The sequence below is a fragment of the Ambystoma mexicanum genome, chromosome 5p, assembly GCF_040938575.1.
Source record: "Ambystoma mexicanum isolate Mex_15411 chromosome 5p, UKY_AmexF1_1, whole genome shotgun sequence".
Taxonomy (NCBI): domain Eukaryota; kingdom Metazoa; phylum Chordata; class Amphibia; order Caudata; family Ambystomatidae; genus Ambystoma; species Ambystoma mexicanum.
Genome location: NC_090930.1, coordinates 1,317,600,168 through 1,317,744,346, shown reverse-complemented (window position 1 = coordinate 1,317,744,346; position 144,179 = coordinate 1,317,600,168).

The window sequence follows — 144,179 nt, the reverse complement described above, 5'->3', positions numbered from 1 at the left end:
GAGGTTTGACCCCTGGGGAACACCAAAGGTAGAGATAGAGATGGAGATAGAGGATATGAAGATATGATAGAGAAGAGGATATGAAGGGCCAAGTTGAACCTGCTTCTACTAGGATCCCAACTCCCTACAAAAATTGCTTATTGTTTACACATGTCACATGTCGTAAGGTAAAAGCGAACATGTTAGCAATTACGTATTTTTCATTAAAAAAACAAAGCCATCTAGAACTTTTAAACTCTTTTAAAATCTGTGGTTTTACTATACCACATGTGGATGATTACATTTATCTTGACGTCACATTTTCTCTCACACTTTGTCCACATTCTGGCATTTCACTAAACAAACTAGTAAAGTGAAAAAGCTAAAGAGGGATTTTTAAGTGTGCTTACAGATATCAGACCCACCAGATTGGCTTTATGCTTTAGTATGTTATGTGGCCCTGTATGGTGCAGGTATCTGGGGCTCTAAAAACAGGAAATCCATAGAAAAAACAGATCATTGATTTTATTGCTCGATTTTGGGATTTACCCATTCAGCCCCAAATTACTCTTGCCATACTGAGTCTAGAAGATTGCTACCACTTGGCCCTTACTGACTTTTCATTTAAGGTTTTGAGCAGTGATCATTCTAAGTTAATGAAAACGATTGTTATTAAAATTTGGAGCAGTGGCAGAGCAGCCCATGTTTCATGCACGGCCTATGTTTAAACTAGTTTCAACATTAACATTCTTATTCTCCTGGAATATTTCCAAGGTTTCACAAACCGACTTTACTCTTATTAAGAGAATCATTTTGGCAAATTTCGAAGAATCTAAACAGAATCACAAATTAATAAAATGAATGGTCATCACAAGAGTATGACTTTTTTCATAGCAGACAGCCTTAACTTTCTTGGTTCCTATGCTTAAAACACTGTATTTTAATTACAAAATTGTGATTTCATTGAATTGCTTTAAATGTTGTTACTGCCAGGTGAAGGAGCAAACAGATTTTTGCAAATAGTTTCTGCCCTTTCTGTCCAAATCAGCTGGAGGCGATTATGCATTTTCTTTATAACATTCCTTTTACTGGTTTTTCATACATTACATTAAGAATTTGAACCACAAAAAATGTTTCACTTGGCATCTAAATATCTTAAATCTTCTTACCCTGCACCCATCCCCACCTTCCCACCATCCTTTGATCCCCCTAACCTTTAGTGAGTTGCATCTAAGTTCACAAGTTGTATCCTCTTCACCATGGTTAGTTCTCAAACAGATCCTGCAAATGATTCCCAGAGTTTTCAACATGTTCTTCAGAGGTTGTGTCTTTTGCTATACAGAGTGCAAAACCTGCCACCTGTGCCATGTGGTATTTCCATTGTTTGTAAAACACCCTCAATTCGATTTCTGTTCTTGCAGGATTGTCTGCCTGGTATTTGCCAGTGCAAGGAGGGTTCATCTCTTCCTTTGAAGGGGCATACTATCTCAGTACTCCAATAGACCCAGAATGTCCTAGGGTCCATCTTTGTGTATAGAAAAGTCTAATGTGCAACTGGTGGCTCTGAATACCTTCTGCCAACATGGACAGGCCCTTGGGCATGACCATTTCATGTTCATGAAGGACCCTTTTCAACAGGTATCTCTCTGGGGTTGGTTGCATGTTTTTATTCTTGTGGATACCAGTATGCTCTGTATAGAACACAATATAAACAATCTTTTGTGTTTCAATACCTTGGGCCTAGCGACCACCCCTCTAGGATTTCCAGACAGGTGTCTTTTCCACATGCACAGTTCAATTATTTCTCCCACGTTGATTTGAGATGTGGCGGTGGGGTGGGGGGAAGTTCCTGTCTCTTTTGTCACCAGTTGATATGCAGTTGAAATTGCTTTCTTCTCCACGGCATACATCTTTAGGTAAGCCTTGATGGACGAGTTTGCAAGGTCTTATTTGAATAAGTTTGGATCTGAGCTCCTTAGATGATATCTCATTTGAAGATATCACCAAAATTCATGTTTAGGGAGATCAAATATTTTCGACATATTGTCAAAATATTCCATCACCTTCCCCTCGAAGCATTGAGGGACTCTTCATATTCCCTTGCCAGCCCTGTGCACCACTTTATTGGTTGTTTATTTTCTTGTATCTGGATGTTGTGCCAGATACCGGCTTTTCATGTAAGGCCTACATATATGCTTTTTTCCCTCTGGACTGTCTTCCAGGTCTTTTCCAAGACTACTTGTATCTTATTGGAGTGCCTAGGGGTGGGTGGGGGATCAACCCTGATTGACGTATTCTATCATATTGTGGGGGTGCAATATGTGTTCATTGTAGGAAACCCAGAATGGGTGTTCATTCCTTGCGGTGGCAGCCCTTGCCAGCTCTTCCAGTCTGGTGGCCCAAAGCTTTAGCATTAGGTATGTTTTCTCCCTGCCCTAGTTTTTGTGTATTGGGTCTAGCATTATTCTTGGTTTCTTTTCTTGCCACAGAAAATAACTCTAAAATGAGTTTCAGTTCTTAAAAAAAGGATTCCGGAATTAAGCAAGCTAGCATACCAAGAGGTATGGCATTTTCAGGAGGCTGGCCATTTTATACAGAGATATCCTTCCCATGAATGAGATTGGTAACTCGCCCCACTTTCTGTAATCTTTTTTAATACCTGGCCATGTCTCATACATATTCATATTAACCATCGCCTCCATGGTTCTAGCTAATGTAATACCTAAATATGTTCATTTTGGCTGCCATGTGTACGATTCATTTGGAAGCAAGAGGCAGATGTGTCTTCTTAAGGGGGTGTAGTTCTGTTTTTCCCAGTTTATTTTGTATCCAGAGAGTTTGGCATATTGTGTTAGATGTGTGTTATCTTAGGTTGTCCCTCTGTGGATTTGAGTGTTAGCAGAATATCATCCACGTATAAGAGATTTTTTGACGTTTCCCCACCCCATTTTCGAGCCCAGGATTTCTGTTTCCTCCATGATCTTGCATGGCAGGAGTTCTAGAGCTATAGAAAAGAGGAGGGGTGATAAGGTGCATCTTTGTCTCGTGCCTCTCTCTAAGATTAGAGGGGGTATTGTCACCTCCTTAGTTGCTACCAGCAACTTTGAGGAGCTATATAAAGCTTGGATCCACCCGATTAACTTCTTGTGAAAGTTGAATTAATTCAGGGTGCATAAAAGAAAGAGCCATGCAAGCCTGTCAAAGGCTTTCTTACGTCAATTGAGATCTGCGTAGGCTTCCCCTGAAATACTGGGTCCGAGGATATGTTGTAGGCCAGTCTACCTATATGATCTTTCAAAGATCTCTGTGCAATAAAGCCCACTTGGTCTGGGTATATCACGCTTATGATGAGTTTTTGTATGCTGTATGCAAGAATTTTAGTCAGTAGTTTTTGATCTCTGTTGAGTAAACATCATCATAAATCTTTATTTCGGCTGTCAAGCCATAAAAGTGCAAACATGCAAAATTCAATCACATTTACAAATAACACACTATAAAATCACAAGGTACCATTGAGATGAATAAAATATCTCATATATAATAAGATTTTGGTTAAATGCTTATAAGAATACGATATGGCATGAAGCATAAAACAGACCAATGTGGAATGAAGAGAGAACTCTTGCAGCTTCATCCATATTGGTCATTCCTAAGCTAATTTATAATTGATCACATACTCTTGCATCTCAGCAGCCAAGAATATTTAACAGCCAGATATATCTGGAAAATCCCTATGTCCCTCAAGATCTGCCTTAAATACATTCTTCTCAAGTGTCAAAAAAAGAATTCAGCCTTAAAGCAGTTGATGGCTATTCCTTAGTTTTCCTTGGTCATGTAAGTTGTTAATGTATTATACTACATGTTGTGAGATAGGCTGCACGCGGATCTATGAAACTGAGGCTGACCAGAGTCCAAAATTTCAAAGAAAAAGGAGGATAAGATCTGATATATTGCACCACTCTTGATTTTAATTGATGATCTCACACAATGGCCCTTAGTATGGATGGGCTTATTATCAAACAGCAAAAAGCAAAAAAGTGTCTCTCATCGTAGACTATTAAGTATTTGCAAAAAATAATGAATCCCCAACACGTGTTTCCCCGTTTATTTGTTAAAGTGGTTCTTCAGGAGGGTAGCTGTCATATTTCTGACTAATTAAGCATGATTTAACATTTGTTTTCAAGCAATCTTATTTGTTTGTACCAATCGGATACAAAGTGTTGTCCTGGTAATATACCTCTTCAATGACTGATTGCAACAATCTAATGAGGTGAATTGAATCCTTCACTAATGGATTTCTCTTTAGAATTTATGTTGGACGCCTCATGATAACCCTCATTGATAACCCTCATTGAAGAGGTAAATTACCAGGACAACACTTTGTATCGAATTGGTTCAAACAAATAAGATTGGTTCAAAAGCGAATGCTAAATTATGCTGAATTAGTCAGAAATATGACAGCTACCCTCCTGAAGAACCGATTGAACAAATAAGCGGGAAAACATGTGTCGAGGGATTCATTATCTTTTGCAAATCTGTAATAGTGTCCGATGAGAGACTCTTGTTTGCTTTGTGCTGTTTGATAATAAGCCCATCGATACTAAGGGACATTGGGCCTCATTACATGGATGGCGGTAAGGATTTACCGGTACCGGTAAAATACCGGTACCGGTAAATCCTTATCACCTTACTACGAGGTCCCTTTGCGGGTTGGGGGATTTAACACCTGCTTTTTGCAGGCGCTAAAAACCAACCCGCAAAGGGACTTTGGTGCTAATTACGGTACTGCAATTTGCGGTACCGTAATTAGCGCCTTCCCCATTCCCATTATGCCCTATGGGGCAAAAATGGGAATGGGGAAGGGCAATGGTGGAAGGGGGAATTACCGCCCTACCAACCTTGGAATGGAATGGGGCGGTAATGGGGCGGTAATTCCCCTTTCCCCCAAGGCGGTGCCGGTATTTTACCGGCATGAACCATGGCGCTAATAGCGCCATGGTTCTCCGCCATCCGTGTAATGAGGCCCATTGTGTGAGATGATACATTCTCCTCAATCTCAATGTTCTCAGACAAATCAACAAAAAGTGGCTGTTTGTTTCGTTAGTGGCCCTACATAGTGGGCATTCACTGCTATTAGCCGAGCACCAGCTTTTGGTAAAGGAGGCAATGGGTAGTATGCCAGTCTAAACATTATGTAAATAGATCTTTCAAATGCAGGAGTGACAGTATCAAGGTGTTCCTAAAAACCAGGGGTTGTCCGAGCTTTCAGATATTCCAGGCCCAGTTTCAGTTTGGCAGCATCCACTAGCAAGACTGCACTATTCCTTAATCTTAGGCTGGCTTTCATAACCATTATCTGGGTCATTACAGGTACCGAAGGATTCTCCCATAGCCCTAATAAGTCCAAATCATGACAAGTGGCCTTGACATATCGAGCCCATAGAGGAACATTGCCACCATTAAGGGCTAAAAAGGATGACAGTGCAGCCCTGTCGGTCTCCAGATCACGCTACCCCTAGATCCTTGCCCAGAAAAAGGCTAGCCGGGACCTTATCTGAGCCTGGGCTCTGATCAAATCAAGTTCAAGGTAAACCAAGGCTGCAGGAGCCCTGACCAGCAACATCTGTAGTTTCTTTAAAAACTTCTGCTCGTAAGTTTTGACTCTTGAAATTTCTCCATATCCCCAAAGTTTGGCGCCATATAGGGCTGCAGAAAGTGCCTATTTCCGAAAAGTGCAGGGGAGATGGCGCCACCACCATGTTTTACACAAAAGGACAGAATGGCACTTCCCACTTTCTCCAAGTTAATGGAAGCCTTTAAAATGTGTGATGTCCAGCCACAGTTCTCCTGCAATTTGAGACCTAAGTAATCATAATGATTCATGTGTTGCAGTATCTCTCCACCGGCTTCCAAGCCCAGACGTTTGCCTTTAGCATGTGCGGGTTTAAACACCATGACCTTCGATTTATCCACATTTAGTGAGAGGCCCAATTCTTCACACTTATTCAGGAAAATAGAGAGAGATTTTTTTAAACCTTGTGGTGTTGTGGAAATAAGAACAGCATAATCTACAACAAAGCTGGATATATTTTTAAAGGCCAATTTAGGACAATCTTGACATTCCTTAATCAACCTATCTATAGTTTCCTGAATACATATGTTGAACAAGAGTGGGGCCAAGGCGCACCTTTGTCTGACCCCTCTCACTACATCAAATGGGCAGGATAAATCACCTCCCAATCCATATCTGACCCTTGCTTTATTGCAAGAGTACAACTGGGAGATGATATAAATCAGATTCCCGGGGGCTTTACGGGCCATTAGTATTTGCCATAGTGTTTTCCTGCAAACAGAGTCAAAAGCCGTTCTAAGATCTAAGAAGGCCACGTACAAGTATATTTTTCTCATGATTGTATATTTCTGAATCAGAAGTGAGAACATGAAACACTGATCAATGGTGCCCCGATTTGCCCTGAATCCACCCTGAATGTCATGGGTAACTCCTTCTCTGTCTGCCCATTCTTGTAGGTGCCATAATATTACCTTGCCAAACACTTTCCCTATACTATCTAAGAGTGAGATTGAGCGATAGTTTGCCGGCTGATCTTTTCCACCCTTCTTATAAACTGGAAAGATCACAGCCTTTTGCCATTAGGGTGGGATAGTACCACTGGACACAACAGCATTAAACACCTTAGAGAGATCCGGGGCCCATATAACCATCTCTTATTTTAACACATCGATTGGAATGAGGTCGGAGCCTGCAGCCTTTCCTGATTTAAAAGAGTTTATGGCTGCAGCCACCTCCTCGATGGTGACCATCATGGTTTTCCACGCACTAACTGAGGCAACAGGATAGGTACTGACCCATGCCAGTGCTGTGTTATACATACTTGAGAAGAGTCAACCACCAATCACCGTCACTTAAGTAACACTACATTGCATGGTCTCTGCCCAGAACTCTATCGGCCACCAATTTCCAGAATAAGACACTGTCCCTTGCGTGTAGGGCATTTTGGAGGGATAGCCATTTCTCTGTGGAAAACCTTGTCCTTTTTAAACTAAGCATGTTCATATTTTCTGCTCATAATGCTCGCAGTTCAGACTTGTCAACCCCCTTTTAATACAATCTATAATTGTACCTTTTGCAATGTGGCAATCGCTGTTATACCAGCCTGGTCTCGTTATAGCCAATCTTTACACAGTCTTGGCGGGGACAGAGATAAAAGGTATGAGATTGGCAGTTAGAGCCTCATACACACTAAGAATTGATTCTGCATCCATGGGTTCAAGGCAGATTACTTGGAGATTTCCAAGAATCGATGTATATATACGAGGCTGCAGATCTTGGTTCATTAATTTGGGCCACTTCACTGTCCTCCTGGCGCCACCACTAATTTCCACTGGATGTGAATTAGCTGGGAGTACACAGTCAAACTGGTTGATGGTATTCCCTAAGAGATTTACGGTAAGGGGGAAATGGTCACATTCGCTCCTGTCCCCAACATCAAAATTGGCTACTCTATCACAGTCTGGCCCAGAAATGAGAATGTAATCAATTAGGGAGCACCCCTTAGTCCCCTCAAACAACATCTTTGCCAGTTAACCCCTTACAAATTTGCCATTTCATGCTCTCAAAATTAAATCTGAGATTATGCGTGCTGATTCCAATGGCTGACGGTGTTGTCTCCTCGGGTAACTTGCTATCAGGTCTGGAATATCCCAGGCCTGGTCCTGGTCGTCCCATAGTTCTGATAGTTCTTTGAGGGACTCAATCTAAAGATTGAGGCCCCCCGCTACAACCATATAGTTAATAGAGGCTGCTGGGGGGGGGGGGCTTGATGTCATTTGTTCCGCCAAAGCCTCCAAAGTAGCTGTGCCATGGGTATCAGCAGGCCTATTATAGATATTATACAGTCAGAGCTTTTGATTGGCTCCAAATCTGATTGACAATGCTTGGAGATCCCGGGACCCCGAGTGGCACTGTTCTAGCCTCCAATCAACCAATGTGTCAAACCAAGCTGATAAACCCCCACTAGGGCGACCTTTGGGGCTCTTACGTGCCGGAATTACAAAGGATTGATAACCCTAGAAAGACAGGGGGTCAACCGCCAGGTCTCCTGCAGCATAACAATTTGAAATTTGCAGATGTAAGCACACCAATCAGGGATGTCCAATAACCTATTAACACCCACAATAGTCCAGGACAGTAGCTTTGTGGGGCCTTTTCCACACACTTTATGCTGCAGCACACCCCCCAGTCAATCGACTCCTTCTAGGTCTATTTGGTTTACCACCCACCGGCTAGATGATAATCCTCCTACCCCTGCTACTACCAATACTACATGTGGGTGGGGGGGCCTGTTTCCCAGTGGGGTCACAGCCCCCCGATTTGGTCCTTAGACCTAAAGAATGTTTTGGCCGATCTCAGTTGAATTCCCACTAAATTAGAAGGAAGTGATCTGCGGTCAATACTAAACAAACCCTCCGCCATGAGGAGAGAAAAATCTGTACGTAATCCATTTTAGCACCAGGCAGTGTGCCCCTAGTACAATACAGGATATCATATTTTAGTCAGTAGTTTTTGATCTATGTAGAGTAAAGATATGGGCCAATAGCTCCCCCATTCTTTAGGATCTCTACCATTGTTGCCTGTTTCATGGTTGCTGGTAAGTCTTTTTTGTTCCAAGAATGTGTTTAACAGTCTTGTCAAGTGGGGCATCACTGCTCCTCCTAGGAGTTTATAATGTTCTGGTCTAAAGTTACCTGGGCCTGAGGTTTTGTCATTCTTCTGGCCTGTAATTATGCATTACACTTCTTCTACGGTGATGGGATTGACCATGTCCTCCGAGGCTTCTTCAGTAGTTTTGGAAGGGGGAGTGATTAAAATATCTGCAAAGGTCATGCTCGAAGGGTTTCCCCTGAGATTTTTAAAGACATCCGTAAAAGTTTCAGAACACTATGTTGATGAGTTTGGGGTCTGAGGTTAGGCTGCCAGATTATTCTCTGACTTCCAGTATTTGAGGTGATAGTAGTTTTTCCTTTATCAGGTGTGCTAGCAGTTTGCCTGGCTTGTTGCCCTGATCATAACATATGCTACTTACTTTTTTTATGTATGAACAATGCCTCAGATGTGTGCTCACTGTTCATCTCTGTCCTGGTTTTGTTCAATGATGCCAGGGTGATTGTCTTTGGGTTTGTGTAATAATCTTCATCTAGATTTTTAACATTTAATTCAAGCAGTGACATTCTTGATTTTCCTTACCTTTTCCTAAGAGAACTCTTCTCTATTACAAGCCTCTGAGAAACACATTGGTTGCATACCAAAGGCTTTGTGGTGAGGTGTCCATGGCGTTGTTCAGCTGAATATAGTTTGCAGGGGAGCTTTCAGGGCTCCTTTAAGTTCTTGCTTCGTGACTAGACATTGATTAAACATTCAGGTGGTAGGTCTCAACTGTCCTCGCTAGATCCATCTTGGCTAGTATCAGGGTGTGGTCAGATTGGGCGCCCGCTAAGATGTCTGCCTGTACAATATCCCCCACATTCAGCTTTGATATAAAAATTATATCTACCCTAAAACATGTCTCATGTCTTGGTGAGTGGAACATGTAACCACTCATTTGTGGATTGATGACTTTCCATATATCTATTAAACAGTTTGTTTCTGCCTGTTGGTGACAAGTCTTTCTACTTGGTGTCAGATAGACTTTCATTGTACCTGATCTATCTATTGAAGGGTCTGTTACCTCATTCCAGTCCCTACCTATTATCAGTCTGTAACAATGGTAGGTCTGAGATTTATTTGAAGGGGCACAGATCACTGATGAGTATATGCAGAGAGTAGTACTGTGTCCCTTCTGTGTAATGCTCAGAGAAATGAACGAGTGGGCACAGCTGGTAGTTTTAGTTTTCATAAAATATGTTATGATTTAGGGATATGTGTATTTGGTCCTGTCGCCAGATACCTCCCCGTTTGCAAGGGGAAGGGGTGGTTGGAATCAATATCACATAATTGACTGGATTAGGAAGAATAACTAAACAATAAATATTGATATTTGATTCAATCAAATTTAATCAAGATTTTTCACTGAAAACTTCAAGGTTCTTAACCAAATTGAAGAAACTATCAGTGGGTATTCCCACCTAGGTCCTTCCAGGATCCAGCCTCTGTGTAATGCCCCTGCAGCCAGCACCTACCACCCACTTCCGATCCACCTTCGTATGTAATAAATTGAAGGGGATGCTTGCCCTCACCAAAATCAAAATCCAATTATTCTTCTTGGATAATTTATGGATTCCTGTCTCGTCCATCTTTTCATTCGTTTTTTTCCAATCAACCCTGTCTTGGTGAGTCTCTTATCAAAAGACCACCTCCTGTTCTCTTTTCTAGGGGTAGGTTAGTATTTTGTCCTTTTCACTGGATTATTGATCCCATTTATGTTCTAGGAGACAATGTTCTGATCATAACCCATGGACGCAGGAGGTCGATATCATTGGCTTTTCAGGTGACCATTCCTCATGGTACTGTGTGGGGGTCAAGATTTTCTCAGTGTTTATGCTTTGAAAACATTTTGGTATCTTCCTCGTATGGTCCGTTTGATTTTATTAAGCTTCATATAAGTGGCATCTGCTCCTTGTATTCTGCTGCAGTATGGTAAGGATTGCTGAGGGGGACCTTACCATCTGACCTTTACAGGAGAATGACATGGATATCGGGAAAACCCCCATGTGTATCAACTCCACTTTTGCTTCTTTGAATCTCTTTCTTTGTTCGAGCATTGATGGTGGCAGGGCTTGGGAGTAGGTTCTGGCTAGTTGCATTATTTTTTTCTTTTGATGTGAATCACAAGAAAATGTAATTATAATGTGACACAGTGGTTTGCCAGGGTCTAGCTTCTGGCGCAGGGCTCTATGTGCTCTCCATACAGTCCTTGGTAGTAATGTCAAGGAATTCTGATAGCAGTTCTATTATGAAGGCCTTCTTGTCCGGCTCTTCTTTTCTTTCCCAGATTCTGAGTTTCTTGATTTTATTGCATCTCTCTCTAGCTTCAATATCTGGGGGAATATCGTCCATGTTGGCGAGCATTTGGATAAGGTGACTGGAGTCTTCTCTATGAGTGTGTGTGTTGTCCTGTAGTTGTGAGATTCTCAATTCAGCTTTGCCTATTCTCTATGTCTTGCTAATTAGGTCTGTTTTCATCTCTTATATGTCCCAGTTTAAAGATGTGACATCCATCACCATTGTTCCATATTTCTAGCTGTGGGATCTCATTCTTCAGGTAGAGACGCCACGGAATTGTCAGAGAGTGCATCATCTAAGTGTCTTGCCCTGCTTTGGCTCCCGGTGGGTGTTTCTGTTTCATTGCTTGCTGGGCCATTGTGCTTGCTCGTCAGATGTGTGTGCCCTTGCCCTTCTAATGTAGGTAATATTCCCTGGTAGCAATCATCAGGCTAGCAGTATCTCGTACTTAATATCAGTCTGAGGAGTTGTTTTATTTTCACAACTTCCCATTCTCTGAACTTTTAATGTTTAAGTTTTGCAGTAATTTGTGATGGGTGTGCTGGTGACCGTCCCAGTTGGGCACAGCGAGGGACTGTCTTAGAATTCCAGAAACATTTTTCATCTTCCTCTAGTCTCAGCTCAGGTACCCAGTGATGTCGTTATGGTGTGAGGGAGCAGACCACATCCTGTGTGTCCCCTCTCTTTTCCATACAGAACTGGTAGAAAGGTTCTCTAACTTTAATTGCTTATTGCCTGTTCTATCCCAGCCGGTCTCCATCTCAACGTGGCCTGCTCACTCTGCTTCACAGCCACCCTGACCTGCAGGCCCTGGTGACTCTCCAGGCTTTGTCTTCCGCAGCCAGGCTTGATCCAGCAGTGTGCAGGGTATTTCTGCAGTGCCTTTTTGCGTTTTCACATCTCAGGCATTCCCCAAAACTCTGGGTCCCTTGGCACAGCCCTGCTACACCTGCAGCATCTCTCCATGCACACCTCCTTCAACCGGGGCCTCGCCTCACAGGCCTTCTTCTGCCTCACTGTCCAATGTGGGGTAGACTCCTGAATCTCTGGCATCGCTTGGCCAGGGAGGAGAGACCAGATATGAGGGGTTGGAGCTGTGAGATGAGAACACAGCACTCGATCGCTCGAGCTCATGGTATAGGCAGCCACCTTCACCACAGGTCCACAGCGCCCCCACAAATATGCATTTATTATACTTTCTCTTAAATATAATTCAGTAGGAAAGAGAAAAACCTTGAAAATAGTACTTCAGGAACTAAAATTCTATTAATGCCATTTAGTGTTGCTGTTTTTATTGTGGGCTTTGTTCCCATTTTCTACTTGGACACTTTTGTACTCTATTAAACTGGCTGTGAATTTAAAGTTTGGTAAAAAAAATATATACATCTGTGTGTTAATTTGTGAATTTGTTTATTGTGTCTAAGGGTTCTTGTGCTTTGTTATGTCAGGATAGTTTTGTGCAGAGCATTATACAGTGGATTTGTTATGTTGGGTGCATATTTGTTATCTATTTTTATTCTTTAACTTTAATTTTTGTCTGTGTTTTTATGGAAGTACTTTTATGGTAATTAACTAAATAAAGTTTCTTGAATGACTGGTTAAATAAAAGGAACTTCACAACACCTTGATAATCTCAATCTATTACTCTAGCTCCTACGGCCAATCCATACTTGACTGCTAAACCTGAATTGAGAGCTATTCGGCCAGTGCCTTTTGTAAATCTGCAGTTTCATGACTGTGGAAACCAAAGCTAGCTTGGCCTTATAAAGCAATGTTCTTGTTCTCAATATTGTAGATGTTTGAATCCTGCAACTCCCTCTTTGGCTTGGATAAGGAGGTTAGCCATGTGACTGGATCATTCAATCAAAATTGGCAATAGAGGCTATGTTTAGGCCTTCAGCCTAGCATTTGTTGATCCTACTTATAACACATTTCATTTCTGTCACATGCTCATGTGACTTCCAGGAAGGGCACAAACCAGAGATGGGTTCAAGCACTATTTGTTAAGGGATAGTTACAAGGGTGGAACATCTCTTAATAGCAAACTGTGGACAAGAATTGAATGCTCTCTGGTTGTTCAAATGTCTCAGGTTCAAAATAAATGTCTCCCAGTAGTCTCTCTGGGATTCTCAGTGTCCCTCACAGTCTTTTGCATAAGCACGTAGGGCCTCATTAGAAGAATGGCGATGTGGTAAACACCAGCGGTGAACAGGAGGTAACTCTGTCACCAGGCATTACTGCACCGCCGCATTGTAGATTTGGCGGTGAGGTGGAGGAAAAACAGCACTAAGAGGTATTTGAAGATACGTTTCATTGAGGCTATGGCTCATCAACTTTTAAGGTTGAGAGCACCACTTTTGCCAACTCTCCAGCCAAATTGTAGGTCCTTATCATTTATTTATTTATTTTTATTTATTCATTTTATTTATTTATTACACACCCAGACCCTAGGGTATCAGGGTGTGGTTACAGACAGCTTGGCATTGAATAAAACATTTAAACAGTGACAGAATATGATGAGCCAGAAAAGCATGCAATACATTCATAGACAAGTTACAATTTACAGTCGTGTTAGAGGGAAAGAGGAGTAGTGTAGTGGATTGCTAGTATTGGTTAAATAGTCATGTTTTTAGCTTCTTTTTAAAGCCCGTGAGTGAGGTCTCTTTCTTGATGAGGAGGGGGAGGGTGTTCCAATGTTTAGGTGCTTGCACCGGGAAGCTGCTGCCACCCGCTTTGGTGGGTTTATAGCACGGAGGCTCCAGGAGGAGATTGTCGTTAGACCTCAGTGAGCTAATGGATTCTTTTTTCTGTATGGCTTTGTTGAGGTAGAGGGGGGCTTTTTTAGCAAGACATTTGTAAGTAATACAGAGGGTTTTAAAGATAATACTAGCCATAATGGGTAACCAATGAGCATCTTTTCTAGTCTTGGTGTTATGATCGAACTTTCTTATCCCTAATGCTGCCATTAGGACTTTGTTTTAATGAGATGCAGTTTGGTGAGATAGGATATGGAGGTACCTAGCTGTAGCACATTGCAATAATCCAATTTAGATAATACCAAAGCCCTAACCAGGGTGAGGCAGTTAGTAGGGGTCCAAAATTGTCGACTTAGAGCGATAAGTTTGGAGGTATACACCGTGGAACAGGATAGTGTGTTAACATGCTTGGTCATGGTAAGATTAGCGTCTAGGTATACTCCTAGAGTTTTAACTTGATTTAGTAGCAGGATCACAGCACCGTCGATATTGAAGGAGGAGTAGTCTGGATGGAGGGCAGCTATTTTGTGGGGCGGATCCAACAATGAGTAATTTAGTCTTCTCATCGTTAAGTTACCTCTAAACAGGTAATCTCCCTCAATTTCTGTTTACGGGGGGTCAAAGTCTCGGAACGGGAGAACAAAGCTGAGAGTGTTATACAAAAATGAGACTATTGACTACCCCACTCATAGTCCAAACAGGCTAGGCTTGGTGGTATATGTTATCTACCTATTTTGTGATTGATGTCTTCCAGATTGGTACCACATTAACAATTTCAAAAATTCATTTTTTGCAACAGTTATCAAAAAATGCCACATGCTATTGAGACAATACATAGAACCATATCGCTTACACACCCTCAAGAGTGAATACTAAAAATCATCAATCATAAATGAGTCCATATCAATTTATTATTAAGACAAATTTAGAAAAGTTAAAAAAGAGAGAAAGCAGAACATACAGATATATGTCACAAATCAATGCTGCATGATCAACTTAATCTAATCCTAAAAACAGAGTCAACTATAGGGGTTAGTTGAATTAATGAAAACTGACTTATATCAATGAGGCAGTATTTAGATACAAGACTTCAAACAGTTGGTAAGTCTTTTGTCAAGTGTCAACATGTTTCGGCCCTTCTGGAGATTAATGCACTATGTCTAGTGTCTCAACACCCATAGTTTTTTCAACGGCCTTCTTCAGGACAGACAATTTCTTTAAATAAGATAGGAAACCTCTTTCATATACCCTGACAAGTTTAGCGCAATCTAAAAACAAGCATACAAAACATTGTAAGCGACAAAGTTTCGATTGTTCCAAAACAGTGCATATTATCTAAAACACATTTTACAAAGATTTTTCATGAAATTTACAAAATATTTTCATCCTTCAGATCGAATCAACAAAGGACATGGAAGACAACACCAATGATACTGGTGTCCCCACTAGGGAACAACAGTCAATATATATCACCAAGCCTTAACTTACATGCTGGATGGACGTGAGATCAAGAAATCCGGCTCCGAAATAGCCGTAACAGATTCAGAGTTCTGATTTTCTTGTCACCGGATGTTCGTGGATCACCCTTTGTTTGTTCATCTGGCCCGACATCTAATGGGAACCTATATTAGGGGAGGGACAAACCTCCTTATTTCAGTTTCTATTTTAACAGCAGCGACTCACTTGCTACACAGCACTATGTTCTCTGTTTTTGCATTAACCGACACATATAGACCAATAATATTATTACTATTATTGTCATGTACACTAAGAACTCTTTTACCGGCTATTTCAGGAATTATTAATTCACAAATTATTTAGAAATTATTATCACCAAAAAGGGATAACTCACTTGGGTCTGCTAGATGTGAGGCAAAAAATTCCGTGGCATTGTTAAGGACCCAATGGTGTACTCGCTTGCCCTTCGGGAGGCCGCAAAGTATGCGGCTTCGAGTCAGCCTCTTAAGTAATTTGCCTGTGAAAATTACGAAAACCGATTGTGAAGTCGTGGACAAACACACAACACCTTCACATATTTTTCAAAAGCACCCAAATGATTGCACTTTATGAGGGCGTTCCCTCCCACACTAAAGACATCTAATAATGTCTCTTGGCCCAGACACGCTTATGGCGCGTTTTGTGTGCTTCAAAATGAAGACAAAAGGAAAGCAAGGCTTGTGTCTTCCTTTTAGCGCTAACATGTCTTACCTTAAAAACTCATCCAAGCAGCGAACAACAACATCCCATCGATTGCGTTCCCGCACTCGATTGCCGACTGAGCTGATTTATCCTCCTCGGCGGGGTCATGTGATCAATCACGTGATCATGCATTCCCTGAGTTAAAGGCGCAGTGCTCTTGTGAGCTTCAGAACCGCAAACAAATACCCAAATGGTATTTGAAGCGGTCAAAACAGGATGTAACTTTTGACTTCATGTACACACATGATGTCCTCACTGTTTCTTGTTCATTTCTTATATGGACACAGAAATGGAACGCTGCAAATGATCACAGAGCTACATTTAGAAATTACGAACATCATTATAGAAAAAGGAAAACGAACTCATCAGCTGGTGGCCCACTTCATGACAGGGAAATAAGGGAGTTCCATTCCACAGCTGTATTCAAACCCCTGGTGGCAGTATTAAGTGAATAAATCCAGCGTTGTTCGCTCAAGCTCAGGAGCATCTCTTTATTGCCTCCTCTTTCAGTTGCAGGAATGGTTTGTAATACAAACCAGAAAAGATCAGTATACTTGTGTTTTTTCTGTTCATAATGTGCAACTAAGGGTTTATTGGCTACTTTGTTCTTTAAACAGGATTTATGTTCACAAATGTGTTGTTTCACTCATCTTTTAGTTTTGCCTATATAAATCAGATTACAAGGGCATTTTATGCCATAAATTATCCATGATGAACTACAATTCGAAAAATTACGAAATACCCAATTTTTTCCGTTGAGGTCAATTGATTTCAGATTACTTGTAAGGGGGCAAACTACACATCTGCCACACTTGAAATGCCCAATAACCGGTGGCAAGTGCCACAAACTGGTTTGATTGGGTATTACCTCATTCTTCGGATATGTATGAACTACTAAATCTCTGACATTCTTTTGTCTCTTAAAAGCAAAACGTGGGATGGTGGGTTCAAAATCCGGGGTTTGTAAGATGTGCCAGTTCTTTTTTATACTTCTTCTGAGTTTATTGCTAATGGGGCTGAATGTCGTCACACATGTCAGTTTATCCTGTTTTACCTTGGGTTCCGGGTGTAGGCATCTGTCTCTATTCGAGTGCCTAGCTCGCTTAAAGGCAGCATGCACTATTTTATTGGGATAGCCTCTTGCTTTTAGTCTCCCCTTCAGATCCTTCCACTCTTTCACATAGTCAGAAACATCTGAACAGTTTCTTCTGATACGCAGGAATTGTCCTATTCGGAGGTTTTCCCACAGGGCCAATGGATGGAAGCTGTTAAATTGGAGGAGAGTGTTTTGGTCAGTGGGCTTGCGAAACAGACTTGTAGACAAAACACCACTATCGGACTTTCGGATCAATAAGTCAAGGAAAGGAATTTCAGAAGTATCCCATGCCATGGTAAATTTGATGAACTCATTTTAGTTGTTTAACCACCCTAGGAAATCCTGTAGGATGGTACTGTCACCATTCCATACCATAAAAACATCGTCTATATACTGATACCATTGTCCTATATTTTCTTTAAATGGATTGTTAGTATGGTATATAGACATGTTTTCATAATAATCCATGTAAAGGTTTGCTAAGTCCGGGGCAAATGTTGCATGGATCTGACGGAAGAAAACTCAGTCGCATAAAAAGAAATTTTCTGTGAGTGCTAGACAAATACACTCAAGAATAAATGCCGTGGGAACCAGCTCAAGAGTAGATGTCCATTTATTTAAAAATTCTTCCATAATTCTCAAACATTCACCTTGGGGTATACTCGTATATAGAGCTGTGACATCTAATGTCACCAGAATCGAATGTTCTTGACTTAGGAGCTCATTGATAATATTTATCATACTAGTTGTATCTTTTACAAAAGACTTCATGGTTCTGACAAAAGGTCTCAGAAACCAGTCTGAGTACACCGAAAGAGGCTCTAGGATTGAATGTATAGCAGACACAATAGGTCTGCCCGGAGGAGAAACTGCATTTTTATGTACTTTGGGTAACAGGTAAAAAGCAGGTATAGTAGGATTGCTTTTTACCAAGGACCTATGCTCATCAGTTTCGCTCCAACTTTCAGACAGGGCATGATCCATCAGGCTTTTGAGCTCTTCTTTGAGTCGAGGAGTGGGGTCTCTATCTAACATTCGGTAAAAATCCTGATTCTGGAGATCGTTAAGACAAAGACTATTCAGTGCCATCCAATTTTGGATGATGGCGTGTATTTTATTAATGGTTGCAGTATCCTGGTCATAGTTGCCTGAAATTAGTATGAAGATCTGGGTGTCATCTGCAAAGTTGGTGTAGATGACACCCATATCATCTAACGCCGAGAAGAGGAGCTTTGTGAAGGCATTGTATAGAGTGGGAGAAAGGCAGGAGCCTTGGGGTACTCCGATGGGGATTGGGATGGGATCAGCCGCTTCTTTGCCTATGATGACTCTGGAGGTGCGATCTGCTAGGAAAGATCTCACCCACGATGTAGCATCATTGGAAAAGTTGAAGTCCGTGGCGAGTGACGAACAAAGTTTGTTATGGTCGACAAGGTCAAATGCAGCAGAGAGATCTAGCAGTAGGAGTATGCAGAGTTTTCCTGAATCTCTGATAGTGTCCATCTGGATTTTAAGGTCCAGGAGCAGTGTCTCCATGCTGTGGTTAGGCCTGAAGCCTGATTGTCTAGTTCCAAGAAGTTGGTGCTGTTCAAGATGAGTTTGGATGTGCATGTATGCTATCTTGCCTATGATTTTAAGTAAGAAAGGGACCGTAGTTATTGGTCGGTAATTGGTCGGTATTGTGTGGTCTAATGTGAGTTCTTTGAGAAGTGGGGTGATCCAGGCTTCTTTGATGCTGGTGGGGACTGTGTTAGTATTAAAGGAGGAGTTGACAAAATTAGTGATGGTAGGTGAAAGGGATGCTGCGCATGTTTTGACTACTTTAGCTGGGACACTATCCCCTTTACAATTAGAACATTTAAGCTTGAGGATGGTGTCAAGCATTCGTTCTTGAGTGACAGGGGCGAAGTGGAACGGGAGACTTGCGTTGTCATTGGGAATGACGATTGTATTAGATGTGGATACTTTTTGTCGGCTAGAAGCAATTTTTAGCAGAGATTTTATTTTGTAGCAAGGCGATTTTGGAAGCCAGGGCACTTTGTATGGTAGTGCACCATTGTTTGAAGAGTTGACATGAACAGGATTTTCCAATTCTCTGAGGATGATGAAAAGTTCTTTGGAATCTGATGCTGCGCTAGCAATACGCAAATGATATGATTTCGCTTTATGGGATATGATGGCTGTTTTATATTTCTGTTTGCATCCTTGAAGGCTTTGGCAGAGTCTGGGGTTGGATGTTTAATGTGGATGTGTTCAAGAGAGCGTTTTTGTCCTTCTTAGCAAGACTAGCTCTTCATTGAACCAGAAATTGTTTCTTTTGTTAGTGCGTCTCATTTTGGTTGTAATGGGAGCTACTTCATCAATAGCAAGGGTGAGGCATTTGTGATAGTACTCGGCAATGACGCTTGGGTCTTTGCTAATGACTACATCCTCTTCTAATATCTTATTCAGTATGCGGGAGAAGTTATCTACAGTGACCTTCCGGTGGTTTCTAGTTTCGTAACTTTCCATTATTTTGAGCTTGGTGGGCGGGGCTCGTCGCTCGAGAGGGTGAATTCTAGGCAGGAGTGGTCTGTCCAGCTGAGAGGGGTAATAGAATCTATGGTGAGACTGGTGTTGAGAGATAGGATCCAGTCCAGAGTTCTCCCCCTAATGTGGGTGGGGGCATTAACCAGTTGGATGAAATTCATGTCTTTGAGTGCTGAGTGAAGGGCTGTGGCTTTGGGGTCAAGAGGGTCATTGAAGCCTAGGTTCAAGTCTCCTAGGATGATGCATTTCATGTTGGGTTTGATAAAGGGTGTCAGTAGTAGTGGAATGTCTATTTCTGGGTGACTGTTAGAACTGGGTGATCTCTAGTGGCTACGATGTTGATCGTAGTATTCTCATTCATGGGGAGTTTACCTAGTAATAGTTCATAACCTGTGATCTCTTCAGTAAGCTTGATCTAATGTGTAGGTCACTCTTGGCTATGATGGCTATGCCACCCCGTGTGGTAATCATTCTGTTGGCTCTGAGGATCCTGTAGTCAGGTGGGATGGCTAAGGATAGCAGTGCCTCAGAGGCTTGGTGAAGCCAGGATTGATTCTGTGATAACTAGTAGATCTAAATTTCGTTCAGTGATAAGGTCATGGATTTCGGTAGCATGAGCTCCTAGAGATCAGGCGTTAATGAGAGCGCCTTTGAATCTTAGGCACCCGTGAGTATGGGTCACTGGTTCTTTTAGTACTGGAAACAGATGGTGGTAGGTTGGGTTTTTTGTTGTGCCAGGAGTCATTCACTAGTTTGGAGGTAGTAGTGGTGGCAGTGGGAATGCAGTGGAGTAGTTTGGTGCATGCTCTTAAGCGAAGCAACCTATCATTACCTTCAATGGGGTAGGATTTGGGGGCTGACGTAGATTTGAGGGTGAGCAAATGGTCAATTGTGGTATCCATAGGGGGAGGCTCTCTGCCAGAGGTTGTGGTGGTAATATTAGAACTAAGGGAGTGATGTAAGTAAGTGTGAAAGGGTGGAGTAGTTGTGAGGAGGGTGTCGGGCAAGGTATGGGAAAGTGTCTAGGGCAAGCTGGTCTAGAAAGGCCATTTTTGAGGGCAAGGAAGTGGTCACCTAAGCAAGGAGTGCTACTGTGAACTAAGCAAAATGGGAACATGATGATAACTGCACAATTTAGTAGACCTAATCTAAATATAGAGTGGTGCATGTGAGACAAATGTGGGACAAATTAAGTATGGTAGGCATGGGGCTTGGGTCAGGGGTCATTGCTTGCTTAAGTAGGTTAGCTCAGAGATACAATATGCTACCAGGATAAGTAATGTTTTGGAGTTCCAAACTAATCAGTTACCAAATGGCTAGGTGGCTGCAGAGTGGTAGGCTAGCAGTATCACTGTGTGGCTGAGTAGGTAGTCTGCGCCTGCACTAGTTATGTGGAGTAGACGCACTATGAAGTGGTGGGCTAGATGCACTATACAACAATGGGGTCCAGGTCACAATAGGGCCAGAACATAGGAGGGCATGTTCAACTAGATAACTAAGCAATTATGAACGAGCAGTGGTCAGGTCACCATATGGCCTGAAAGGCTAGGTATACTATGCCACTTGGGTAGAGATCATGATAAAATCACAGAGTGACATTATGGAATAGGTGCAATAGATGGCTCTGTATACAATCACAGTATAACGTCAAAGGATAGAAGCATTGAGGCAGCTGGGAACACAGGAACGTCCAAACACAGGGAGGGATCTTCTGCTAGCAGCGCTATGCAGTTATAGGGCGAGGTGGTGGGATCACAGTAAGGCAAACAAAGGTAGAATACATTGATGCTAGCGATAGGAACATAGTCGCATCACAACATGAAATACAAGGCTTACAAAACTAATTCCACTGTGTAGCTAGGGTAAAAAGCATGGTAACAGAATAGCATGGCATAACAGTTAGGTGTGCTAAGTAGCTGGAAAGGCATAAAGAACTAATAAAGGCAGAAAATCACAAACTGGGCACACAGTGCCTCTATATTGACAAGCGGGTGGTGTTTTCACAGTATGGGGAGTAAAGGGTAGGAATCACATGCAGCGTTGGTCAGGAGAGTGCTGAGAACATAAGCATTTAGCTCTGGTTGTGGCAGTAAATAACAGGTTTCGGTGCAGCTGGAGAAACAGCAAGGATACAGAGTAGGGGTGCTAGTACAAGGCATACATTCCCTTAGTAGAACGGAATAGTCAATGATGTTCATACTGGCCGGCAGGACTTCGTTTTGTCATGTGGGCCTGAGCATAAACAAGAAGTAGAAAATGAGGACGTTCACTACAGAAAAGTACTTACAGGGCTCTGTGGCGTGGCAGCCGTGCGGCCATCCGCAGTCAACGCAGACAGGCCCTTTGGCTCGCCCTTTGGCTTACCTGTCGGTGGAGTTGAGGGGCGGGTGTAGGGGGCAGTGGCCAATCCAAGGCCAAGGCTGCTGCTGGAAGGTGGCTGGCGCTTAGGCAGGATTAGGAGGCGCAGCCATTGACCATGCTGGTCGTAATGGTGGTTCACAGCGAGGGATGTGCAAAAGCACAGTTGTGGGCTTTGTTTTAGCCAAAATCCGATTTTTAAATGCTAGGGAGCATTAGCCAGGAATTGTGGCAGCAGATTCTGGTAATGCTCTAATAATGCCCCACCTCATGTTGAACAGATTGAATTCTACATGCTAGCACAGTAAGAGTACCTCAGTGAATGATGCACTCTGCTGACTAACACACTTGGTGACCTCCATAAAAAGTCTGTTGCACACAACGGAAATCAGAAAGCAGCTGCTATTGTTATTGTATGTGCAGGGACAGTAAGAGGATGAGATGGAAAGGGTGGATGCACAAAATGGTAGCACACAGTCTCTATCTTATCATCCTCTGAATCGTCTTTAACCATGTTATGTCCTAAACATGTCCTCAGATGAGGTGTCAACCACAGTCTCAATATGATGTGCATCTACACCAACATGTACACCAACATCCACCACCTCGTACTCATCAATGTATCATATACGCTCAGTGAAAAACTAGGGAGTCTATCACTACCTAGACCCCGGGGTGATCCATTGCTCAGGTGGCCAGAGGAGGGCCATCGCTTTTGGATCCCGACTCTAGGGGTGGACAAGAGAGGTAGGACCCCCTGGGTAAGGGAGTGAGGGTGGAACACCCACTAGCAAGACATGGTATCCCCTTTCTCCCGGCACCTTCCCTACTCCAATCCCAACCTACTTTGTAGGACACTATAACGCCATGATCCTCACTCTATCGGTGCTACTGGGCTGAGGAAGATCATGAAAAGAGTCATGCAGATTACCTCAGACTCTTTTCAATGGCTCTGTCCAGGTAATACGGCCAGGCAAGATCAGGCCTCCCTTTCCAATCATCCCCACCTGAAACCTGTTAACTTCCCCACCTGGGATAAAAGACGGAGCGCAGAGGCTTTGCTACGGGGTGACTGAGGGGGATATAGCCCCGGGTCTTTTGGTTGTAGCACCAGATAGAAGCTCAGGGGCTACAACCAAAAGGCTAGCTAGCCCCGAGTCCCGACAATCCTGACATTAGCATAGCCCCAGATCTTTTCCAGACCTAGCAACACCCCTATACAGAGGTACATACTGAGCAAGGCTGGGAGCGAGAGCGAACAAGACTTCAGGAGCTGCTGTGAAGGCAAGATTGGAGGGCAGAAAGCCAGAGGACTTTACGAGCTGTGGAGAAGTCTCAAGAAAGTTTTGAAATTGGGTTGCACCAAGCCCAAACGTGCCTGGTTTTGAGTTGAAAGTGCAGCCTGTGTTAGAATTAATTATAAACAGTCTTGTATTCGTTTTTGTAAGAATTTATTAGCTTTTTGGTCAGGTTATAAGTACAGTTGTGCCAACATTAGTCCCTCTCGGAGGCACATGCTATTGTTTCACCCATTCTTTGGCTTTCTCAAGACACATATACATTAAGTTTTACTCATATACAGTTGTTACTTTACAACTGGGAGTTTGTCCTTAGTGAGATACAATGGATATTAGTTATTTCCCATTCTTATACATGTGCTTTAACATTTCTTTACAGTTTATGTTCAATGTAAAAATCATTCACAATTCCTTTCAAAATTGTTGAGTACATGGGCCTCATTACGACCCAGGCGGTAAGTTACCGCCTGGGTCGTACCCTTACCACCATGGTGTATACTACGTTTACACCATGGTGGATGGCGGATTTACCGCCCCATTCCAAGGTGAGTGGGGCGGTAAATCCCCATTTCCCATTTTACCCTTCCCCATTCCCATTTTTGCCCCATAGGGCATAATGGGAGTGGGGAAGGCGCTAATTACGCCACCGTAAATTACGGTGGCATAATTAGCACCATGGTCCCTTAGCGCCATGGATTTTAACGCCTGCAAAAAGCAGGCGTTAATATCACCATGGCGCTAAGGGACCTTGTAATCGGGCGTTAAGTGTCGGCGCCGTTTACGGCGCCGTTAACCCCTTAACGCCTGATTCGTAATGAGGCCCATTGTTTTCATTCATAAGTACAATCTAGACCTTGACTGAATTTTTCTAGATAAATTAAACCTTCATAGTCACACATAAGTAATTTGAATTTGGGACTTCAATCTGAGTGTAACCTATTTGGTTTTCAGCAGGTCTTTCAAGGGGTTCTTTCAAGTTGATGGTGGCGCTCCGTGTGTTACTCCCTTTTCCCGACACCTTCCCTACTCCTATCCCAACCTACTTTGTAGGACAATACAACACCCATGATCCTCACCCTTCCTGCTCTATTAGTGCTACTAGGCTGAGGAATATCAGGAAAAGAGTAATGCAGATTACCTCTGACTCTTTTCAATGGCTCTGTCCCAGTAATGAGGCCAGGCAAGATCAGGCCACCCTTTCCAATCATCCCCACCTGAAACCTGTTAACTTCCCCAGCTGGGATGAAAGACGGAGCACACGGGTACACTCAGAGCGAGGCTGGGAGCGAGAGGGAACCGAACTTCAGGAGCTGCTGTGAATTCAAGATTGGAGGTCAGAAAGCCAGAGGACTTTATGAGCTGTGGAAAAGTCTCAAGAAAGCCAGGAAAAAGAACTGCACTTGCAACAAGCAGCTGATAACCCGAGTTGGAAGATGGCCTTTTGGGGAATCTTGATGAGAAGTCTTCTTCCCTTCTGGTGAATGATTGAATTGGGGAGGTTTGATAAGGAAGCGAGTAAAGGAACCTCGAACTCGGACACATGAACAATATTAAAACACAGCCGGTGAGTTAACGAAAGAGAAGAACAAAGGCCTGGTTGTTCTGCTTGAAAGTAACTGGGCCTCATTACACGGTAGGCGGTAAGGGTTTACCGGTACCGGTAAGGGCACCGGTACCGGTAAACCCTTACCGCCTTACTACGAGGTCCCTTTGCGGGTCCTCCCTTAACACCTGGTTTTTCCAGGCGTTAAGCGTTAAGGACGGGACCCGCAAAGGGACCTCGGAGCTAATTACGGTACCGCAATTTGCGGTAACGTAATTAGCACCTTCCCCATTCCCATTATGCCCTATGGGGCAAAAATGGGAATGGGGAAGGGCCTTGGTGAATGGGGAATTACCGCCCCGCTCACCTTGGAGTAGGGCGGTAATTCCGCCATCCACCAAGGCGGACTCGGTAAGGTACCGGCGGCAACCATGGCGCTAATAGCCTACCGTGTAATGAGGCCCACTGTTTCGAGACAAGGGTGTGCATAATAAGGCAACCGCAAATAAAGAAAGATCAACGCCTTAAAGAGACAGGCCCTCATTACAAGTCAGGCGTTAAGGGTTTAACGGCGCCGTCAGCGCCGTTAACCCTTAACGCCTGATTCACACTTTAACGTCTGCTTTTCGCAGGCGTTAAAGTCCAAGGTGCTAAGCAACCTTGGTGCTAATTACGGCACTGTAATTTACGGTGCCGTAATTAGCGCCTTCCCCATCCCCATTATGCCCTACGGGGCAAAAATGGGAATGGGGAAGGGCAAATGGTGAATGGGGAATTACTGCCCCACTCACCTTGGAATGGGGCGGTAATTCCGCCATCCACCATGGCGGAATCCGGCATGGACCATGGTGCTAATAGCACCATGGTCCACCGCCTGACTTGTAATGAGGGCCACAGTGTGATACAATGTACACATTGTGGTCCTGCTGTTGGATAAAGCACAGTCGAAAGTGTCTGTAGTAACATGCCTGACTAGAAAATAACATGGATTGAAGCTTGCAGCTGATTGAGGGGAGCTTGTGTTAGCTATAGAAAAGCATTTCAAGCCTGAGACCGACAGTGGGAGGCTTGTCTGAACTGTGGAAAAGCTTTTGAAGGCCTGAGTCTGACTGAGGAAGGCTGATGTGAAAGATAAGAGGTCTGAGCCTAACTGAAGGAAACCAGTAATATTATGAATGGCTCAATGCCGATGGAGAGAAGCCCATAATCATGCAACTACAAGTACCAGAAAGCATTGGGAGAAAGTGAAGGTAACTGTTGTCGAAGTGGTCAGGTATAGTCAGAGGCCAAACCTCTGCCGTCTCATAAGTCTTCAACCAAGAAAGCTTGGGTAAGGGTATCCCTGAGACCTTTATGAAATATTATGACTATTAAGGTTTTTGTTTCAAGACAAAGAAGTTTATTTGTGGAAAACATTTGCAACCTTGGTTTTTGGAAAGTTCAAACATTTATTTATGAACGAACCCTGAACATTCTGTTGGCTCGCCCAGTAAGCCTGAGTGTGCCTCACTGGGAAAAACTGTGCTTCCTAAGTCCCTATGCCCTCGAATCCCATTGTCCCAAGGTGAAATCGTAGGGAAAGGATTTATCATTGCTTCAAATCCCTTGAGATCCTGATGCTTTTGTTGAGAACACGATCCTTTTCGTCTTGTGTGCATTTCCCTTGCACCTGTTTGTATTAGAATTAAGACAGGGATTAGGTTTAGGACCTTTTGTTTTGACTGTTCTGACTAGGACTGTTGTTATTTTTACATTAAGGTCGAGTTTACTCCCACTTTCGATTTAGGGCCAGTTAGGAAGTATCCAATCCCATGCAACGTTATGAATAAAGCTGTTGAACTTGCAGCTCTTGTTTGTGACTCTCCTCCTTTTGACACCTTGAGTTCCTCACAGCTCCCAAAGAGATACACCTGATCTTTTTATTTATTCATGCGAACAGTTTGAAGAGGTGACTAAGAAAAATGTTTTTACAAAGGTTTATACAAAAAGTGTCAAAGCAGGTCTCTGTTTTGGTGGTTTTTTTGTTGAAGGTTACGGGGAAATGCTTTATCAAAAATGATAGTGTGTCACAAAGGTTTTGCACAAAGCGTTTCTTTTTAATTGTGTTCATTTTTGAGGTAGCAGGAGGAAAGGTAAGGGGAATTGTTTACAAAATTAACACTTGCAAAGTGTTTTCATGAATAACTTATTTGTTTCTTTGTTTTAGAGCGGAAAGACGAAAGTTAAGGGGAAGGGATCAAAAGAAATCTGAAAGGGTTTTACAGAGGGTTTCTAATGGGTCGAGAGGGACTTCAAAACAAGCTCGCAACAAATGCTAGACAGAGGTTCCTTGCATCTGAAGGAAGACCTGTAAACCCAGGGCTTGCATCAATTTAGGGGAAGTAAAAATCATCACACTAACCAGTACAACACAAGAAACATACTGAAAAACGTAGGACATTGCTATCAATCTCAGTCAGTACATCAACAAATCATGAAAATATAGATAAACAACTGGGCCATTGAAAGAAAATCTGAATTTAATCCCTTGCACACATTTCCATCGTTCTTTATTGGAATCAATTCCCCATTCGTGCAGTAGGAAAAAGGTTGCACCCTGGGACTTAGAGCAAACATGCATGCCCCCAGTCCAATGCAGAAAGCTGTTTGCAACCTGCAAAGGTAATTTAGCTCTCCTACAATATATTGGCCAATTCGTTTTTATTTATCTATTTTTTCAGACAATTTCGTAACGGAAAAGGTTGCCGTGCAATTAAATAATAAATAGCCCACGGTGCTCGTAATGCTTTACAAGCAAGATGCGGGTTGCTTTTTAAAAGCATGCTGTAATGGCCTCATTCAATAAAGGAAAGCGTGCGTCATATTTCCTAAGCACTCTTTTGCAAGAAAACTAACAGGCACCTGAAAAGATTTCATTAATGAAAAAAATATCTCTTGCACATCAAACCACTAATTAAAAGAAATCGGTTTCACATCATTAATTCAAACCCATCGTGGGTAATGTACTACATTAAATGGTTTGGATGTTGATAGTACTGTAATTACATTTTATCAGTTTGATTTGATCTGTATGATGACCTGATTTGGGATAAGATGCATCTTCATAGCAAGGCAGAAGACATTACAAATTATAAATGTATTATTAATATGTCGTTGTGAAGTTGAGCACTCGCCCAGCACTTCCATGAGTCTCATGCTCTATTTATTATATTCATTATAAACATGCCTTATTAAGTATGTATAATGTTTCAATTTCTTGACATATCTTTTCTGCGCGGCTGTCACACTGCATGAACTGCATCATGGCATCACGGCATCTCTTGAGTAATATGTGGATCACGGATGGGCTTCGGGAGCCATGGCAAGAGGGGCTATTCTGGGCCCCCTGCAAAATATGAGTAGAGTGTGAATGCAAGTGTGCATAGAGGCATGGGTTGCATTGCAGGTGCATTGTGCATGATTCAATGCCCTTGCCACTTTGCGTGCCCCTTCCATCACTGTGTAAGTGCATTCCACTTCTGGCCTAGATTGGCAAAAGTGGGGTGGGGGAACGTGGAGGGCGGCGGAGGGAGCACCCTGGTGCATGCGCACTGGTGGGGCTCCATTTATTGTCAGAGACCTCTACTCGACAGTTCCAAAGAGTTCTGTATTGATTCTGGGCTCCTGGCATGCTAGGTGGTGATGCAGAGGCTGGCATTTCAGATCATGCGCACAGTCACCTGCCCCGCTAATCCAATTCCAGAAGGTCCGCTCCAGTGCTAAGTTGTCCAGGCTCGACTCAGCCCTCATGAGGTTAATTTTTCATCTCTGCCAAGTTTTTCGACAGATCTGTCCTGCTAGTCGTGTTTTCACTTCTTATCACATATACTAGCAATTTGATATCTGCTTTAAATGTCAGGGGGCCTCATTACACGGTAGGCGGTAAGGGTTTACTGGTACCGGTAAGGGCACCGGTACCGGTAAACCCTTACCGCCTTACTACGAGGTCCCTTTGCGGGACCCGACCTTAACCGCTGGTGTAGACCAGCCGTTAAAGTTGGGACCCGCAAAGGGACCTTGGTGCTAATTACGGTACCGCAATTTGCGGTACTGTAATTAGCTCCTTCCCCATTCTCATTGAGCCCTATGGGGCAAAAATGGGAATGGGGAAGGGCCATGGAGAAAGGGGGAATTACCGCGCCGCCAACCTTGGAATAGGGTGGTAATTCCCCTTTTCTCCATGGTGGTACTGGTATGGTACCGGCGGCAACCATGGTGCTAATGGCACCATGGTTTACTGCATAACGGCCCTCATTACAAGTCAGGCATTAAGGGTTTAACGGCACCGTTAACCCTTAACGCCTGATTCACACTTTAACGCCTGCTTTTTGCAGCCGTTAAAGTCCAAGGCGGTAAGCGACCTTGGTGCTAATTACGGCACCGTAATTTACGGTGCCGTAATTAGCGCCTTCCCCATACCCATTATGCCCTTATACTCACCTTGGAATGGGGTGGTAATTCCGCCATCCACCATAGCGGAATCCGGCATGGACCATGGTGCTAACAGCACCATGGTCCACCGCCTGACTTGTAATGAGGGCCAACGTGTAATGAGGCCCTGGGCCTCATTACGACCCAGGCGGAAAACCATGGTGCTAATAGCACCATGGTCCATGCCGGTAATTTACCAACTCCGCCATGGAGAACGGGGGAATTACCACCCCATTACAAGGTTGGCGGGGTGGTAATTCCCCCTTCCTCCATGGCCCTTCCCCATTCCCATTTTTGCCCCATAGGGCTCAATGGGAATGGGGAAGGTGCTAAGTATGTTGCCGCAAATTGCGGCACCATAATTAGCACCAAGGTGCCTTTGCGGGTCCCTACTTTGGGCCTCATTAGGACCCAGGCGGTAAGGGGTTTACGGCAGCGTAAACAGCGCCGACCCTTACCGCCTGATTCCGAGGTCCCTTAGCGCCATGGAGGATTTAACACCTGCTTTTAGCAGGTGTTAAAATCCATGGCGCTAAGGGACCAGGTTGTTAATTACACCACCGTAATTTACGGTGGTGTAATTAACGCCTTCCCCACTCCCATTATGCCCTATGGGGCAAAAATGGGAATGGGGAAGGGTAAATGGGGATTGGGGACTTACCGCCCCGCCAACCTCGGAATGGGGCAGTAAGTCCGCCAACCACCATGGCGTAAACATAGTTTACGCCATGGTGGTAAAGGTACGACCCAGACGGTAACTTACCGCCTGGGTCGTAATGAGGCCCTTTAACAGCTGGTCTACACCAGCCGTTAAGGTCGGGTCCCGCAAAGGGACCTCGTAATCAGGCGCTAATGGGTTAATGGTGCCGCAGCCTTTTACGGCGCCGTTAAGCTCCTATATGGAACTAAATTATTTACACAGGAATGACTCGTCCCCTATTAACCTAGAAAACGATAACACTGGTATCAAGGCTCTGTTCACCCACTAATCATTGGTAATTAAGTCTTGTGTATAATAAGATGATGTAACGTCTCACCTTAAACATAAAGAAAGGAATTCTGTTCATTCCAGAGTTTGAAATAGGATATTGTGTTCCTGTTAGAACTTCTAGTGTGTGTGGAGATAATCTTCCTCCTGAAAATACAGTAAACCAGGAAGCAAAGTCTCAGATTCCGGTTGAGTATAAGTCCCCTTATCTTAAAAGATGATGTTGAAATCATATGTACTCACTCTATAGTTCTCTTTAGCTGTTTCTAGTAGAAAATGTTATATGAAAAGTGAAGTGAGGTAATCACTATCGGTGTTCTCCTATTAGGACCTGATATGATAGGGTATTCAGGTGAGGTCCTCTAGGGAGTGAAAACATGCAGAAATTAGTAAGTGGGCATCAGTCCCTACAGGATATGCACACGTCTGATATTTTTACAGTCTATGGACAAATACTAAGAATTGCCAAAATGGTGGAAAGTCAAAGGTTTTACCTAATTCGTTTTGCATTATTCCCACCTGGTACGCCAGAAAAGAAGCAGTCCTTGTGGTCCGCGGTCTCTCCCCATCAAAAAAACAGCAGGGCAAGATGGCTGCTTCAAATAGTGGTGTCTGTTAGTCACATCATGAGGTCATGCAGTAATGATGGCATTAACGTCACACTTGTAAATAGATCCGATGCGGGTATGTGACTTCTGTAAATGCCTGCTGATCGTGTCACAACTTGATGCCTTGATGGTAGCAATATTACCCCATTTGTGAATAAACCCCAAATGGACGTATAACCTCCAATATTGAGTCAATATCGACGTTAGTCTGACATATTAATCAGGAATAGTCTCCATTTGTTAATTGGCGTGGACCCCTGTGGATCTCAATAATCCTGGTTACTCGATGTATTATAGTAATTATATCTAATCACTTAAATGGGTTCCCATATTGATTAGGGTGGTCTTTATGTTTTATATAGGTATTAATATGAATCTAACTGTCATCAGAAACTTGTATTCTCGGTCAGTTTAAGTGTGTCGTCAAATTACATACCTTTTTACAGATGGAGTGCGATATAAATAAAATATCATATCATATCATATCATATCTCATCCTTGTCCCCTGTAGGGCGCATATTCTGTAGGTACCATCTCCTCTAACAGTTGTTACATTTATTATGGCCCAAGTGATAACCTTAATGTCGTTTTGTCTCCTCCAGGCTAGGGTATAGTAGCCTCCCCCCAAGACTTTGAGTAAATACCAGTTGTGGTTAATCAACCAAATTAAAGCATCCTCAGTCTCGTCTCCCATTGGCCCGAAGGGGTTCTAGTTGTCTAGCCTGGTGATATTGGACACTCTCCTCTATCACTGAGGTTGTATGACCCTAATACAAGATCCTATGACATATCTGACACTAGATCACAACCCTATCAGAATGATCAAAGTGACTATTGAAGAGATTGTCAACAAGGCTAGTGATCTAGAGTGGATCACTCCTCGCACAGCAGATTTTCTAATAAAAAAACACCCAGTGACACCAGTCTAGTATGCACTCCCTAAGGTACATAAAAACCAAACAAATCCACCATTCCGCCCCATAGTGGCAGGAACGGAAAGTATTTTCGAACCACTCGCAGTATGTTTGGACACAGCATCTGAACTCCACGTATTTGAAAGACACGTACCATTGATTGAGTATACTAAGCAAAGTTTATCTAGAAAGTAGGGATGTCATCCTATTTTCTCTGGACGTGACAGCCTTTACACATCCATCCCCCATGGGGAGGGCAACGAAGCATTGGATTGTTCATGCTATGACATGAGCATATTCAGATATACAAGGTATTTGAATAGAATTAATGAATCTAATACTATATAACAACTATTTCAGGTATGATTGTACATTCTATCTACAGATCTCAGGGACATCAATGGGGTCCTTGGTGGCCCCCATCTATGCAAACATCTTTATGTTCCATTTTGAACAGAACCCCATGTTACAGAAACAACTGTGGTCCTCTAAAATAGTCTTTTGGTGGAGATATATTGACGATATCTTTGCAATTTGGGATGGCAACAGGATGGAATTGATGGATTTCTTCAAATACCTTAACAACTGCCATAGACCTATCAAGTTCATGATTGAGGTAGCGGAACCCAGTATTCACTTTTTAGATGTACAGGTCATCCTCACAGAACAGGACCTAATGACCAACATATATAGAACACTGACGGATGTCAATAACACGCTACACTTCAAGAGCTATCATCCCTCTCATTTAAAAGAGAGTTTACCATAGAGTCAATTTTTGAGACTTAAAAGGATAATTTCGAGTGCAGATCCTTTGCAGAGTGAATATGATGTTCTGACTGAGAGATTCAAGGAACGGGGATACCCTGCAGACATACTAGATAAAGCCATCACAAGGGCAGAAGCAAACAGGAGAGAGGATCTCCTGAGACCTGGTACACAAAAAGAAAACACAAGAATGATACACACCCTGTCGTTTTTGGCAAAGAGTCACCAAGTCAGCAGAATGATTAAAAATAACTGGAATTTTATTAGACTAGGTCCTACATTACATCATTGTTCCCGGGGCCACCAATGATGGCTTATAAGAGGGGTAGAAACTTGGGGGATACACTCAGAAAGACCAACAACAAAAACCTAAAGAGAGTGTTACAGAAATATAAACTTGGAATTTACCCCTGCCTAAATTGCTACCAGTGCTTAAGTTTAATAAAAGGGGATAGCATCTGACACCCCAACACAGGCAAAAATAATTAAGCTTCGTGATTTTGTCACATGCAACAGCAAAAAAGTAACATATGCACTGAAATGCCCATGTGGAAAATACTATGTAGGGTAGACTGCACGAAGAACAAGGAGAGGTGGACCACTCAAAAGTCAAACATTATGACAGAAAACTCAAAGTCATCAGTATTTAGGCATTTCAGGGACAATCATCACACAATAGCACAGATGAGATGGGTGATTTTGGAAATTGGGCACCCACACCCAAGAGGAGGGACATGGCTAAAAGACTCTCTCTGCGGGAGCTATATTGAATTTACCACCTTGATGCTATTTCTCTGCTCGGTATAAATGAAGACTTCTACTTAGGCCCATTCCTTTGAGTGTTTAACATTTATCTGACACTTGCACGTAATATTGTAAACCCAGAGGGGATCAAACCACATGACATTCATAGTATCTGAAATATTACTTTCCAGTCCATTACATTTAGTTGGTTAATGCTTATGAGAAGAGGCAGTGCAATCATAAACGAGCAATGGGGTGTCCTCTTTTTTTAGGGGCTTGTTGGGAGAGGACTCAGTAACATGTCAAAACAACCAAGATCCACAACAAACTACCTGCTAATGTCGTATTTGGCTGAAGATTACATAGCACCAGAGACAGGCGAGGCCAACTATCATCTTTCAAAGCAAATATGAAGAAGATAAGGTCGGGGTTTACAAAAATATACATCAGATTTTATTTCTTAACACATAGAAAGCAAGTGGACTAAAGAAATAATGGCCATTAGATAAAACATGACAACAAATAACATCAAAATCACAACAGAAAAGCATAAAAACTGGTATTGTTTACCATACAAAATACTTGTCCTAGACCCACAAGGTGGTGTTAGTAGATAATGAGTGACTTAGTAGGCATTTCTTTTTACAAAACAAAAGTCCCCATTACAGATGCTTTTCTGTTGTGATTTTGATGTTATTTGTTGTCAAGTTTTTATCAAATGGGCATTATTTCTTTAGTCCACTTGCTTTCTATGTGTTAAGAAATAAAATCTGATATATATTTTTGTAAACCCTGACCTTATCTTCTTCATATTTGCTTTGAAGGATGATAGTTGGCCTTAGCAGGTAGTTTGTTGTGGACCTTGGTTGTTTTGTTATGAGAACAGGCTACACAACCGGAATCTCTTTTGAGTCAATGGGCGATGAAACTATATATATGCTGATAGTTCTCTTAGTTGGTTAACACTACGTGGTAAAGGTTAGACAGTGGTAATACTGTTATCTTGTCCACTATGTTGAGTTGGTTAACACTAAAGAGAGCAGGGTAGACAACTAGAACCCCCTTTGGGCCAATTGGAGACAAAAATGTGGATGCTTTAATTTGGTTGATTAACTACAACTGGTATTTACTCGAAGCCTTGAGGGGAGGTTACTATACCCTAGCCTGGAGGAGACAAAACTACATTAAGGATGTCACTTGGGCCATAATAAATACAACAACTATACCTACAGAATGTGCGCCCTACAGGGGATAAGGATGAGACCTCTATAAAGAGGCATGTCATTTGACGACACACTTAAACTGACAGAGAATACAGGTTTTTGATGACAGTTAGGTCCCTAATAATACATGTATAAAACATAAAGACCATAATCAATATGGGAACCCATTTAATTGAATTTAAGTGATTAGATATAATTTCTATACTACATCGAGTAACCAGGATTATTCAGATCCATTGGAGTCCACACCAATTAACAAATGGACTTTGCCACATTGATATGTCAAACTGACGTGGATATTGACTAAATATTGGAAGTTATAGGCCAGTTTGGGGTTTATTCACAAATGGGGTAATATCACCACCATCACTGCATCAAGTTGTGACATGATAAGCAGGCATTTACATCAGTCACATACCTGCATCGCCTCTATTTACAAATGTGACATCATTGCCGTCATTATGGCATGATGTCATGACGCGACTAGCAGATGGCTCTATTTCGAGCAGCCATCCCTCCCGCTGTTTTTTGGACAGTGGGGAGGGACTGCAGACCACAAGGACTTCTTCTTGTGTGGCATACCAGATGGGAATAATCCAAAACGAATTAGGTAAAACCTTTGACTTTTTGCCATTTTGCCAATTTTTAGTATTTGTCCATAGACCATAAAAAGAGCAGAGGTGTGCATATGCTGTAGGGACTGATACCCACTTACTATTTTCCAAATGTTTTCACTCCCTAGGGGACCTCACCTGAATACCCTATCATCCCAGGCTCTAAGAGGAAAACACTGATAGTGATTACCTCACTTGACTTTTCTTCTAACATCTCCTGCCAGAAACAGATAAACAGAACTGTAGGGTGAGTACAAATGATTTCAACGTCATCTTTTAAGTTAAGGTGACTTATACTCAACCGGAATCTGAGACTTTGCTTCCTGGTTTACTGAATTTTCAGGAGGAAGATTATCTCCACACACGGTACACATTTTAACAGTAACACAATATCCTATTTCAAACTTGACTAAATCTCTGGAATTAACAGAATTCAGTTCTTCATGATTTAGGTGAGACATTACATAATCTTATTATTCACACAGAGCTTGTGCAGAGGTTGTGCAGTCTATGGCTACGGCAGTCTCTTTACCGTTTCTTTTGTGGGAGGACCCACATATACCCAGCATCTATCGCGGAGCGGTGAGCGGAGCGGTGAGCGGAGCTTGTGCAGAGGTTGTGCAGTCTACGGCTACGGCAGTCTCTTTACCGTTTCTTTTGTGGGAGGACCCACATATACCCAGCATCTACCGCAGAGCGGTGAGCGGAGCTTGGGCAGAGGTTGTGCAGTCTACGGCTATGGCAGTCTCTTTACCGTTTCTTTTGTGGGAGGACCCACATATGCCCAGCATCTACCGCGGAGCGGTGAGCGGAGCCTGTGCAGAGGTTGTGCAGTCGATACTGCCCCACCCGACTCACTAAAACCCCCTTTGAGCCGCTCCTTGAGGCTCGGATCTAAGGAGCAATCATAAGCCAACAGAAGCACAATCACATAAGCCCTCGTCGAAAAAAAAACAAAAGAGGTACGGTCTTGTGCAACTACGCCATCTACCTCAAACAGCTCTACAAACAAAACAGTCAAAACGCTGTTTGATTTCGAAAATCCTTTTGACACTAGTCAGCGTTCTCCTTTCCTCTCTCCTATAAATCCTCTCTTGGAGACCGTCAACGTCAAAGACTATTGCAATTCTGCAGATCAAAACACTGCTACATCGGCACCTTTTACAAATCTAATCATTTCACCAGTCACCGAAACCTCAACAAATGGCTCGACTATGCCCCCCGCCTTCCCTGTCTCACCTGTGGCGCGGGTCTCCGACTTGGAGGAATGCTTTCCTCCTTCTCTGCTCACCTCGCCGGGACCCGCTTGCATGTCGGTGATTCTGTCCTCCTCCCCGCTCCATGCTCAGCCTGTTGAGCCTTCCCGCCAGGCCCTCATGGTGGCGAGTGGAGCGGAGGTTTCGACTGTCGGAGGACGGCTGGCCTCCGCTCCTGTGCCGGCAGTGCTGACTGGGGGGCCACCCTGGCCACTACGGTCACCACGGCGACAAGCAAAAAGCTGTGTGCAGGAGACCGGGTCCCTGCCAGAGAAACGCCGGAGGAGCGCTGCCCCCTTGCGAGTGAGGTCCGCCCCTTCCATCAGCCGCTGTCATCTCTCGATCAGACTGCAGGCTTGCTGGGGCCCCGGCAAGGGGGTACTGCGACAACCATACCAAAACAGAACCTAGTGCCCACGCTAGTAGCAGCCCAAATTCACACCCCAATGGAACCACAAACATAACTTCAACTACAGAGCAATGCTGGCTCGAAAAACCCTAGTTCTGAAAAAAAGACAAATAGCAGCACGCCTATGGGGAAACTTCAACCCTCTGAGCCTTCTTTCCTAAGAAGTGCAGAGACAAATGCTGCAAGTCAGTTATCACCTAAAGACCCCCTTCCAGCTACCACAAGTAACAATGGTGCTTCTTCGCTTAAACAACGCTACACTAATGGAGCTTTCTGCTGCAGAAAAAAACAACATCAAACAGAACACCCTTACTACTAAAAAACAAAACTCAAAAAGAGCAATACACCTCGAAAAAAGCAAAAAAACACCTTTGCAAAAACCAACAAAGGAATCCAGACCTTTTGGACGAAACATCCAAACGTTGAAAGACAGAAAAAGAGCCACAGTAAAAAAATCCTTGCCCCGTCCACTCCTATCAAGTGCTCTTAAAGACTTCTTCAAAAAACAATGTAAAAGAAAACTGGATCAAGACCAAGAACTCTCGGACGCTGAAATCCTAGAGGCTATCCAAGACTCAACCCCAGTGTGTAAAGCAAGGAAAGTGGCACCAACGTCAAAAAGAACACCTCTGCCGCCATCCTTGGGCAAACCAACATCGTAAAAAAATATTGCGTCCACAGATACTCCATCCTTTATCCAAGAACAAAACGTGACCATTGCAAACCCCCTCAGCGTGCCAACAAAAAACTACTTTTTAAACAACGCCGCTCCAAATGAGTCTCCCAAAACAAACAAGAACCAACCTGAAAATACAGCACATGCAGAAAAAATCAACAAAATCACATCATCTAACGACCATGACCTAAATGGGTTTGCACACTCACGCGACATTGAAACTATCCTTAAAGAAAAGTTGCTTACCAGAATTAAACTATTTCCTGTACCATCTTCTAGACGGCATTCTACCCAAGGTGGCTTGTCTAGGAGTCAACTCGAACCAGACTACACTTTACCCCAACCAAAGAACTCTGATAGACTTACCCAAACTGATGAAATTTCCACACTGACAGTGCCAGTGACGCCTCTTACACCAAGAGGTCGATCTCCCCCAAAAAATAGGAGGCTAAGTGAAATTGCCTCCCCAAGCACAAAGGAGCTACCGGTAAAAAAAAACAGACCTCACAACTATCATGTCGGCTATAATAATAGCCCTATCGCCTTTTGGGAAGCTATATGAAAACATCAGTGATGCTCTAAAAGACAGCATCACAGTAACAGCAGTGATGCATACTAAGTTGATTTTCCTTGAGGGATTCATCACTGCTCTGGACCAAAGAGAAAAGAACCACAGAGACTCTCGGGACATAAAACTGTCCCTCGTAGAAGAGCAACTAAAACTTTTAAAACCTACCACTCTAGCAAAGCCCTGCTCTGCTAACAAAGAAACTCAGACAATGCCATCAACCCAACTCGTAGAGCTGGCTCCTGTGTTCTCAAGAATAACTGATAAACACCTCCGTCTAGCACCTACAACACCAAAACCTCCGCTACCAAGTGACGCCTCAGAAAAACCCCACCCACGCTGTGAAAAACCATCCCCTTCTGAAACTGGCTATTGGCACACAACAAGACTCCTCCCACCTGGAAACAGTGTCCGCGCTTGACCCACTGCTGCTCTCTAAAAAATCTAAAAAAAAAACAATGGGAAAAAACCACGGAGCTCTACCACAAAGCCAAAACAGCGAAAACATAGAGATACACTGTATCCCTTCCCCCAGGACTGCAGAGGACTTCATGACTCGAAGCTCAATGATTGATTTGACACAACACTGGGACATAACAGAGACGACGGAACTACAAGCAGAAACCATAAATAAAAAAAAAAAGGCTCAAGTCCAGAAGCGGTCACCCAGTCCTCAGAAGAACAAAACCAAATCAACACCTCCACATCGCCACTCTGACCACAAGGACAGAGCACAAACACCGAAACCTCTGAGAACCGACAAACTTCGTCAAAAAGCGACAATAAACTCCACGACTACTTCAGAGGGGCATAGTGACGTTAAACAACGAAAATCTTCATCAACGTACTCGGAAGAGGGTTTATCAAGCTCTAAGGCTTCAAAAACAATATCCACCCGCCTCTTCAAAATAGAACAAAAAGCTACCGATGACCACTACATGATTTTAAACAGAAGAACAGTCCTTAAGATCTTAAAACAAGTGGACACGCTGCAGGCCTTAAAGTCAGATGATTTTACCTTAATCGAACCTTACCATAGGAACAAGCAAGCAAAGGCACACCTTCACATCAAAAACTTGGCTCTCCGTGAGATTCCCCAAGATGTCTATACAGAATGAGCACATTTGGGTTTCATCCTAAACAAGATTGTTGCACCGAACTCAACCAATAAACCGGATGAGAACTATAAGAAATCTTCCATCAAAAATTACAGATACAAATCGCGAACAGAAGACCTATACAGATCATTAAGAAGGAGGAAAACTCTGTCGCCGCTAAGAAAAACTGACTACAACTACAGTAGAGTAACCTGGGAACGGACAAACACACTTGATCATCCAAAATACATCACAACTGAAATGGAGAAACTCAAACAAGAAGAGAGACCGCAAACTACAAAGTGTCTGAGAGACATCAAGCCCTTCAAACTTCGCCAGGAGTTCGACATCAACGGCGAAGATCCCCCTTGGAATATATAACTGAAAGCACGAAAAAAACATCAAACTCTTATTCTATCTGCCGGAAGAGGCCCCAAAAAAGGGCAGCTGGTCATGGATACGAGACGCTCTGACACCCGGCCTGAAAAGATAGCAGCAGACCTGGGGCGCTAGTTTACCACCACAGCCACCCCGTCTCAACTCCGACGACCCTTCAAAGCCTATTTTGTCTATAGCTTCATGGAACACCAGAGGCTATACACATCTAACTAGACCTGATAGTTACAACCTGGGAGCCCATGATATCCTATGCCTCCAAGAAACCTGGTTGCAAGACAAACCAGCCCTGGGTGGTTATTCTATAGAGATCTCACCTGCCTTTAAAGGTCCCTTGGGCCGTCCATCATCAGGCCTACTGATAGCTACTCGCATAGGATCAGGTATCGATATCACCAGAAAAATAGAAGCAAGCTATGGATTCTTGGCCGTCCTCGCCATTTGGACTCAAGAACCACTAGAGGAAAGAAAACCTCCCGAAGCCTCTCTTGTGATCATCAACGCTACTGGAACCCTCAAAAAACAACTGCAATAAACTTCTGTGACCAGCAGCCAATATTATCGATGAAATCATGATCAAACATCAGATCTCGAACATTTTCATTTGCGGAGATTTCAATGCAAACTGTGCTTTTTCGAACACACAAAAGACGTATCCAGCTACTTTAATGTCTACGGAGGCAAAAGGAAAATCATGGCTAACCTTAATGAAATCTAGGAACTTCCACAATGCAGCTAACATAATGAGTAACCAAACTCTGTTACCTACGTGGGAGCGTGATAGGTCATCAGCCACCCTCGACTATATCTTTGTCTCTGAAAAGATCTATCTTCGCATCACTTCGTTCGAAGTAATCAGAACCAAGCCAAGCGACCACAATCTTTTGAACCTTACCTGCAATACCAGTGCCCGAGATCATCAATTCTACAAACCACCGATTGAAACAAACTCCCAATCAACTTGCTTGCGCATGACTACCAAAGACATCAGAACGCTATCCAACAAATACAAAAGTCTAATCTCAGACATCGAAGCCCAAGACTCAACCTTTAGAGACAGCTACATCCCTTTGCTGCTTCCTTTTAAAAAAACACGGAAGCTTCCTCAAAATCCTACATCGAATCAAAATCACGCCTACAACCGGAACTTGGTAATTAAAGGAAGATTCTTGAGGAAACTAATGAAAGAAGCAGCAGTCTTGAATACAACAAAGACGTGGGAAGCTTATCATATGGAGAGGAGAAATTATAAACACTGGCTCAGAAACAACAGATTTGCCCTTTACCAAACCGATGCAGAAAACATGCTCAAGGCTCTAGCCAACAAAAAATCTCAGGATTTTTGGTCTTTGGTCAACCAAGCAAACCATCTTTCCAAAACTGAAATGGTCAACGCAGTCCCAGAGGCAAAATGGACCAAGCATGGTATGTCCACTGACATACTGAGCCGACCAGCTGATGGAAATTGGGTGGACCTACCTCTCTGACAAAGAAGAAATAAAAAGAGTCATCACAAAGCTGAAGCTATCGAGAACCCCTGGCCCAGATGGGCTAGCTAACTCTGACCTAAAACAACATCCAGAGGAATGGTCAGTGATAATGAGCTTGATCTTCAAAGACTGCAAAGATCGGAAGATAATACCGGATTCTTGGACTCAAGCAGTCATCGTGCCGATTTTTAAAAAGGGTATCAGAGAGGATCCTTCCAACTATCGACCAATAGCACTGCTTGATGTGATCGGCAAGATCTTCACTACGATCCTTCTGAGTCACTTCCAGCGATGGGCACGCTCGTCACCTTGTGCTGACCCACTCCAAACAGGTTTTCAGAAAAACACCAGCACTGGAGCGAACATAATGATTCTAAATATCATTAAAGAAAAAGTCCACTCAGGAGCACTGCGAGTCTTTCTAGCTTTCTTGGATCTATCCCAGGCCTTTGATAGAGTTGATAGGCAAAAACTATGGAACAAATTAAAGGCATGGAATTGGCCGGAACAATTTCTCTATCCTATAATCGCCCTTCACTCAAACACCAGTGTTGCTGTGCGCTAAAACAACCAAGGCGTACTCTCTGACCATATACCCTCACAACGCGGAGTAAAGCAGGGCTGCCCACTGACCCCGGCACTCTTTATATCCTTCCTCAGTGACTTTAAAGATTCCCAAGCCTTGATCAGGTCTTTCCCGCCCAAAGACGGAAACGGCAAGGTGACCAGACTGTTATACGCCAATGACCTGATAATTTTGGACCACACGCAGGTCGGCCTCCAGCGCCAGCTTGATAATCTTGCAGAATACACTAAGAACAATAACCTGGAGATCAACAAATCAAAAACAAAAATCTTGATTCTTCAGAAACAAGGGCCCAAAAAGAAAGAAAACTTACAGTGGTTCCTTCATCAATCAAAAATCGAAATCGTTCAAACCTCCAAGTACCTGGGAGTCGAAATTGACAGCTCTAAGAAAGCAGTAAGCATGCAGCAAACTCTATGGACGAAGACAAATACCTTAACTGCTCAAATGCGAGCAGTTGATAGGAAGTATGGCAAATTTAGTCTGCTACCGACCATCCAGTACTATAAGGCAAAAGTAGTCCCGTCAATAACATATGGCATGAACGCAACTCCTGCAATCCATTCGACGTTGTGGACAAAACTGGAAGGTTTCATCTGGAGAACAATACTTGGACTTCCCAAATCTACATCTTCTGCAGCAATAAGATGCAAACTCGGATTACTTTCCCTAGACGCAACTGTGGCTCTAACTTCAATCCAACTTTTGAGAGAAATTCACCATCCGGAAAGCCTCAGAATTTACCACATGATTGCTGAGGAGATCGATAAAGGAAACAACCAATTCCTCAACGACTGGGCAAACATCCAAAAACGAAGATTACACGAGCTAGCCTGCTCAGAAGACGAACTACTCCATAATCCCTTACGAATTAAAGCGAAAATGGAATGGTCAGACTAGATAAAAACCAATGAGAAAGCAGAATCGAATAAACTACTAAGCCATCTGCCACCAGTCTTCAATAAACTAAAAGAACCCATGGAGTACTGCACAAAATACCCGAGTAACCTCTTAATGAGAACTTTAATGAAAGCTCGCCTTAACCTGCTACCTACCCAAGAAACATTAGCAATCAGAGCGGCCACTAAAGAAAAAGCCTGCCGACTCTGTAAAGATGCGCAAGCTACAGAATGAGTCAGACATCTCCTGATGGTTTGTCCGGCAAGACAGAAACGCCTATTTCAGCCAGCTGTTTATTAACACTTGTGTTGAGGATGAAGATACATGGTGGAACCGCCTTATTACAGGAGCCCAAACTAGATGGCTAATACCAACGGCAACATTTCTAACTATCACCATGGAAAAGCTCAATCAACTTCAACAGCAACCCAAACTGGGAAAATAAACTAACTAACAAAGCCAGAACACGACCCCAGAAACTTGGAATTCTAAATCTTGAAACCTTAAAATCTTGAAAATGGCATCTGTCTTACTTCTACGAGTCGCAAACAGTAAAAGAGCTTAAAAACCTATGTGGCACGAACAGCAAAAGTGCCAATTATATTCTACTCTCTGAACTTCACAAACTTCATAAACTGTGTTTCTACTGTTTCTACGAAAATTTCTTTGTAAAAATCTAAGAAGATTATATACAAATAAAAATAAAAAAAATGTAAAAAAAATTATTCACAAGACTTAATTACCTTTGACATGTGGGCGAACAGAGACTTGATACCAGTGTTATCGTTTTCTAGGTTAATAGGGGTGATTGATTCCTGTGTAAATCATTTATTTCTGGATAGGAGCTATATTTGAGCACCAGGGTGAACACGATTATGGGACTTTGAAGGTATTTTCTCATTGAAATTGATTATGGAAGAATTGCATTACTATTGATGATTGTTGCCTAAGAATGGACTATCACAAAGAAACTGATTAGTTAATTGTTTATTTTATCATTTATAGAATCAACGTCTTGTCAAGACCCCTGAAAAAGAGATATGCTCTCAAAACGCATTCGGTCACAATATTAAATCTTTTTACTAAACTTAACTGAATTGAAGACTATGGGCCTCATTACACGGTAGGCGGTGAACCAAGGTGCTATTAGCACCTTGTTCCATGTCGGTAAAATACCGGCACCGCCTTGGTGGAAAGGGGAATTATCGCCCTATTCCAAGGTTGGTGGGGCGGTAATTCCCCCTTCCCCATTGCCCTTCCCCATTCCCATTTTTGCCCCATAGTGCTCTATGGGAATGAGGAAGGCGCTAATTACGGTGCCGCAAATTGTGGTATCGTAATTAGCTCCCTGGTCCCTGTGCGGGTTGGTTTTTAACGCCTGTAAAAAGCAGGCGTTAAATTCTCCAACCCACAAAGGGACCTCGTAGTAAGGCGGTAAGGGTTTACCGGTACAGGTAAAATACCGGTACCGGTAAACCCTTACCGCTGTCCGTGTAATGAGGTCCTATGATTGAAGGAGAAATCTAAAATAATGAGGAAATGTCAAATGTAGGCTTCCAGTCAGAATGGGGAAAATAAAGCTACAGCTGTAATCATTTTTTACTCAGCGTGTGTTTGTGTGCGCGTGTTGAAACGAGACAATCTGTGTGAGTCTCAGCTTGCCAGAAAAAAGGTACATTTAGCGGTGTGTGTTGCTATTTATAGTAAAACTGTGAATTTCTTTTTTTTATTTGACTTCATATTTTTTTTTTATTTGAAGGTATGGAGTTCTCTGTTTTAAGGTGGTAGGACCCCTGTTTTATTAAATGGTAAGATGGAATTTGTCCGGACACGGAGTAGCCCACCTCTATGCATGTCCCAATACAGGAATTCAAGCGCTAGTTGCAATTTTACATTTAAGTAAATGTGAAAAACGACTAGCTGCACTGGATTCTGGTGCATGTCTGCTTACATTTATAAATCTAAAAAGAAATATAAAATGACATGTGCTATCAATGCCAGGATTTAAAAACCATGATTTGAGAGTTCTATTTCAGTTACATTTATACAAATGTGGAAAGCCACAAGCCACACTGCATTCTGGTGCTTGTATACTTTCATTTATAAAACTAAACAGAAATGTAAAATGGCATATGCTATCAATGTCATGACTTACAAAACGAATAACTGAAGCACTAGCCCCCACCACACCACTATAGTCAAAGTTAATCACATACCATATCGGGAGCATTCTTAAGGGTCATCAGTACGCAACGTGACTAAACTATACTGATGGTAAAATCCCTTATAACTAAAGAGAACCTTAATTATCCTCTCAATCCCTCAGGATCACATACCTAAGGATGTTGAGTCAGATAGTCATAAGTATCACTTTTAATATATTTCCATCATACACAAAGACCTGCCAGATCCTGTTTCTTTCCGGTCTCAGTTTTGTTAACATTAAACACACTAAAGCCACTATATAAATGGAAGGCAAAAAGATTCTGCATGAAAAAGGCTGCATTTCACCACTATGGTCACATAGCATCTCTCTGTTCTTTGAAATAAGACAGGGTTCGTCATTTGTTTTTCATAAATTGTGGCAGGTCTATAAAAAATGTCTAACAAGACTAAATTATACCACTTAATAACTGCACTTACAGGCAATGCACTGTGCGAATGTACCTCAATCCTCATTGAAGAGTTACACTTAGCCCTTAATGGTTGATTAGTTGGACACGCTGAATCACTTACTGCCAGTTCAGTACAAGTGTACATGCCACAGCATGTTTTTAAAAAAAGCACTGATTACTGATTTCTGTTGGCCTCCTACTTGCAGTCAGTGTCATCCTGCTGCATACCATTAATGGAGTGTATCATCATGGCAACATCTAGCTGTACAAATACTCACTGTACATGCCATCACTTAATGTATCACTATCGGGCCTAGGGAACTGTAATGCAGTCACTGTTCCTGGTATTGTCCTATGTAATTATTAAATGTCTGAAATTGAGATTGTACAATTGAGAATACAAATATTGGGCCTGGTTCCCAGAAATTAGTGAACATCAATGGAGCGCAGATAATGCACTTGTGTGCTCATTACTAAAATGCTGAGGAAACCTTATTATCAAAGGTGACCTGAGAATTTCAAAGGGAGGGTGGCAATAGTGCAAAGATGCGCTGTCCAGCCCCTTTGCATACCTTGGTGTCTGGTATGGCAGGCTCCCAGCATCCACGTTGTTGGTGGGAACGCATTTCACTGGCCATTAAAGGGCCCATCTCAGTGAAATGCGCAAGAAAAACAAAACATGTCCATCCCTGTTTGGGACGTGGAAATGTAATTGTGACAGAAGCTGTTTAAATGGCGGCTGTCGTACTTCAAAAACAAACAAAATCAAAACAGGGTCAGAAATTACACTGTCATGATTTGTACCTCTCTCTGTGCCAGGGGATCACCCTCATTCAAGATGCACATTTAAATACCCAGAAATGCAGTCCTATTTGTGTAAAAGTGCTAAGGGTCGAGAAAAGGCCATCTGAATGAGTATATCTAAGATGCACTCATTCAGATGAGCTTTTTGACCTGGACTCCTCCTTTTTTTAGGCACAAGTAAGGAGATGCGCTCCTCACTTGCACCCAAAATGTTTTGAGAATCTGACCCGTAGTGTCTGATATGAATTCAGCATTAAATCTAGTGGGTTATCAAATGGATGTGCTACATTGCGGGAGTTGTCTGTTTGGCTCTATAGCCACTCACGGACAAATAGATAATTCAGGACTTTACCACAGTGGACCTTAATTGCTCAGCCACTATTTCATCTATCCTGCCATTAGCATGGACAGACCACTTTCTGATCTCCATCCACCTATCCACTATAAGACCTACTCCACTGGCTCAACCACTAGCGCCACCATGCTCAACCAGAAGTAAAAAAAAGTATCACGGTAGAGAAAGTTATCCCTGCCATTCTGTCCACACTTAACGCACTACCTGAAAATCTTGACCCTAGTAGCCTAGTTCAGGAATTTAACAACATTATGCTCACCACACTGGATAAAATTGCCCCTATCAAACCAATAGCCCACTTAAACAAATGGTTCACTCCACAACTTAAAGACCTCCGCACCCTAAAGAATAAAAGTGAAACTAATTGGAGACGTTGCCCTTCTAGCGAGAACAAAGCCAAATTAACCTCACTTTCCTCACACTACAAGAAAGAAATCTGCCAGGCAAAACGCAATTCATACGACGAGCGTATTGCTAACTCAAATTCAAGTATGAAAGAACTCTTTTGCATACTCAAAGAATTAGAGTCCCCAATTATTATTCCTGATGTCTGCACTAAGGACAAATCCTGTACAGACATCCAACATGCCTCAACAAATAAAATTGACACACTCCAGAATAAAATTCAACAAAAAAAAGAAGTTCTGAATTTACAGCACTCGCCCAACACTCTCCTGCCTAACGAGTCACCATCGGCTCACAATACTACCTTCCATTTTTCTAAAATGTCTACCCTAGAGGTAGAAAAATTCATCCTATCTTTGAAGCCCTTGAACTGTAAAGGCGATATTTGCCCAGCAGAGCTAATAAAAGATGCTGCCAGAGAACTCTCCCCATTCATAACTAAACTGATAAATGCCTCATTTGCTACAGGTACCATACCTGCTAACCTCAAACAATCCTGGGTGCTACCCCTCCTCAAGAAACAGACACTAGATCCTCTTATTCCCACAAACTACCTGCCCATTACCACGGTCCCATTTCTGCTAAAAATATTGGATAAAGCCGCTTACATTCAAATTCAAAAACACTTGGAATTGCATAAACTTCTAGGCAACAGACAATCTGGTTTCCGTCCACTACACAGAACAGAGACAGCTCTAATCGACCTGAAGTCCCAAATAGACGAGTTGAGAGACAAAGGAAGAACAGTACTCTTGCTCCTACTTGACCTCTCTGCCGCATTTGATCTGGTCAACCACAAGGTCTTATGCCGGTATCTTGACTCTGCAGCTCACTTCTCCACGGGTGCCATCAAATGGATTGAGTCCTTCCTGAGTGAGAGAACCATGAGAGTCTTCTCCCCCTCAGCAGCTGCCGACCCCACACCCATCCTATGCGGTTTTCCCCAAGGGTCCTGCGTCTCGCATACCTTTTACAACATCTTCACTAAACCACTTTTCGACGATCTGGACCAGCTGGGTATCACCTACACTAACTATGCAGATGATACTCAGATTCTCCTCCCACTTTCTGGGGATTACGGTACGGACATGGGTTTAGTGAACAAAGTTTACCTTATCATCCAAGCATGGATGGCCACTCATGGCCTGTGCTTGAACGATGATAAGACTGAATTCATAATTCTGGGTTTGCAGGCTAACATCGAAAAATGAGGCCAAGAATTCTCATCATTCAATATTGACGGCAACACCATTAAAGTCTCCAAGGAAGTAAAAACCCTTGGATTCTACTTGGACTCCACTTGGACTCCACACTGTCCTTTGATAAACAGGTCAAATCCCTTACCTCTTCCACGGCTTACACCTGCAAATTACTCAGAGCTGGTAAACTGTTCCTCTCTGACAATAGCTGTCTGATCCTGGCTAGAGCTCTAATACTCTCCAGAATCGACTACTGCAATGCCCTATACAGTGGTGCCAACAAATCTACCATTCAAAAGCTCCAAACACTACAGAAAAACGCCCTAAGAGCAGCCTTAGGTATAAATAAGAAAACTCACATCTCTTCCTTGAGACGTCAACATAAATGGCTATCCACATCTAACAAAATACTACTAAAAAGGCTTTCCTTGACACATAAAGCCCTTAACAACGCAGCCCCCAGCTACCTCATAGATAAACTCCAGAGAAGAACTTCCCTTAGACCTACTAGAACTGGGAATACTAATTGCCTGACTATTCCAAAATACAAGCTCACCACCATTGGGGGTAACAGCTTTACTGTTAGGGCAGCGAAAAGCTGGAACTCATTGCCTCAGGAGCTGAGAGCAGACCAACCTTACCTACATTTCAGGAAAAATGTAATAAAACATATCACTGCTACGGATCCTTAGTCTCCCACCACTCTTAGAGGACTTGCAGACTTCCTTAGTGACATGGTCATCCTGCAGTAACAGCGGACTACCGTACTCATTTTGACTTCTGCATTAATCTCTGAAGACCTTTGCGCATTGTGATCCACTCGGGAGCCTAGTATCTAACAAAGGGCCCCACGTGGTACGTTTATCCTCTGTACATTGCCTACTGATCATTTATTTAATCTCATTGGTTATTCTTTCTTCGTCCTATTTTGTACATTGTATATATCCTGTATTCATGTAAAAAACGGTATATCTTGCTATTATGTAAATATTGTAACCTGTGTATATGCAACTCTGTAAGTCTTGCATCTCCATATTACTGCGCCCTTTTACTCACAAGTCTGCTGCGCTTAACAAATGAATAAACAAACAAACAAACAAACAGTGTGGAAGAACACTATCCAATTCCATTCCTCTTTGGACAGAACGTTTTCCAAATTTCCCTTTCAACTTTGTCAATCCCCATCCGCATTGTCAGTGTCATACTTAGATTATTTGAATAGAATTACAGTTCAAGAAATGTATCAATGCTTGATGTGTGCCACCCAATGTGATGTCATTGCATTCCATTGTAAAGGGACAGGCAACACCAAAACCATGCTTATTGTGGCCATGAACTATTTTTAGCCCCCACTACTTCATTAATAGTGTCTCCAACATTTCCTCATATGTAATAATAAATGTCTTGGGTCTCCCCTTTTTTCTATTTTTTTGGGTAAGTATTTATCTTTTTTAAACACACACAAAGGTTGGTACTGAAATCTGCCAGTATCCTTAATCAAGTGCCAGTTGAGTCTGTCAAGACATCTACGTCTGTTGCTTACCCCATTATTTGCAGTAACACACCCAGGCCTATCTTCCACATATTTTTTCCTCTTTTGGTGTCAGTAAATGCATTGGATCAGTGTGATTTTCTCTCTTCTGGGTCTGCTTCACAAAATAGTTTTTTATCAGTTTTCTCTGCAATGGAGCATTAATTTTTACCTGTGCAGTTCAGAATAATCTTCCAGAAATTGCTACCTCTCTCCTGTCAACAAGGGTGTTTTTTTCCTCAGTTCCTCTGTTTGATCTCTTATCCATGGTAGTTAAAAAGCATCATTACTCAATTGACAGAATACTTAATTCCCGTAAATATCTGCGGCCACTTAGACAATACTTACGTCCTAATAGGAGGGTTTAATAGTCAGGGAGGGATCATTGCTCAGCTGGTGAAGCACTAATCCTTCTTCTTTATTCAAATTATTTCTTCAAAAACCACTGTTGTTTTTCCAATTTACTGACACCTTGCCATATTGTATTCTCAAAGGTTTTAATTTCAGGCAGAATGCCTTCGCCCCCGTCTGCTTTCGACCCCGTCTGCCTTCACCCCCCCCCCCTGCTGATCTACTCTGTCTTGGCACCGTGCACATGGCCACTCTCTGTCCTCTGGGCCCAGGTTCCTGCTCACCCTGCAACCCTCCCGCACTGCCTCCGAGCCACCCCTTGCACTGGGGTCTGTATCTGTACCCATACAGCCACCCCCTTTTTCTTCCTGCACTTATCTGACCTACCCCATCTGCTACCTTAAACTCATTACTTGCCACTTGCTGGCAAGTAATGAGTTTTATCATTTATTTTTTTATTGTTCCTTTTATTATTTATTTATTATTATTTAATCTGTTCTGCTTTTGCTCCGCACTTTCCATTTCTCCCCCTTCCTTGCACTTTTCCCCTTTTCCCCTCCATGCATTTGCACGTTCTCAATGTCACTGGGCCTAGTAAGATCGTTGTTTTGTTCTCCCTTGTTCCCCTCCCTTGCCTTGTTGCGCCCTGAAACACTTGTTGTATGAGCGCGCTAGAAATAAAATATCAATTCAATTCAATTCAATTCAATGACGTCTAGCTAGGTGGGAAGTTTCATCCCAGTTTGAGTCCAGTAGCATCTCTAAGGGCTTTGCAATTACCTTCCTTGAAAAAACCTCACAGGTCTGTTCTTAATCTAAAGATCTTAACTTGTGTTGTCCGGACATGATACAGTTCTTTGTTAAAGGCATTTGTTTGGGGTTCTACTTGGTTTTATTGAAGTAAATTGCACCATGGTAATTTACTTTGACAAAGTCACTTTGAATTGTGTTTCTTTTTTTAAATGAGGGTATCCTCCATATCCTCCACACCCCCTTGCTACCATCTCTACCCATAACTCCCCGCACCACGTACTTCCCCCACAAAGTGATGTTGTTAAAGTAAATTGTATTCTAAACAAATAATTTTTGTAACAACACTACCTATATAAATGGGTATCCTATCAGACAGTTTAGTAATACTGTTTCATGTTTTCCTTTTAAAAAAATACAATTTTTTAATAATCACACAGAAGAAAGCACTTTTAAGAACAATCATAAAATAATCATGTCACATAAAACATTTGTAAAAAAAACGTGTTTACAATACCAAAAAAAACAACACAAGTAATAAGTGGGTCCTAATAATATAGTGGGCCTCATTACGAGGCTGGCAGTAAGGGGTTAACGGCGCCGGTAAGGATGCCGGTGCCGTTAACCCCTTACTGCCGCATTCCGAGGTAACCAGCCATCCTTAGCGGGAGCCGCTAAGGGACCAGGGAGTTAATAACGGGCCTGTTGTTAACAGGCCCGTTCTTAGCTCACTCCCCATTCCCATTGAGCCCTATTGGGGCTCGAATGGGAACAGGGAAGGGTAGTTTGAATGGGGACTTACCGGGTCCTCCAAGGTTGGAATGACCCGGTAAGTCCCAATTCAAAGAACCCGGACACGACTTTGGAGGCAGCCATGGTGCTAATAACACCATGACTACCTCCAAACTCGTAATGACCGCCAGTGTATCCAAGGTCAGAGGTGTGGCTCATTCACACTGTGATCCTTTTGTCGTAACAATTCTGGCTATTGCATATTATCTTTCATACTCTATAATTTCCCAACTTGTACACGTTTCTGTCCATTGCACACAAAAATGTGGGACATTCTTCAGGGGCATATGATGTCTTGTGTCTGTTCTATTTGAGACAGAGCTGAACTCTGCTTTTTTTTATAAAATCTTCTTTCAGAGCCAAAATGAGGTACCCTCTTAATCAAAAGACGGCACTACATTAGTACTGAGTGTAACACTACAGGTCTTTCAACTAGACCTTTTGTCATAACCCTCATCCCCATAAGGGTATGAAGCATGCTATAAATCACATACCTCTTGGACTCGTCAGATGGATATTCCTGGGTCTTTCCTCAACCTTGACTGGTTGTAGTAGGCAGGTGCCAATTGATTTGGAGGTTCTTGCCTTATTCTTCTTCACCCATTCTAGTTAATAACAAACAGTCCAAATTAAACTAATTGAAAAGTGTAAAGTGTATTCTCTCACTGCACTACTGGAGCCACAAACTTACCAAAAATCACTGGGTCTTTGGCAATCTTATCCACATCAGTGCAGTCACTGGTGAAATGATGTAAAAACCATCCTGTTGGCTATTGGATTAGTGTTGTGACTATCATTACCACACAGTGATTGCGCCCTAAATGTCCCATTGGGTCCAATGGATCCGATGGGGAATAGGGACTAACAGCGTCCAACCCATAATCCGGCGGTAATACCTCCAGACGGGTGGGCGCTAACGCTAATAAAGTTGGATGGGATTTCACCCGGGATACCGTCCAACTCGTGATCAGGCCCTTTATCTTAAGTCCAGTCTGCATAGTTCCTTCTTAGAAGGAAGGTGGCTGAGCCCGACACAACTGTAACCAGTCTTTACTATAAAATGAGCCGAGTAGAGTAATTAGGAATGCCAAGGAAAGTATATTAAAATTAGTAGAACTGACCTTCCAACGAGATTTTAATATATATGATGAGCTATTTTCCTGAATAAACATTTTACAATATATTTTCTGTGTGGCCATTTATTTAGTGGTGTTTATGTGATTTTGTGTCATTTTACTGCTTACTGAAGATCGCATATAAAAAAGACCAATTTATTTCAGTCGATTTTGTATGGCCACCAGAAAGCAGAAAAAGGACATGAGCAAGTCTTTTTTTTATATTTGGGGGGTTTCACCCCTGAGATCAATTTGCTCCTTAACGTCCCTCTCCCCCACACCCCCAATGCGTTCACAAACAGACACTCATGCATGCTAATTTCCCATGTTCTTACACACACACACACACACACACACACAACACACACATAACACACACTGACCTGACACTCCCATGGCTCATCCTCGCTGTCTTGCTGTGCCTGTCAGCCCCGGCACACACTCGTGTGGATCGCAGGGGCTAATAGTTGGATTTAGACAGACCGCTCTGAGCGGTCACAGAGCGGTCTTTCTAAATAGATATTTTTTGTAAAAGATCTTTATAAAAATATCTTTTGACTTAATACTGTGATAAGGTCAGTAACCTGACTGTGTCATGAGAGGATATGAACCCCTCTCAACCTGGGGTGAGAGGCCAACGAGGGTGAAAGCCAGAGCCAGTTCTATGCCAGAGGAGGACGGTGGCAGTTGTGAGGGGCCCATTTCCTGTCCACAGTAAAAGTGCCAATCACCACATGTGCAGTACCAACTTGAATCCCCCATGCATCTTAAAAAGAGTGCTGGCCAAGTTTTCTCTTTCTTTTCTAGAACTGCCAGAAAAGCAACAACTAGGGAAAGAAGCCACCCTTTGGATAACATCCCATCAGTGCCCCACACTATCCAAAGCCAGATGGCCCCTGGAGAGTGGGAGCAAACAGATGGGGAGCCAGAGCTCCTACATGACTCTTCCAACCACTAAGTGATCTTCGTAAAAATGCCCCCTGGAGAGGGAGAAAAAACAAAAGATGAGCCAGAGCTCTTACACAGCTGTTTCAGACACGTGCATGGCTCATCAGCCTTGGCCGGCTTGAAAGCCAAACCACTGCAACTGCCTAGTCTTAATAAAGAGCAAAAGAACTGCACTTACCTAGAGGGAAACTGAGCCACGAGCCATTAGCATGAACACATACACTTTACAGCTCAAACCCCCATTGTTGCAGCACAGCAGCCGCATGTGGAGAAGAGGGGCAGATCTTAACCCGCTCTTTGAAACTTGCTATAAGTGTAACTGCCCCCCCCCACCCCTGGCATAAGTACATGGCCATATTGGATAGGGTGAGAGAATGAACCAGAGGATGAGGAGTGGTTGAGAGTACCCACAGGAAACAGGAAGTTGTGGTTTGTTCAGGTGAAGTCAAAGAAGCAAGTAGCAGAGCAAGAGACCAGAATGAGAAAAGACGGTGGATTGGGGTGTGGAGGTGATTTCTGAAAGAGGTGAGGTTTTGGTTGGTGTGAGCAAGTACTACTGAGTGGTGGGCATTCATGCAAAACCAGGGATAGTGATATTATTAGAGGGAGTGCAAAGAGTAAATGTGAAGTTGTTGTCAGAGTGAAAGGTGTTTGACTGTTGAGAAGGTTCGGTAGAGTGGTAGTTGTAATGTGGAGGAGAGAGGAGTAGTGTGTAGGAGGGAGTAGTCATGTGTAAGAGGGAGCAGCAAGAGGAGATTAGTATTTAGAGGTTGGGAGAGGAACATCAAGGAGCAAGAGAAAGAAGACCGAGCCAGGTGGAGTGTCTGAAGTTATGTTCCCACATCTCTGGAAGCTACTAACCAACTGATAGTGTGGGGATAGTCTAGAAAGTCCCTCCCTGAGAGACAGTACATAGAAAAAGTAATTGTCTGTAGGTGGTCCCAACCAGCTAGACCGTAGCCTAGACAATAGGGGTCAATGTTTTGTACATACTAACCCAGAGAATAGGGATGATTGGGTTGGAGTTGAAACACTGTTTCTAGATGAGAGAGGGGGACTACCCTAGCGCCATACTGAAACTTTCAATAAAAACCCTTAACCCATCTCTGGGAGTTGAGGTATTCTTTGAGCCATCTGTGACACCATGTAATCCTGTTGATCCAATCCAACTAATGCAACTGGACAGGTAGTGTCCTTTCACCATTACGCCTCTTCCCTGTTTCTGTGGGTGGTGGCAGAAATGAGAGCAGTGAAGGCATACGTGTTATTAGAGGTGCCCTATTGGACCTAGGAAGGTTGGTTGCTATTCAGTTCCAAATACCTTGCCCCAGTATAAACATGCCATTATCCCTAGGACCAATATGCTGCCTTTTCTGAGTGCCCTAGTCTCCTAGAGCACAGTACCCAAAGACAAACTAGTGTAATTGGTTATTTATGACATGCTTAATACCCAGAGGTTTCTAAGCGCAGACCTGGGGATTGAACCTGCCTTGCACTGTGTTGTCTTGCTTAAAAGGCAAGAGTGTTGCCCCTGAGCTATCCTCCTGAGGATCGTGAATATGGATTTTGAGCATGAAGGTTGTGATAGCCAGGTATGCCAAGGACTCTGACTTCTACCATACAGCAAAGCGAACAGCCTTCTATGCTGAAGTGTTAGGATAGGCATTGGAAGACAATACAGAAACGGTGAAGATATGAAGTGGCATAACCCATTTCTTCTGACATCCTGTTAATGCTCCAATTTCTACAGGATATGTTTGACTTAGGAATTGCTGTGTCATCCTTTTTAAAGCCATGTGGGTGGCTGTCAGGGCATTCAGGCATAACTCGACAGGTTGTTGAGTCAGTGAACTTCTTGTGGTGAGAATGCTGGAGACTTTTCCTACAACTTGACCCCATCAAATGTTGTAGTTCCTTTCAGTAATTTGCCCTTGGTACTGAAAGCTTTTAACCCAGTGATTCCATTAAGTTGAAGCATTTGACCATTAACACCATATTTGTAGTCTTCATCACTTCAGGAAGGTCAATGAGAAATTTTACATCTGTCTCTGTAGGGATCTGATCCATAAAATCAATCCAGAAGCTGTCATACTCAGGTGTGATCCTCACCTATACCTGAAGATTGTGTTGGATTTTCATTTCACTCAGGATATTATCCTTCCACTTCTTTTGTGGTCCAATATTCTCCGGAGGAAACTTGGTACTTCCATGAAGTAAAAACAGTGGCCAAGTGTATTTGGCCACGACTTCTGCTTTCCCCAGAAGAGCCACTACTTGGGTGAGACACTACCGACTGGTGGATGGTTTGGAAACTACTCGTTTTGGAACCAAAGTGCTTACATCTGTTACTAGGTGATTGGTAGGCATGAGCATTGACGTGACAGTAAAACCACCTTCGGAGTGTAGTGAGTTGTGACCTGCAGGATTTGTGGGGATCATCACATAATGATGCTTGTCGGTCTCTGGTATATCTCAAAAGGAATACCTGGAAAAAGCAAAAGGGTTGTCGAAGTAATGCTTGCAGTTTTCATTGACATCTCTTACAAGGAATGACTGAAGCGGGGACGAGTGGAACTGGGGGGTCATGAACATTACAGGGAGTGGTGAGGGCATCCACTTTCATTGCTGTACATTCCTACACGCAAGGCACAGTTTGCTGTCCTGGCCTGAGCTTGGCCACCACCTCAGGAATGTGTGGTTCCAGTGGAAACCATGAGCTGGGCAGTTCCCATTGTAGCTATGAACCTAGTGATTTTGCTGGAGAAGGGCATGTTGCTCTAACTACATGGGAACACTTTAATTGTATGTACACCGTTGGTCTGTTCTGTGATGTTCAATTGTTGTTCACTAGTTCACACTGCCAAGTCTTGTCAATGGAAGCATTCGTCCAAGCATTGATTTCTGGTGTCATTAGATGTGTGTGTTCCTGTTACAGGTGCACTAACATCGCATGCTGATGTGTATCATCATTCCGTTCATTCTCAAGTGACACACTGTTAAATACTGCTGTGTTGTTCAGTATGCAGAATGTATTAGCTGGTTCATATGTTAGGGTCCATAATAAGTTAACAAGTCATCGAAAGTGACCACTTGTTCTCTCAATTATATTTTTCTTCCTCTCATGAACACAGTAAGACTTCCTCTGAGATTATGCCTGAAAGCTTACATTCAGTATTGTCATGAAGATTCGGGTCCTGCAACTTGTAGGTCTTCAGATGCTTTAGACTACGAATACCATGATCCCTCAATATTGACTATTCTGGTAAGCCAATGGGAATAGTGATCCAAACCTTCAAAGGAGCCAAAGCAGACCCCTTGATGGGTCCATAGCAAATATCTGCTGCCACCTTGAGGTGGATAAAAGGTTGACACAAGAGAGGATTTAATAGCACAGACCAATTTCGTTGCAGAGCTATATAGCCTGAAAATCATGGGTGCAGGTCTTTAAGAGCCGCACCACATAGACATTACTGTGCAAATTCACATTTGACCCTGTCAATTTTGTCAAGGGCTAGAATGTGTGCTGCTATAAGGTGCCAGGGACACCTAAATGTGGGTTTGGACAAATGCCTGTGGGAAAAGTCAAATGTGGGTTAGACAAAGTGTCTGGGTATGTGGCAAGTTATGGCAAACATGACATGAGGTAACAGCTATATGCGTACTGGGGACGCAATGGCCGTCCATCCCAATGGGGATTAAGCTATTATTCTGCATGTCTACCAACATACATGATCAGTTTCAATGCAAATTAACAATTTGTCAATATTGCAGATACAAATATATCACACAAAACTGTGATAAAGATTTTGAAGTTATTGTGGATTCAGGCATTTAACATTTTAATTTGAACTTATACATTTGCCAAAAATATAAATCTCAGCAAAGCTGCATTGATGTAGGCTTAGAGTTTTTTTGTTGCAGAAGCTATTTTGGGATCAATAAGGGACATTGAGCCTCATTACGACGGTGGCGGTACAGTTATAACGGCGCCGGTAGTGATGCCGACGCTGTTATCACTTTACCGTCACATTACGAGTTCTGCTCGCGGGGGCCGCTCTGCACGCCTGGTTAGACCAGGCGTGCAGAGCGGCACCCGCGAGCAGAACAGGATGGTAGCAATGGTACCGTTATGAACGTACTGGCACCGGGTCCCGCGCAAGGGAAATTACCGGGCCTGCAAAGGTCGGAATGGCCCGGTTATTCCCCTTTCACGGGACCTGGTGCCGGACCCGAGTTTGGGGGTAGCCATGCCCTTATTAAGGGAATGGCTACCTCCAAACTCGTAATGAGGCCCTTATCCTTAAGAACGTTGAGAGAGCATGCCCAATGGCTAATCCGTGGAGTGTAAGAGCTGATAGAGCCAAGAAATCTCGAAGAGCCTACAGGTGTCTGACTGCTTGTGCCCCTTCTCATGCCACCTCACTGCGGATGTAGCTCACTCATCTCTGCGCCAGCTCATATCCGACCATAATTGGCTTCTACATGCCTGTCCCATTCCCAGAGCAGCTTGTCTCCCTCACATTGCTGGTTTCTCCCTTCACACTTGCGATGTTCCGGATAGCCCTGCCTCCATTCTGTCTCTACCATCAAACTGCCTCTGACAATTATCACCGGCAACCAGAATCTTGACCTGGGGGTATTAAAAAAGCACTGAACCTTTGCCCAACAAATGGTACATTTATATGTTATACTCCACAATCACATGTTAAGACTTTTAATGTTCATTCTAATTCCATATTCGGGTTATAATAGCTTTATAGACTCTGTTCTCATGCCATCCTGGGAACAGTGGGCCTGTAAACCTTGTTGAATGCCCTCACTGTGCTCAGCCCTTTATCGTAGACTTTGGGATACAATCCTTGTGCAGGGTCAATAAAGCATAATTAGTCTTTCGGTTCCTCTGTAGGTAAACCTGCATCTTCATTGCTATACGTGAATGTAGCCTGTATTGCTGTGCTTTTAGCAACCAAGCCTTGTATTTAGACCAAACATTTAAATATGTTGCTGATGGCAGTTTTCCAATTTTTATTTTCAGGTCTCTTTTAGAGATGTTAAAAGCAAGTGATCTAATGGAATTTTGGTTTGGAGGCAGACATTTGAATACGTTGCAACCAGAGGCACCCATTATGATGAGTATGATGGTATTGGTAAAACCTGGTATTTTAAATGAAATTATTGAATTATGAGTTGGGCTTGCATTGATATATATTTACTGCTGGCATCGTGGTGCTGTTACAGATCGTTCACTTGGCAACAGGCATATCAGAGAAGAGGATTGACAGTATTTAGAACCAGGCACAATAGTACAGAGAATGGCATGTTAAGCTGTCGCTAAGGTTACAGTTGAGCAGCGTGTCTAAACATGTTGGTTAGTTCTAGTGGAACAGTATGGTTTTCAACATTTTGCTTAAGGCAGTATAGCATCTTTTGTTTCTTAGGGTTGTGGGCAGTGCATTCCAATTTTTGGGAGCCAAGTGTTGAAAGCTGGACCCTCCAGCTTTGGTTCTTTTGAAGGCTAGCACGTAGATCTGGTTGGTCAAGTGCGATCTAATGGGTCTATTGAATGGGTTGAGAGTGATTCTTTCTGATAGGTAAGGTGGGGCATCGGTGGAGAGGCATCTGTGTGTAATGGCCATTGTTTTGAAGAGTATGCATTCTTTTACCGTTAACCAGTGTGGATCTTTCCTGGCCTGTGTGATGTGGTCCCTTTTGGGAATGCTCAGGGCTGCCCTAGGGGCATTGTTCTGAGTGACTTGAAGTTTGTTTAGGTTTTTTTGCCTAGGTGCCCAGGAATAAGGCATTGCAGTAGTCCAGTTTAGTACCTACTGTGGCTCTGGCAATAGATAGACAATTTTTGTTAGAGAGGAAGGGCTTAACAGCATTGATCACCTTGGTGGTGAGTGCGGCAGAGGAGACTATAGCATTGACCTGGCATGTCATGGACAGTGATGAGTCAAGGTATACTCCTAGGGTTTTTACTGCTGCTGAGACTGAGATGGTGGAGTTGTCTATAGTAAAGGTTTTGTATTGTGATGGGAGCTTGTTGAGTGTTTCCCTAGTGCCTACTATGAGGATCTCCATTTTCTACCCATTTAGGCAGAGGCCGTTGGTCCACATCCAAGTTTGAATAGCTGAGTAAATTTTGGTCAGGGCTGCAGTGTCTTGTTCGTATATGCCGGTTAGAGGGAGTAGTACCTGAGTGTCATCAGCGTAATTGGTATATGCTATGTCATGACAGTCCAGATCATTGAAGAGCGGGAGGGTGAAAATATTGTACAGCATGGGGGCAGTGCACAAGCCCTGAGGGACATTAGTGTATGGGTTTAATATTGGTTATTTACCACATTATGTATATTGTATGTAACCCAGACAGTTAATATCCCCTGTGATCCTGACTCATAAATAGGTGATATTTTAAAAATAGGTGGGATTTAAAATACCATCAAGCTCATCTTGCAGAAAGTGACTATTCCACAGATGTGACCGCATTTGCATGAACTTATGGGCACGGCAGAACTGTCCGTGCAATTTTCCCATCTTGGACTACGAACTGGAAACATATGAGTTAAAGCAGATGTTTTCAAGTTAACTGACATTTTTTAGATTTGGTAGTGCAAAAAGTGTAAATCCCTCGCCCCAGGTATGCGTGGTGGAAGGCATTTAGAATGTATTCCTATGGAAAAGCAGGTAGATTCCATAGGAATGTAATAGTGCTGGAAGGTTTAGAATTAATCTTAACCTCTGGTATTGCTGTGGGCAACCTTCTAGACCGCCGTTCTTCACCTACCAAGCCTTTACAGAAACGGGAAAGACCACATGCAAATCAGGCTGCACCTCACCCCAAAAGGGGCAGTCTAACCCGAACTGCTTGGTCACATCCCTTCTGCATGAGACCACAAGCATCCCCAGACATGTTTCGACCTCATTAGGCGTCGTCAGTAAGTAAGGAGTAGCTTGGGTCTCTAGTCTCAGGAGGCACTGTTTTTAAGGGCATATAGGGAGCAGCCTTCCATTTTGGTAGTGTGAGTTTGCAACAATCAAGGGCTATATATTCAGTGAAAAGCTTTAGTTAGGACAGAGTTAAGGTGATCTGATTCTTTGCAACAAAACCCTTGAAATTCAACGGGCGTGGGAACTGATCAGCATCTTAACTCAGCTTCCCCAGTTGATGTTCCCCATGATGTCATTGTGTATGTCATTTTTAATCTCTTCTGTCATATAATGCATGCACTCATGGGCTTTTCAACAGGGGAGACCCAAGTTAACATGCTCATCATTTACCACATTGGCTAAATTTCAGGGTTTTTGCTGAGATAAATCAGATCACTCTTAACTAAAGTGTTTTCACTGAATTCAAGGGTTTTATTATAATATAGTATCTTCATGGCCCGGTAGCCATGGCCTTTGGTCATGGCCTCTTTCCATATTGCACTAATGATTACAACCTCTCAAAAGTAATGACTGTATTGAGGAAGAGTAGAAGTAGGAGTCGTGGAAATCATCAGTTGACCGAGGTCCATGCCCCCTAGTACCTAACTAGATCCCACTAGCCATAGCCGAAGTCCATGGCCAGCAGTCTCTGAGCTAACTGGTCTATTTCGCTTCAGACTTTGCCTACTGTCCATGTTGCCACACATATTTCAGAAACACAGAGGGACTTAGCCAGGTGGCTCAGTGTCCACTGGCCACAGATTTTGGACCCTGTATATGTTGCACCAATTATTAAAAAGTACCATATCGCCCTGCATATTAGTTCTGATACCACATTTGTGCAGGTTTAAAAGAATATCGCCAAGTCCCAGTGGTCCATAGGCTATTGATTAACCCCCTTTCTCCCTGTCTTTTTTTCCCCGATGATGACGTCACAGCCCATCACCCCCCCTTGCATGCATCACGAGGGGCAGCATAGAATGAAATGTATGTGGTGCATGAGATACTGGCGTCGCATTAGGAACTACGCCTCCCAACGCTCCCAGCAGCGTCAACGGCTCAACGCACGCATGACCAACCATGTTAAAGGAAGCATTGAAGGACCGCCAATGTGGAAAGAAAGCCTCTTCATCACGACATCTCTGAGCTCCTCAAAGGTGTCTTCATCCGGCGAATAGCTCCTTCTCCTGCTCTTCATTACCTCAGACTTCCTGGTTATGGATTATCTGCGTGTTCCCCTGAAATCTTCTTTTGGATCGCCATTGCTTTGTTCTGGACACTGGTGCCTCAACCACTTGTATTTGGCTTGGCTTATTTGCATTGGATTTCCCTTCTGGCACGGTGAGTTGGTGGACTGCTTCCATTGAAATAACTCAGAGTATATTCCTGGATTCTGTCTAGATGTAGAGTTTGTTTGGTTTCTCCTTTTAGTTTTACCCTGGCTCTTTGCTTTTGCCCCTTAGTTTCTTCCCTTGTACTCTTCAGGGCAGGTCCCTGCTGATTTTGGTTCTTTTTCTTTTAGAACCTGCTGGTTTTCGTATCACACCTAGTGAACGGACTTGGCACTAGGCGGTTATCTGATCTATGGAATGATCTATAAACATCTGTTTGAGTATGTAATGCACATACATTCGACATCTGTTCACAGCATCTCTAAGGCACGACAAGGGGAAGAAGTGGCTACAGGAGGGAATGCAATACTGATTACACAACTGTACAACCTTTCCTTTTTTCCTTTACATCCTGGGAGAGCCATGTTTTCACATCTCCGCCTTTTCGTCAGACCTCTGCCGCCTGCAATGGTTTTGTGTCTGCTATTAGGGATGTGGTTCAGAGGAAAGCAAAACAATAACTCCTTTGCTGCCATCCTCCATTCCTACAGACGTCAATCCCCACAATCATTCACATGGTAACACAGAGTATGCCCCCTCCTGTGGAAAGGTAAACTTTATGCATTCCCATGGTAACGGTCCCCCCACTCTCCTTCCTTCTTTTTTATCTCACTGAACCTCTCCCATTACTCCCTTTCACTCTTTGGTTCAAGTGAAGCATTTTCTATTTTGAGGGTGACTTGCAATGTTAGCTCATAATTCTTTCGTTTACCCCAATAAACTGAATATTTTCTTCCCCAGAGGGGCTCTCCAGCCCACCCAAACTCCCTTCCTGCACATGTAGTCCTCCTTCCCACCTGTAGCCTGAAACAAATGCACCCCTTTTCCACCTCCAAATATAATTATGAGCACTTTTCTTCTTCCCTCTGTATTACCCTGGGGAATTGCGTGCATCGAAAATAACAAAACACTGCTTTTCATTTCTGACAAGCCTCCCTCCCACAAAGCATCATGGGAGAAGATATGTAAACTTTTTTGGGAGCAGGAGGCACCCAATTCTTCACTTCAACTACTGGATGGATTTACCCCAAACCACCAAAATGCACATCTGTGATGGTTTGTGCCCAAGTTGTTTCATTTTTTGTTGATCATCCATCCAGCGGTTTTTGCGGTACGGTTTGCAATCAAAGCACTTTTTATCTATTGGAAAATTAATGGGACAATGCTGAAAACCGTGTTCTTTTTATTTTCTTATTAACTTTTCCAACTTTCAACACATTTTCACCACACATTTTCAATTTGGAGCGGCTCCAGACAACCCTTTATTTTGGAAAATGTCATTCAAGTCTTTGCAGCGAGTCATAATTTATTAGCATTAGACTTTTGGGAAAAGTATTTAAACACATTTAACATTAACCATAGGGTGGTGACCGGTGAAAAAAATGTGTCACAGGAATGGAGCAAAAACAGGCGATAAGAAGGAGCAGAGGATCATGGGTGGAGAAGTTTAGAAATACAAGGAAACAGAATTGAAATGAAGACGAAAAAAGAAATGGAAGGTCTCTGGACTCAAATGGGGGAGATAAAGGAAATAGATCAGAAGTGGAGATATTTTATTTATTTATTTTTTATTATTTTTTTATTTCATTTAGTTTATACAAACTTTGAAAATGTAAAAAGAAGAGAAATTTTTCTTTAAAAAAACTAAAAAATAAAATTGAAGAAGATAGAACAAACAGACAAAACTATTTGTCACTTTCTGCCCTACTTTTTACCCTTTAAAATGTTCAATTCACGCTACTCAATATTACACTAATAAGTGACTCTTGAGTCCTTCCATTTGGTCTTCAAAGCTCCTTTCCCTCTTAATCTCGAGCATCACTATTCAAATATAAGGAATTTTCTCTAATTGGAGTTGAATATGCTCCAAGAGTCTCATCTTGCCAATCATCAGCGCTTTACTTTCGCCAAAGTGAAGATGTTTCCACCATTCTTCAGAGTTATACGACTGGAATGAACTCTTCACCTTCCCCAAACAGTTCTCGCGTTGTACTCTCAGTTCCGTACAAGACAATACGAGATGTTTTAAGTCTTCATCTGCATTTGCACAGAGTCTGCACTTTACATTACTTTCAGGGATCATCCGTCGGGTGTCTTACAACATCTTTAGTTTCAAAGATGTTTAAATGGAACTTTAGGAACAACCTTCTCAAACGGCTACAGGGTGATAACGTTCGATATTTTGGGAGTGTGTTGCGTATTTTCGCTTCAGGTGGTGCATTTTGCATGGATTTATGTGCTGATCTTTTCTCTCCTATGTCAATCCAATCATCCATTCCTAATTGGTTTAGGATCCCTTTACATTGTAATTTCCATCCGTTTAACGCTGATTTTCTTTGCGTCTTCTCTACAACCAAGATTTTAAGAGGAGGAAGGTTTGCATCTTCGTATAATTTCCTAAACAATGCCAACTTATTCCATGTGATTCTCACATTAAGTGTTGTGATCCCTACTTCATATAGTACATTGGCTGTGGGCGTACTTTGGGGAATCTGAAGAACTTTCTTCCAGAATAATCCTTCACATTGTGACCATAGTTTATGGTCGCACCCGAACATGTTCTCTGCACCGTAGGTTAAGATCGGAGATACTTTACTCTGGTAAAATTTCCTTACTGGATCAATAGAGAATTTCCCATACCTTTTTTGAATTATGATAGCTTGTGAAATCAGTTGTTTACAGCTGTTTAAGAGCTTTTTGGTCATCGGCTCATCATTAATACTAGAACTGATGATTGTTCCTAGATACCTTGTATGAGGTACTTTATTCAGCTTTTTCTCTCTGATCGACCAGCCTTGTCTGAAATTGTTGGATTTTCTTCCTTTTTTATTTTCAAGTATCAGGATTTCAGATTTGGCCACGTTGATCTCCAATCCCAGGTCTTCTAGGAAAGTTCTTAACGCTGACAATTTTCATTGAAGGCCAATTGGTGTACGATCTTAGATCACCATGTCATCTGCATACATGATATGATTTATCTCGATTCCATTGATCCTCGGTGGAAAAGACACTACATTTGATAGGGCGGAACCAACTTCTGATATGTAGAAGTTGAAAAGGGTTGCTCCTAATGGGCACCCTTGTTTTACTCCTCGCTTTGTTGCTATGGGGTTCGTTAGATTTCCTTCACTGTCCAAGCGGACTTGGATATAAGTGTCCGAGTATAGCTCTTTAATGGCTTGGATCAGGCTCTTGCTGCATCCCCTTTTCATAAGATTGTTCCATAGGGTTTCTCTGTCCACCCCATCGAACGCATTTGCCATATCAATGAATGCAAGATATGTTTTTTGGCCAGTTCTAATTGCCTCGATTTTTAGCAGGTTCAGGATTAACAGATTTGCACCACAGCCTATACCTTTAATGAACCCAATCTGATGGTCGTCGTAGATCTTCTCTTTCCGAATCCATGTGGTGAGTTGTGCAAGTAATTGCGATGCAAACACTTTACCTACTACGTCGAGCAGGGCTATTGGCTGATAATTTGCAGGGTCAGTGCGGATTCCTTTCTTGAAGATAGGGACGATTATTCCGGATTTCCATGTGGATGGCACCCAACCTTCTTTTATTATTAATTGAAACAAGGTGTCGCAAAAATCCACCCACTCTTCGATGTTCTCTTTCAGGTCCACGTTTGATAAACCATCAGGCCCTGCGGCACGTGAGGCGCTGCTTTTTATAATGGCTGTATGGATGTCTTCTTTATCTATTGCAATTTACCACGGCTGGCTCCACTCGCAATTTATGTTACTTGAGTTTAACTTTTTTTCAAATAACTTTGCATAATGTCTTTCCCACTCATTTTCGGTTACCATATTTGATATTATCGTTTTTTCGGGGTTCATTGCTTCATTTATCATGGCACACAAGCCCTTTCGACGTCCCGTTGCTCCATTAAGGCTCTATGCTGTTTATGCCAATTAGTGTATCGATTCTTTGCTTTTTTTATCAGGCTCCTTGCATCAACCAGATTTGCAGCGCCAATTCTTCTCAGGGTCTTCCTTAACTTTCTCTTTCTTGTTGCAACCTCGGGATCATATTGGTGCCTTTGATATCTGGCTCTATTTGGGGCGGTCATCTTTTTAGTTTTGAATATCTCTAGGAATTGTTGGTATTCAATCGGATTACACCACCCCAACTCCTAATGTTGGTGCAAAGATTTTGTCACTGCCACTATGTCGGTATTCTTTACACGCAGTCTGTTCTGTCCCGGAACCACTGGGACTGATTGTCTCCATTGCTTCCGCAGTACTGGGATGTCCATCTTCCATTCCATAGACACGATGTTATGTTCACTTTTATATGACTTAAACACATTCAGTGTAACAATCTCTTGGACTAGACTATTCAAGACAAAGATGTAATCTAATATTGATTTTTGTCCTCCTCGTTCCCATGTTGGCTTTGCTGGGATATCTCCTCGAGTTGTTCCGTTTTGCATTATCAAATTCCTATGCACCATTTCGTCAAGCCAACATTCGCATTTGTATCTTTCCTTGAATGTCCTAGGAGTCTTTACTAAGTCAATTTCTAGTAGTTTCATGTTGAAATCTCCTCACACTATCAGCGGGACTCCCGGGTTATTGCTTAGGATATTATCTATTGATTCTAAAAGGTCGTCTTCAAATTTTTGGTGCGTTTTTGGAGTTGAGTTCCAGTATTTATTTATTTGCATTTTTAAAGCACTCACACAGCCCGGGGGCATCGAGGCTCTGTTACTTGAATATGTCTTAGTTGTGCATTTATAACAACGCTTAATACCCAGAGAATTCTAAGCGCGGACCGGAGTTAGAACCTGTGTTGCTTCGTGTCATCTTGTTTCCAAGGCGAGCATGTTGCCGCTGAGCTATCCTCCCGGACTGGGATATATGGGGAAGAACAATGAAGCTCCAAAATTGAGAACGAGAAAGACACTCTGTGAAGAGGGAGAAAAATGGGAGAGCTCAGAATTGGAGGGGTAAAAAAGAGATAAGGAGGACGTGCATGAGTGAAGGGGAGAACAAGAGTGTGGACAGGAATGAAGAGGAAAATTAAGATGTGTATGAATAGGGAGAAATAGAAAGGGAGGTTAGGAAAGATGAAGCTTGGGAATGCATGCAATGGAGAAGAATGAGGGTTGGGGTCTCAAGAATTGAGACGGGGGAGTAATAAGTAGAGTAAAGAAATGGAGAAATGGAGAAGGAGAATAAAAGGAGAAAGTAGAAAATTGAGGCTCTAGAGTCACAACCAATTATGAAAGAGGACCCCGGACCCCATAAGTGGGAAGGCACTGATCCTGCACACAGAGACATTGTGGGGGGGGAGGGAACAATTGCAAGAATGAGCACCACTGAGCTCCATGGATTGGTCAGCAGGCCAGAATCTCTATGAAAGCCACAGACACAGGGTGTCTGACTCTCTCTTGTGGCATTGGAGCAGACAGCAATGGTGACGGGTGCATCGGGCCTCATTACGACCGAGGCGGAAAACCATGGTGGTAATAGCACCATGGTCCATGCCGGAAACTTACCGACTCCGCCATGGAGAAAGGGGGAATTACCACCCCATTACAAGGTTGGCGGGGCGGTAATTCCCCCTTCCTCCATGGCCCTTCCCCATTCCCATAGGGCTCAATGGGAATGGGGAAGGCGCTAAGTACGGTACCGCAAATTGCGGTACTGTACTTAGCACCAAGGTCCCTTTGCGGGTCCCTACTTTAACGGCTGGTGTAGACCAGCCGTTAAGGTCGGGTCCCACAAAGGGACCTCGTAATCAGGCGCGAATGGGTTAACGGCGCTGCAGCCTTTTACGGCGCCGTTAAGCCATTAGCGCCAGGGTTGTAATGAGGCCCATTGACTCCATCATAGGAGATTGTGCAGGCCATTGCGGTTATACAAGCTGCAGGTCAGATGGGAGGGGAGTAGCACCCACAAAATGTTGGTGTCACAGGAAAAGCCTGAGAGTTGGGTGACAATTCAGGCTTCTGGAAGGAAGATGGGGATGCATAGCCAAAAAAGGGAATAAAGAGCAGGAGAGGGCAAGAGTGGTTGTTGAGGAGGTTGATGAGGTGGACACACTGTTCGGGCCTTCTAAGAGGGCACCACCAGATCAATGTGGGCGAGGCAGCCTGAAATGGGGCATGGGGCTGGGTGGAACAAGAAGAACATGATCCCCAAAGAAAGGAAGAGCAGTGGGCATGACAGGCCCAACAGAGGGCACTGAGAGAAGTTGCTGTGGTGTTTCAGGGTAGCAGTAGGATGGAAGGAGCGGCGGCCCAATAAAAAGAGACATGCACTTCATGAAAGGGATCATGAGGGTTGTGACGAAATAGGGCTAGTAGGGGTGGTATCACAGGAAGGGGACTTGGACATAGGGAATAAACGTGTGGAGGAGGTACATGTCAACAGTGCAGAACAACTTGAATGGGGTGGTCAATGGGGGTGAGTTAGGGTGACAGAGTTAGGGGGGATCAAATGTTTACCACCTTAGACTAAGAATTGGCTGGGATGGCGCATAGAACATTCATCCAGTTGTAAGCATCTGGGAGGAAGAGCAAGTAGATGGGACAGCATTCTGGATGAGCAAAAAGGGGCGATAGCATTGACGAAAGCAGGGCTAGGGTGACACAAAGAGGGGAATGACGAAGGGTGCTTGGGAATCTATGGACGTTTAACCAGATTGGGCTGGGCCAGAGGGGTTCAGGGGTTGGGAGAAAAGAGAGAATGTTGGAGGGCAAATGAACAAAGAACAAAAGAAAGACTGAGATGTGGCAGACAATGGCCCTCATTCCGAGTAGGGCGGTAAGGGATACCGGCACCGGTAAGGAGACCGGTGCCGGTAATCCCTTACCACCCTACTACGAGGTCCCTTAGCGGGTCCCTTCCTTAATGCCTGGTCTGACCAGGTGTTAAGGAGGGAACCCGTTAAAGGACCTGGGCGCAAACAACGGGTTTGGCATGTGCTGGCCTGTTATTTGCACTCTCCCCATTCCCATTGAGCCCTATCAGGGCTCAAATGGGAATGGGGAATGGTTTGGTAAATGGGGACTTACCGGTCCCTCCAAGGTCGGAATGGACCGGTAAGTCCCCATTGAACCAAACTGGAGTCGGTACCGGTATGGGAGGCAGTCATGACGCAAATAACGCCATGACTACCACCATACTCGGAATGAGGACCAATATCTTGAATGGTCACCAGGGTTGTGCTAAAAAACGGTGACAGTGCGAGAGCCTGGTGCAATGCTCTAGGAAATTGAAGGGAATGGTTCATTGAAGGAAAAAAAAGTGCTGGAGTCTCTGTGAGCAGAAGTACCACAGCATGTGAACATAGTGACACAGTGACATAAACATGGCAGCTGGCAGGGCGCAGTCCTGCTGCAATCCCACAACAGCAGGTACTTAATGGCCAATGAAGAGGGGGAAAAGTGTCAAAGGGAGTTGTCAGGGAGTGACGGTGAATAATGGTTGTGGCACTGAAAGGAGATGTGAAGAGTCGCAAGAGTAAACCAAGGAGCAAATGGGATAAACAGAAAGAATGGCAGAGATTGTGGGGTACATTTCTGAAGGATGAAAAGAAAAAGGGGGCATTGGAATGGGGTCTAACAGCAGATTGGTGGAACAGGGTGGGCAGCTAAAGAAAGGGGACAGCAGTGAGAAAGCCAGCAGGACAATAATAGAGAAACTGGTGGAAGCAGGTGGTGGGAAGGTTAATGAGAGCAGGGAGGAAAAAGGTTCTTGAAGGGCAAGAAAGGCATGGGAGTGGAAGTAGGGTTGAAGCATGAAGCCAGTGCAGCTGAAGGGGAATACGTTTAGCAAAAAAGTTAGGCAGAGGATAAGTTACTATGCATGGGGATGGCAAAGCCATTGCACTCGCATTTGACACTGGCTACAAAGGATAATATATGGAGTGGGGAATTTGTGCAAGTTGTTGCACAGGGAAGTGCAGTGTAAGGAACGCTTGAAAGAGGAATAATGGAAATTGGCTAGGAGACCTTGTGTGCCGATGACAATCGAGAATTGGACATCCTTATTTACGCTTGCATATACTGTGAGAAGTCCACAGAGAGGGCATGACACTGCTCAAATACATGGACGTAATCAGGAAGGCTCCGTTTAATTTTCGAAGTTTTGATTGGCTCCACTATGATGAGGGTCTCAGTCCACAGATGAGCGACGATCAGGGGAAAGCATGGGGTGAAATACAAGGGTCCAAGAAAGGACTGTGGGTTGGACATCTTCTATCAGTTAGTGAAATACACTGACGTGGTGGGGAGAAGTTGAGAAAAGAATTGGGAGAAGGATATATGGCATGGCTGTTTGATGTTCTGCCGGCAGCAGAGCTGATTGTTTTGCCTATGGGAATTGTGCCTAAGAAAGAAAAGCGTGAATTCAGACTGATCCACCCCTTGTCGTGGCTGGAAGTGTAATTCATCAGTGACTATATTGGTCAAGCCGATTGCTCCAGATCAATGTCAATTGAGCCATTAGGGTTGCTGATGAGTGATGGGGCAGGGCTCAGATGACAATAGATGACATCAAGTCTATGTTCAGGCTGCTTCTGGTGCACCTGGATGATTTCCAGCTGCTAGGTATTGAGTTCTGTGTCAAGATACATGTGGCTAATGCTTTCACAAGGGGATGCTCTGCAGAGGCACCCTATTTGAATGTTTCAGTCCCTTTGAGGAATGGGAATTCATGTAGTGGATCAGATTGTACTAGGTACAATATTATTTAAATGATTTTTTGGTTGTGGGCAGGAATACTGTGGAAGTGGAGTGCACTCACCTGCTTTCAGATTTCAGTAGCTGGCAATGGATCAAGGTGTCCCATTAGCTCCCAGTAAGATGAAAGGGCCCCCAATTGTACTTGTGTTCTTGGGCCTTCAACCAGACGTAGTCAAAATGAAATCAAGTTTGCTGGCAGGCAAGGTACAGAAGTTGAGAAGACTGATTGTGTAAACCTTGTCCTGTGAAGAGTACAGTGTTAGAAAAATTCAACTGCTATCTGAACTTTGGTTGTAGGATGGTAGGGCCGGTTGTGACTTTCAGTAAGTGACCACACGATAGGATCAGATTGACATTGTAGAGTTAAACTTTTGGAATTGTTCCTTCTGTTTGTGGTGTGGGAGCTATAGGGGAACAAATTGGCAAAACGGGAGGGTGATATTCAGGATTGCTAATAAAAACAGTGCGTCAGTGATCAAAAGGCAGTCTACTAGGAACAGGTGGGAGTTGAGGATGGTCAGGAGAATGGTGGCAGACAACTGCATTGCTGATGTCTTGTCTCATTGACAGTGGTTGAGATTTTGTTGGCTTGCACCGACAGCAGATCATTTTCCAACAGCTGTGCTGGCGAAAATTTGGCAACTGGGAATGTAGAAAGTTTAGTGCTAATGAAAAACTTGTTGGCTGGCTCTATGACACCGTCAAAAGAGACTGCATGGGAAATAATTACAGAAAGTGGGAGTAGGGCCAAGTGGGGTAAGGGAAAAGAGGGATGTGTGTATCTGGGGCTACTGCGTGTTTTTGCATCCATTTTAGTGCTCAGGCGGTCTCATTATGAATTGGGCCATGCCGGTTGACTGCAGCGGTATTGCCCTTTAGCATCCACTATGAGTTGGGCAAAAAGTTGGGGGAGTCACCGCCAGCTATGAGCTGGAAGTAAATTTGCCAACTTTCCACACGATTTCCGTGGAATTACCACCAGCGGAATTACCATTGCAGTAATTCCACCGAAAATGCCTCATGAAGTCCTATGTCTCAAAATAAATGGGGACTAACACAGCCACTTGTGATCCGGCGGTAATACTGCCGGACCAAGTGGCAGTAATGGTAATTACGTTTGGCAGTATCTCAACAGATTTATAATGAGGCCCAAGGTTCCAAAAGAGATTTGGATTTGTGGACATTCAATTGTGAAATGGACTAGTATTCAGGCAGAGATGAGGATTTATGCTCTAGAGCTGGGGCCAGTTGCTGCCAATGTTATTTAAACTAGGGTCTAAGTGGAGGATGGCAGATTTATTAATAATACACCAGGGCAAGAATGTCTTGGTGCAGTGGACTGGTGCCGAGATCCTAAAAATAACAAAGAAGGAGTTGAGGATAATTAAAAGGTTATGGACGGACAGAAAGATCATTTGGACAAAGCTACTGCCAAGGAAAGTTGTGGGCACATAATATGGCAGCAATCGATAGGTCTAAGAAAGGGACTAATAAGGGGGTTTTGGATGTCTTTTTCAGAGCTGCAGGTATAGGGGTAGTTGTGGTAAGAAGGGGAAAAAAGTAGTTCATGTACATTCATTAAAATACACGTGCCTTGAATAAAGTGGCTTTTCATCAATAGAAATCTAGAGAGCAAGGAACATACAGAAAGTGTTGATACATTTTCAGTTTAAAGTCCAAAAAGAGGATGGCTGGGTTTGGTTAAGCAAAGAAAAAATAGAATAACGGTACTTGGTCCTAGACTGGGCAAGTACATTAGAGAAAGAAAGGAGAGAAAGATGGGAAACCATAAAGAAAGGCAAAAAGGAGAAAGTAGTAGTAGTAATAGTAATTTGTATAGCGCCTTTATCCCATTTATATGGACTCGACGTGCTTGTGGTGGGAAAGCCTTTGGGGGACAAAAGTCGAAGGCTTGGGAAGTAGTTTGAAGGCTGGAATGCATGTGTGCGTTCGGCCAGCATAAGGCGTTAGTAGGGCGGCCCGGCCTCCGTAAAGCTATCCATGAATTCAAGCACATGGATGGGGGCTGTGTGGAAAGGAATATGTGTGATAGCAAGAATTATTCGTTAAGTGTCCCTTTAGACCGAATTTGTCATAGGTTGTCGCTGCATTCTGATGGAAGGTGTTGTGCACTGTGTTTAAGCTTGGAGGATCGTTATGTGTCCAGTTAGACATGAATATTTGTCGTATGTTGCCGCTGCATTATACTGCATGCTTGTGGATAGCCGTGCCTGTGGCTGAAGTTCACTGAAGAGGTATGTGCATAAGTACCTACAGGCTCAGAAGGAGCCTTGTCTTTGAAGTAGTTGAGTGCGAAGGTCATCTGTAAAAGGCTTTGTTATCTCTAGGTGCAATAGAACATGCTGGCCTAATGCATCTTCTTAGCGCAATAGACCGGTTGTCGTCCTGAAAACGTATGATTGCAATTTCAAGAATCTTCTGAGTGCAATTATCAGCAATCCCCATAAATCTTTCGAGTGAGAGGCATGGCTAACCCTGACAATTCCTCTAAGTGTGATACATGGCAAACCTTGACAATTCTTCTAAGTGCGAAACATGGCCAACCTTCGCAATTCTACTAAGTGTGATACATGATCTAGCCATCACAATTCTTCCAATTGCAAGAACATGGCTAACCTTCACAATTTTTTAAGTGCAACCAAGGCTAACCTACAGAATTCTTCCAATAGGAGACATGGTCTACCTTTGCAATTCTTCTAAGTGCAAACATGGCTAACCTTCACAACTGTTCTCAGTTCTGGTCATGGCTAACCTTTACAATTCTTCAAAGTCCGAAACATGGCCAACCTTCAGAATTCTTTAAGTGTGAATCAAGGCTAACCTTCACAATTCCTCATGTGCGAAACATGGCTAAACATTCACAAACCTATATGGCTATCCTTGACAATTCCTCTAAGGGTGAAACATGGCTAATGTTTGCCAATCTTCTAAACGCGTGGCATGGCAAACCTTGACAATTCTTTAAGTGTGAGGCATGGCTAACCTTCACAATTCCTCATGTGCGAAACATGGCTAAACCTTCACAAACCTTCAAGGTGTGGTACATGGCTATCCTTGACATTCTTCTAAGGGTGAAACATGGCTAACTTTTGCAATTCTTCTAAAAGCGAGACATGGCTATACTTGACAATTCTTTAAGTGTGAGACATGGCTAACCTTCACAATTCTTTAGGTGTGAAACATGGATAACCTTCACAATTCTTCTATGTGTGAAACATGGCTAACTTTTGCAATTCTTCTAAACGCAAGACATGGCTAACCTTGACAATTCTTTAAGTGTGAGGCATGGCTAACCTTCACAATTCTTCAGGTGTGAAACATGGATAACCTTCACAATTCTTCTAAGTGTGAAACATGGATAATTTTTGTAATTCTTTAAGTAGTCAGTCTGAGTGCAACACATTGCCTGCCCCCAAAAGGCATCCAAGTGCAACACATTTCTGCCTCCAGAATGCATTCCAGTGCAACACATTGCCTACCCTAGCAATCCATCGAGGTGTAACAAATGGGTCAATACAGGGAGTAAGAGAGGGAGAGGGGAGAAGAAAGTTAATGTGAAAGAAACTCTAAGTGATAAGGAGAGGTAAAAATGGTTGGTGTTAATTGTAAAATTGGACCTGCCCTGAATAAAGGTGCCTTTCATCAGCAAATTTGGGGGCCAGAGCATTTTATTGTAGCCGCGCCCCCACAATGGACAAGTCACTATGACAAGCCCGGGACCAGACTACACAAACTGCTTGTGTGGTGCAAATTTAAGATTATTTTGTTAAATTGCTTGTTTGCACTATTTTGCATCAGAGTTGCCAAATTGCATAGGGGATTGTTTCATATGATGGTGGCAATTTGTGCAGGTTGACATTCATCTCTGTCAAGTGGGTCTTTTGTTTGTTTTTGTTTGTTATTAGGTGACATGGCCGTGAGCAGGGAGATTTGGTGTCAGCAGTGGGTGAGGTTCTCCTCAGTGGTGAATGTTCTTTACGTGCAGACGCATCTTGCCGTTCCTGTGGGTATCCTGTGGGAATCCTGGACTGGAAGGCCCTGGATAACATCAGCGTGTGGGGCAGTCAAAATGAAACTGCACTATTATCCAATTTCTTGTGTCTTTCCTCTTACTAAAAATTATCAGCAAACACATATGATCATTAAACTCACAGACCCTGCATGCCCCAATCACAGCAACGCAAACCAATTTGCCGCCCCAAACTAAATTGTAAAAGAATACATATCTGGCTGGGTAGCTAGCTCACTGGCACTGCGCTCCCCTCAGACATGGCATTGGCCCTGCACTTTCAAAGTTTGAGTCCTGAGGTAGGGCCGACTTAACCCTTCTCTCTTCTGAGGTTGATCCATTGATTAACTTAGGTAATAATAATATCTAGTATTAAAGAACACAAAAGGTCAATGGGCCTCATAACAAGTGAGGCGATAAGGGGTTAACGGCGCCGGTAAAGGTGCCGGCGCCGTTAACCCCGTACCTCCTCATTACGAGGTTCCCTCGCGGGACCCGCTCTAGACGTCTGGTCAGACCAGATATCCTTTGTGGGTCCCGCGAGGGGACCAGCATGCTAACAACGGGCTCGTCATTAACGGGCCCTTTGTTAGCATGCTCCCCATTTCCATTGAGCCCTATAGGGGCTCAAATGGGAATGGGGATGGTCCGTGTCCGGGTTCCCTGAATGGGGAAATACCGGGCCCTCCAAAGTCGGAATGGCCCGGTATTTCCCCATTCAGGGACCGCGGACCCGGACCCGAGTTATTAAGGGCATGGCTACCTCCAAACTCGTAATGAGGCCCAATATGTCCATAAAAAATGCCATTTTTGATTTGTTGGGTGAATGGCGCTGTACCTTGCTCAGCCCTATTTCACTGGGAACAGTCAAAGGTGAGGGATGGCCCCAGAAGCCTTATGGGGGGAAATCAATGTATATTATATAGCCAGTGCAGCTTCCAATGCAGACATCTTTGTTTTAAAGACGTCTGGGTATCTCAGCAGTTTCTATAATGGGCACATTAAAAAGTATCTTTGAGTTGGGAAAACAAATCTCTAGATCACTCTTGTATGTGAACGGGCTATGATATCCTTATTCAAATTAAAACATGCATAAATAATAATGCAGATGTCATGCTTGCTATCATAAAGCAGGACTAGAAGCACCTGTCCCGTGATCCTTCTGTGTGAAGTTTATGGTCCCTCTTCGTTACACAAAATGATGTCGCAACTAGCAGTTATTACACTGCAAGTCTTAGGTTTAGGGAAAATTAAACTATAAACCATGGTTTAAACAACGGTTTGTTTTTTCAAGCTATTTGTATAGATCCAACAAGAGACAGGTGTGTATAGATGACATGGCTTGCCCCAGTGCGCATGGAGTCTGAGTTAATAGTCAGGACTCATGCTTTGGAGCCATGGTGCCTTCAAACAAAGTCATGGAGCCCCAACCCCTATTAAGCGCAAGATCATGTCCGCTGCTGTTTGCATTACCTTTCTTTGGCAACATCTTCTTGCCAGCCTTCCTTGTTTAAGCAGGCCTTTGCAGATTTAATGCAGCATTCCTGGCAAAGATGAGGTGCTGCAGTGCGCCTGCTTCTACACCCCCATTGAAAACGGCAAATCCGGCTAGAACACGCCTCTCTCGATGGAATGCTGAGGGCAATTCCGGGCTGTTAGCACGAGATTGCCGAAGACGGGTAAATCCGATCCGAAGAGCAAATACTTTCATTTATTTACAATTGTTTTGCATCATTTTTTTTAATGAATACTTTGGGGGAAATGTGCGTGGACTGATAAAAACGGAAAACGTACTATTCAATCCTTTGGAGTCATTATATTTTTCGACATTGCTGTCAGGGCTAATAAACCTTGACGTTCTTACTAGAACCCAATTTCTGCTGCGCAGCAAAGCTATAACGATCAGCAGAATTTAAACTGTCTGAGGCGCCCAGTCTCAGAGCTTGATGAGGCGAATCAATTACGCAGCACATCATTCTCATAAAGGGTCCATTACACAGTGTTGGCTTCTGACAGCCATTTTCCAGCATTGGGGCTGCAGCGTGCGAATATCCCTCTGCAGTGCAGTGCACTGTGTTACACGGGAAATTGCTCACAAGAACAGGTGGGCATGGGCCGCCATATTCTGCAACTTTGATCATGGCATGAACAGTCAAGCATGCTGACATTCTGCAAGCTCCTGTCGTATTTAGAGGTTTTGTGAAATGTAGTTATTTTTTTAGTGTTTTGCACTTAATACTGGTTGTTTGCTGCTCTAAAGCACTAGAAATAGATGTTTTCATTGCGTTTGCTGGATTACATCTTGAAGAGACAGGGTTGTTGTTTGGGTTCATAGTCCATATTTGGACTGAAAAAGCATATCTTTACACATTTCATGAATTTCCAAAAGTCAGTCTCTTGGTGCAAATGCCGAATGTGACCTTTTATAACCCCTCCCCCACCTCCCCTTGCATGAGATTTAAAAGGTCTTCTGTCCCTTAGGCAAGCTTTGAGGTATTTTCCAACCATGCTGTATGTTTTTCTATTATAAATACTCTAATTTTTGACCCAAGGGCATAAGGAATATAGCACAAAATAAGCGAACCACCAAGTAAAACAATAAAATGAACACATCAAGATTATCAAAAAGTACATTTATAACTTAAATTGTGAAAAATTCACAGAGGTAAAAGAAAAACAAAGAGGTAAACTTGTTCAACTTATTTAGGAACCAAAAAAGGTTTTTAATCCATGATGGGAAGTCAGGAGCCAAGAAGCTAAATCTCTAAATGACAGAAAGGAAGGTCCAGATGTGGGGACAGGGGAGGGCAACAGAGATACCCTGCAGTTGGGTTTGAGTTTGTAGCATCTTCACAATAGACATAACCAGCTGATGACAGCTGCATGCAAATCTCGATGCAAACCGAAGTGGGGTCTTGGGAGTCCCTCTGCTGGCCATTAGTCACGGTTTTGAGAGTCTTAGACAGATTCTTTACCTCACTATCTCTTCCGTTGCTTGAAAGGGTCATCCAGGTTGCGGCAGCTTGCAATTTAATGGAAAAAAAGATTTGGGTCTATTTGACCTAAAACATTTGACTTATCACATTTGGTCGAATTTATTTGACCTTTTTTTCCGGTCTAAAATGCGGTGGGAGATCCGCTGCAACCCTCCACTCCCCAACAACCTAATATATACCCTTACCCACCCCCATATATATATTTAATCATATTTGACCGAAATAAAGCTTAAATAAAATCGACCAAATGTTTTAGGTCAAATGTTTTTAGGTCAATTAATGCTAATACCGAAAAAAAAAACACTTGCAATCATAAGGGTGATTTAAATCCATTGAATTCAAGAGTCATTTGCCAGATTGGCGGATCTTGGTTATAAAGTGATGTGTTCCAAATTGTGGGTCTCTTAATCATATACATAGTATCAACATCTATTTGTGACCTCTACACATGTTTCTCGATTGTGGTTCCAGTGGATCATCAGGAGGTTTTCTAACATTGGCAAATGATTGCCATCTGAATGGAAATTGAAAAACCCATGAATGTAAAATAAATATAGTGTGGTTTAAGTACTAAAACTTGAAGGAGCACTTAGTCTGGCTCTATAACATAAATAGCTGTGCATTTCTCCAAAATAAAAGATAACTCACCCTTAGTGGATATTTGTGCATATTTTGTTGCTATATCCCTACTTTCAAGAGGTCCTTTTTGGGTTGGTTGGTGTTACCTTATAAGATGACTGTTAGTCAAAATGTCTTCTTGTTTTTGTGATAGGCTGAGAAATATTGCAGAAGTTTTTTTAAATGTTGGTTGTCTATGGAATAAGGGATGCACTACAATTAAAAGTAAGATTGGAATTCTTGATATTTCTTGAAAAGTATAATTTCTTACCTTATTTTGGCTCTTAATGGGATTTAGTTGTCCTATGCAGCTTGAAATGCTGATCCGCGCTATAGATTGACAATTCAAAATGGCTGCCCTATTACTAGTCCATGCGATGACATCATCACATATTGTGCACAATGACATAATAGCATAGGACCGCAGTGTGCCCATCTTGGAATGGAGTAAGGGCTATTCTCTGCCTTTGTAATTGATTGAGGTAATGTGAAAACATGAGGTCTTCATTTCTACACATATAAAGGTATTTTGTAGTTAGACCAATTGCACAATAGCTGAAAAAAGGTATATATAAAGCAATATTCAATTTCATCATATCTATCTTCCAGAATATATATCAGAATTTCCAGAGCTTAATACTATCTCTTTTGCTTAAAAGTGCAGTATTTTGTTATTTTTTCAAATGTCTTTAGAGGTAGTAACACATGTCATTGTCACAATGTAGGCCGAAAGTACATGTGTTATGTTATGGTAATTTATTTGTATATCACCAAAGCCCTAAGAGAGAGAAAAGCAGCTCAAGTCTCAGAGAATGTATACAAACAGTCTGGTTTTCAGAGATTTACTGAAAGCCAAATGATTTTCCTCCTTTCGTAAGGCATCTGGCAATTCATTCCAGGCGCGTGCTGTCAGGACAACAAAAGAACGACCATTACCCCGGGTTCTTTCTGTATGGTCCATTTTAAGAAGACAAGCCTTGGCTGATCAGAGAGCCCTAGTAGGGTGGTAAATGGTTAGTCTCTCTTTGAGATACCGCAGAGCAGTCCCAAAGATGCATTTATCACCTAGTGTCAGCATCTTAAACAAAATCCTAGCTGCTGCTGGCAGCCAATGCAGCTCCTCCCGGGCTGTGGTAGTAGGTTCATTACGGGTCATGCAATAGACAATTCGTACCGCTTCATTTTTGACTTTCTGCAGTCTGTGGATATTCGCTTTGCTAGCTCCACCCAAAAGGGAATTACAACAGTCCAGGTGGGGGAGTATAACAGCCCTAACTAGCTTTGCGCAGTTGTCTTTAGAGATCATGGAGGCAACCGGTCTTAAGACACTTAGATAGTAGTTATTACTTTTTACAATGGCATCCACATGGGCGTCTGCATTCAAGGTGGCTTCCATATAGGTGCCAAGGGTCTTCACTTTGGTCGCCACTGCTATCTGGCTGCCCTCGTTTAAAGAAATTGGCGAATGCTGGATCAAGACTTTCCCTGCCTTGTTTAGACCCATAGACCATGAGCTTAGTCTTCCCGGCATTAAAGCATAGCCAGTTAGGCGACAACCAGTTTTTTATGATCCAATAAACATTGTTTAACTTCGCCTGGTCCTCTGCATATTTCCCACTGATCTCCATGGACAATTGAAAATCATCCACATAGTTTGTGAATAAAAGTCCTAATTTTTCTAGCTCCATGCATAGGGGTACAAAGTATATATTAAAGAGTAGAGGTGACAAACATGCCCCCTGACGGACTCCACAGACTGTGATTTCCACCTGAGATGAGGTCTTCCCCCACTATACCCTGGATCTACGGCCTTCCAATAAAGATTTCATCCATTTAACTGCCTCCTCTGTAAGACCCCCCGGTGGAAGCCAGTCTCTCCAATAGGATCTTGTGATCTAGTAAATCGAAGGCTGCCAATAGGTCCAATAACACCAGCAGCCTCAATCTACTTTTTTCCAACATGGACAGAATCTGGGTCTGTAGATCAGTTAAGGCACTTTCTGTGCCATGAAATCACTGGCAACCCGACTGCTTTTTATGCAAAGTGCCGGTAGTTTCCATATAGGCTTGGAGCTGTGTGGTGTATCGACCAACCAGTTTTAGGAAAAACAGCATATTCGTAATGGGTCGCAGGTTGGCCACATCATTCGGCTCCAGGCCTGCTTTTTTCAGGAGAAGGAAGCATAGACGAATCTGCACAAGTAGGGGGTGAAGATGTCCTGATGTTCCAGGATTATCTTGGATGGCAGGCAGTCCCCGGGGAAGCTTGTCGGGTGCATGGCTTTGAAGATATTTTTAATTTCCATAATGAATAGAAAGAGAAGCTAAAACCACTATGAATTGTCCCCTGATTTTGATTCCCAAGATTAGGCTTCGGACTGTCCGCCTTCTTACCAGAATTGCTGATGGCTATGATAGGTTGTACACCGTCCAACTCTTCCCTGATCTTATTTTGCACGTGCTGGAGTTTGTCAGAAAAGGCTCTTGGGATTTGTATTCTGCTAGAATGGAGCAGAAGGCAGGATGGTTGTAGAGAGGTGGGCCCTGGTATCTGGTTGGGGAGGGCTGTATGGATGCAACTTCAGACACAACAAATTCACAGTTGGGGCCAGGCAGGGAGTCCACGCCCGCCCTCTTGTTAAGGTGAGTCTTGTTTATTGTATAAGTTGCAGGGCTTGGGGAAAGTGGTAAGTCTGTGTGCCTCGCCTCGTTGTCTAGGGTGGCTGTTCAGTATGTGTTAGCCGGCTGCAATGTCCAAATTATGACTGACCTTCCCCTAATCAATCTAGATAAATTTGAGCTTGGTTTGTTAGTTAGGTGTGGCACTACGCCATGACCTAGAAATATTCAGCAGGAAGTATATGTAAAATATTTATTCATGGTTGTATTAGGAGTCATGTCAGCATTCTAATAATATCAGTATCAGCATTCTAATACAATCTTTAATATTGAGTGTTACTGTTTGATCCTTTCTGTTGGGAGCCAAAATTAACCAGATGGTGGCACCTGCTGATGTTTCGCCCTCCACAGCACAGATTTTAAGAAACTAGTCATTTCCTCAGACTCAAGCAAGTGCCTAATATCTAAGATATGCACACTCCTGCAGGCTAGAGTTTTTGAATAGAGATACGGGTAAGACAGAAATGGAAGAAGGATATCAACATATCAATCACTGAGTATGTATGGCATAGAATGTAGAGGGGAGTAGCAAGACACACCAGAAGTGTTCAGCTAGTAGAGATCCTACATACAGTTTTACTTCACTGGGATTATACAACTAGAAAATTACACGCAATGAGCAGCTGCAGGCCAGACAATTACTGTCGGGAAAGCGTAGGGAGAAAGGGACATATAAACATATCCTATGTGGGTGCCCTTGCTTATGAGACTTTTGGCTAGAAATTAGATCAATTATAGGATTATAGGAACTCCAATTCCGTGGATATTCTAATACTGGTGCTGGGTATACTGCATGAGGAGAGCAAGACCAATCTGAATACTTTACCCTCTATGTTGTTACTGTGTGCAAGATTGTGTACACTAAGGCAAAGAGGTAAGTTACAACCTCCAAAGGTTACTATGTGGTTGAATAGAGGGTGGCAGACTCTCGCAATGGAAATAGTCTGTAAAGGACACAAGGGAACCGATAATAAATTCAACAAAATCTGGGGACCATATCTACACGTGACTATGGTTGGTTGCATGCTCTTATGATGTCTTTAGATGTTGCTTGCTTTGGGCTTAGTTGACTGAGGAGAGTAATGACACAGAAGCTGTATGACTTTGAGACAATGAGGATATTGCTGTTACTATGCAAGGGGATTGAAGAAATGTACCATGGGAGGGAGCGGAAGGATAATGTGGGGAAGGACAGCATAAGTTAGGATTTGATATTAGGATACTGACAGAATTTAAGATGTGACAAAGTCAGTGCCCTGACCTTGTCAAATGGGGATGGAACCCCTCTCAGCCCAGTGTGGGAGGCCTACCAGGGGATAATCCACTGCCAGTCCTGCCCTAGAGAGTGAGTGTGGCAGTTGAGAGGGCCCCTATTCCTGTCGTCCCAAGTGCCTGGTTGTTTCTGAGCAGTGATCAATTGTATTAATCATACCTTTTGAATTCTATGCTCACCAGGTTTTTTCTTTCCTTGTCAGATTTAGCAGTTTCCTTGTCTTGAGAGACAGCAGCCCACCCGCACCATATGCCAACAGCGTTGCAGTACCAGAGTCACTGAAGCAGTGTCCAGAGAGAGAGAGCATAGTGAGAAAGCTGCAGAGCTCTGGAGCACAATGAACCCTGCTTTCCAGCACCACCATATGCCCCAGTGAGACAATGGATAAAACCTTAGACCACCAGAGACATGGAAATGGGACTTTGCTTACCTTGGCGGAGGCTATGCCAAGACTCCCACAACATGAGCATGGATACTTTACAGAACAGGCCACCATAATGGCAATGCAGTGGCTCCGCATGGAGTAAGGGGCAGGGCTTAACCTACTCTTTATGCTTCTCTCGTGGACATGCAATACAGGGCCAGGTTGTCCAGGGGAAGTGATCCAATGGCAAGAGAAAGGGGATCAGAAAGCCGGCAAAAGGAAGCAGGAAGTTATGGGTTGTTTGGATGAGGTCAGAGGAGAAGGAGGTGGCAGACCAAGAGACCAATTGGAGGATGCAGGGTGCCTTCGATCGTAGGGGCGATTTTTGGAAAAGGTGAGAGCATGTGGTACTGTTTGGAGAGGGTGCGTGCATGAGTAGCACATGAGATTGTTAGAGGCAGTGTAGGAAGTGAGTGGGAAGGGACTGTTAGAGTGTATGGAGGGTGAATGAATAGAAGGTGAGAGGAGGGAGAACTAGTAGTGAGGAGGAAGGAGTAGTAGTGTAAAGGAGGGAATAGTGGTATGGTGGATGGCTTAGCAGTATAGAGGAGAGAGCAAAACCATTGTGTTGAAAGTAGGAAGCATCAAAGGGTGGAGGTGAGGTTATGAAGAGTGCGAGACATAGGAGTGGCAGAGGAGGAGGATGCAGGGGGAGTAGAAAGGGTGAGAAGTGGGTGGAGTTGGAAGGAGAGAACAGTGAGAGAAGAACTTCATATTGTGAGAGGGGAAGGAATATGTGGGCATGGTAGAAAGTAGAACGAGTTGAGCAAGGTATCTGCAAGGCACATTCCCATACTCCTTTAGAATTACTAACCATTGGAGAATGTAGGGACAGTCTAGGAAGTCACTGATGAAGTTTAGGCAGAAGAGGTAAGCTGCCTTTAGGTCTCCATCTCCAGCAGAAGTCAGAACCCAGACAGTAGGGGTCAATAATCAGTATTTACTAAACTGGGGGTTAGGGATGCCTGGGTTAGAAAGGAGGTGCTTTTCTAGATATGAGAGAGAGGGACAGCTATAGCGACCATTGAATCATAATGAAAACCTTTGAACCATCTGTGAGACTGGGAGTGTTTCTCGAGCCATCAATGCCAAAGAAATGAGCATTGTTGTAAGAAATATCTTTGTTTCTTTTATATTTAACATTGTTGAAATTGCAAATTGTATGTTTCATGTTGATCATTAGTGCAATGCCTAAATAAACTTGGTATGGGAAAAATAGTCATGCACAATTGGTCACTATTTGGACTGTTTCCCTGCCTTATTTTGTGGCACATCCAGAATGTCAAGTCAGCCCTTCATTTGTTACAACCTGCACAGAAGGTGGCCTGTTTCAGGAGGTGGTAGAGTAGGAGGGCATCATTGCCTTCCATCGGGGACTATTGGGTAAAAGGGTTTTCTTCAGCCTCTATGGGCCTGAGTTGTAAGGAAGACCTAGTCACACGTGTTTCAAAATGCAGGAGAATATTTTCCCCGACCAACTTTTGGATGTCCCCATTACCACGCCCAGCGAAACTCTCCTTTGTTCTTCTCTCAGCAACACACTGCATTCCCCCCCTCCCAGCCCCCCCCACCTTCACTTGTGCACCCACTGATGAGCCACACATGTTCTCGGCAAGTATTGATGAAGATTGTGTTCTCATTCAGGGCGGGTGGAGAAATTACATTGTTTAGGTATTTGAACACAACTCTAAATCGAACTTTGCAACGTTACTAGTGGGACCACCCCTGAGTCCACGGACGTCAAGACATAATAGTGTTAAAAGGCAATGTTTTATCAAATAAGTTTGCAGCTTGTATGGGTGACCAAAGGAAGCTGGCATAGACCAATACCTGATAACCAAACTACTATGATGGCCCAAGCCTCACTTGTCTAGCGTCTCATGCCCCAGGCAGAGCCGTGTCTTTACTAAAATAAGATTCATCAACCTGCCATTGAATAAGCTAACAGGTAAATGGAAGGGGAGCTCTGATAACTGTTTTGTGAAATGTATTCTTTCTGGAAACTTGTGAACACACACAGCCACACACACCAGCACACCCACAGCCCTAAGCCTAGCTGTGCAGACACACACTACCCCAGCACTGCACACACACACACACTGCCCCAGAACTACACACACACACACCCTGCCCCAGTACTTCACACACACTGGCCATAGCACTGCACACACCTCACACAGTACCGCACACACACTGTCCCCAGCACTGCACATACACTTCCCAACACTGCACTTCAAGGTCAGATTTTATTGTTTGGATGGATGAACCGGGCACACTGTAGTCAAGGGTTACTATGTTTTCTGGATATATTGATCACTGGTTTACCCATGAATATTAGTGTGCTGACCTGGCCTAATTAAGCTAAGGAGCAAAATAAATGGCTTTAATGTCCTATTTGGAAATAATGACATTTGGCTATGCTATGCTAAATGCAAATAGCTGACCCTGGCACTCCTAAGCTACAAGTTTTATGAAAGAGTCTGACACTGCGAAGCGAACTGGGCATAGGGAACACTTGCACTGCTCTGCTAACTATGCATATATTTGACAGTGATTTAAGTATCTGGGAATTTAATGGAAATGGTGGAAATACTTGGGTTTAGGTGGCAATAATTGCCAATGGCATGAATACAATTATGCATATTATGCCGCTTCCTGACAAACGATGCTACTTCATGGGCACCTGATGGCAGTAGCTGGCAATTAGTGTGACGAATTGGAGACATGATATTAATGCCTACATATCAACAAAAACTGTTGGCTTAGTCAATGCTTGTTGGTCTCTCAGCTGCATTCTAGCACAACGCTATTCTAATGGAAGAATGGTTCCAAAGTTTTACTATCAACAACTACATTTTAAAAATGCTCCAAAAGATTGCAGTGAATTAGTCGAATGTAAATACTGCAGAAGGTACCGAGGGCTTTATGAAAACGTGGCACAATCGTTTTCAGACTGTCTTTTGGTTTCATATTGTTCATAAATTGATTGCTCTCCTTTTTGACGAATTTACTGACCAGAAAGGAGCAATGCACATCTTAACGACTCGAACATTATCTGGAGTCGTTAACCTGAAGCTTAAAAGTGACATTGACATTTATGAACACAATTCTGAGCACTGTCCTTCTAAGCAGGAGATATTACAAATGTAAAAGGCTGCAGGGTGTACTTGAAATGACTATTCTTTAATGGTGTCTGGATTTAAAAACAGCATCTGGTGCCTCCTGGCTCTTCAGGGGTGAGATTCATAATGGAGACTGCCTTGGATTATCAGTGGAATCACAGCCAGTTCTGCACAGAGCCTGCAGCCCAGGGTGCCACTGGGATGGAGGTTGCAGAGAATGCAATAATGGCCCTTTAAATTGCAAGTCTGACCCCAGTGCCAGGGGGCCAGATCATATGAACTATTTTGGGCAGTTCTGCATTTTTAGTTGGTGGTAAATTGGGGGGAGTGCAAACTTTAAACCCCATTAAATAACAGTTATGTGTTAACCCTCTTATTCTGCAGTTTTACTTTTGTGGAGGTCAGTTCACATTAGAGACACAGACGCCTCCAATCTCTGTCATGCTGGGTCCCCGGTGGTAGAGGAACTGCATAGGCTGCACTTATGACATGTTCCCGTGCCTAATGTCTGTGACAGTCTTTGACTTTTTCTCCATACATCTTTTTGTCCTTTTTTAAAAAGAAAGAAAGAGAAAGAGGAAGAAGTAAAACACAGAGAAAGAAGGAAAAAAGAAAGAAAAAACTAAGAACGAAAGAAAAAAAGAGAAAACAAAGAAAGAAAAAAGAGAAAACAAAGAAAGAAAAAGAAAAAGAGGAAACAGAAAATAATGTATGAGGAAATACAGACAGCAAGACATTATGAGATGGAAAGAATGGGAGAAAATAAAAACAATAATGAAAAGAAGAGAAGAGGCAAGACATTTGACAGAAAATTCTGTCCCCACTCGTTCCGTGAAGTAAGACTTTGGTGGAGGCTTTGCGTACACATTATAACACCTTTTTTGGGGCAGGCAGAGGCAGTAATGGGCCACAAGCCCATGCCTGTCGCCCTTGGACATGGGGCATATTACTATTAACACTCTGGGCATTTGTCTGTGGCGCTAATAGTATGTTTTGTCTTTCTTCTTTTATGGGATAGCAGCCCAGCATGATTTGTGCACGCATAATGGAAGCTTAGAAAAAAAGAGTAGCATAGTCCACTTTTCTATTTCCATGACCTGTGCCTACAAGAAGGAGAGAGAATATGCTATTCACGCTCTGAAACGCTTGTGCATGAGCGCGATATAAATAAAATATAATTTCATCATTTCATTTCCTGCAGGTAAGTGATGGGCAGGGGATCCAGTGTGGGTCTTTAGGGGGTGTGGTGGGTGCAGCAGTCGGGTGGGGGTTTGGTAGTGCGTGAGGCTAGAGAAGAAAATGGTCTGGGGCACGGGCAGACAAAAAGAAGACCCATGGGGGAGGCTTGAATAAATCCTGCTCGATGTACCCCACATTTGCGGTCCTAGATTCAAAGCTATTCAGAGGACTGGCTATGTATGTGCAATTTGTTAGGTGTGGGTCATATATTGTTGGGTGTGGGTCACCTAGCAAATGTAGAGCAACAATATTGAATTATAAATTACATGTACAATTATAATAATCATCTTGTGGCTCAAGGACATGCTTTATAAGATCTGTGGTAAAGGTTCCACAGTTTGCATTTGTAGATTGGGAGAAAATCATGGCATTCCTACACTGTGCTTGGAGGCAATTGCTGTACTAGTTTCTAATCATTTACTCCAAGTGAGCACTGAAAAGGGTAGCATTGGCAACTAAAAACCAGCAGGGGAGGTTTTTAGGTAAATGAAAAGATTATTTTAAGCTCTATGATTAAAATTGCTGTTTTGAAGCACTGATTAACTAAGAACCAATTTACTTTAAAGAAATTCTCTCCATCTGAAACACGTGACGTCTTGTTCAGTCCTAACGCAATGAATTGCCCTGGAGATCTGTCCCCCTCACACACTATTAAGGAGGAAGTGGGCCCCCTGACAATGATATTTTCAAAGAATGTATCTTTAATACTTCGAGTATACTGTGAAAACATGAAGCAATCTTGAATGACACCTCTAATAAAGAAACCAACATTGGATCAGGACATCTTTGCCAATTATATGGCTCTCTCTAACTTTCCTTTTCTGCTAAAGATCCTGGATAAGGCGGTAAAAATGCAATTGCAGGATCATTTGAAGTCGGGAAGCCTCTCGAAAATAGACAATCGGGGTTCAAGCACCTTAGAAGTATAGAAATGGCATTTACTGATATAAAAGATATTTTGCTCAAAATCTCGGATGAAGGACACACAGGTATGCTGGTGCTGCATGATCTGTCCAGAGGCTTCAACATACTGCATCATGGTATTTTCCTGAAATGTATGAAGGAGGCGCCAGTAGCCTCAGATAAAGCTTTCTGGAAGGTTGTGTCTTTCTTGGCTAATACATTGTCTCAAATAAAGCTTGATAAGTTCTTAACAGAGCCTGATAGACTAACGGTGGTGTGCCTCTAGGGTCCTGCAGATGGCTATTATTCTTTAACATATATATATAAAGCATCAGCACAATTTTCTGGCGGGAGTCGTATTTCAAAATTATGTAGAAGACACCCAGACTGTGTTTCAGCTAGATGGGTGTCTACAGGACAACCTGGACTAAGTTTACCTTTTGGAATATATTTAATTGGATGTCTGACAGTTGGTTGGCATTAAATCAAGCACAAAGTGAGGTGTTAATGTCCCCTCTGTGTTCTATGAGGTGGAAGGGAATCAGCTTGCTTAACAAAATTATTGTATCTCACTCTCTATTCAGTTTTCGGAGATGGTGAAATCCCAGGGTATGTTTCTGGGCACCTCTTTGTCCATGGTGCCTCAAATCAGCAGTGTAATCAGTACTATGAGTTAATATCATAAGGTCTACATGCAATTAATGTCTCTACTGTTGGAACCTTGCTGTTCCACTCTGGCTGGAGCAGAGTTATGTGCCAAGCTTGACTGCTGTAATAGTCTGTTCGTAGGGCCCCAAAGCAAGCCGCCAACCTCTTATAAATCTTAATTCAGCAGAGCATATTATTGCCAAGAGTGCTAGGCTCAATCATATTACTCCCATCTTGAGGAAAATGCATTGGCTTCCGATCACTACTAGAATTAGCTTTAAACTCCTGATCGTGATAGATAAGACTCTCTATGGTTGTGCCCTCCTCTATCTGAAACAACATTTGGATGGCACAGCTCAGCTCGCCCTCTAAGATTTTTACTGATGGACACTTTTGCTGTCCCAACATGTATGAGAAATAGCACTTTTAGTAAACCATGCACTGAATTGTGGTCAAAACTGTGCAACTGTCTTCCTCTAAGTATCAGGGGAACCCCTAACCGTCCTATTTGAGCAACATTTGTAGAATTCTCCATTGTTACGTTGTCTATTTTGGCTTTTCTTAGATTTGGCGGTTGAGCACTCAGAAACCTTTGGGTAGCGGTTCCATCGATTACTGAAAATTAAATTGAATGGAATTGAAATATACATTAATCCCTTTCTTTTCCTTTTCAAGCTTAGAGCAGGATGTATATTGTATATCTAGAGTTTTCATGGGCTTATGTAAGAATAGACATTTAGGTTAGTGTAATAATATTATTTATCATATAAAATGCACAAAACTATAGGTTTTGAAGTATTGTGGTAGGTTTAATGTGTTAGGAACCTAATCTCTAGTTAGAATGCAATTTTATTGTCATGTATTGATTGAATGCAAAACAATGGACATCATATTTTGCAACTTAACTATATCATTTTTGTATTAGATTGTTAATGAAAAAAGAAAACAAATACTTATATGTACAAAAAACAATTTACTTCAAATATATTTTTCCTAAAAATATACACACATTATTTTTAAATTGGTAATGGATCGAAATGAGATACACACTTACCCAAAATTGTTGGAAAAGAACTTGCATTTTCAAGTTCACGTTTCCTGCATAACAAGCATTTATACTAATTTAATCTTAACCAACACATTGGATAAATAAACAGATAATATACAGTAAAATAGGCATTGGGTATCATTTTAAATTGATAAATGTTCCGAAAATCAATTTTGATATTATTGCTAAGGTACAGCAACCCAAGCCCATTATCAGGAATTGGCCAACTTAGGTCTGTGTGTTAGGCGAGAAGTAAAGAGGTAAGGTCGACCCCGGTCAGCAGCCACCTTGCTCTCTAGAGAGGACAAACAAATAGAGTACAGTGTCCAATGTGTGAGTCATCCTAGTCTGAGAGAAAAGCCCAATACGGGGAGAACCCTCCTGAAGGATGACTGATTTTAGAGGTTCAAACCAGTGCAGAATTAGATGCTGGATGTCCTTCAGGGATGACTCAATGGGAGGATCCAAAATGGAGCAGGTAAACAAGGAAGCAATAACAAGGAAAGGACAGCTGCAGGTAAAAGGAAGAAGGCCTGGGAAGGCTAAGAGAAGTAGAGGAGGAAATGGGCAGAACAACAGGAATTACTGGGGTAAACAGGGACTCACAGACAGAACAGCATCAGGTACAGTGGGAAAATGCATTGCGATGCGCTTTGATGGACCCAGAACTGGGAGAAGTTGCTCTGAGCGCATCGGAACAGCAACAACTAGACCACAGCAACCACTGCACCTCTGAGCATAGTGGAAACATGGTTTATGTATTCTCTGCATGTGAATTGTGGCCACCACCCTCTGTGGCAGGTACCATCAGCGCCATGGGGACATGCCTGCGACAGTATGCCCACTCCTAGGGCCCCAGGGTGTGGGCTTCCAGGGATTCCAACAATGGAAACTTCGAAAGAGGTCTGCAGCATGGATGTGGGACACACGCTCCTAAATGTGATCACTGATGTCATCTTCTTTCCAATGAAACAGGTATTGGAGGGTCCTCCTCCGATAGCAAGAATCACATAGACGGTTGATCTCGGACTTGGGCACCCCTTCACGCAGTATGGGAACCCCTATGCTGAGTAGTCTGAGGGAAGGAAGTAGTATGACAGTACTTTTTCAATAAGGACACATGAAAAACATGATGTACACAGCAGCGAGAGGCAACAACAGTTTAAAGGCCACAGGGTTAATCTGGCGAATGATTTTAAAGGACCTCAAAAACATGGGGCCATCCATGAGGGCACCAGATGTCTTGTCAAATGTTTGACAGATAGCCATTGTGGTAAATTGGTGTTTCTGAACAATGTAAGTCCATGTATTTCTTGGAGGGGGACCAGGGCTAAGGCAAGGTTCTATTGTATGAATGTAATTTTCTAGCAGTAGAGCCTTTAGCTAATGACTCTGAAGCTGGAGCAAGTAAGGGGTGTCAAAATGCACAGATGGGATACTCAGAGCCATGACCCAGATGATGTAAGTTTAAAACTGATCTTTAATAAAGTGCCTCTGAAATAGGGGTGAAAAGGGAAAAGGAAAAACAACTTAGAAAAAGCAATTAATTGTAATATTGGGCCTTTTATTCACACAGGTTCAAGGTTTCTTCAGCCCGTCTCCCTTCACCCCCAGCCCAATCTTCTCTTCCATCTGATTCTTGCGAAACCCTTTTTAGAACTATTTAATTGTCTCTCCCAGGTTAGGTTTCTCTTCTCCCCAAATGTAAAACACAATGTAACTCAAAAGTCTCTTGGGTCTTAAACAACAAAAAGTCTCACTTCATCCCAAAAAATGGTCCTGGAAGTCAGTTATTCCTTGAAAGCTGCTAGTTTTAATCTCTCAGGAAATTCCTTGGTAGGTTCTTTAGTAACGGGTTTCTATGTTTCTTCATACCAATGTTGGACGGTGCAGCGAATGTACTACTAGTCCGTAGACCACCATGTCTGGAAGGAGGACTGCTTAATTAGGGCTGGGTTAGAGGTATTAAGGCCATCTTTCAGTCACTCTTAAACCCCCCCACGCTAAGGATCCCAAGTTGCCAGCCTGGTTGCCCCCTCTGACTTTTCCCCATGCTGTCCTGATGATAGCTTGGGCCTATGGGGCCTCTCACTGTTCCTTGTCAGCAGCCTAGTTCACCACTTTCTCCTCAATCACCTCCTTGATGCTTTGCCACATGTCTGTAAATCCTCCCACGAGACTCACGCACTCCTTTGATGCTGTTTCTTATGGCCTCTTCTAAATTCTTTCTTAACCTCAAATCTCCCTTTAACGTCTTCTAATTTCTCCAACTCCTCAGCTCCTCTTTTTGCTCCTATCCTTATATTTTGCTTTCTCTTATTAATGTTGCTTCACATCTCACCTCTTTCTCTGTTCTTGATTCATCCTCCAACACCTCATCTCTTCTTTTTACTATCACTTCATTGATCTTATGTCCTTCTTCAATACCTGTGTCCCCCTTTCACCAATTCCTCTACAGGTCTTAGAGCCTCCTCTCATCTTGCTGCTTCTTCTTTCCTCCAGCCCTTCCATTCCTCCTTTCACTACCTCCTTCTGCTCCTCCTTTCACCTCCCTTCCTTCCTGTTCTACTACTCCTTCTATCACCTCTAGCATCTTCTGCTCCACCAGCTTCTCCTTTCCCCATCCACCGCCAAACCCACTCCTTCTCCCTTTCCAAACACCCACACCTCTGTTCCCTTTGGGCTTCTTTAAATGTGCCCCCCCCCTACAGGCCTGGCGCCCTATGAGGGTTTGCACATGTGGTTGTTTTTTTATGTTGTGGAAGGAATGGCTGGGTTTAAATATATTTTTTTATTTCAGCGGTTTCCAAATATGTAACGCAGGTCTCTCATGTCCTGGAAACTGGGGTTAAATAATGCTCATCTGCCATGTTGGATTCTGAGTCTTGCTCATGCATGGAAGCTCCAAATCTCTGCTGTGGGCATGCAGAGTAAACTCTGTGCTAGTAGCACATTCGCTATAGATTGGTTTCTCTGTCTAAATGTTGATACGCAGTTCAGCTGATAGTTTCGGATAAAAGGTTTTGAAGAATTGTTTCTTAACCACATGACCTGATTCACAGGGTTCACAGATCTTGTAACACCAACACTACATGTCACTACATTCAGGATATTTCTTAAAGGGTCAGATATCTTGTTGGATATAATGTGGTGAACCTCTGCACCCTGACCTAGGTGTTGGTAGTTACTTAAGCAATTGGCCCGAGCCATGTGGTGGTGGGGGCATTACCACGTTAGGTGATGCCCCAGGACCCATATGTGGTAATGCCCCCCCCCCAGCCAGGAGAATATTGCTATTAGTACCATAGCCCGTTGAACCGGGGTACTAATACAATCTTTCGGGAGTTGAAATGCTGACGTTTCACTTATGAAATAAAATAAAAGAAAAAAAGGTTGGCCATAATGGAACAGGAGCAGGGTAGTCCCTTCTTCCTTTCCATGGTGGTGTGTTGCAGATTGGGAGTGGACGCGCTAGAACAGTAGTGTTCATGGTGCGTCCACTCCTGGAGAGGACTGTCGGCAGGCCCTGGCTCGGGCCTCCTTTAGAAAGGAGAGGGTAAGTGGGGTGGGAGGGGGAGGTAGGTGGGGGATGCCACTTACCTTTTTTCCCTGGTGGGGAGATGGCTGCCTCCAGTCCTGAGGAGGCTCAGAGCGTCGGGATTACTGTATGCTAATGCCCCTGTGATCAGCCTCCCCATTGGCTGGGAGAACAAAGGCACGTCCCCGCCAGATACTAATAGGAGATTCTCCCAACACCACTCCCGGTCCCTGCATCAGAGTCTGGGCGGCATCATCCTGTAGTCACCTTTTCTCACACATCTATGGTCAGGCAAATGATATCGTCACAGAGCATAATATGAATGTATTTTTCTCAGACTACAGAACCTTGCTACAATGTTTATACAGATGTCCAGGCCTCTGCAAGCATATAAGTAGGGTACTTCAAGAAATAATATTGCTAATCTTAACAGGCGCTGAGGCATGTCCGCTTGTGAACTATCTCCTTAAACAAATATGTATACTGTTACCATTAAAACAATATTGTCAGAGAGGCGTGTTATTTCACTAAATATACTGTTATCTTTCATCATCAGGGATAACTCTCACTTCAAAATTAACTTAGGCAGAGAAAGGTCTGGTTAAGTTAACCCTTTTTGTGTATGGGTCATTGTGATTTGATTTTTCCTCTTGTTCACAACAAGTAGCTCTCATGTCCACCTGTCTGATGTCTCCACAATAAAAGGAAACAATCATGGGTCAATTTGTGCATTTTGGTCTTTCCTCTTCTGTGCCTTCACAAATCACATGCCAACTTGTGTGATTATTTTTCATCCCCTTCATCCATAACAATCACTTGCCAATAATCAGTGCAATGTGGTTTCTCCCTTGCTGCACCCCAACAAATCATTGGTCAATGTGGGTGTTTTGATTTCTCCTCTCCTGCTACCCAAAAAGATCAAATGTGTGATTTATCCTCTCCCACCATCCAGAAAATCCTGGGTCAATGTGTTTTGTTGGGTTTTCTCCACTCCGGAACCCACGAATACCATTGTGATTAATTACCCTCTGGAAAGGGTGTGAAAACGCTGGCTTTAATTATTTTGTATTAATTAATACAATCATGCAGGCAGTTTCATCTCTGAAATTGTAATCTTCTGATCATATTCCCCTTGCATAAGCTCCGTACCAAAAGCATAGTATGTACTTGTGCCCTGCTGCACCAGTATCCTGATCTGCAGCGCCTGCTCTTCTAGTGGCAGAGTAAGTTCAGAGGTCTCAGGTGCCCATTTGACAGATGAAGTGACAGCCTATAATCATTGCAGCCACATCCAATTTGATATCACACATGTGCCAGCTTTTGTGAGCCAGCTCAACGCTGGAAGGTGATGTGTATTCTCGGCAGACAGACTGATCCTGCCGAAGTGGCAGGACAGGAACCTGATTGGCCATGCCTCCTCTTTCAGTGGTTGCTCTGTCTCTTTGCCTCTTCGACTATGAACCTTTGCTTTTGCCTTCCTACCTACTGCACATGTAAGTACGCCTAGATTTCTAATTACTGTGCTGTCTCCCAACTCTGTGTTACTCACCTATTATGCATTCAATACTGCTGCTCCTGCTGCTCTTCCAACTCACCTCTCCCAACGCGTTTTCCAATTACGCTACAACTGCCTCCTTTCCTATCCCTATCATTACACTCACATGTCAAAACTCCCACTGCTCCATCCCTCTTGCACCTCCTACTTCCAACAAACAAAGCTGATGACCATACGTACCTCCCCTAACACCTATCTACCTCACCTCTCTTCATCTGAGACTCAACTTCTCTACTCTTCCTAACCCGATCAACTGAACAGGGCACTCTGGAATGTCATTTATCGCTGAGTGCTGTGGTGGGTAGGAAGAAGAAGTCAGACTCATGTTGGACATTTTAACTGTTTTTTTTTTTTAAATCATGAAAAAAATGACCAACTCGCCCTATTGCTATGGGAATGCTCCCTACCTAACAAAACAAACTAAGGATGCTTGTCTGTCGTAGCTGTCCAGAGGTCCAAAGAAAACATTTCCTCAATCCAAAACCTAGCACTAACTGACCCTACCACTAGAACTACTAAAAATGGCCAAAATATATATCTTCTGGCACCTTCCCTTTAGCCGTCTCCCTTGGAGCTTTATTTCAGGGTTTCTGATTGGCAGCAAGTCTTGTATTTGTCATATGCTGACAATAAGTTAGTAGGAACTATTGATTCTGATTCTCAGTGTCTTTTTTCATATGTTCCTGCAGTTCCTACTGTATGTTCATAGGTCCGCTATCCCAGAGTGAGTAAGATCTATCACTGTCTTTCTTGCTATCCTTTGGGATGTAATCTTGTATATTCATTCCTTTTACTATTAGTCCTTTGGACTCTTTCAACTTGTTTCTTTCTCTCTTTGGGGTCTGTTATACCCTTGACGGCAGTGTGGCTCCACCAGTCTTGGGGCCTCTTTACTTGGCTCCCTTTTCTCTCACTTATGGTTTGATGATTATTACTTGTGCTTAAATCAGAGCAGTTTTGAAAGTCTCTTACTAATGACTTCCGTGTTTTCTCTACAATTATACTTGATGACTTTCTCATGGTTTACTTGTGGACTTACTCACTATTAGCCCATATACATGTGTGCTTTCTTAATGACCCATAGTTCACATGGGGGATAATCGTGTGGCACCACTAGCCGTGGGGCCTCTCCACTGGGTTCCCATTGTCCTCACTTGATATTGGAGATTAGTATTCGTAGTTAAGTCAGAGCGGTTTTCAAAGTCTCTTAGTAATGGCTACCATGATTTCCCCACAATTATACTTGATAGCTTTCTTGTAGTTTTCCAAAATACATATCTGTGCTTTCTCAATGATTTACATTCTTTCTTTTCATTTCTTTCAATTAATATATGTTGTCTCGGCTGCCCCCCTCCTCTGCTCTACCCGGTACCTTCACTTCTGTGGTGTGGATTTTCAGAGCTTGGTGTCAACCCGGGTCGATTTCCTTCTCTGCTATTCCCCTCTCATGATTCTTCGGTGCGGACCTGCTCTCGGCGTCTTGCTGTTTCCCTGTCGTCGGCATAAGGCAGAGGGTTTCATTTCTCCTGCTTTCTCTGGTTTCGGCATTGTTCGTCAAGCCCCCACTCCACCATGGTTTCTCTGTGGTCATGCCACCACTTAGGACGGTCTACATTCTTTGATGAACTTGAACAACTCTTTGATTCTCTTTCCACTAGGCATCACCTCATCCTCTTAGGTGAATTTAACATTCCCTCAGTCTTTTGTTAGGGACCACACTCTTCACTCTATCCATAACCTACCTACCAAACACCGGTAGGGGGTAACTCTTTGGATCACTAATTCATCTCCACCTCTCTCTCAGCCACTACTTCTGTCTCACCTTACCCATCTGATCATTCCATTGTTTCCACCATCTCCTTTCCACCCTCTGACCTCTCTTCACCACTTTCCTCACCTATTTCTAAAAAGAACCTTGTGCCATTCCTGCCTTCCTCTTGGATCTACAGTTCTCACTCTCCCCCTTCACACATGATGCCTCTTCCACTGACATCCTCAGCTCCCAATCCCTGCTATATGACTCATTTTCATCTCACCTCTCAGTGCTAACTTTCACCCCTAAGTCTCAGGATCCTCAACCCTGCATCACCTCATGTATACACTGTCGCCACAAAGACATACATCGGCTGCTGCACAAATGGAGATGTACCCACATGCATGAGAACTTGCAACTCTGTCTCTGTGCCCTGAACTCTATTGATAGAGCAAAAAAGGAACTCTACCTCATCCTCATTGACTCTCACTCCAACTATCCTCGGTGGCTACAGGACACCCTACTCTCACTCCCCACTCCTACTAAACCTATGCAAAAATATCCACAATTAGAGACTATCTCCTGATCTTTCTCAGACTCTCTCCTCCTTCATTCTACACTCTGCCTCCCCTAGCATCATCCTCTGGCTCTATCTACTGTTTTAGTCACACTAACACTGAAGAAGTCCTATCTCTACCGATGAAGGCTAAGCCCTCTTGTACCCCATCAAACCCTCTTGCTCCTCAGCAAGTCAAGCTTATTTCCCTTTAGTCACCTCTCATCTCACTGAACTCTTCAAACTGTCCTTTAATCTGCTTGCTTTCGCTCTATTTACAAAAAAGCTATGGTCATCCCTCTGGTAAAAAAGCAAGGGGCTGCCCGAGCCCACCGGATAAGTTTTTGCCCTGTGTCTCTCCTTCCGCACTACTCTAAAGTGCTCAAAAGGGTTGTGTTCAACCATATTACCCATTTCTTAGATATCCACAACCTTCAAGACTCCTACAAAGAGGCGTCCTCTCCTGTCAATTCATGGAACCTGCTCTCAAGATTGTCTCCAACTTCATCACTTCTTCTAAGCACTCTAATCCTTCCTCTATCTAAATTCGCCTAGACCTGTACACTGTGTTTGACACTGTTGATCAATCTGATGTCCTTGATATTCTCTTTTTGCTTGGATTTCAAAATCAATTGTTTGCCTGGATTGAATCCTACCTGGCATCTCGCCAATTCTCTGTCTCCAGGAAAATCAAAAACTCTCAACTTACTTCTCTGACTGTTGGGGTTCCACAAGGTTCTGTCTTGATCCCCTCTTTCCACTTCTCTCTTCTCCCCCTCCTCTTTACACTCTACACCTCTGCTCTAGGGACACTAATGTCATCCTTTTGGTTCTTTTACCAACTCTTCACGGACGACACCCAAATCTCCTCTTTTTCTGAGCTCTCCTCTGATGCCCCTATGAAATTTCCCATCTGCCTCTCTGCTATTAAATATTGGATTGCTTTGCACTCTATGATGTTAAACTCTACAAAACAGGGGTGCTCTTCTTCCTTGCCAACTACTCTCTCTCATCTCTTCCCCGCCTACACAGTTACCACCGGACACTCTCCCCTTCTCTTCTTCAACTAGAAACCTCAGCATCACCTATGACCCTTCTCAAAGCTTTTCTACTTTCGTCATCAAAACTGCTATGGTGGCTTTCACCAACCTCCTAAGTATTAGAAAAATAAGGCACCACCACTCTTATCTTCTGTAAACTGGACTACTGTGCCAGAATCCTCTTTTGTCTCCCAACATTGCTTTCTGTCCTCTAGACAAGATAAATACATTTGTTAGCAAGACTCTCTTTGAACTCCTTCTCTTCACACCTACTTCTTTGTACCGTCACCAGGCTAGATGGCTGACAAAACAGGGCCAGATTTACATTTCTTCTCCTGATTCACAAATCTATCCACGGTAAGGCACCAGTGTATCTATCCTCCTCTATCCAACTATACTTCTCTTAATCTCTGCGCTGCCTCCTCGACTACCCTTGTGGTACCTCACCCTCCCTGTGCTTCATCTCACTTCTGCGCTTTCTCTATTTTTGCTCCACTTGCATTGAATTCCCCAGGTATCTGAGAAAGAATCCATACTGATTGGTTCAAAACCAAACTAAAAGCCCACCTCCTCGCCTCCAAGTTGCTCTGTTAACCTGCCTGTCATCTGCCTTATAGCTAACATTTTTCCCTAACACAGCTGGCTGTACTGCCTACCTGTACTTAAAAAACGTCTCATAATGATTGCCCTTAATCTCTATAAGTTCACGCATGTATTGTCCTGGGTAACTGCTCCGCTCAAACTTCACATTGTAAGAAGTTCACTGATTCCCATCAAATCTGATTTCTTATCTATTGTAAGTTCTTTTTTGATCAAAAGAGCATTGTTCCTCACTGTAAATAAATACAAAGAAAATACAACAAAAATAAATCTCTTTGTGAGAGTAGGTAATGTTCTCCTCCAGAGACAGATGCACAACAGGCAGCTGGCCTGGGTTCAGGCATCAAAGGAGCACACCCATTCGAAGGGAGTAGCCTCAGACATGGGTGCTGCATGTCTAAAGGACTTTGATCCTAGTGAGAAGGGAAGGGGTGAGGTTAGTGTAGACAGGAGAGGTCTGTACAGTTGGGAAATATGTCGCCATCTTGCTTTTCTCTGCCTCTCTCTCTCCTACCTGTCCATTCCACCTCCTCTAGAGCAAAGCACTTTTGGTGTCATGTCAGAATGGCAACGTTCACTTCTTTTAAGAACAGGGATTGGACCTCTTAGGCAGGTTAGCTAGATTTCAATAACCTGTGTGCTTTTACCTTTCAAAGAAGGGGTCTCACACCACTTCTGGGAATAATCTTTGAATCATCTTTCAACCCTTGAAGAAGATTTCATTGGACCCTGTTGGGAAGGCAGTCCTTTCCAAATTCCAACCATTGCAAGGTGAAGACAGGTGTTTGAAGGCAGAGGCATGCTCTGTCCCCTAACCGTTCCCAGGGACCCTTAGGATGAACCTGCTGCTGGAACAAGACCTGCTTCTCTGCCAGCAACAGCGGTACTCAGGACCTGACCATGTTGAAGGACCCCTGCAGTTGTGTACCAGCCTCCCCCGTGTTTGGGAGGCAGAGAACAAGGACCCATCCAACCCCAGAGTCCCTGGCATGGGACTTGCAGCAACCTGAGGAGTGACCTGCTGCTGGAGCAAGAACTGCCTTTATACCAGCCAGAGCGGTACCCAAGACCACACCGTGTTGAAAGACCCCTGCAGTTGTTTTCCAGCCTCCCCTGAGTTTGGGAGCATGGGAAAGGGACTTCTCTTGTTCCTTAGTCCTTGGATTGTGACTCACAGCACCCTGAGAGCAAAGACAGAGGGATCCTAGAGTTTTGCAATTGAACAGCTTGGAGCTGTTCTCAAGAACCTTTTGAGAACCATTCAACACATTCAAATGACCAGGACCCTCCAGTGCTGCCTTTTGCACTCACCCTATCTTCAAATCACTCACACAGAGCCAAGATGTCTAATTCGGACCACCAAGAACAACAAAAAGGTACTATTGCCTGCTAACTGTCCCCTTGGTCCATTTTTGGGCCCTAGAGACTTGTTAGGTCCCTTGTAACCCTTTTGCACCCCAGAACATATCCTTTTTAAATAACATTGTGGTTATCACTTGCCTAAGACCCTGTTTAGTGCTTTTCTTGTTAGTCATTATTGTTCATGGCAGGTTTTGTCGGTATATATATTTTTAAAGAACCTTGATTGGACATTCCTTTATTTTGGACTATTCCACTTGGATGTTTGGGTTGCTACTGAACTACATTCACACCTCCTTGAGAGTATAGCCTTGCCTTGGCTTACATTGCCACAAATGAAGAACAAGGTATATCTCTTGACTGTGCTTGCTTTAAGTTAAGGATTGTGTTGGCTTTTGTTTTGTAGACGTGTGAGGCCTGAGTTTGGGCTTTAGTCTCTACTCATCCTTGTACTCAGGCAGGGCAGAATTCAATTTGTCACAACCATGCATCAATCTTTGTGATGATTTTGCCTCCCCTGTAGCCAAAACATTTATTTTCAATGTGAGCGATTTAGTTTGTCATCTCCTGTGCCCCAGAAAATACCAGGTCAATGTCTGTGATTTGGTTTCTCCTCTCCTGCACCTCAAAACAATCATATATCAATGTGTTTGATTTCATTTCTCCTAATGTCTGCAAAAATAATCACGTCAATCTGCCTGATTTATTCTCTCCTGGACATAGAAAACCATGGGTCAGTGCATGTGATTTGGTTTCTTTCCATATTAATTTGTGAAAATGCGTGATGTGTTTGCCTCTCATGCACTCAAAGCAACCATATAATTATCATAATTGTTCTTTTAAAACGCGCTTAATACCAGAGATTGGTCTCTAAGCGTGGGATCAGGATTTGAAACTGTGTTGCACTGCGTTGTCTTGCTTTCAAGACAAACACATTGCCCCTGAGGTATTTCCCCTCACCATATGACCATTTGTGTTGTTTAGTTTCTTCTCTGCAGTCCCCCCAAAAAATATAGGTAATTTTGTGTGATTTGGTTTATCCTAGCCTGCACCCAAAAATGAAAGATCAATGATTGCAATTTGGTTTCTCCTCTTCTGCACAAAAAAGCTCAGAAAATAAAACAATAATGGGTCAGTGTGTTTCATTTGTTTTCTCCTCTCCACAGCCACAAAAAGCATGTCAATGTGTGTGATGAAGTCACCTCTCCTTCAACCAAAAGAATGTCCGGTCAATGTCTGTGAATTTGTTTCCCCTCTCTTGTACCCCAAAGGATTCACTGGTCAATCTGTTAGTAGAATATCCCATTTAAACTCAAACATCACACATGTACAGCGCCACCTCATAGCCCTCATAGTATGTTTACCACCAACTCAGAGCCACACAGCAATGTACTATGGACAGCAAATTAGATGAGAATCTTGATTTGCCCATATGAGGAAAGTGCATTGTCTTATAGAGCAGTGCTATTTGCTACATCTCAACCCAAGACTTTCTGTTCTCAAGGATGTCACAGCCAATGCATTTAAGCGCATGGGGGATCATCAGTGTGGTATAGGTTGACCTCCTTGAGATTGGAGCAGTAGGGTAAGCTACCATTCACCATTATTATTATGGTGGGTTTGAAAAAGCAAGACGATACCACACTGCCTGCAATGTGATTTTAGAATTGGCCATTTCAGATATAAATCCACACATGCACAGTGCCATCACGTAGCCAATCACTCAGTTTTCTACTTCCCTACTGCATTCCAAAACAATCATGTATAATGTGTGAGATGTGGTATATTCTCTTCTGCGGACCAAATAAATACTATGTAAATGTGTACAATTTTGTTTCCACTCTACTGGCCATTGAAACAATCAAACATACATCTGAGTGATTTCTCCTTTCAGGCACACAGAAAAATCAAATATGTCTGGTATCCTGATCTTAAAATGTATTTGACAAGTTGTGCGGCATGGTTACTCCTCTCCTGCACCCAAAAATAATTACTTGTCAAAAATATCACAGGATAATTGTATGACTTGGTTTATTCGCTGCTACACTCCAAAACAATTATGAGTCAATGTGTGTGATTTGGTTTCACATGTGAATCTTTGAGATTCCTCCTCTATATCACCTCAAAAAATCATGTGCCAATGTGTTTGGTTTGGAGCCTCTTCTATTAAACCCGATAAATCATGGCTCAATGTTTATGATTTAATTTCTCCTGTTCGTGCCCCACAAAAATCATAGATCAATGTGTTCAATTTGGCTTCTCTTCTCCTGCGCATTAAAAACTCAGATGATAACCTGCATGATTTCTCCTCTCTTACACTCCAAAAACTTACGATTCAATGGGCGAGATTCTCAAAAATAATAAAGTGGGCGAATCCAAGATGTGCCACAAATGCACCACAATTGCTCCAGAAATAAATGCACCTAATTCACAGAAGTCTGCATCTCAGAGATACATCCCTGTATAAAAATGAGTGGAAGATGTGCTCTACCGATGCACAAAGTGGGCAAAAAACTGGTAAAACAACCAAATTAGGCATGCAAAACGGGAGTGGCCACTAAAAGGGAGCATATAGATGCAAAACCCCTAATTCACAAGCCTTGGACTCCTGATTTGCACCAAATAATGCACACTTTCATTTTACTCCAAACACAAACAGGAGCAAGTGCTATCAAAAAGTGGGTAAATGCAAAGGCAACCCACTAAGTGAAGTACCCCTCAAACCGAAGTACACAACACATATTTAAGGGTATCATATTTATTCTGGCACTATAATCAAGAATGACTGATGCAGTTGACAACAAGCAGCAGCAGAAACTTGTGTGTAGGAGGAGTGGTGCAAAGGGAAACATGAGATGGGTGATGCAATTATAAATGCCAGATGTTTTGGTATCTTGAGTCACCTTTCCCCATCTCAAGGACAAATAGTAGTCCCCAGTTAGAGTTAGATAGACCTTACAACACCCATAATGTGAGGGTATGCCATACCGCTACCTAAGGGAATGACTGCTTCAAATATCTATAACCTAACCAACAATTCGTAGCATCACCTGCCGATGACAAAAATGCCAGCATAAACATGAAGCGCAGTCCTGTAACCCAGCATTACTCGACATCACCATGCATGTAGTCGCCCATTGATATTACATGCAAACATGCGTCTCTCCACAGTCGCTGCAGATCAGCAGCAACACCTGAATGAATATACCAGGAATGTAGGTACATAATATGCTGGCCGTGCAATACACGCCACACATGCAGTACATCTACGACCCACCAGTGGCATCTCCCCCACTCAAGCATCCATGATTACAGTACCACAAAGAACAGGAATCAGAAAGAACATGCATCACACAACTGTGTTTCAAAACAAAATCTAACAGTCTTAATTTGTTAAGGCATCATGAAGCAAGATACAGACAACAGATTCAAAGTTTAAAAAAAAAGTATTTATTAACTCAAATGTCAGGATGGTTTACAGCCTAACATGTCCTATGGTAAGGTGGGATTTCCCTACCTGAACAAAACTAAGGAACGCCTGAGTCGGAAAGTTCAATTTAAAGGTCTGTCTGTATACAAAACCTATGCTTGCCCTCACAACTAAAGCAAAAGAATGTATAGGGATGTCAATAACAAAAGTAATGGTGATAATACAAAGGTTCTGGGCTTCTTACAGCTCCTCACTTCATTTCAGCTCCCCTTCCTCAAGTTCAAGAAAGATCCACATTAAGTATCTGGATTACCATTCGTATGTTCAGAACAGTTTGACAAATCCTTTGGTTTCTCTTCCCCAAGTTCAAGAAAACACAGTTCCACAGATACACTGGGTTTCCCTTCCCCAGGTTCAAGGCAACACACTTTCACAGAACAGGGTCTTGAGGATTCCACCCTCAAGACAACATCAATGTTCATTAAGTCTCAGGATTCCCTTCCCCAAGACTTCAACTTGCCAACCTCTGCTTGGCTCCATCTCTCAATGTTCAAAACAAGTCACAAATTAACTTATCTTTCTTTCTGGATAAGATTAATAACTCATGCAGCTGATTCTTTTCTGGTCTGCTTAAACAAGGTCTTTGGCTTCCACAGTTGTGGATTCCCTAGTCTAGGTGCAGTGCAGTTGACAGACCACACAGTCCACCCATTACAGGTCTCACAACCAGGAACCTTAGACCTTTTGACGCACACAGGTTCTTCTGCTTCTGATCCTGTGTAGACGTTCTCACTCACTTGGCCTCTCCTTGTCAGCCTCTTAGCTTTTCCAGTGTCACACAACTTGGACCAATCCTTGGCCTTGCCACACTATATTCAATTACAAGAGTTCACTTAGTGGTTATTTCACTCCTTTACCACCTTGCCATTAGGCTCTCTCGCAATCTTCCATTCTCTCTTTCCTGCCACTTACTTGGCTTTCACAAAAAAATGGTTCTAGCTCATATGCATTTCTCATTTGTTATCACTTTGCACATCAAGGTTTCATTCAGCGTGGTATTAAATACTTGTTACTATTTGCTTTGCTGTTTCTATTTCACCCAACCTGCGGCCCTGGGCTAGTGTCATCAGTTCCATATGATTTCACTTGTTCGGCATTTGGCTTTCGTTCCCATCAGCCCCCAGGAGCACCCCGGTTTGAGTGACTTACTTTCTTCACCCACCAGTCCTTTGTGTTCCTTCTGGGTGGCTGCATGGCCTGTATTCAGCTCCACTCTCTGACTTCCCTTCCCTTGCAAGCTTTGCTTGCTCTCCAGTGGCTCTTCAGTTCTCGCTGTCAGCTACGCTCTGCTTCCACAGATGCTGGCAGCTTCCTTTCTTCCTCTTCTTCGTTCGCAGCTGCCGCTACACTGCTTTGACCATGGGGACTCCCAAACTTGTGGTGTCTTCACACGCCGCCTGCTTCTGGGTACCACAAGTCCTTTGGGTCTTCTGCCGGTGTCCTGGCTGTGCTGCAGGAACCACCACGGCTGCTTCCTCACAAAATGGACTCCCTGCTTGATTCTCCCGCACAGGCGTCCCTGTTGATTTTTGTGTTGCTGGTTTCCTCCCTTTCTATACACCTGCAACCACTTGACAGGTTGCAGATGTGAGTCTTCAATTGGAATTGCCTGACTTCAGTTAGCGCAACAGGCTTAACCTTCACAACATATTCCTCGTCCCAGTGCTAGAGTGATGAAAGGGTTTACTGGTGATCACTACTCCTAGTTGCCTCTTCCTCATCCCAGTACTTGACTGGTAAATATTAGTGTTCACTACTCCTAGTTGCTTCTTCTTCTTCATCCTAGTACTGTGGTAGGTTGAATGAGGAAAATTGAGGGAACTGTTGTGCAATAGCCCATGAACACTGTGGGATGTTAGGTTGGTTTTCACAGGGAAAAGGGGGATGCATGCCTCACCTGTCTCACCCTTAACCGTTTTTTCCTTCATCCTCTTTCTGATGCTTCTAGGTTGATAGTATCTCTGGGTAGTTTCTTGATCAGTGGGACAGGAATAGCAGTACCCCATGACTGCCTCTGGGATAGAGAGTTCTTCATGAAATGGAAAGGCAGAGTACCGTGTCTCACTTGTCTCATTCCCAATCCCCAAGGACCCTCCACCCAGATGATCCTCCTTCGATTCTCTGTCCCCCGGGACAGGATCCAAAAGTGATGGTCACCTGAAAAGAGGACCCAAGGGGAGTAGATGTGAGCATGCCCTCAGGTTTCTCATATACCCTTCCCCTATAAAAATGGTCTCCCGCACAGGGGACTGATGTTGTTGGGTTTTTAGGGGGAGGTTCACGCGGTAATCATTTCTTGATTTCAGTCCAGTCCTATACAGCAGTATCTAGTTCAAATGGGTCTTCTTGCCAAGTGTTAGATGGTGAAAAGGAGGTCTGGGGGGTATTTACCTCATGTAGTAATAATGGAAAATTGGGGAAGTCAGTTCCTATAATGGTTTCTTCTGGTAATACTGGGATAATGGCCAAAGGAAAGTTGGTGGTTATTCCTTTTACTTGAATAGGGACAGCTGCTTTGGTGTCCATTTCCTGATCCCCATGACACATATAAACTTCACATGGGATGTACCTCTCAACCTTTCGGGTGCTATTAGGTCAGGCTTTACCGCAGTCTGTTTTATGCCAGAATCCACCAGGGCTTGTACTTGTGTACTTGTAATCTGTTAACCACAGTGTATTCGTAGGTGGACTTAGAAGTGGTACCTCAAAAAAAAATTACCTTGAACCGCTAGATCTTCCTTACATTATGGATAGTCCCATTCTTCCCCCACCATACATCCAATCTCCATGGTTTCCTCTTTTCTATTCTGTGAGCAGTTTCGGTCCAAATGCTCTGGTTCTTTACAAGAAAAGCAGGTCAGAATTAGGGCTTTCGTTATTTTAATATCTTCCCTTTTCAGTTCCTCCCAGAGTTTGAGTTCTAGTCTTTTTTTCTATCTTTACCTTTTCCCTGCTATGTGGATCTCAGAACTGTTGTGGGAATTCAACCCTCTCCATAGGGACAAAAGTGGGTTTAGGAGATCCCTTGTTTTCTCTTTTTTCCTAGGGTCGGTGTAAAGAATGAAAATACTTATTGGCATCAGAGAAATGTTGGGCAGTTTCAATGGCCACAGAAAGGGTTGGTTTATTCAATTTTAACACTGCCCGTTGGAGTAAGGGAGGCAACTAATTAATAAACTGTTCCAGGCTTAAAGTTTCTAATACCTCGGGTAATGTGTTCCTTCCCAACCACAGTGACAAAGTATTTTTAACCCGCTCTTCTAGTTCAATTGTTGTTTCTCTGGGACCTAATCTTAAATTTCTAAACTTTTGGTGGTAGAAATGACTGCTTTGGCATACCTGTTGTAGGAGCCCTTCTTTAATATCAGCAAAAGAGGCGGTTTCTGGGAGATTCAATAGTTGGTATGAAGTTTGTAACTCTCCTTTCAAGAGGTTTCCTAAATAACATACTTTGATCTCATTCCCCCATCGAAATTGGTGTGCTAGCCTTTCAAAATTCCCAAAACGTTCCCCAGGGTTATACGACTCACTGGGGAATACTGGGCTTGTCTTGGCCAGCTATTAGTCTTTCTAACCCTGTTTGTAGTCTTTGTTCAGTTTCCATCTGATGGGTGGCTAGTCAGGATGCCCGTGATTTCACGGAATTTACTTCAACTAAACGTGAAATCTTAGAATTTGTTTTCTTATATTTCTTTTATCATGCTTGTGGGACCCTCCACCAGCACCTACTTCACCTACCATATCCTATCCCCTTACCCCACTCATCCCATCTATCTTTTCAAATTTACCCACTTACCCAACCAAATTCTAAGACTTTTTTTTGAAGATTTCACATTAGATGAAAATAGGTTTCGGTAAAATGTACGGATACGGACTAGTCGAGCTATTTTTGCTTCTAATGATGTCATTGTGTCTGGGGAGTATAAGGTGTCACTGGAATCCTCTTCAGATTCAGACATAGAAAAAATGCAGCTTCTTCGGTGGTGTCAGATCTTACATCCACGTCCCATTGAGAGAAAGAAGTCGGGTCCTCTTTTATTAACTCTACAGAAGAGGAAGGAAAAGAGTTGGAAGAGTTCCCTTTCTCTAACCTTATGGGACCTAAAGCTCTGGGCCAAATATAGATGCAAGATTCTCTGACTGATAGAGTAATCTTATCCCCGTGATATGTGGTCGAGGAAAGAGTGCCAAGGAGAACCTGGGACTTATAGAGCAAGCCTTGACATTGAATGGGAATGTGTAGCTGTAAAGCAATCACTCCCTTCAGTGTTGATACTCGATCCTGAACCTTTACAATAGTGTCCTTCCCTATTGCCTGTTGAATTACCAACCACATAGGGGTCCCTCAGTTTGTATCAATAGATACTGACACCATGTGCGAAGGCATCATGAAGCAAGACACATATTCTAAGTTCAAAATAAAAGGATTTATTAACTCAAATGTCAGGATGGTTGAAGGCCTAACTTTCCCTATGCTAATGTGGGATTTCAATACCTGAACAAAACTAAGAAAAGTCTGAGTCCAAAAGTTCAACTTAAAGGTATGTCTGTGTCTAAAACCTATCCTTGCCCTCACAACAAAAGCTAAACAATGTGTAGGATGTCAATAACAAAAGAAATGGTGATGAAACAAAGGTTATGAGCATCCTCAAACTCCTCGCTTCCTTTTCAGCTCCGCTTCCTCAAGTTCAAGAAAGTTCCACAAAATGTATCTGGATTACCGTTCTTAATTTCAAAACAGTTCGACAAATCCTTCGGGTTCCCTTCCTCAGGATCAAGACAACACAGTTCCACAGATACCCGGGGATCCCTTCCCCAAGTTCAAAGCAACATAGTTTCACAGAAGAGGGTCTTGAGGATTCTGTCCTCAAGACATCAAAGTTCATCAAGTCTCAGGATTCCCTTCCCCAAGACTTCAACTTGCCAACCTCTGCTTGGCCTCCATCTCTCAATGTTCAAAACAAGTGCAACATTAAATTATCTTTCTTTCTGGATAAGCTTAATAACCCATTTAACTGATTATTTTCTGGTCTGCTTAAACAACCTATTTGCCTTCCACAGTTGAGGGTTCCCTGGTCTAGGCGCAGTTGTCAGACCACACGGGCCACCAATTACAGGTCACGCAACCAGGAACCTTAGGCATTTTGATGCACACAGGTTCTTCTGCTTTTGATCCTGTGTAGATGTTCTCACTCACTTGGCCTCTTCTTGTCAGCCTCTTGGCTTTTCCACACTGTGTCACACAACTTGAACCAATCCTTGGCCTTGTCATACTATATTCAATTACAGGAGTTCACTTAGTGGTTATTTCACTCCTTTACCACCTTGCCATCATGCTCTCTCGCAATCCTCCATTCTCGCTTTCTTGCCACTTGCTTTCCTTAAAAAAAACATTGGTTTCAGTTCATATGCATTTCTCATTTGTTATACCTTTGCTCATAAAGGTTTAATTCAGTGTGGTATTCAATACCTGTTACTGTTTGCATTGTGTTTCATCAGTTGCATACAATTTCACTTGCCTTTCATTCTGCAGAGTCCTCAGGAGCGCCCCTGTTTGAGTGAATTGCTTTCTTCACTCACCGGTCCTTTGCATTCATTCCAGGTGGCTGCACGGCCTGTATTCAGCTCCACTCACTGACTTCCATTCGCTCGTAAGCGCCGCTCGCTCTCCTGTGGCTGTCCGCTTCTCATTGTCAGCTCTGCTCTGCTTCCACAGACGCTGGCAGCTTCTTTTATTACTCTTCTTCGTTCGCAGCTCTGGCTATGCTGCTTTAACCACTGAGGCTCCCAAACCTGCAGTTTCTTCACAAGCCGCCTGCTCCTGGAAACCAAAAAGTCCTTTGGGTCTTCTGCCTGCATTCTGTTTGCACTTCAGGACCCACCATCGCTGCCTCCTCACAAACTGGAATCCCCGCTGGACTCTCCCACAAAGGCCTCCCTGTTGGTCTGTGTGTTGCTTGTTTCCTCCCTTTTAATACACCTGCAACCACTTGACACATTGCAGGTGTGATTCTTCAATTAGAATTGCCTGACTGCAATTAGAACAACATGCCTGACCTTTGCAATACCTGCAGGCATTGTCCTCATCCCAGTACTAGAGTCGTGAAAGAGTTTACTGGTGTTCACTACTCCTAATTGCCTCTTCCTCATCCCAGTACTAGAGTGGTAGAATGAGTAATTAGTGTTCACTACTCCTAGTTGCGTCTTCTTTGTCCTAGTACTGTGGTAGATTGAATGAGGAAAAGTAAGGGTAATTGTTGTACGATAGCCCATAAAGGCTGGGTGAGGGTTAGGTTGGTTTCACAGGAAAAAGCAGGATACCATGTCTCGCCTGTCACACCCTTAATCCTTCTCACCTTCATCCTCTTTCTGGTGCTTCTAGCTTGGTAGTATTTCTGGATATTTTCTTGGTCAGTGGGACAGGGATAGCAGTGCCCCATAACTGCCTCTGGGATCGAGGGTTCTTCCTGAAATGGAAATGTGGAGTGCCGTGTCTCACCTGAAGACATCTCATCCCCAATCTTCACGGACCATCCACCCAGGTGATCCTCCCTCACGTCTCCGCCCTCAGGGTCGGGATCCAAAAGCGATGGCCTTTCCCTGGCCATCTGATAAGAGAACCCAAGTGGAATAGATGTGAGGATGCCCTCAGGTTTCTCATACACCTTGGAAAAATAAATATGTTCACAGAAATGAAAGGAATGTTGAATGCACCCAATTCCCCAAAATGTTACTCCAACATATGAAAACAGGAGGCAAATCGCCACAAAAACATTGTCTATTTAGCATGGCACTGGCTACACCTGTTACGAAGGGTATGCAAAGATGGTCTCTTTAGCATCGTTGGCAGCGTTTGCCATGGGTTCGTTTTCCCTCTCGCAAGATGGCTTCTATAGTTCCGAGTGTCGGTCTAGTCTTGCAGTCTTAAACAGGCTTGACTCCTCCCCTAATCCAGGAAGCAGTACATCCGTACACCGAACAGATGCCGCGGTGCGTTGCTACTGTGCTTAGTGGCCGCGCTTCGAAAGTTACCGCTCGTTCTGTACTTACTTCTACTCCTTGCTTCAAACTCTTAACCCTCTTCAGCCTTTTGGTTTCTCTTCATCTACGCAGGAAATCCTTCCTCCAGCGCGACACGTTCACTTGCTCCACAAACGTTTCGAATACCGGAGCATTAGCAAATCGAGACCACAGACAAGTACGTCCTCCCTCTCAGCTTAGTCAGGGGCAGGGAAACTGATTCAGGGCTAACAAATTATTTTTCTCTCCAAAGGTACGTTTAACAAACTTATATCAGACTTCAACTTCCAGCACACCCTGCAAATCATTCACGGAATTGTCCGCGACAGGAAGAACCTTGAAGAAATCTCTTACCTGGTACATTAGAATTCCGAAGACCCCCACTAACGTCTTCTCTCGATTCTACTGTCCCTTCAAATCTTTGTTTCTGTTTCTTTCTCCAGGCCCTTACCTGGAATCATTTCTTCAAAATGCAGCCTCCCATCTCCTTAACCAGACTAAAGTCACTGAAAGGAGAGGTACGTTGCCTATTCATCCACTTAGATGTTCTGTTATCAGCAGCGGATATTAACCTCTCTCTCCATATATCATTTAGAACCAAACCCGTGGGTTAGATGACAACTTAACTTACCATTCCACCTCTTGGAGGGAACCGGAATACCATCACCAGCCACCCTCCAGTTCACAGTAACCTACGATCTCCAGCATCACAGGTTTTTTTTGCCCACAGCGTTTCCCTGGTGCATTCTCTTATTGCCAATACAATTGGCTTGTACAGAGTGTATCAGGTGAACCTCTCTCTTTCTTCAAGCTGCTTCCGAAGACAAGGTCAGTGAGTCTTATCTTGTGCCTATTCGTTGTACACTGGAGTGATAACCTTCCTGGAGTGCTCTCTCTTAAAGAGAGAGGAGGTAACAGAATAACAACGCCTGAGTGTAGTGCCTTGGCTGCCGCTGGTCATAGGGTCAGGTAGGGTTGCAGACACCATAGGAAGGGGCTGTGCATGTGGGCCTGAGAACGCCACAGTGGGCAACACAACACACCTAGGGCGGAGTGTGGACTAGTAGTCCTTAGTACTTTCTAACCATTAAGTTAGTTAACTGTAGCACAAAAAAACGGTTCTGGAGAAAAATTATAAATATTGTGTGAAGCACATCAAGCATCTGTTGTTCATATTACTGCCACATACATACTCTCCCTATTCGGAAGAACACCTTGTCCCTTTGTTGCAAAAGCCACTTTTCCCAGGTGTCGGGTGCTGTATTGCCTATCTAATAGGGATAGGGGAGAAGCTGTGCCTAAATTTCCTTCATTCATACAAAATAACACTGTAAAAACAAATTGAGGTCAACAGACAAACAGTGTGGTGTACAGAGATCAACAATACTGATACATGTTATATCTCTAACTAGGTCACAATGGTTAGAACCCCTCTTCTGGATTTTAGATCTATGTTTTAATAACGAGCTAGTGAGGAGACCAGAACCAGTGACTTAAAACCTCATTCTGATGGAAGCAATACAAATCTGCTGTCAAAGCTCTGTGCATTGGAGGCTTAGATCAGCAGGCTGGTTAAAAAACACCTTTTTTTTGCTCTGAGTGCTCTGAGTCTCCTCCTGTCTTATACATGGACATCTTTTGCAACACGAGCTACCTCGTGTGATTTAGGGTCGACCGGTTTCAACGAACAAGATCACTGTGTTCGTCTTCTTCAGGACCAGGTGTTTTAGGTAGAGAAATACATTTGGTCAGAGGGCCAATCATATGGGTCCCCAATGTTGCGTCACCTCAACTTCCAGAAAGGAAACAAACAGCTAGGTAACTGGGATGCATGTCTATCCCATAATTCATGTCACTTGTATAGCGGCATGAAAGGATACTAGATAAACTTTGTGACTCTTATATGTAGAGGAAGTGCAATTATTATAGGGCCTTTTAGGGGTCTCATTGTGCACTTGATTCCTGGATGGCTGGAAGAGGGGGCAGGGGGCAAGGACAGGGTATCAATGCTGCTGGCACTGCGGGATGTGCCTAAAAGGAGCCCTTAGAGTGGCGGCTTATCACTGTGCCCAGTTCTATGCACTAATGGTTGAAAATGTGTGGTGACCAAGCTCATCCCACAATGTGATGGACTAAGCGGAATACGGTGGGCTCATGCTGATACCGGTGCAGCACCCATTGTGGTATTAGCAGCGTGGTCCATGCAAGTAATGATTTTGTGCATCCACTGACCTGGTCAAGGATGCTGGAAGTGACGCTGTCAATATACGCCAGCAGATCAAGATGCTGTTTTGGGAAATTTTCAAGAACAGTGGTTCTCCTCCCCCTCTCCGGAGATTACGACCTAGACTCAGAAGCCCTCCTCAAAATCTACTCCACTATCCAAACCTGGATGGCCATCAATGGTCTCTGCCTAAATGGAGATAAAACTGAAATCATCATCCTAGCCCCCAGTGAAACACTAACTAAACTCAGCACGACTATTCTCACATGATTATCGACAGTATTAGCATACCTGTCTCCTCTGCCGTCAAGACATTAGGAGTCTACCTAGACGCCACACTCTCCATGACCAGACAAACCAGCGCCATAGCCTGAGCATCTGCGATGGCCACCAAACTCATTTATGCCATAAAACCCTACCTTACCACGCCCAACTGCCTCTCCAGAGCCAGAGCTACTATAGGAGTCAGATTGGACTACTGCAACGCCCTCCTGGCAGGCAAATCGACTAAAAACCTAAACAGGCTCCAGATAGTACAAAATAATGCCCTCCGCGCTGCACTACATATCCCCAAAACGGACCATTTTTCACAGACCAGAAGATTTGTCCATTGGCTCCCAGTCAAGAAAAAAATCAACTTTAAAATCCTCACTCTCACACACAAGTGCATCAATCACACAGCACCCCCCTACCTATCTGAATCTATAACAAAGAACTCCTCCATCCTTCCCAGAAGAAGGCATCACGCCAACCAACTCTGTGTACCCACTGTATGAAGAGCCAAAGCCGGCGGCATTGGCTTCCCACACATAGCACCTAAGCTCTGGAATGCCCTCCCCAACTCACTCAGAGCACAACCATCACTGTACTACTTTCGCAAATCCCTCAAAACCACTCTATTCAACTAACACCCTCCCTCCCTCACCTCACCAACACTAGCTCGCATACGTCTGCTACGAAATGTGTCCTGTAATGAAAATTGCTTTGTAACCATCTTCCTTCCACTGTAACCAGATTATGTCTTCATGTAACAGCGCCACGATACCCCCGGGCTGACGTGCGCTTTAAATAAATTTGAATAAATAAATAAATAAATAAATAAATTAATTAATTAATTAATTAACTTTAGAACACTGTTACCTTAAATAAAATCGGACCTTGAGAGATGGTCACACCTAAAGTTATCATAATGGGACAAAGTTAACAGCATCAAAATGAAATGAATGCCAAGGATTAATTATATTCTATCCATGCTCACTCTTAAACCGCCGAATGGTCGTTTCAAAGAAATCAACACTAGCATGCAATGATTCTTATGTGAAAATGAACCACCAAGATTGGCACTCTGAAAGCTGCAAATACCAATGTGTCTGGGGGCATGAATGTCCCTGGCATAAGTAAATATCAACTGTCTTTTTCTGTGAGACACATTCATGAGATAACGAGGCAATACATTGATGTATAGACACAGGCTGAGTCTAGCCGAGCTTCAGTTAGAACCCGGTGCACTATTGACTATTGGCCTCTAAATCAGGTAACGCACCTGAGAAGAACCCTCTTACATAATTTTTAGGTGATAGATGGCGCTCAATTTCTTGTGCATTTGGCACTGACCCTACATCTTTATTGATGCATCGATCTGGCTAAATCCAAGAATTGTGGCATATTTTGACCATCATCAGAGAGTCTTTGAGAAAGGAAAAGGGATCCTCTTTAGTTAGTTACATCAATAATATGACCTGTGTGGTTGCACCTGCTCGGAATACCGATGTCTAAGAGGAATTCTGAACAATACTCTGAAAATGAAGCCTAGTTTACTTTCCAAGAATGACGCCTGGTTGCAAATGGAAAAGGGCATGTCTAGCACTCACCGTGTGGCTGCCTTTTACAGATACTTAGCAACGACAGGTAGAAAAATCACTGACATTTTACCACTGTGGGCCAAAGATATTGGTGAAAATCTGAGGCCTGATAGCTTGGCGAGAAGCTACAATAATATAAGACTTGCATCACTAGACTGGAGTTTGAGAGCTAGCCAGATTAAAATATTGCATTGAATATATTGGTCACCTGATCGGATGTACAATAGGAACCTAACAGCTAATAAAGTGTGCTGGAAATGCATAAAGATCAAGGTACATTGACTCACTTAATCTGGTCATGCCCAAAGACCAGTGAGTTCTGGAAAGGAGATCTGAGAGAATATTGGAAGCTAATGTCCCGATGACAGCATACTTGTTTGTTCTAGGTGATGACCAATCAATACGTCTTGTCTCCGGAGGATAGCTCAGGGGCAACGTGCTCGCCTTGGAAGCAAGACAACACGGAGCACCACAGATTCGAACCCCGGGTCCGCGCTTAGAAATCTCTGGGTATTAAGCATGTTATAAATAACCCATCATATCATACGTGACTTTCCCAAAAGAAAATACAGCATGGTTGTTCAGAGGGTGCACGTTAGTGAAGAAACTCAACCAACTTTCTGAACATTGAGGATTGGATTCAAGACCTACTGACTTTGTCCACTTTTGAAAGGGTCATCTATAAGCATAGGGAAGACCTAGATGCATTTCAAGCAACATGGGGCCCATATTTAGAATCATATGGCTTATATGTATTTATCTATATATATATATATATATATATATATATATATATATATATATATATATATATATATATATATATATATATATATTATAGGGCGGCAAAAGCTGCCCTATAGTTAAGGTGAGTCGGAGACACATAGTTACCCCCTAAAATACTATTGTTAATAACTTTTGATTCGAGTAACAGAAAGTGATGAAAAGTCTGTGCCCCCTGACTGCAAAGTTACGCAAAGATTAGTTATATGATAAAAAGATTATTAAGCATCAAACATTGTTTTTTCTCCAAAAGTGCAGCCTACTTCCCATTCATTTTCTCATAGACAAAAAAAGGAAATTTTTTGCCAAAGCTCACAGCCCAAAACCGCTGGACGGATTTGGACCAGGTCCGAAACAACTTGGGCACAAAGTGTTGACCCGCATGCCATGCATGGTTTGGGGTTATTCCATGCTGTGGTTATTTTAAAATTTGACAGAGAATAGGGTATCCCCTTCCCCAAAAAGTATAGTTATATCCACCATGGTGCATTGCAGGATCATGGTTTTCGATGCGAGAGATAATTGCAGCTGTAGCCGATGTTATGGGAAAATAAAACTCAGTAAAAAGCTATTTGCAGGTCAAAAAACATACAAATGCCATCATGGTAGAGGTGGGTTTATGGCTAGAAAGCACTGAGTGGAATTTGGGCTTTGGAGGGTGTCCAGGGACCGAGTTTGCAACACAAAGCTTTCTGTAACCTCGGCTATAGCCGCAAGTAACTGACTTGTGAAAGCAAACTGTGTCACAGTACCAGCGTGTGATCTGGGGGGAAAGGGAGAGGGCAGGGGAGGTGAGGGCACATGAGGAGGTGCAATGAGTCGGGGCAGGAAATATTTTTTTTCCAGTCGTTTTGCTGATATTCGCCGCTATATCTGAGGTTACAAAGGCCTACAGATAGCCGAGGGTATGTGTAGTTTGGTATCCGCTGCAATATAATTTGGGGTTTCAGTGTTTTATATTTTTTTTAAAGTACGTTGTCTAGGTACAATGATGTCAAGTGTGAAAAATCAATGGCCATGACCAAAGGCCATGGTCAGTGACCTGGTAGGTATTAGAGAGTCTTTTTTTATTTCGGATGTGTCTTTTCAGACTTTTCAGCATGTGAGACTTTGGAGAAAGATAGAAGAAAATAGTTCAACAAAATCAATATAAAAAGGAGCAATTGTAGTCTAGTTTTAGATGCGCAAAGCAATGTATTTTAGGTTGTGTATTCTCATTTATGGTATTATGTTGTGTGGGTGTGCAACGTTTGCCTATCTAGATTACTGTTATGTATATTTTTTCATGTTTCTTATTTTCCAGTCACTTCACATTAGTACACAAGTAGTGTTGTTCTGTATTCATTATTTAAGTTGGATTGTAGTATAAAAGTTGAAGTCAGTCTCCCTTTAAACTGACATTTTGTTGCTGCATCTAAGGTAAAAGTCAATGAACTGTAGCCGCGGGTATAATAGTAAATGTGCTTAGTTATTATTTATTGTATTTGTGTGTTTATGTATGATGGGTAGTCTTTAAAAGGACTGTTTTGGGTACACTAATTGTAGAACTTTAACACATCAGGAGTACTGTTTTGATGTTATGAAGGAGCACAGAGACATCATTTCACCAAAATGCAAGGGTAGCGGAAGTGATATCACACAACCTTTGACCTCTGATGACATCACAGGAAGTGATGTCATTTGACCCCACCCCAAAGTGATATCATGGGAAGCGATGGAACATGACCTTTCACCGCTTGACAAAACAGGAAGTGGGATCACATAGCATTGTTCTCAAGCACACTACTAACAATATGGTTACGATACAACTATAATGTGATATACATTTCATACAAGAATGGATCACCATATGGATCGTTAATATCAGTGTGTTTAGGCCCATATTACCAAATTACTGTGAATGCAAGCAGACGTCCATGGCTAAATGATAAGGATGTGTTATTATATAGCACTTACGCTAAACCACTTTATTAAGAACAAATATACATACAATATCACCCATCCTGTGTTGGTACTCATTTATCGACCTCAGAAGGAGGAACGGCTGAGTTGAGATATTTAAGAACAGACTATATCAGTGACTCACCCCTTGAAGTGTGGCTAAAATACACTTTTAATGAGTCTAGCAATTATTGTACAGAATTCCAGAAAGAAAAATGATTTAATATTCCTATTCTTTCTTATTTAAGGTCACTGCTGAACGTGTTAGCCTCGTAGAACCCCTGTTCGTTTTTTCAATTTTTGTTTTGTTTTTAAGTGGCCTGAACAAGAAAGTCAGCCACTCCAGAAGCAAAGAGCCACATGGTGCTGGCCACAGGCCAGGAGTTTGCATAAAAAAAAAATGTTTACTGTTTTTTTAGGGGTAGCAAGTGAGACCACGAGGGTAGCAAAGGAGACCTCACCTCATGGGTTGCAGTTGTGACCCCTAACAACCCCTAAATGACATCCCTGTAGGAACACTGCATTTCCTTCATTGGTTAGGTGTACTCCATCATGCCTATAGAAATCAGCCTGGTAGAACTGTATGTTGTTGTTCACAACCCATAATTGGTTGTGATCTGCCATGAATGCTGAAATTGCTTTATTAACATTTCTCTGGTATTTTTCTATTTTACAATTACATCTGGTGGTCCATCTCCATTTTTGTCTCTGAGCAAGATTAGAAAAGATAAAGATGGTTTGAGGAAATAGTTCCATTAGTTCCCATGTCTTGTTTCATCATTTAACTAAGGGACACCCCTCGTACATTCCCCAAATCACTGCCTGCATAATGAATTAGTGTGACATCTGGGTGCCCTGTACTTCTCAGACCTAGCTGTTTTTGAAAAACGTGGATCCAACAGCCAATTGTCTCCAATCAGCCACACAGTTTTGAAAGCAGCCTTGATGTCTGCAGTATTTGTCTGTTTCCAGGAAAATTATTCCTACTTTGAATTTCTAGTAGTTTGTATGAGTAGGGTATGTATGATGTATGTGTGTTGTACTTTCTAATTTGTGGATGGTGCTATTGTTAGTATTTGCGGCTATATAAACAGCTGCCCAGCACACAGCATTGCTAGTCAGGGATAGACACCCCCCCCATTGCAGTCGCGTTTATATCAGAGCAAGTGACACATTGTGTGTTTGTGGACATGTGGTATTCGCGGCTATTCGAAATTTTGGGTGGGGTGGCATGTTATATGCATTGAATGTTTAGGGGGATTATGAGAGTGGAGGAGGATTATGAGGAGTGGAGGGGGGCTGGTAGGTATGTTGGGGACAGTTTTGGGAGTTGGTGTGGTGGAAATGCAATTTTGAATTCAAGGTATTTGTGCATAGCCGCGGCTATCAACAGACGTCTTAGAGGGGCTCTTGTATAGCCGAGAAATGCTGACATTCCTCTTTAGTAAAAATTAGGGCTCTTCACAACTAGTGCGGTCAACATCATAGACACCAATCCAAGCTCTACCACAGTTCATGACTCTTTCCATGGTACGCAAACATCAATATTTCAACGTCCAGGTGATAATGTTACGGAACTGATCAGACTATGACTACAAATCCTTATGTTGAGAAAGTGACTTAACATTGTCCTAAGTGCTACACCAGTGTGCTCCCTATTCCCCCTATGAGAAATAATTGTACTCTGCCAAAAGTAGAAGAGATCTTAGTGGAGTACCAAGTTGCACTCAAGCTATGGTGAAAGAACATACCTGGCTAAAGACAACCTACAAGGGATGAAATATTCACCTGAGCAGCATACTATGCAAGTCAACAAGGAGAAACTCCAAAAGATTGTGAATGAACACTTTCATCCCTGCGTCCTCTATTTTCAGACCATGATATGTCAGTGGCCATGATTTGCCATTCAATGGATATTGTGAAGTAAACAGTCAAAGGCCATAATCCTGGAAAAATTCCAATCATTATGTTTGACCAGCAATACAAATCCAGTGGAACTGGCCAATAACTCATGATAATGATCAATTAATTGAAATATTTGGTGGGCTGCATTTTGAGATGGCAGTTCGCAAGGTTCTTGGAAATCTTTTGGATGAAAGTGGGTGGACTGGAACACTTTTTTGGGTTGATACTACCACTGCTGGAAAAGCAGATTAGTTTATAAAAGGTTCCAGTGTGACGTGTACCCGTTGGGCACATCAGATCACAGCCACTAGTCTTTACTTCTGCAGCAGGCCTATAATGACTACAGCCAAGACATAGATGATAGCAGTCAAGTAAAGTCACTTGAAGACTTGTGTAAAGAAAGAAGTGATGTATGTACCTAATTTAGATTCTGGTACATCATTCTAAAACTAGAACTCCTTTTGATGACTTTTGTAAGTGCGATAAGAGATGGACATTTCCAGCTCTATATAGAGGCGCTATCCATGATTGTTCCCTGGTTCATTTCTTTGGACCATACTCACTATGCACAATAGATTCCTGTCCACTTATGTGATATGGTTCACTGCGGATTTCATGAAAGGAAAGTTTGTCACAATAAAGTCAAAGCGTGCGTTCTCTGCTATTGTCATTGATCAGGCCCATGAACAACATAAATTATCAGTCAAAGGTGATAGGGAAGGGCTATAGGCCTGACTGAAAAACCAACAGCTCTGCATCATCAGATGGTCTCTGGTTCTGAGATGGCCTGCTTAGTTTAAGAATTGTATTCTACAAAGACAAAGAGATGGGAAAAAGATGAGCGTCACTACAAGGCCAACAAGCATTCACAGATGGCTTTTGCAAAAGATATCAAATCTCTTGCTCATGTAATACAAGATATTGGAAACACAGTTAGTGAAACCAGCTGTGATGTAATGGTACATGACAGCAGAAGTATAGTGCATCCATCAGTTGCAGACACATTGCTAAATATTGAAATAAATTGGAGTTGACCAGTATGAGTTATATGTCAGCGACAGACTTATTAATCAAACTAAACATATCGCAGATCCTAAGAAGCAGTATAACCTCCACCTCTTCAGCTCTCCTCCAGTTCGTGAAAAGCCAAGAAAACAGTTACAACTGACATCGCTGAGGAATGACTGCTCACTATTTTTAGACTCTACATTGCATCACAGGTGCATAATGGTGATATGGATTATTTCTTTAGACACGAAAACCAAGCCTATCCTCCACCACCGTCGAAGTTATGGAGTCTAAGAACCAGAACAAAGTCTGATTTATTGATTTGTTTGGACAATCTCACATCAAAACCGACACTACTTCCAAATCAACAGTCTAAATGACCATCTTTGATGGTGCTGAAATTCACAACATGCTGAGAGCAGGATTTGCGAACAGTTTCAAAGATTATTCTAGTACTGTGTTCTAGTCTAGATCAAATCTCAGCTTCAATATGTTAAAAAGTTAGATATCATCTGGGATGTGTACAAGCCTGACAGCTTGAAGAGTGATACACGCAGTAAAAGGGGAAAGGTGTTCGGAGACGTGTTGAACAAAGAATGCACTTAAATAATTGGCAGGCTTTTCTCTGGGTTGATGAAAATAAGATGAATTGTTCTCTTTCTTGGCAAAAACCATAACAGCTATTGACACGAACAAGCAGGTATTTACCAAAAATAGTACCCATGTTCTTTCTATGAATCGTCAAGATATCTTGGGACTGTGTCTATGCTCATACGAAAAAGCACACACACCTTACTCTATTTATGTGAGGCTGTGCACCAAGGATATAACAAAGCTGAAATACACACTGTGGAAACCAACGTTGTACTTCTCGCCATCACATCTGCACAACATCTGAACATTGAGGAATTATGGGATGCATTGGGAGTTGGGAAGAAATTCTGTGTCTTTGCCTCTCATGAGTGCAAGAGCTTTGGATCCTGATCTTTGTACTGCCTTACCAATGTTTCATGCAATAACTGAGTGTGATGCCGTGTCCCTTTTTGGAGGAAGAGGAAAGGGAACTGCGTGGGACACCTAGAATGCATACATAGACATTACCTCAGCTTTTGTGGATTGGCTGACAGGCCCGGTCAGCAGGCAGTAGAAGAAATGCTGAAGCCATTGGAGAGATTTGTAGTTTTGCTATATGACCGGACACGCAGCGACGAACATGTTAATGAGGCAAGAAAACACATTTTTACTCAGAAACGTAGGGCAACTGACAAGCTACCTCCTGCACAAGATGCTCTCATTCAGCATAAAAAAGTGCTGCCTACCAGGCAAGTTACTCCTGGGTCCAAATGATGATGGCAACACAACAGCTTTCATTGCCAAGTGATTGGGGGTCGATGACGAAGGATGAAGGTGGATGGGAAATATCCTGGACAACCCTACCAGAGGCTACGCAAGCTTGCAGGGAACTCTTACAATGTGGCTGCAAGAATGGCTGCACACTACAGTGCAAGTGTAGGAAGGCTGCCCTACAGTGTAATGTTCTTGGTACTTGTGGCGATCTTTGTACTGACTGAAATAAGGGGGTGAGGGGTTACTACCAATATTCTGTTCCAGGGATAGTATTAATATTCATTCAATAATGAGAAATAACATAAACATCATTAATATAAGACACTGTATTTGCATTATATAACCATCAATCAATAATTGTTAATGGTGTTGTGTTTCTTCCCTTGACTACATCAATGAATGTATATATTCTGCTATAAATTATGAAAAATAATTATTATTTGCTATTAGGCTTCATTTATACTTCTAAAGTGTACAATAGGCATCACATGACCACAAGTAAATGATTAAATAATGAATCTCTACACAAATTAAGATACCTAAATGGCAACTAGTTGCATTTTTTTAAAAGGACCTCCAACTTGGTTACAGGAAAAATCTGAGATGGCCTCATAGCCAAAAATGTTCATTAGGGTGTGGTCTGAAAGTGTGCCAAACTGCATGGTTCTTTCATCAAAGGCACAATCTCGCTTTGCCCTGTTATGCTGTATTATTTCTAAACCCATCCTGTCGCCTCTTGTTGCTGTATTGTAGTATATGGCAGGCTGCCTTCATTGTTTGTTGCTTGACCACAGCGCAATATGCTATGCAAGAAGATTACATTTCATGATAAGAAACACTATTAGGACATAATGAGTCCGAGCAGTTAGAAAATAGCACATTAGTGGGCTTCCTCACTGAGACCATGTTATGCGTACTGTGCCGAGAATGATACACCTCACATTTGCTAAATGGATCTTCGCATCCGCCACCCGCCCCCGTGCAATTTAATAATTACGTGCCAAAGTTCCTGGTATTCATATCCCTACACTAGTTATATCGCCGAACACCAGAGAAAAACAGAGTTCAAAACAACTGAGGCCAGCAGATCCTAAAGCACAGCACGCAATTAACTTTCTCCATGAAGCATAACAGAATTGGACCATTTACTTTGATCAGTGAAGTCATTTTCTACTCAAAAGTGTCTTATTTGACATAGGTTCAGGCGGAAGGTTCACGCAGAAGGGCCCTCGTGCATAGCTACTTTAACGTATCTGTGTGGGAAGCGTTGATGAAACCCCGGCCCCTCCTTTGGCAGTTAGTGAGCTGACTTCCACCTGACCTTGCGCATAGATGCGGCCTCTTCTCACCGAAACCTACCCAATAGGTGCGAGCTTACGAAAGATTTGAGGGGACAGCGCTTTCACAGAGCCATTCCTGTTTGTTTTTCATTTCATTAAAACGGATTTACACCACAATTAACTTGTGTCTGCTAATTGCTTGACGTAATGTTAGAAGAGATCTTACAATCAATATTTGAAGTGGAACAAAAGAGTGAGCGTTACTCTGACTTCTTCGATAAGGCAAGTAGTGGGACAAGGGTGCGTGGAGGGTGAAAGGGGGGGGAGATTGTGAGTTGGGCACACTTGACCTTTTCTTTACAATCTTTAAAGAGTCAAGAGTTTTGTTTCATTGCTGCTTGACTAGACAATGCCCCGAGTAACAAAGAGCGGCTGTAAATGAACCCTCAACAGAAATATCCAAACAGTATATTAATAAATAGAAATCTTCGATCTAACTTCTCATGCAAATTAAACAAAATAATATTTGACAGACACATCTCATCAGAATGTGTTTATTAGTGGTATATTCGATTAATCATCTGTATATATAAAAGTCAAAATTTGTTGTAGGATTTGTGGCGAAGCGTTCCTCATACAATTCCACACTGTTTCACCAATCTGCACCAAATGTGGCATAGTTACCTGTTAGGACCCTCTGGACATTACTGGCTACATGACATTTCAACACCACACCCCTTTTCCCAGATTTCAGCAAAAGTCAAAATGTGTTTGTGGTTTGTGGCAAAGCGTTGTTCCTTATACAATTCCACACTGTTTCACCAGTCTGCACCACATTTTTCATAGTTACCTGTTAGGACACTGCAGACATTACTGGCTACATGACATTTGGACACCCTACCCTTTCCTAGGATTTCTGCACAAGTCAAAATGTGTTTGTGGGTTTGTGAGTTTGTGGCTTGGCGAAGCGTTGTTTCTTATACAATTCCAAACTGTTTCAACAATCTGCACCAAACTGTACACAGTTACCCGTTAGGACCCTCTGGACATTACTAGCTATACAATATTTGGACACCCCACTCCTTTCCTTGGATTTCAGCACCTTCACACATGAAACGGTTGCCTGAAATCGGCAAAACATGAATGTGGTCGTATAAGGACCAATCATGGCACAAGGAACAAAACTTGAGATCCAGGCCCTAGGATGCACAGTTCCTATACATTTGCACCGCACTGAACTGCACCATGCTAGAGTGAGGTGACAGGTGGGGAGAGAGCACAGAAGTTCCTAGTCTGCAGCAGCACACCAACTCTCGCCTCCCCCAACCTCTGTTCCAGGGTATGTCAGCCAGTCACACGCACCCATTCTCGGTACAGTTTACTTCAGGGTGCAAAGCACATCAAGCGATAAGCGAATCGGAACAGTGACCTTCAGGATCAGTGTTATCATGTCTGTCTACAGGACATGTTCAGAGAACGGGTTCTTCTGCTAGTTTAAACTGAAACACAAAATTATTATTTATAGTGCAACTATATTGTTCTTGACTTGGATTTAGAACTGCATTGGCCCTAAACTGTGCTTGTGGCTACACAATTATGTTGTCTCATATCCATAGTACAGTAAGTCAGACCAGCTATGACAGGTGATGTTTTAATGTTCATCTATATTATTAATCTATCCTTTTCTCTGAACAAATACCTTATTTATAAATAAATAATTTAGCAAGGCAAGAATTCAATACTTTGAGCAAGTCAGTGACATTTTCTAAATTCACTTTGCACAGAAGAGAATTTCCTAACATTTTGTGGGGCCAGACTGATACGCTAATGGGTATTTCCCTTCTGTGATGGGTTCAGTGAGCTAAGACGTGGTTGTAGACTCTCTTGAGAGGAATACGTTGCACAGAACAGGTCATTTGAACCATTTTCATCCTCAGTAGAGAGGATTGCCACATATTTGCAGATACACTTTGTGGTTGCCAGTAACCCCCTATTCACAAACAGAGTATTAGGTGGACACCTCATGGCCACTTCCCCAAGGCAAGGTAGGGAATAGGAAGTAAAGAAAATCATGTTGGCGGACCCTTAACACAGACATTGATAAGGCACCAGGCAACCACCTCGCTCTTCAGTCATGGAAGTTGTATCATTCATTTCACTTTTCTTTTAGGACAGAACCATTCCTCCTAAGTGGCAGAGCAATGGGCAAGTTAAGAGACAATACAGCCTGTGGTGGGCACTTTTATAAATTATCAATATTTGTATTATCTTTGGAGAAAAAAGTCTAATCAAGTGGGGACACCTGGCTGTGAGCCCCGGTTTTCTGGTTGCAGTTTGCAATTCTGCAGGTTCTGCATCAATATGCAAAGCACGGCAAGAGTTTAACTAGCACTCTGTAGATGGATGCCAACATCTAGTTTTTCTTTCTTAAGGCACTATTTTTGATTGGCAAGAATGTGATATCACAGGAAAGGCAATGTTCCCTTAAAATATGTGGTACATGTAAGAGAATGTGGGGGAAGGAGAATGTGTGCCTATTTTATAATTCTACGCTTTTTTGGCTCTCTTGTCCTCAATTTTGTCTTTCGCAAAAGGCTGAAATTATGTAAATTAAACTAAGGAATAATCCACTGAAAGTGCTTCACTCATTTTGTTTAGAAAATGCAGAAACAAACTCACAGTTATTACAAGGTTGCCGGTCCAGATACAACGGTACCGGTAAGCTTAACGGTACCGTTGTGACCGGACCGACTAACTCCGAGTTGTGCTGCGGGTGCCTTTCATTCCGCCAGGTCTGCCCTGGCAGAATGAAAGGCACCCGCGAGCACAGCAAGCCTGTAACACCGGCACCGTTATGAACAGTGCCGGTGCTACAGGCATCCCCAGTCCCATTGAGCCCTGTGGGGCTGAAATGCGAATGGGGATATACCGCCACCCACGATAGGTCTGAATAACCCCGGTAATTGCCCATTCGCAGGTGCCGGATTTTCTCGCCGGTCTGGAGGTAGCCTTGCCGCTAAAACTGACAAGGCTACCTCCAACCTCGTAATGAGGCTATTGTAGGCTAGTTATAGTTGTATTCTCCATCAGTAAACACAGGACTACAAATCTCCGAACGCAATGCAATTGGAGCCTAAATGCCAGAATTGACTGAACATTTTACCCTAGACATGGTCCATCTCGAAATGTCTTTAATGTCTGTTATGGGTTACACAAATGTCTGAATATAAACTGTTCTTCGACATTGTTTGCTACAGTCTGCATACTGCACCAGGGGAGCTCAGTCAAAAGTAATCCCAAGCAAGAAAAAGTAATCCAAAAAAGGAGCGTACATAAGCAAGGAAGTAATGCAAATGTATTGGCCCCAAACAGCTGGGAGACACGTTTCAGACAGCCTTGTGGAACTGAACTGAATGACATGAGCTCTTGACTCCGCCCACTGCTGCTGTTGATATTTTTATACTCAAATTACAAAATGATCATATAACATTTTAGTTACATTTTTAGGGCAGGTCACATGAGCTGATTGGTGGAACTACATTAGATCCCTATAGGAATGTGTACCTTAGCTAACACTGATTGGGTAAATCACTTCTTGGAACAAAATTACATTGACACCCCTCGTGATGTCAAAAACCTTCCCACGCTGCACTTCAATTACGTGATCGTACTGATCAGTCAAAAATACTTGTTTGCCATTGGTTGTCACTGCACAATATACAAATGGATAACCTGCTGCATACTGATCGGACATGGCATCTTGAGATAGCAAGGGGCAAGACATTCTCACAGAGTCTGTCCACTCATGTGCCCCACAGACATCAACGAAGACCCCTGACTCTGTTCCACCCTAGGGACACTGAAACTCCCTCAGCTGATTGGCTCCCTTTTACGTGCCCCTCAGTCCTTGCCCGATCGCTCTGTCCCCCAAGCTCCTTTCTCACGCCTTGCTGCCACATGTACTCTGAAAAAACTGTATCACACAGTGGCTGGATTTTATTTAACAGTATTTGATTCCTATTTCTCTGCCAATTCTTCTCGGACGCCAAGGTGCCTAGCCCAGTTGCCACGAAGGTATCTCATTGAGTGACTTCGATGGGACTGCATTCTCTTGGGAAACATCAGTCGTGCAACATTTCTGTGCACTCTTTCTGCTGAATACTAAAAAATGACCACTGCCATCACAAAAGCCTGCTGCCATTAATGAATTGCTTACAAAAATGTTTTTCTGGCTTGGACCTACAAAGAAATGTCTTTTTTACTGTTCACAATTTGCTGAAAAAGCCCACTACCATGTTACCCCCTAAAACTTTTTGCGGCCCCACTGCTATACCCCCGCTGCTCCAGCTACCCCATCACTGAACACATTACACACCCACCATTCCGCTCCCCGTGGTACTCCCTATGCTGCAGCAGCTCCTAGTTCTTTACAAACTATATGTACACTACCTGCACCAAACTTGGTGACGTCACTAAACCCGATATCACCCACAACGTGACATTTACACCACCACATTACTTGCACAACTAATACATGTGCCCCCTCGTCCCCTTGGCAGCATTGAACCTCTACCCTTGTAACAATCCTATGGTGTTCACGATGTGAATACATGTTGCATTCACACCAAAACCTAAACATATAGTAAATATAGAAATCAATTGGTGAGTTTTAATTTAAGACAATGGTTTAATTAGTGAGGCTAGAATACAGGATATTATTAAGGGGGATCACACATGGATTATTAATTGATTCACGTGTAAGCCACCACTTCAGAAAACAACATTGTGCTCTGCAGTGTTGAAATTTCACAAATGTAAGTACTTTGATGAGGAAGCGGAGAGCTGGGTGGCGAAGATCACCAGTAAGTAATCCGATCATTCATCTGTATTTTCATGTCGTATTCTCGGCAAGAACAAGGGAGTTCAGTTGGTGCAAAAGGTTGTGTTGTGTAATTCATTATAATACATATTACGGACCCATGGCAGGGTGTAGAAGACCAGCTTTAGGATCTACATTAAGGCGTCCTCCATTTTATGGAATGTCTAATCCTGATAAAGGGACATGTTGTGTGGGTCTGGAGGTGCAGTGCACTGCCTTGCACAGTACGTGTTTGGACTTTGTTTCGCTGGGTTGGAGATTCTGGAACATTTGGGAAAATATAGCTGTCCATAGGATATGTCCCAGGTGAAGTATGGCTCACCAGTGCACTTTTCACTCCTTGCCATAAGCCCTCAGGCCCGGTGCCATCCAATTTGGATCATGATGTTACAGGCTTGACGCCCTTGCTGGGTATAACAATGTGGGCATCTAGGACTCAATACCCTTTCACCATTCAGCTCATGTCCTCAGTTAAGTGCAAATTGACATTTCTATTTATTAATGATTTCAGTTGCAGATCGTTTACAATGACGGAAGTATGACAGAAAGACACTGGCACATCTTTATGCATGCCAGCATCCCTAACATCTGGCCATTGTCAACACTGGAATGTTTACCTCCCACGCGCAGCATCCACTCAACAATCCACTTTCCAACTCAGCATACAAGCAAGCACACGCAAGACATCTTTTAAAACATTATACACGGTATTATTTGGTTTAAAGAAAACCATAGACACCTTTGATAACAACACATACAGCCTCATTACGAGGTTGCCGGTCCTGTACAAATGCCAGGAGAATTGCTGGTAGTACCGGCAATGGCATTTTTACCATCCTGGGAAATCCCGAGTTTGCCAGTGTGGGCTTTGATCTACCAGCAGGCCTGACCTTCCCGTAGATCAGGCTCCTACCGGCAAAGAAATTCCAGAATCACCGGCATGAGTAGTATCGTCCTATCGGACTCCATGGAATGGGAACTTACTGGCGTCTCCACTGCCCATAATATACCATTAATACCAGGATATCAGGCAGAAGAAATGGTAAAGCAGTTTCACTGTTATCTAACCAGTAATTCAATACTGTAATGAGGGCCATAATCTAAAATAATCTAAAATAACATTTTAGAAAAAGCATCTTACAAAAAAATATAATTTTCCAAATTAATTATGTACATTACACACTTTAAAATCTCCAATAAAAAAATCCAACAAGTGATAAGGAGAGAGACCCCTTACCAACCACCCATGCAGCACTTCCAAACAAACATTGACAAAGGCACCAGTTTTTGTCTTTTGTGTAGGAAGTGCCGTAGTGTTATTACATTCACATTGATAGTACAAGCTGCCAAATGGTGTGAATCTAATAGCAGGGGCACAGGCAGGGAAAATCATCACATATACACCCTTTCCTCAGAGCTCGCCCCTTGAGGAGCCTCTATAGGTTGTCAGATTAGGAAGTCCACATTCACCTGTAGATGGCCTTCTTTGTAATTAATGAAAATGTGTTTGGTTGTAAATCAAGAAACCATCTTAGTACTCAGGGAATTGTGTCCTTACGTCTTGCAAACCAAACTCTGCTGTGCAAGATGATGTTCCCTATCACCCAATTTATTGCAAAACATTCTAACTCCAGGATGGGTTCCATGAAGAACAGATTACTGCTAATATATAGTATAGATTGTTCTAAGCCATTCCTTTGTGAAATAATTTCCCGAAGACCTAGCTGAGAGGCATTGGTCTGAAGAATTAATGTTTGGCCTAAGTCCAGAATGATGAGAAGAGGCAGATGGCAAAGTACATTTTTTAACATATTGAAAGCCTACTGCATCAGGTTAGTCCATGTTACTTTGCTAGGTTTAGGCTTCATTCATCATGTCCATGAGAGCTTTTGACAGTTGGGAAATGGGGAATAAACCTTCTGTAAAATCCCTCAGACCCAGCAAGGCCTGTAATTCTTGTTTTCTGATACATTGTGGGATTTCCTGGAATGCTTCTACCTTGGCCTTGGGCAATTTTACTGTGCCTTTTTCCTCTTTCGATCCCAGGTACTTTACTGAGGGTAAAGATAGATGACACTTTCCTGGGTTTACTTTCAGTCCAGCATTCACATAAATTGCATTACTAAGTTGTGCATATGCTCTGTGTTTTACCGGCATATAATGCTACTATAGGTAAGCCTCTGTTTCTTTCCTCAGAATATTGTTGGAGCTCTGTAGAGCCCAAAGGGTCATTTTGTGAAATTGCAAAGGTCTGTTAGGTTAAACAAAAGCATTGTTACTGATCTTCTAAGGCAAGGTGAATTGTTCGATACACCTTAGTCAAATCCAATAAGAATTTATAGGTGGCTTGTCTAATCTGCTTGATCATCTTATCTGTAAATTGCATAGTGTTGGCGTTGAATCTTGACATCTCATTGATCTTTCAGGAATCAATTCAGAATATCCAGTCTATCAGATTTGGCAATAGGGGCTACTGGTGGGGACCAGAAATAACAAAAAGATTCCAACATTTTCTGGAGCACGTACTGGACAGCCTGGTGTAGGGCTTCTGGCAGCCAGAATAGCTGAATCCGGGTAAACGTGCAGGGAAGTGTACACGCCCACTCACCCTGCACGGTTATCCTGTAAAAACATCTCCAGAATTGTCGAGGTAGTCGCTTGTCTGATGTGGCTTCAAATTCTATGGAATCATCTTCTTAAGGCTGGTAATCAAGTTAGATTCCATGAAAACAGTGTGGACCATCACTGCTCAGTCATCTGGAAATGTCCAGTTTTCAGCTAAAGAGCTTAGTACACCAGCAAGATCTTATGATGCTCACTCTGCTGCATTTGATACTTCTGGTACCGTCAAACTTCCTACGATTTGTATGAACCATGCCACTTCGTCAGAAGCTTATTCTCAGATGTAGGGAGCAGCATCAGTACTTGGTTTCCTAAATGGAACTTCCTAATACTGCCCATTGGTCATACAAATGTTTCTCTTTGTTTACTTTCTTGCAGGTGTTGATGGACAAGCAACCTCAATTGTTTTCTGATGGCCTGTTATCACAGATGGCCTTGGAAATCCACAAAGATAATGGATTTTAGGCGCTTTATTAGTAACTCATGGGGATCCATCAGGCACTCTCGTCCTCCCAGTGGGCTCCTTCAACACTAGCCCAGACATCCCTAATCCTCAGAATGTCCTGACCTACTCTAATGTAAGGTTAACCCCTACTGTCTAAGTCTTCTCTATTCCATAAGGGAAACCTAAAGGCTATGGCCTTTTCTATCTATCACCCAAAAAGATTATTCTAAGGGAGATTTCTGAACTGCTTTTACTGCATCATGTCACCAGTGGCTTGTCTTCTAGTCTCTCTCCTTAATTCTCTCTCTCTTTCTCACTCTCTATGCCTCTACTTTTCCCTCTATATATTTTATTTTTCTCTCCTCCCTCCGGGATCTTCCAATTCACCATATTCTATCTCTAGATCCACTCCTCCACTCCTCTCTACCTGCCTTTGCACCTCTCCCCAATCTCCTCTCCCTACACTCCCCACTCTGCTCTTCTCCCCTCTCTCCACTATCAATCCCCTGTGTATGCATCTGTATCCTGATCGTATCACACTGGCTCTGCCTATCTATCCCAACAACCCTCCTCCTGCTTTACTCCACCATTACCATTACTCCCACTACCACCAAACCCTTCAACCATACACTCTCACTATCATTCTCACTCTCTCTCTGATTTCTCTCTATGCTTTCTCTCCCTCTCTCTCTATCTTCACTCATCTACCACACACACCATCTCACTACACTATACATTTCTACACTCTCACACACTACACTACTGCTACTCACTAAACTTCTCCTATGCACATAATACCATACTGTACTCTCTCAGAACACTGCTACCATTTCCACAGGACTCCACTGCCTGCTTTCTGCTTGGCCTCTGGGTCCACCACCACTCCACCTGATCTCATCTGAACACCTGTCAATCTCCTCTCTACTGGCTGAGCTTCTATAGCCTGGCCTAATCATTTCTAACACTCCTCCCAGCTCCCATTGGTGTCCTTAGTCAAATGTTCCTCTTGGTCAATCTTTAGCTAAGCTATCCATTTGCCGGATAGGACGTCCTCTGGAAGGCTCCGAGAAGGCTTTTAGATGCACCCCTTTTCAATCTCTAGTTGTGGCATGGCCACGTGCTGAGGTTACTCGTTTTCCTTATGGCTTGATTCAGCTGCTGGTGAGTTTTGTTCCCAACTGGGACTTGGGAGAATGCATGTATGCCCCTTGCTTCCATGCAGTCCCTTCTAACTCTCACTTAATTTTCAGATGCTCTACCATTCGTCTAGGGTCCATCTGGGGTTGTTGGGTCAGGTGTTGTGTTTCGCCTCCCCTTTTAGCAGAGGATATCCAAGTCAATTCCATGCCTGGATTAGATTAGTTTCTCCTGGTTCCAGTATGGGTTTTCTTGATTGCACACAGGTGAATTCTGGAAGTTGTGGTTCTGGAAAAGACAAAAGAGAATTCTGTCCGGAAGATAGGCTGGCAGGCATTCTGGAAGGAACATTGCTACCATCGGTCACATGCAATATACACTTCAGGGGTGCAGGGAATGTCCCCCCAATTCCCTCACTCTCTCCTGGGGTAGACCCGGATCTTGTAAACAGCCTGGTAGACCACCTACCCCAAGTCGGAGTGACCTGACCCTTTCACATCCCCCACCTTTCATCCAAGCTCCCTTGTTTTTCCTTCAGCTATCTAACTTTCCCAGATGTTTTTCAGAACATTTTCTCCTTTCAAACATCTACATTCCAGGCTAATATTTGGGGCACGACTTGGAGGTTTTTTGGTACAGTGGGAGGAGATATGCCCTCTGGCCCTACTGGATTATATGATTGCTTTGTTTACCTGAGGGGTTATGGCTGGTGTCCTATGGCTTAGTTCTTTGTGGCATAGAGACTCCATCCATTCCCTGAATCCCTGAAGCCTGCTCCCCATCACCAGATCCTCTGAGAGATTAGGAATCACCTGGACTTTGGTGCTCCCGATTGTGAACCCCACCCAGATGGGATCACTCACAGTTTTGTAGATCAACCAAAACCCTTGGATGCAACAGGTAGCCATGTTGTTCTCTTCCCAGGAATATAGCGAAGATAGGAGTTCCGGACATGTGACATTGCTTGTGCTGCCCAAGTCAACTAAAGCCCAGCCTGTACCCTGCTGGATATGAGCCAGCACCCGAAATTTTCCTTCAGGGGCGTCACCCCAGGCATACAGATGCCAATGGTAGGAGTGTCCCTTGGAAGCCTTTCTCTTGCTCTTTCTGGTGGTGCTGTTTTTTAATAAAGGGGTACGATCAGACTCCAGATATCTGAGGAGAGGGCACTGATTTGTAATGTGTCCCCCATCCAAAGACTAGGCAAAACATGTCTTTAGTCTTGTTCTCACTGTTACATTGAAAGTCAAAGACCTTTTCTCGTTTGGGTCATTGCTGTAAGACTATGGTCCTCAGTTTTGCTATTTTCTTTGGGCAGTGCCCTTCGTCCTACTCTAAGAGATTGTCCGGCTGTAGCGAAAGCGGTTTGATTTCCACCTCTGTGCACCCCCTGGACTTATCTTTCTCCATTGATAATGGTACCTTCATGATCTCAGATGAATTATTGAACTGAAGAATCCCTCCTGTTGGTTCTTCCTGTATGTTTTCCTTGGGATGTGTCTGCCTACCTTATCTCGGGCCCATTCCGTTTATTCATCAGCCCTTTTATTCCAGGGTCTAGTGGGTGCAGTCCTGGGCCCCCTGTCCCTTCCTGATCCTTTTCTGGGCTATACCTTTCATGGGGAGGCATGTTTAGCCATTCCAAACCCGCTTTACGGATGGATCGGGTGGGATTCGGTGAAAACCCACCCTTTCTCCACTCTCCTGCTTCTTTCCAGGTTTTCTCTGCAGAGGCACGGCTCGCTGGAGCTGGTATTGGTTCTCAGGCACCTCTGTGCCAACGTAGCACCCCATAGTCATGGTTAATTACATGCCTCCCTCCAGCGGCATGCACTGCACAAAGTTTTTCATGGAATCCTTGAGGTCCTCTTGTGCAGGTTCCTTTTGCCAAGAAGATGTTGCATCCTCAGTGAAGGGATCTGTAACGCTCACCTGATTCCCGTAGAGGCGCCGGTCTTGACTGGGCGTATACCGTATCTTCAAAGGTGATGTGTAACACACGGCTGGCTCTTTGGGCTGGACCTCTGTGCACTGTATGTCTGGCTTGAAGGGTAAGATGTCTGCAGATAGAAAATGTGGGATTAATGAACTGGGTTATTGAATGTCTCTCTCTTCTTCCCTTTCTCTTCTCCTGTAGAACTCCAAAGGTTAACGCTCTCACCTTAGGTAAGTGAACGCCGTGCTCTCCATCTACCTCGAGGCAGGGTGCTGTAACCAGTTTCTTCACTGGATAAGGGGAGCAGGCCTCTTGACTTCAGAGGACTGCTGCCCGTCGTTTACTGCACGAACGGTAAGTTTCGAGTAATTCTAATGTCTTTAAAGTCTTTAGTAATGATGTCTCTTGTTTTGCAGGGTTCCGGCGATGGCGGATGGCGGGCTGAAGTGAGTTGAAGATGGAGCCCGTCTGATGAATAGAAGCGCCTGGAAGCACGTAAGTAAGCGCTTGTTGCCTGCTTCATGATGCGCTCTAACTGTCTTTTTATTTTGCAGGTACAAGTTCGGGGCGGCTGCAGGGTGCCGGAATACCCACTGGGTTAGATGTGGAAAGGAGTAATGGCACGTGAGTATTAAAGTTCCCCAATGTCTTTAAACGCACCTTGTTTTGTCTTTCAGATGCGGGATGCAGCGCCGAAGGCCTCCGGAGCGTGCAAAGAGTTGGTAAGCTTTTGTCTTTCAGATGCCGGAATGCAGTGTGAAGACCTCCGGAGCGCACGAAGAGTAGGTAAGCCTTTGTCTTTCAGATGCCGGAATGCAGCGCGAGGCGTTGGTGACAGCCGATGGACCAGGTAAGTGAAGAGCTGTCACTGAAGACCGTAATGCTAACCTGTTCTTTCTTGTCTTTATAGGTGTTGCTGAAGACTGGATTCAGAATGGTAAGCCTTTTTCCTTAGGCCCAGGATCAGATGCAGAAGACACAATGAGCGTTCTGCTGCTGAGGATGCAGAATAACGCAAAGCAAGATTCATCCATCGGGTGTGGTTTAAATAGCCTCCTGTAGTGCTTAGGTGTCTCCTTCCACAGCCACGCCTAAGAAAAGAGTTCCTGCTTTCCAGAAGAGTTCCAGTGTTCTGAATCTAGGGAGTGGCTCCCGCCCCACCCAACAGGAAAAGTAGTTCCAAACAGAAGAGGATCAGAGTCTCAACTGGCAGGCAAGTAAGCAGCATGGTCTGCTGCAGGTAAGTCCACCCAAGCATTATGAGCCCGGCGCTTCCAGCGCTGGGACTGGGCATATTTATGAGCCTGGTGCCACTGGCGCCAGGACTGGGTCCAAAAGGTCCCAATTGGGACTGGTTGGCACTCGGAACCTGGGTTATGGATCTGCTTCCAAGGGAGTTGGGAAAACCCTGACCTTTTGGAAGCAGAGATCATGACAGTACCCCCCCTCAAGGCCCCTCCCAAACCGGGCTTCTCCGGGGGTTTTGGCTTGTCAGGAAATGTTCGGTGAAATCTTTTGATTAGGCGAGGAGCGTGGACATATTCAGCAGGTTCCCAGGATCTCTTTTGGGGGCCGTAGCCTTTCCAGTCAATTAGGTAGAATAGTTTAGATTTGGAGATCTTTGAGTCCAGAATGCTTTTGACTTCAAACTCGAGTTCTCCATCAACTAGGATAGGTTTTGGAGATTTGGTTAGTCGGGTTTGAGGTTGCACGGGTTTTAATAGAGAGACGTGGAAGACCGGATGTATCTTCATGTGCGGGGGCAAGTCCAACTTGACCGCTACTGGGTTTACTATGGTAGTGATGGAATAGGGACCAAGGTATCTTGGGTTGAATGTGCGTGGCCCTTTTAGAGGTAGATATTTGGTGGATAACCAGACTTGATCCCCTACTTGATATTGAGGGGCTTCCTTCCGATGTTGATCTGCTCCTTTCTTGTATTGTTCTTTAGCCCTTTGAAGGTGAGAAACAGCTTCCTTAAAGGCTTGGGTGATTGTAGAATGCAGGTAGTCTACTGCTGGTGTTTCAAGATCTTGGAGGGGATCCAACTCCGAGGTTCGAGGGTGACTGCCGTACAAAAGAAAAAACGGGGTTTTCCCAGTTCCCGAATGGACAGAGTTATTGTAGGCATATTCGGCTATCCAAAGGATGTCTTTCCAAGTTTTTTCAGTTTGTTGCAGCATGCAGCGTAAATACTGTTCCAGAGTTTGATTGGTCCTCTCGGTTTGTCCGTCGGTCTGAGGGTGGTGACTGGTCGATAGTCTCACATCAATTTGAGCCGACCGACAGCAACTTCGCCAAAAATGAGAAATAAATTGACTACCTCGATCCGAAATTAGAACTGAAGGAAAACCGTGCAGTCAGACGATGTTTTCGAGAAATTCTCGGGCCAGAGTTGCTGCTGTTGGCAAGCCTCTGAGCGGAATGAAATGCACCATCTTGGAGAATAAGTCCACGATTACTAGAATCGTATTGTATCCGGAGCATGGAGGTAGATCGGTGATGAAGTCCATAGAAAGCGTATGCCAAGGGCGAGGTGGGATGTCAATAGGGCTTAAGAGGCCTGCTGGTCTTTCCTTTTGACTCTTGTTTTGGGCGCATACTCCACAGGACATTATAAAGTCTCTGATATCTTTTTTCCAAGACGGCCACCAGAAGTAGCGCTTGATCTTTTCTGAGGTCTTGGCTATACCGGGATGTCCTTCCATTAAAGAATCGTGATAACAAGAGATTACTTTTTTCTGTAAATCTGTGCTGGGTAGGTATAATCGTTCTTGGAAATAAAATAAGTTGTCCTTTACTGCAAAGTCCTTTCCCTGCAGATGCCAATTCTGTATGTCTGCTGGAGTTACAAGTTGCCTGGCTTTATCCTTAACTTCCTCTATGGATACTGTGGCGATTACACCCAGAATTCTTTGTTCGGGAATGATTGGTACAGGTTTAGGGTTGATCAAGTGTTCTTCCACTCCCATCCGAGAAAGGGCATCAGCTTTACCGTTTTTTGTACCAGGTCGATAGGTAATTATGAAGTCAAACTCGGCAAAGAATAATGCCCAACGGAGTTGTCTAGAGGATTGGGCTTTTGCGGTTTTCAAATATTGCAGGTTTCGGTGATCCGTAATCACAGTAACGGTGTGTCGGGCCCCCAGCAGATAATGCCGCCAAGCCTTAAAGGCAGACTTGATAGCCAGAAGTTCCTTGTCAGTAATCGTGTAATTGATTTCAGGAGGCGAGAATTTGCGGGACCAAAATGCCACGGGATGCAACTGATTGGTTACCGGGTCCTTTTGTGATAGAACTGCCCCCATGGCAAGGCTTGAAGCATCAGTTTCCACGATGTAGGGGAGTTCGGGGCGAGGGTGTTTTAAGATTGGTGCAGAGATAAATTTAGTCTTCAAATCCTGGAAAGCTTGTTCCGCCTCGGTAGACCATTCAAAATGTTTGTTTTTCTTTAACAAGGCAGTGATGGGCTGGACTATTCGAGAGAATTCGGGGATAAACCTGCGGTAAAAGTTAGCGAAGCCTAACATGCTTTGCACACCTTTTACGGAGGATGGTGATGGCCATTTGAGAACTGCATCGACCTTCTTTGAATCCATACGCACTCCGCCAGGTGATAATATGAATCCCAAGAATTCAACTTCAGTCACGTTGAAAACACATTTTTCCAACTTAGCGAAAAGTTTGTGTTGACGCAATCTTTCGAGGACCATCTTCACGTGTTTCCGATGTTCAGATTCCGATGAAGAATAAACGAGGATGTCGTCAATGTAAACAACAACACACACATCTATGAGCTCTCTGAGGACATCGTTCATAAAATATTGAAAGGCGGCCGGGGCATTAAAAAGTCCGAAGGGCATGACCTGATATTCAAATAGCCAATACTTGGTGCGGAAGGCCGTCTTCCATTCATCGCCCTCTTTTACTCGTACCAAGTGGTAAGCTCCTCTAAGATCCAGCTTTGTATATATGCATGCTTTTCTGACTTGGTCCAGGAGTTCAGGGATCAAAGGTAACGGATATCTATTCTTAACAGTGATCTGGTTCAGGGAGCGATAATCTATACAAGTTCTAAGGTCTCCTTCCTTTTTTGGAACGAAGAACAAAGCTGAAGAAGCAGGGGACTTGGAAGGACGAATAAACCCATTTGCCAGGTATTGATCCAGGTATTGTCGAAGGTGAAGGTTCTCAGGCTCGGTGAGGGCATAAATTCTACTACAAGGAGGAGTAGATCCAGGTATCAGGTCGATCTGGCAGTCATAAGACCTATGAGGAGGTAGAGAGTTAGCCTGATCCTTCCGGAAAACATCTTGGTATTCTAGGTATTCGGGAGGTAACTGGGGAGTCTCTGAAGAAATTGCTGCCAGTGCAACACCAGGTGGAGGGTGACAAGTAGAGACACATTCTGGAAACTGGACCGTTCTTGCTCGCCAATCGATCAGAGGATTGTGTTTCTCTAACCAAGGTATTCCTAGAATAATCTGAAACTGAGGGGCCTTGATCACATCGAACACGATCTTCTCATGGTGTCCATCTTGACTTACTAGCGTCACTTCTTGAGTGGTATGCGTTACTGGCCCGGAGGCTATCTCCGTACCATCCACCGTAGTAATGACGTCCTTTACAGCCTTGGGACAAAGAGTTAGATTCATCCTCAAAACCATTTCATGATCCACATAATTGCCGATGGCACCGCTGTCGACGTAAGCTTCAATTGCATGTAATCGATCCGGATTATCAGGGCTAATGAGGACCATAGGTATCCGGAAATGCGAGGTCACGGAACTGGTTTTCACGCTCGGCAAGAGGACCTCTATTCTTGTCGGGCGAGGTCGTTTCCCTGCTCAGAGTTTGTAACTTTGGTAACTGCAGCTCCTACTGCCTTCTTGGCAGGTTTCACCGGACAGTCTCGAAGAAAGTGCCCTGAGATTCCGCAATAGAGGCATAATTGCAACTGTTTTCTCCTTTCCCGCTCCTTTTGTGTTAGAGGACCTTTCAGACCCCCTTTTTGCATGGGTTCCCCGGAGTCTACTCCTTTGGAAGGAGTTGGCGGTTTGGAAAATACTCGAGCATCAAACTTGGAACGATCGGCCTTCCTGTTCTGCAGTCTGTGATCTATTTGAACGACTAAGTCTATATAGTCCGAACAATCTTGTGGGGGATTCACTACTTGGGCTAACACATCTTTGAGCTCTCCGCGTAGACCTCTATAAAACAGCGTAATCCTTTTGTCCTCAGGCCAGTGAGTTTCCACTATCAGTCTGTTGAAAGACGCAATATAAGCCAAAAGGTCTTGATTACCTTGTCGCAACGAAAGAAGCTCATTGTCCAAGGCCTGCCCCTGTGAATGTCTTGCGAACAGTTTTTCCATACTGAGCTGAAAAGCTTGAAAATCATGGAGGACCGGATCATCTTGATTTACTAGAGGGATCGACCAGTCTGCCGCATTGCCACTAAGGTACGAAAGCACGAAAGATACTTTAGCTTGATCAGTTGGAAAGGCTGCTGGCCGGCATAAGAAATGCAACCGGCACTGATTGATAAATACTGCAAACCTCTTTGGGTCACCAGAAAATCGTTCGGGCGGAGCCAGAGGTACATTCCCAGGTAGGTTGATCTGCACTGGATTCATAGAGGATGTAGAAGGAAGATTTCCCCCAGATGCGGGTAACGGGGTCTGTCCGGCTTGTGACTGTAGCAATTGTCTAGCGAGATCATCTGTTCGCTCCTTGGAAATAATCAGTTCCCTTCTTAGAGCGTTCGTTTCCTGACGGGCTGCATGCACTTCTGCCCTTAGTTCCCCAAGTAACTGGGCTAGCTGGTCGGTATCCGAGGTTTCCATAGTGCCTCGACGGGAGTTTTGTGGTAGGCTTTGCGTTCTGTAACGCTCACCTGATTCCCGTAGAGGCGCCGGTCTTGACTGGGCGTATACCGTATCTTCAAAGGTGATGTGTAACACACGGCTGGCTCTTTGGGCTGGACCTCTGTGCACTGTATGTCTGGCTTGAAGGGTAAGATGTCTGCAGATAGAAAATGTGGGATTAATGAACTGGGTTATTGAATGTCTCTCTCTTCTTCCCTTTCTCTTCTCCTGTAGAACTCCAAAGGTTAACGCTCTCACCTTAGGTAAGTGAACGCCGTGCTCTCCATCTACCTCGAGGCAGGGTGCTGTAACCAGTTTCTTCACTGGATAAGGGGAGCAGGCCTCTTGACTTCAGAGGACTGCTGTCCGTCGTTTACTGCACGAACGGTAAGTTTCGAGTAATTCTAATGTCTTTAAAGTCTTTAGTAATGATGTCTCTTGTTTTGCAGGGTTCCGGCGATGGCGGATGGCGGGCTGAAGTGAGTTGAAGATGGAGCCCGTGTGATGAATAGAAGCGCCTGGAAGCATGTAAGTAAGCGCTTGTTGCCTGCTTCACGATGCGCTCTAACTGTCTTTTTATTTTGCAGGTACAAGTTCGGGGCGGCTGCAGGGTGCCGGAATACCCACTGGGTTAGATGTGGAAAGGAGTAATGGCACGTGAGTATTAAAGTTCCCCAATTTCTTTAAACGCACCTTGTTTTGTCTTTCAGATGCGGGATGCAGCGCCGAAGGCCTCCGGAGCATGCGAAGAGTTGGTAAGCTTTTGTCTTTCAGATGCCGGAATGCAGTGTGAAGACCTCCGGAGCGCACGAAGAGTAGGTAAGCCTTTGTCTTTCAGATGCCGGAATGCAGCGCGAGGCGTTGGTGACAGCCGATGGACCAGGTAAGTGAAGAGCTGTCACTGAAGACCGTAATGCTAACCTGTTCTTTCTTGTCTTTATAGGTGTTGCTGAAGACTGGATTCAGAATGGTAAGCCTTTTTCCTTAGGCCCAGGATCAGATGCAGAAGACACGATGAGCGTTCTGCTGCTGAGGATGCAGAATAAGGCAAAGCAAGATTCATCCATCGGGTGTGGTTTAAATAGCCTCCTGTAGTGCTTAGGTGTCTCCTTCCACAGCCACGCCTAAGAAAAGAGTTCCTGCTTTCCAGAAGAGTTCCAGTGTTCTGAATCTAGGGAGTGGCTCCCGCCCCACCCAACAGGAAACGTAGTTCCAAACAGAAGAGGATCAGAGACTCAACTGGCAGGCAAGTAAGCAGCATGGTCTGCTGCAGGTAAGTCCACCCAAGCATTATGAGCCCGGCGCTTCCAGCGCTGGGACTGGGCATATTTATGAGCCTGGTGCCACTGGCACCAGGACTGGGTCCAAAAGGTCCCAATTGGGACTGGTTGGCACTCGGAACCTGGGTTATGGATCTGCTTCCAAGGGAGTTGGGAAAACCCTGACCTTTTGGAAGCAGAGATCATGACAGGATCGCATTCCCAAAGTGGGCACTGACTATATCTGCAATACTTCCACTTTCTTGGTGGTCCAAAGGGTATCTCTCCCCCTCGGGAGCTGGATAGGGGTGGGGAAGAGGTTGACCAGCAGGGACCGGATGCTACTTTGGTGCTTTGCTGGCTTGACCACTATAATCAACTGGTATGGTGGTACTTTCAAGTTGCTCTGGGTTGGGGTGCAAAAGCCAAAACTGTTTACTGGCAGATCTACTCTTAGGTCGGTCTCAACCATGATCCTATCATTTGCGTGGACCCATTAGTTGTAGGCTCTATAACCATTGTAGGCATTTTCCCATGGGGAGCTTCAGGATGGTGGACATGCCTGATTGGTCAGTGCCCGGAAGATCGGACCCGGAACTCTATTCTTCTCTGATAGTGTTGAGCTGGGGTTGTCAACTAGGACTGGTTTCTTCCCTTGTGTCCCCCTCTTCAAAATGTATTCTTTCTCTAAGTTAGTAGTCTCTCTCCTGTGGGTGACCTCTGTATCAAGGCAAGAAGGATCCCACAATGACGCTTACATGTCTTTTTAACTGAACATTTTATGAAGAAGGCACTTATAAAAAAATGTTATAACGAAAAATATAATACATTTATTATTATTGTTTTTTTGGGCGGCCCCCCAAACTCCTCTTTCCCAACCCTAAAAACCCACCCCAACTGTTTCCCCACAAGTTTTAACCCTTTACTCCTCCCCTAGGGGCATTCTTCATAAAATGTTTCATTATAAAACATTCAATATATATGTTCATTCGTCATAACATTTTCGTTATAAAGACTGCATACCACAATGACACCACTTGTCACAGATGGTGTCAGAAATCCACAAAGATAATAGATGTAGGTGCTATATTAATTTCCTGAATAAAATGGTTTGCAAAGGTTGGGATGGTTGAAACTATGGGGGTCTATACTCCTCTCTTGAACACCCCGTGGGCTTCCTGTACCCTAACCCTGAGAACACCCCTGATATAGTGTAACACAAGGTCACCCCTGCTGTCTAAATCTTCTCTTTTCTAGGAGGGATACAGAAAGGTCATGGCCTTTTCTAGATATCTCCCTCAGGATTTTTCTACGGGATAGATCTGGTCTGCTTTCACTGCTGGATGTTACCAGGGATTCTCCTCCAGTCGCTCCCTTTCAATCTCTCTTTTCAAATATTTTCCTAAATAAAGGTTGACAATAGCAATAAAAATCTTCCACGTTTTAAAAATGTCAGCACAAAATGAGTTAAGATTTGTTTTCCCAGGATAAGGCATAATCACTGCATTCTCATATGGCTTTTAGTCACCAAGAAAGCATAAAGCTCCTGGATAGTTTAAGGAATATCTGTGCATGAGGCCAATGCTCATTGTGTTGTGTTATAAAGACATTGGGCCGCATTACATGTTTGGTGGTATACTGCCGATAAATCCTGAGGAATACTACCAAATGGCAATACTATTACTAGCACATGGTCTGCCAGAATTACCGGCATAGTACAGGTGCCATTAAGGGTATGTTAACCACCATTCCGGATTACCAGTATTAAAGGCACCGTTCATACCAGTACAGGTAATATTGGCAGTTTTTTGCCTTTGGGGTGTCTGGCTTACCTCCAGGCTGTAGATAAATCAGGCCACCCTACCGGCAAACTTGTAGAATGCCAGTCCAGAAGCGTGCCAGTTAACGGAATTACTGGCACATTCATTCCAGACCAGCATAATTTTAATGCGGCCCAATAATTGTGTCGGAAGATAGCCAAATCCTTTTCATCAGCAAAACAATCTTTGGTTCTAGTGGGTCGTTCCTACTTTCACTACCCTGATGCAGGCTTTGTTTTAAAAAATATATATATATATTTTATTTTGTATAATGTCAATGCATATTCGGGGATCTGAAAGCAGTGTTTTGCATGTCTTCATCAATCATTGGAGGTCCAGCTCGAATCTGAGGATTGTGGTGCAGGAATTCCAAAGGCAAGAGCTTTGACCATTCAGTGTTCTACCTTCCAATATTTTTCATATAGGTTGACGAGTGATCAGCCGGTGCAGGGAAGTAGATCTTGATGATGACGAATATTGGAGAGCTGTACAGGTTCTTAACAACACAGCATCCTGAAATAAAGGGACAAGCTAAGTGAGGACCATTAACAAAGGAAGCCAGAGCTATTACCATTCGTTAGAGCTATAGAACCAGTGAGAAAACAGGTGATAAGGCAAAACCAAAAAACATGCTTATCATCAGAGCATCATCAGAGCAGCGGCAGCACAGAGGAATGGGCATGGCCAGGAAGCAGACCTTTTTGCAGTGTTCACTATGCAAGCGTAATGGAGACTCAAGAAGGAATATTACAGTAGATTTCAAATGGCGAGTCAATGGCAATGCGGTCTTGTTCCAGTATATACATTGCCAGTTCCCATTTTCTAATTGGCTAGATCGTGGCCTTTGGCTGCTAATAACAATTTTGGGCATTCTGAATATGTTATGTGATAATTGTACAGTGACTAATTACACATTGTCACGGGCCTCAAAGCACTTTAGGTTGACTGGTACCTTGGTAGACCATATCCTGAACACATATGATGAAGTGTACAATGCATTGCAATAGGACATTACAAGAAACTGTCGATTTACTATTGTATCCAAATGACAATATTTGGTAGAAATGACTAGTGCTTGACCATTATGTTTAGTAATTGTACATATTGGTTAAAGGTTGTCATGTGATTTGATATGTCAGCAAATATGTGACAGCTGACCTGCACAGAATGTGGTCTGGGACTAATAACACTTCACCAAAAGATGGAGCAAGCAGATAAATGCATTACTGTGATAAACTAACCCCAGAACATTTACCACAACAGACCCCTGGAGCATGTACAGCAGGGGGTCATTGGGTCAAATGATTAGACATTGCAGCCATGACAATTTGTTCTTGAGGAATCAGGAAAAGGGTGGAGCCAAAGGAAACTGGGAGCTAGGGACAGTGAGGATCACTGCCACCAATTTGGATCTCACAGATTACTTAGCAACTACCTATTAGAAGCTCCAACGGATGCATGTCACCCAGGGAATTTCTGCAAAGGCCAATAGGAACTCCACAATGAAGGGGTCCCTGTTGAATCATTGGGATGACGGGGTGGGAGGGACCAATTTCCCACTAGATCTGTGCACAAATATGGTGGGAAAGTCCCACTCTGTTTGGT